This window comes from Salvelinus alpinus, chromosome 6, assembly GCF_045679555.1.
Source record: "Salvelinus alpinus chromosome 6, SLU_Salpinus.1, whole genome shotgun sequence".
Classification (NCBI taxonomy): domain Eukaryota; kingdom Metazoa; phylum Chordata; class Actinopteri; order Salmoniformes; family Salmonidae; genus Salvelinus; species Salvelinus alpinus.
Window position 1 is genome coordinate 50302400 of NC_092091.1, and position 122208 is coordinate 50424607.

Below are 122208 nucleotides of genomic sequence, written 5' to 3' on the forward strand. Positions count from 1 at the left end.
ATAATAGAAGTAAGACCATGCAACAACAACAAAAAAAAGTGTCCTCCCTCATCTTAAACTGCACCGACCGCCATTGCTCCAAATTGTCCCATTATCCCATCTGCACAGAATGGACCCCATTTTTACTGCAAAACCATTTACAGAAAATTGTGTATGTCCAAACTATTGGATTTAAGCTGATTGGCCCCTCTTTAATCCACTTTACAACCTGTGTAGAGCTTAATTGGCATACATAGGTGGCACGTGATAAGGGAATTTATATGTTTAAAGTAATGACTAAAGAATTCCACCCTGAAACGTAATTATTAGATTAGGTAACATGTATTAGAGTGATTAGTCTAAAATCCAATAAGGTTTGGTTGAGGCAAGTTAAGGGTGAGAAAACACAGGACAATTGAACTATACATGACCTGACCTGGTTGAAACTCTGAAAAACTTACGACAGGAAAGAGACCCTGTCAAGGGCCCTCTAATCTAAGGAGGGAGGGAACGGCATGGAACTGCCAGCTTGGTAGTGATAAATGAGGAATGTGGACTGTGGGGAAAGATACATCCCACCTACTGTTTGTGTGTCTGTGTGTGCGTGTAAGTAGGTGGGGGGGTGGGAGTTATAAAATGACATGTCTTTGCATTCTTGACTTTAGAACATTCTCTGAATAAACCTTACGGTCCTTTTGCAGAAGCGGAGTCTTTGCCTAATTATTATTAAACCCAGGGTCTTACAAACCTCGGGGATTGGTCAAAGCTTAAATAATTGTTTAGTTATCATCATTGGGATTGAAAATTCTTGTGACACACGTGAGTTTAAAGTTTGGGGAAGATAAAAATGCACCTTTATAATAAAGCATTACATGAATAATCGAATTTGCGGTCAGTGTTTTCCTGCTAATTGATTGCATTTTAGAACATTCGCTCCTAAAGCCTACTGCTGTGTGCGCATTGCTGCACTTATAATGTAAAGAAATAGCCTAATAGTTTATCAACATTTTAAGCTAAATGTTCTTAACTGTTGCATCAGCCTCATTGCTTTTAAAATGTTTTTTTTTATGTGAGTGGTATTGATTTGGGATCTATCGCATCCCGTAAAGTATGTTTGGAATATTTATTTCTTGCACAGAAAGACAAGCTGATAAATAGGATAGGTCAACTTTTGTACTATGGGGGATAGTAGATTGACATAGGATAGTGCTTTTGATGTTCGTTAGATATCTGAGAGAGCCATGTGAGTGAGAGGTGCTTCGGCGCAAGGCTGCTGGGAAAAGGGAATTATAATTATTATATTTAGCCCATGGGCACAACGGCCACTTTTGCTGCAAAAGGCATGGATTTTTAATGGGGCATTACGGCCACACAAGGGGGATGCCGCCGGGAAATTCGAGGCCTGGTGAGAATATTAGCAAGTGCTTGTCAAATTGTGAATGAGAGACTGATGAAGTGTGTGCAGCCTGCACAAGAAACAATGCAGAGCTCATGCCTTTCATGCATCTTTTTTTCAAAATCATCATTAGAGTTCCATCATGCAGCCTTAAAATGTATAAAAATCAAAGCATATAGCCAAACGTTTGTATTACAACTAAAGTTGCATAAATAACTCTAAATTAAGCATATAGAAGAACTTCTTAGGGCTAGGCGTCCCGTCAGTAGGACACCTGTCAACAACTTCCGGTGAAATTGGAGGGTGCGCAATTCAAATAAATAATCATAAAAATGATGGATATTAAACATCTAGGTACATACAAGTGTCTTATATCGGTTAAAAGCTTAAATTCTTGTTAATCTAACTGCATTGTCCGATTTACAATAGGCTTTACAGCGAAAGCATGTCATGCGGTTGTTTGAGGACGGCGCCCCACATCAAAATATTTTTCAACCCGCACAGGCTTCGTAAAATCCCAAATAGCAATTACATTTTTTGAAAATTTCCCTCTGATTTGCAATCCCAAGGGTCCCAGCTACAACATGCATGGTTGTTTTGTTAGATAAAATCCTTCTTTCTATCTGTTTAGTTGGCGCCATCGATCTGAGTAATCCACTCGTTCAACATGCAGAGAAATTAATCCAAAAAACTACCGCTAAACTTTGTTAAAACAAGTCAAAATACGTTTCCATTTAATCGTCAGGTACCCTTATATGGAATTAAACTATAATATTTCAAAACGGAAAGAAGTATGTTCAATAGAAAAGCTAAATTAGCAAGTGCGCGTCCTCTTCATCGCGCACACAGACTGATTTCCAACTCTGACTCCCGGTACCAAAACTCAAAATTCTTCCTTGTTTGGGAAGAAACAAGCCTGAAACCTTGAACAAAGACTCTTGACTTCTAGTGGAAACCATAGGACTTGCAATCTGGGAGCTGGAATTGCATAGGCTCTCAAAAACATTTTTTTTCCTGTTGGTTTTTCTTTGGTTTTCTCCTACCATATCAATTGTTTTATAGTCTCATACATTATTTTAACATTTCTACAAACTTCAAAGTGTTTTCTATCCAATGGTACCAATTATATGCATATCCTGAGTAACAGGCAGTAACTGGGCCTGAGTAACAGGCAGTTTACTTTGTGGAGAAAAATAGACCCTAGTCTGAAGATTAACCGCTCAACACAGAATAGCTGCGTGTGCGCACTCCTTCGGAAATTATTTGGAGAAAATATACTTTCTATTTTATTCCGCCATGTTCAATTGTATTCTTCATATTATAAAATAATGCCACGGAATTCTAAGCAAATCTTGTCTGCGCGGGATGTTCACCAATGCTGCAAGAGGGGCCACGAGTAAAAACATTTGGGAACCCCTGCTCTAAGGGTTAGAAATTAAATACTCACCAAGAGGAAGGCCTTGTCATCAAAGTTTTCATCATCATTCATCTCCATTACAAAAGAGATATCGAAGAGGATATTTGTAACGTATACGCAGGGAGTCAGGAAGCAGGTGCAGAAGGTGAGTTTAATAATAAGAAAAATTAAGATAATCAAACTGGAGTAGTGTACTGAATGTAAACAAAACTAATACTGCCTGAAGACTGAGGCTACTGAGGGCTAAATAAAGGGAGACTGGGGCCTCCCGAGTGGCGCAGCGGTCTAAGGCACTGCATTGCAGTGCTAGTGGTGTCACTACAGATCTGGGCGCATGCATGCTAACATGGTCGCCCGTTCTATGGTGTTTCCTCCTACACAAACCAGGGGCTCAGCTTCCTAAAGGGCGGGCAGAGTCGGAGGTTCCTGGTGGAGAGCCAGATGCGATCACCAGGATGGAAAACAGGAACCTGACTGGGGTGGCGGTCCGCCTGCGCCTTCAGACTGCGGACGGTGCACTGGAGCCTCACATGGGCATCGTTCCAAACCTCCTCTGTGCACCTGAACCACTCGTCTACCGCAGGAGCTTGAATCTGGCTCGGGGTCCACGGAGCCAGGGCTGGCTGATATCCTAGGACACACTGGAAGGGGGTCAGCCCAGTGGAGGAGTGACGCAGTGAATTCTGGTTGTACTACACCCAGGGAAGGAACCAGGCCCACTCCCCCTTCAGGTCCTGAAAGGGACTGCTAAGGAACCTCCCCGGCTCCTGGTTCATCCTCTCCACCTGCCCGTTGGACTGATGCCGGTACCCGGTAGTAAGGCTGACTGTGACCCCCAGCTTCTCTATGAAGGCTTTTCATACCCCTGACGTGAATTAAGGGCTACGGTCGGAGACAATGTTCTCCGAAAGGCCATAGTGCCTCAGCGACCTGGAGAGTGATAGGAAGACCAGAGAGAGAGATAAAACGCCATGATTTAGAGAATGTCCAAAACAACCATAATAGTAGTGAAACCATCAGAAGAGTGGAGATCAGTGACAAAGAATGGACAGATGAGACCAAGGCCACTGAGGCACGGAAAGGAGTTTCCCTGCTGAAGCATGCCAGGGAGATTTAGTTTGGGCTTTTTAGTTTGGGCACACGGAGCAGGAGTTGACATAGTGAGTGACGTCCTGCGCCAAGATGGGCCACCAGTACTTTCTGGAGATAGATTGAACAGTGCAGGTGATACCTGGGTGTCCAGTGACGAGAGATGTGTGCGCCCAGGTCAACAGCCAATCCCGTCAGACAGTCTCCACTCCTTTAATGCCAACTTCACCGCCAAGAGGTCCTGGTTGCCGATGTCGTAGTCCCTCTGCAGGGGACAGTTTTTTTGAGTAGTGTGATGGAAAATGTTATGTTGGTGCTTTTCTATTAATACATTTCTGTGACTGATTGCAGATACTGATAGTGAGGATCAATTTGGCAGTACGCCCAGAACCTTGTTTAGAGAAAGGGATATCTCAGTTTAGAGAGAAGAAGCCTAGTGAGGTATTGGTCTGTCAAATGCATGACCCAGTATTGATCATCACATGAATGAAGCAAACATTAATATTGAGTGATGAATAAGCTAAATCATGCAAATATAACTTGTCAGTATATAAGGGAACTAATGGGACTGCCCCGTTAGAGCTCCTGATCGACATGTGGTGCATTGAGTTGGTTGGAACCTCTCTAGCGCACTGACAATAAACAATGATTCATACAAGATTGACTTCGAGGGTCCCTGTGTTAGAATTTCCACGATAGTAGTATGCACATGGATACAATTTCTGTGGATTACAGGAATTTTTACCCACGTTCATTACACCTGTTCAGTCTGCATTTACAGGTGATTAGAACGCGTGTTATTGTCATTTTTACATGCGTTCATTACACCTGTTCAGTGAGCATTTACAGGTGATTTAGAACGCTTGTTATGGTCATTTTTACACGCGTTCATTACACCTGTCCAGTGTGCATTTACAGGTGATGTTAACGCTCTAACCCAGAGACTCTGTCTAGCGTCTCGCTCCAGAGACTGGGTGGGCTGACCCCTAGGCACGGGGGCCATTCCAGCCAGCTCCCTTACCCAGGGATAGGGGGGAGGGGCCGGAGAGGGCTGTGGCTGACCTAGGGAGGGGGGCCCGACCCCCGGAGAGGGGTGCCTACCTCCGCCCATGGGCACCAGTACATCCAGCCAGCTCTCTGAGGTCGACCAAGTGAGAGGGGGTGTCCCCCAGAGAAGGGAGCCGACCCCTGCCCACGGCAACCTGAGGGCGCCAATACATCCACCCAGCTCCCTTCCCCAGGGATATGGGGGTGCCACTAAATTCCCCCAGAGAGGGCTGGGGCCGACCCAGGGACCCGGAGCCGACCCCCGACTGTAGCCACATCCAGCCTGCTCCCTGCCCCAAGGAGAAGGGGGGAGAGGGCCCAGTGAGAGCCACCAGGGGGTGCCACTACATTCAGCCAGCTCCCTGCACAGGCTGGGGCAACCCAGGTGTTGCCACTTCATCCAGCCAGCTCCCTGTTCCAGCTATAGAGAGATAGTAATGGCGTATTTTTGTAGGCACTAACTTCGCCATGGGGTAATGAATGGCATTGGGGTAATTAATGGCGTTTTTGTAAAAAAAAATAAATAATTACTTATTTGGTAAATACAGGCTTAAGAAATGTTATATGTTTTGTTCTTGTGACATTGTGATTTTTGCAAGCATTTTTGCACATAAAGGCTTCATAATTGATAAAGGTCATGTTAAGACTGATATTATCTCATAGAAGAAAACATATAAAATCTCTTAAGCCCTTTATTAGTCTTATTACGCCAATTATTTATTGATGCCCTGAAAAATCTATTCAGTTCCTCCACATTGAAATGAATGGCAGCCAACTTAGAATAGGCTGTTGTGACATTACATCTAAGAAACTTTTCCAAAGGATCTCCTTGTTCTTAAATATTGACTTTTATTTTACGAGGTAAGTTGACTGAGAACACATTCTCATTTACAGCAACAATCTGGGGAATAGTTACAGGGGGATGAATGAGCCAATTGTAAACTGGGGATGATTAAGTGACCGTATGAGTGCCAGATTTAGAATTTAGCCAGGTTAACACCACTACTCTTTTGATAAGTGCCATGGGATCTTTAGTGACCACAGAGAGTCAGGACACCCGTTTAACATCCCATGAGAAAGATGGTACCCTACACAGGGCAATTTCCCCAATCACTGCCCTGGGGCATTGGGATATTTTTTTAGACCAGAGGAAAGGGTGCCTCCTACTGGCCCTCCAACACCACTTCCATCAGAATCTGATCTCCCAACTAGGGACTGTTGCCATGAAGGCTGGTCATGGTTCACATCAACACCATTATCTCAGAAACCCTAGACCCACTCCAATTTGCATACCGACCCAACAGATCTACAGATGATGCAATCTCTATTGCACTCCACACTGCCCTTTCACACCTAGACAAAAGGAACACCTATGTGAGAATGCTATTCATAGACTACAGCTCAGCATTCAACACCATAGTGCCCTCAAAGTTCATCACTAAGCTAAGGAACCTGGGACTAAACACCTCCCTCTGCAAATGGATGCTGGACTTCCTGATGGACCCCCTCAGGTGGTAAGGGTAGATAACAACACATCCACCACACTGATCCTCAACATGGGAGGAACACCTCAGAGGTGTGTGCTCAGTCCCCTCCTGTACTCCCTGTTCACTCATGACTACACGGCCAGGCATGACTCCAACATCATCAAGTTTGCCAATGACACAACAGTGGTAGGCCTGATCACCAACGACGATGAGACAGCGAATAGGGAGGAGGTCAGAGACCTGGCCGTGTGGTGCCAGGACAACAAACTCCCTCAACGTGCTCAAGACTAAGGAGATTGTGAACTACAGGAAAAGAAGGACCGAGCACTTCCCCATTCTCATCGACGGGGCTGTAGTGGAGCAGGTTGAGAGCTTCAAGTTCCTTGGTGTCCATATCACCAACATACTAACATGGTTCAAGCACACCAAGACAGTCGTGAAGATTGCACGACAAAACCTATTCCCCCCCAGGAGACTGAAATATTTGCCATGGGTCCTCAGATCCTCAAAAGGTTCTACAGCTGCACCATCGAGAGCATCCTGACTGGTTGCAACTGGTATGGCAACTGCTCGGCTTCTGACCGCAAGGCACTACAGAGGGTAGTGCATGCTGGCCAGTAAGGTGTCAGAGGAAGGCCCTAAAAATTGTCAAAGACTCCAGCCACCCTAGTCATAGACTGTTCTCTCTGCCACCGCACGGCAGCGATACCGGAGCGCCAAGTCTAGGTCCAAGAGGCTTCTACCCCCAAGCCATAAGACTACTGAACATCTAATCAGACTATTTGCATTGCCCCCACCCCCCTCTTTTGATGTGCTAAACTGTGTACACAACCAATACTTTTATTTGATTTCATCACTATTTGAAGTGTATTTTAATTTAGATCTGACATAAAACATATTTTTTAATACAGTCAGCCAGCTTGCATACATCATTCACAAATGTAAAACAAAATCAAATCAATTTATAATTTCCCAATCCAAATAGTGTTGAACATATTAATATTGTTTGGTTCTTATTTTTCAGAGTAAATAACCCACGGACACTAGAGAAGCTTTAACCAAGTTTATTCTTCCCAAGGGTTCTGTACAGCTGAAATCAGACAGCAAAACATTTCAGACATCACAGTTTATATACATCCCACTTAAGACACTCCTCTTTCTCTCCAATCCTTACATTTTATGGCTCTACAGGAAGCTAATAAAGAGGATAACAGGATTCCAAACATGTATTACTCTCTTAAGAAAATCTGTCTTCACCTCCTGACCTCAACCCCTCTCATCTAATACACAGATGTCCATCTGTCTTCCCTATATCAACCCATCGCTCTCCTCTCCTCCATCAAACACATTCCAAAGCCTTCTGCCTTTCTTCAGAGAACCATTAACTTCTAACATAACACCCAGTCTCTTTCATATCCTATCATGCATTTAAAATCTCAATGTTCAAAGTTTAGCCAATTCCAACAATATCAAGAACACTAATGGCTAAGCAAAGGAAAGGTAGAGGAGCTAGAATAGAAAAGGAGGAAAGGAAAGAGATTGCAAAGGAAAGAAAGGGAGCTAGGATATGAGGAAAGTAAATTATGGAAGGAAACTGGGAAAGGAGAAAAGGAAAGGCAACAAGGGAAGGAAGCTAGGAAAATGAGAAGTAGAGGTAAGGGAGTTAAGAACAAAACGGAACTGAACAGCATTTGTGTACTGAATACACCCCTGATTGGAGCCCTCTATTTCCTGGGGCACTTTCAGTAGGCAAACATTGTGGAAGGTTGCATATAGAAATGTCATGAATAAAGCTGTCATGATTTGTTATTCTATAGTCAACGAGGCATGCTTGTTCCATTCAATACATTTCTATCTAAAGGTTCCACAACATTGTGCCCTGCTGAATACAGCCCTGGCCCCATGCACCCCGGTCTCTGATGCTACAACTGAACACTTTGGGTGGAGAATCAGGATGTGCATCCAGACAGCAAAGGATGTGCTCCCAGATAGCAAATGTACAGAGAGACGGGGGCAGGACAAAGTAGCATAAAAGACAAAACATCTGAAAAGCAAACAAAAAGTGTCAGGATAAGATAAGGAAAATGGATTTCAAGACAAATCTATTCATAATGACAGAATATTGCTGATTCTTATACAGAACATGACCGTGACTGGATAACACATTATCACTCTAAAAGTGTTGGTTTGTGTGAGGCTGCTTCCGAACTTCAGACAAACCCCAGGTCAGGACATACTGCATGGTGAGTATTCGTGCATCTCTCTGTAAAAAAAGCAACACAGAAAACACAAGGTTTAGAATAATTCCTGTTTTTCAATAGTAGTAGTGTATGTTTATTATGTAATGTAAAATAGTAAGAGAAATCATTCTTCAAACTACATTCATACTTGAATGTCCCTGCAGATTATTCTAAACACTGTACCGTGGCCCGTATTCATCTTCATCTTATAATACTGAATGGCATGCTAGTGGGAAGACAAAAGCCATATTGAACAACAGTGTGTGTGGCAGCACTGGACAGGCCTGAGGCTGCAGGGGAAACTCACTGCTGGACTATGCTGACCACTGTCTCCTATCCCATTTACCAGAATTTTGCTATTGTCAAGGACATTCACACCTTTCTGGTAATGTGGGACCTCTAGTAAAAAAACAAACAATGTAGCACTATGGTGTACTGCAAACCATGACCCATTCTGTTTCTTACACACTGTCAAATGTAAGTGTGTTATGGAATGAGTAAAATGGTTGTTGTTCATACAAGGACATGTATATAGCTAGACATGACCGCCTTAATGACCATATAGGCATTGAGGTGAGAAATGTAGCCTCACCAACAGCAAACACACGTCCATAAACATTCTAGTGTAAGCGGAAGCTGGATTGATGATGATGATGGGTTTCCTCTGTACAAAATACAACATATATTGTTATTGGGGGGATACCATAACCTTGTATCACGCTCGGACAGCCTTGGATATAAGTGCAAGTTGATGGCACTGATATTTTACCGTCTCGGCCACATACATAGGCTTACGGTATGTTTTTATCCAAGACCTTTGAAATGATTTAATCATTGTTAATGTCATTTGTGGATTCAAATACAGTACCTGTATGTAATGTAATCTGAAATTAAATGTTTGCATACACGTGTGGCTTAAGTGAGGGATCAACATCGTGGCCACTTTTGTTGGGTTGTACTATAATTGCAGAAATCTCATAATGAAGCAGTGTGTGTGTGTGTGTTCCCTCCGATACAGTATGTCAGAGGTTTGCAACCCTGGTCCTGGAGTGCTGCAGGCACTTCATGTTTTTGATTAACCGACCTGGAAGACCAGGTGTGTTGAATTAAGGCAATAAATTAAATGATCAATTAGCTCAGTAGCTCAGGGTTTGGGGTAGAAAAATAGGAATAGGGGAAAGAGAAACAAGGGTTAGGGGAAAGACCCTGGGTCTCGACCCCGCCCTGTGCAACTGGGTCCTGGACTTTCTGACGGGCCGCACCCAGGTGGTGAAGGTAGGAAACAACATCTCCACCCCTCTGATCCTCAACACTGGGGCCCCACAAGGGTGTGTTCTCAGCCCTCTCCTGTACACCCATAACTGCGTGGCCATGCACGCTTCCAACTCAATCAAGTTTGCAGACGACACTACAGTGGTAGTCCTGATTAACAACAACGACGAGACAGCCTACAGGGAGGAGGTGAGGGCCCTCGGAGTGTGGTGTCAGGAAAATAACCTCTCACTCAACGTCAACAAAACAAAGGACATGATCGTGGACTAAAGGAAACAGCAGAGGGAGCACCCCCCCATCCACATCGACGGGACAGTAGTGTAGAAGGTGGAAAGTTCCTCGGCATACACATCACGGACAAACTGAAATGGTCCACCCACACAGACAGCATGGTGAAGAAGGCGCAGTAGCTCCTCTTCAACCTCAGGAGGCTGAAGAAATTTGGCTTGTCATCTAAAACACTCACAAACTTTTACAGATGCACAATCGAGAACATCCTGTCGGGCTGTATCACCGCCTGGTACGGCAATTGCACCACCCTCAACCGCAAGGCTCTCCAGAGGGTAGTGCAGTCTGCACAACCCATTACCAGGAGAAAATGACCTGCCCTCCAGGACACCTACAGCACCCGATGTCACAGGAAGGCCAAAAAGATCATCAAGGACAACAACCACCCGAGCCACTGCCTGTTCACCCTGCTATCATCCAGAAGGTGAGGTCAGTACATGTGCATCAAAGCTGGGACCGAGAGACTGAAAAACAGCTTCTATCTCAAGGCCATCAGACTGTTGAACAGCCATCACTAACATAGAGAGGCTGCTGCCAACATCGACTCAAATCTCTGGCCACTTAAATAAACAGACTTAATAAAAGTGTCACTTTAAATAATGTTTACATAGAGGTATCACTAGTCACTTTAAATAACGGCACTTTTAATGTTTACATATCCTACATTACTCATCTCATGTATATACTGTATTCTGCACAATCTACTGCATCTGCCTATGCCATCGCTAATCCATATATTTATATGTATATATTCTTATTCATTCCTTTTCATTTGTGTGTATAAGGTAGTTGTGAAATTGTGAGATTACTTGTTAGATTTTACTGCATAGTCGGAACTAGAAGCACAAGCATTTCGCTATACTCGCATTAACATCTGCTACATGTGACCAATCAAATTTGATTTGACTGGCGAGCAGAGGAAAGTAGGCCAAACCTGTGATTCAAAGAGATGTGGCAAAATAATGAATGGCAAGTTGTGATGCCTTGAGGAAGCTGCTGTCTTCCTTTTACACTTACCAAAGTCTATGTGTTTATGCATATACATGAAAGGCTTGTATTCATATAATTACCTGGTACATGTCTGTCCACCAAAATCCCACACCTGGAACTTCAGTTCCCATTGTAAGCTGCCTATTCCTCAGGTCCAGATGCTAGAATATGTATATAATTGACAGAGTAGGATTGAAAACACTCTAAAGTTTCCAAAACTGTCAAAATATTGTCTGTGAGTATAACAGAACTGATTTTGCAGGCGAAAACCTGAGGAAATCCAACCCGGAAGTGACTCTTATTTAGAATGTTCCATTGCCTGCCTTTCCTCCATTTAAAGGGATATCAACCAGATTTATTTTCCTGTGGCTTCCTCAGGGTGTGAACAGTCTTTAGACATAGTTTCAAGCTTTTATTTTGAAAAATGAGCGAGATTTATCAAAACGCGTCAGTGGATACACGGATGTCCCTCCATTAGTTGATGCGCTCGACACTGGTTGCTCGACATTTTCTTTCTCTCCAGTAATGAATAGTTTACAGTCCGGTTGAAATATTGTTTATTGATGTTAAAAATACCTGAGGATTGATTGTTTGACATGTTTCTACGAACTTTACGGATACTTTTTGGAATTTTTGTCAAGCCTTGATGACCTGCCTAAGGCTGTGGAATACTGAACATAATCTTTATCGAACAAAAGGAACATTTATTGTGTAACTGGGAGTCTCGTGAGTGCAAACATCCGAAGATCATCAAAGGTAAGCGATTCATTTTATTGCTTTTCTGGCTTTCGTGACCAATATACATTGCTGCTAGGTGTTCTTAATGTTTTGTCTAGTGATCGATAAACTCACACAAATGCTTGGATTGCTTTCGCTGTAAAGCATATTTTCAAAATCTGACACGACAGGTGGATTAACAACAAGCTAAGCTGTGTTTTGCACTTGTGATTTCATTAATATAATTTTTAAAATATTTTTTTAGGGAATTTGGCGCTCTGCAATTCAGCGGTTGTTTACAAAAATGATCCCGCTAAAGGGATCCGTGCGTCAAGAAGTTAATGACGTCAGACAAAGGCTCTGCGTCTGTCCTCGTGCTCCGCGTCTGTCCTCATGCTCCGAGACCTTAGTGCCGCTTGACACCATCAATCACCACATTCTTTTGGAGAGATTGCAAACCCTAAATTGGTCTATGCGGACAAGTTCTTGCTGGTTTAGATCTGTTGGAAGATATGTTAATCTCTGTGGATTCTATTTATTTTATTTAACCTTTTTTTAACAAGGAAAGTCAGTTAAAAACCAAAATTCATATTTACAATGACGGCCTACCAAAAGTACTCCTGCGGTGACGGGGGATTAAGAATAAAAATACATTTAATAAAAATATAGGACAAAACACACATCGCGACAAGAGAGACAAGACAACACTACATAAAAAGAGACCTAAGACAACAACATAGCATGGCAGCAACACACAACAACATGGTAGCAACATATATCAATATATAACAATATATCACGCAAAGGAGCCACAACTGTCAGTAAGAGTGTCCATGATTGAGTCTTTGAATGAAGAGATTGAGATAAACCTCTCCAGTTTGAGTGTTGGTTGCAGCTCGTTCCGGTCGCTAGCTGGATGGTTGATCCTCTGACAAATCAATTGTAAGTTTCGATGTTTCGTTCTAGGACCACTATTGTTTTCAATATACAGTATATGCTTCCTCTTGGTTATGTCATTCGGAAATACAATGTCAACTTTCACTGCTATCCAGAAAACATACATCTGTACATTTCTATGAAACCTGGTGAAGCCCCAAAATGTCCTATTCTGGAAGCCTATGTTTCAGACAAGGAAGGGGATGGCTGCAAAGGTTTTTCTTTCAAACTCGGACAAAACAGAGATGCTAGCTCTAGGTCCCAAGAAACAAAGAGATCTGCTGTTGGATCTGACAATTAATCTCGATGGTAATACAATTGTCTCAAATAAAACTGAAGGACCTCGGCGTTACTCTGGACCCTGATCTCTCTTTTGATGAACATATCAAAAATATTTAAAGAGCAGCTTTTTTCCATCTTCGTAACATTGAAAATATCAGAAACTGTTTGTACAAAAACTGCGCAGAAAAGCTTGTCACTTCAAGATTAGATTACTGCAATGCTCTACTCTTCGGTTACCCAGATAAGGCACAAAAAAAACTTCAACTAGTGCTAAATACAGCTGCTAGAATCTTGACTAAAACCTATGAATTTGATCATATTACTCCAGTGCTAGGCTTCCTGTTAAGGGTAGGGCTGATTTCAAGGTTTTACTGCTCACCTACAAAGCATTACATGGCCCCTACCTCCAGTATATCTCCGATTTGATCCTGTCATACATACCTACACCTACAGTCACAAGACGCAGGCCTCCTTATTGTTCCTAGAATGTCTAAGCAAACAGCTGGAGGCAAGACTTTCTCCTTTTGAGCTCAATTTTTATGGAATGGTCTGCCAATCCATGAGAGAGACGCAGACTCGGTCTCAACCTTTAAGTCATTACATCTCTTCAGTAGGTCCTATGGTTGAGTGTAGTCTGACCCAGGGGTGCGAAAGTGAACAGCAAGGCACTGGAGTGACGAACCACCCTTGCGGTCTCTGCCTGGCCGGTTCCCCTCTCTCCACTGGGATTCTCTGCCTCTGACCCTATTATGGAGGCTGAGTCACTGGCTTGCTCGTGCTTTCCCATGCCATCCTTAGAAGGGGTGCATCACATCAGTTATATCCTGCCTGGTTGGCCCTGTCCGGGGGAAACTTCAGACTGGGCCACAGTGTTCCCCGACCCCTTGTCTCAGTCTCCAGTATCTATGCTGCAATATTCTATGTGACGGGGGGCTAGAGTCAGTCTGTCTTATCTGGTGTCCTGTGTGGTCTTAGGTATAATATTCGTTCTCTCTCCTCCCCCCCGAAGATCTGAGCCCTAGGACCATGCTTCAGGACTACCTGGCCTGATGACTCCTGGCTGTCCCCATCCCCAGTCCACCTGGTTGTGCAGCTGATCCAGTTTCTGCTGTTCTGTCTATGGAACCCTGACCTGTTCACCAGACGTGATACCTTGTCCCGGACCTGCTGTTTCGACTCTCTCATTCTCCCACGTTAACATCCTACACTGTCACCCTCTCCCAAGGCCGCTACAGATGGAGGCACGCCCTGGCTTGTTCGCTCTACCTCTGAATGCTCGGTTATGAAAGGCCAACTGACATTTACTCATGAGGTGCTGGCCTGTTGCACCCTCTGTAACCACTGTGATTATTATTTGACCATGCTGGTCATCTATGAACATCTTGAAGAAAAATCTGGGCTTAATGGCCATGTACTCTTATAAACTCCAACCGGCGCAGCCAGAAGAGGCCTGGCCACCCCTCAGAGCGTGGTTCCTCTCTAGGTTTCTTCCTAGATTTCATCCTTTCTAGGGAGTTTTTCCTAGGCACCGTGCTTCTACTTCTGCCTTGCTTGCTCTTTGGGTTTTAGGCTGGTTTTCTGTATAAGCACTTGGTAACAACTACTGATGTGAAAAGGGCTTTATAAATACATTTGATTTAGACTGATAATATATATATATATATATTTTTTTTTACATACCCAAAATGCATACTATTTAGAAAGCAAGTACGGGTATTCGGACACAGCGGCAGCCGACTTCAACTGGGTAAACCCAGACACTCCATCCCCTATCTTGCACCTAATTTGCCAGGAGTGCATAATTTTCCATCTTGCGCTGGTATACCTCTTCGCACCTCTCCTCACAGCTTTTTCGCCTTCTCTGCCGATATAACGATGTCTGGACGGAGAGTAGTGACAACAATGTCAGAGGGAAGCTTAGCCGTCTGTCCAGGTCAGCACGCATCTCCCACGCCCTGGCTTGTTCTAGGATTCCATCTTTCTTAGCTTTGGCTGCTCCCGCTTCTCCAAGCCTGACGAAGATGATGTGGTGGCCTTTGTTGATGGGAGTCATCCTTTTCCTCCTCTCCTTCAAGAATATTGTCCAGTTCCCTCAAAACTTGGTCATGCCTCCATCTGTAGCGGCCTTGGGAGAGGGTGACAGTGTAGGATGTTAATGTGCTGTGGTGCCAGGTTTGTTACAGAGACCTCACTGAAAACCCTATGTATGTTAGTGGAGGATGGCAGCACGTCATAGACCTTAACAGGAACTGGATTCTGGCAGGCTCCATCCTTCACAGCTCACCCTAAGAAAGACTCCTCTCTGTTGTCTCCTACCTTGTCCAAGCTCCCTGTGCACCCAACCCTACTGCTTTAGCCCTTCTCTGTTCCTCCCCCATTTTTCTGACTTCCTGCTGCACCAGGCCTTCTGCTCAGGATTCACAAACCTGTCACCTATTTTTGTTCTTAAAACCTGGACCAAGCCTTCTTTGGGATAGGGGGCAGTATTTTGACGTCCGGATGAAAAGCGTGCCCAAAGTAAACTGCCTGCTACTCAGGCTCAGAGGCTAGAATATGCATATAATAGGTAGATTTGGATAGAAAACACTCTAAAGTTTTTAAAACTGTTAAAATAATGTCTGTGAGTATAACAGAACTTATTCGACAGGCGAAACCCCGAGGACAAACCATCCAGGATTTTTTTGTTGTTGAGTGTATTCAATTAGTTTTCTATGGGAATCTAGATTTCTGAGGCATCTGGTTGCAGTTCCCATGGCTTCCACTAGATGTCAACAGTCTTTTGAAATTGGTTGATGTTTTTCTTTTGAGTAATGAAGAAGTAGCCCTTTGAGTGTCGAGTCTAGTGTACTTTTTGTTTGGGGCGCGCGACCTGAAGCTCGCTCCACTTTCATTTTATCCGCTATTGAACGCAGTATATTCCGTCTTAAATTTGATCGATTATTTACGTTTTAAAATACCTAAAGTTGGATTAGGAAAGTTGTTTGAAATGTTTGGACCAAGCCTACAGGTAACTTATTAGATAATTTGTAGTCATGTTGGGCGAGTTGGAATCGGTGTTTTTCTGAATCAAACGTGCCAAATAAATTGACATTTTGGGGATATAACGACAGAATTTATCGAACAAAATGACCATTTGTGATGAATATGGGACATTTTGGAGTGCCAACAGAAGATCTTCGAAGGTAAGGCATGAAATATATCGTTATTTCTGAGTTTTGTGTCGCGCCTGGCGGGTTGAAATATGATTGTCATGTGTTTGTATGATGGGGTGCTGTCCTCAGATAATCGCATGTTTTGATTAACAAGAAGTTAAGCTGTATTTTGGTGTATTGCACTTGGGATTTTATGAAAGTAAAATATTTCTAATAATTTAATTTGAATTTGGTGCTCTGCCATTTCACCGGATGTTGTCAAATCGATGCCGCTAACGGGATTTGATCCATAAGAAGTAAGAACAAATTCTTATTTACAATGATGGCCTACCCCGGCCAAACCCTGACGAAGATGGGCCAATTGTGCGCTGCCCTATGGGACTCCCAATCACGGCCGGATGTGATGCAGCCTGGATTCGAACCAGGAACTGCAGTGACGCCTCTTGCACTGAGAAGTAGTGCCTTAGACCGCTGCACCACTGGGGAGTCCTGCCTGGGTGTCGTTTGCAGCTCTCTCTAGTGCTGTTGATAAGGTGAACTCGTTCAGGGTTAATTACATTGCTACCCATCCCGGATCCGGGAGCATCCTCATCAAAAAAGCTGACTAGCATAGCCTAGCCTAGCCTAGCCTTCTCTCCTGTCGAATTCGCTCCACAAGGCTAGCCAATGTTGATGACGTTCCCAATTTCTCTCGACGCAGAGAACGGAAAACTCCAAAAGTCCCATTAAACGTTGAATAAACTGATGAAACTCGGTTGAAAAAACCTACTTTATGATGTTTTTCTAATATGTATCAAATAAAAACAAAGCCGGAGATATTAGCCGTGTATACCGAACGCTTATCATAAGACAATACGGAGGTGCTTCCCGCGCCTAGGTAGAGAAAGGAAATTCTGGACACGTCATTCCAAGAGCACTTGTTCGACCTCAGATCAAGCTAGACACCCCATTCCACCTTCCACTGCCTGTTGACATCTAGTGGAAGGCGTATGCAGTGCATGCATATCCATAAATATAAGGCAATTCAATAGGCAGGCCCTGGAACAGAGCATCGTTTTCAGATTTTTCTCTTCCTATCTGGAAGTTTGCTGCAAAATGAGTTCTGTTTTACTCACAGATATAATTCAAACAGTTTTAGAAACTTGAGAGTGTTTTCTATCCAATAGTAATAATAATATGCATATTGTACGATCTAGAATAGAGTACGAGGCAGTTTAATTTGGGCACGATTTTTTCCAAAGTGGAAACAGCGCCCCCATATTGACAAGAAGTTAACGAACAGGTTATTCGGGGGAGAACAGAGTGCTGGTACATCGAGGCTTTGGATTTACCAGGGAGCGAGTCCTGTCTTGTGGAGGCTTTCTGTTAGTGGAATTAAATGATTCATACAATATACTCATTAATTAAATTCAATCTGTCTATTTATAAGAATTTGTAAGATACTTATTAACATAAAATAGACAGGATACAGTCATATTAAAATTAGATAATAGTGTTTATTCTCGGAGCAAGCTCCCATTTGATCATAAACACAGACTTATATACAATATATGACGTCATAGGTTACAGAATGAGTCTCATTGTCCTGACAAATAGAAAACAGGTTCAAAAGTTAATTCTAACCTCACAGGGCACTCACATGAAACACCATATAATCATTTATCCTGAAGGCTCACTATAATTGATTACCACTTTAGCAGACAACTCAAGATAATGAAAGACCTAAAAAGTGACCCACAGCCTTATCTAAACATCTCAGGCTAAGTTGGGTCAGTTCAACCAGAGTTTAATGACCCTTTCTGCTTACTTTATAACCCACAACACAAATCTCTTTTCACCAGGCATGCAGAGTTCAATTTGTTATATTTTTATCTAAAGCTAGAATTTGTTTTAACTATTTATTAACAAAATTCCTAACACTTTCTTTCAGCTGGCTCTGTAGGCACTTGATGTTATGGCTGTCCTTTGGGGTCTCGGCGTACCACTTTTCCAGGAACTTGATAGGGTTATTGATATATGATGGAATTACCTTTTTCTGAATTGTCATGGTGAACCTGTTGGTCACCATGCCTTTTCTTAGTCAAACCTCGCAAAACAAGAAGCCTGGTAATGTCATCCTGGCCCATCCCTGCAGTTTCCTCCAGAGCTGACAGGACCCATCGTGCCTGCACGTGGGTGGTGGTAGTGATGGTGTGGTCATCAATAAACCCTCTTCTGTGGTTGTCGGATTCTTCCCGGGCCTCGTGACTTTGTCAGCAGATTTGATGATCAGGTTAATTCGGATCACAAATAATATCACTGAGATGGTACATCCTGTGACTATTCCCCTTTCCAGGGCTTGCCATGATGTGGTGATGTTGTTGGCTGAGAACCTGAGCTTGATGTTGCTGTAGTAGCTGCTTTTGGGTGTTATCGGGAATGTGGTAAAGCTTCAGGTCTTCGAAGATCAGGGAGTGGGGTCACTGCCGTTGATCTTGGCCTCCCCTCTCAAATGGCTGATGGCGCTAGTGTGATCAATACACCCATGGAATCCTGGTATGTCTCCCTTCTGGACAGATGAGTCAGTGTAGTTGTTTCTCATTTAGGTGGTGAGTCTTCTTGCATGGATGGAGAAGATTATCCTTCCACGCTGAGTAGGGATATGGTGTGGAACTGGTTGATGTTGGGAGAGTTATTTCCTTCTGCCAGCATGTTGGTATCTCTCCCTTCCTCCAAACCGTTCTGATCAGCTTCCATAGCCTGCATAGGAGTTTAGAGCACATTTTGTAGAACTTGTATGGAAATCCATTTGGACCAGGTGCCGATCTTGCTCTGGCCTTTTTCACCACCTCCACGACTTCCCTCCATGTTGGCATTCAGGTTGGTCGATTGGTGAAATTCTCAGGCACTGCCCAAATGGCTCATTCCTTCCCTGGTCGGAGTACCTCTCCACCTTAGTTGCTTGAAGGTTGCCAGATCTCTCCGCTTCCAGTGTAAATGAAATTAAGTGGAAGGGGTTGGCTCTCTGCTTTGCTGTCTTTGTCTCCTTGTTCTTGCACTTTCCGCATTCTGGAGTGACTTCAGGTTACTCTGTGTCCTGCAGTTCCTGTAGCGCTTTGTGTTGTGTGGCATCTGCCTCCCTGAAGCGCTTGATGAGTGACTGCAGTTCTTTGCGAAGACTTAAAGCATCCATTTTCTGTCTGTTGGGTTGATTGTTGCCTGTTGCTCTCTTCATTGTCAAATCTTTCACTGTTCACCGCGGGAACAAGCTTGGACAGAGAAGCGAGTGTCTTTTCCCCACCAGTGTTGTTTCTAGGTTGTTGTCCAGGTCGTCATCCAGCTGTTGCCAGGCTGCGTTGTTGTTGTGGCTACTTGACAGTCCTTGCTCTGGGTTCCACATCCTCTGGAGTCTCTGACTTTCTCCTCCTTTGAAGGCGTGGCAGCCTCAAGTCGTTCAGCTGCTGAGAGGTCTTCAACACTATGGTGCTGGCTAGAAACCTCCTACGTCTCACCAGATAGCAAGTCTGTGCGCTGCTGCTTTGTTGGCTCAGGTAGGCACTTTGCCTTTGTTTGGTGGATTCGTAGTCTTAGTATGTACAGTTTTACGCAGTGGCAACTTGTTCCACTTTCTACTCCTCCAGTCAGAATCCTTTATACAACCTTGTCGTTAGTGTTATCCATCCATGGAAACGTTTCATTCTTCCGCCCTCTCGGAAGGCTCTGGGGGTATGGTTCCTTCTGGTTCTCTGTAGTTGCTTTGCGTCGTCCTCACCCCGCACTAGACTTTCCAAGTAGTCATTGGTCTCTCCAGTGTCATCATTCTCCTCTTGGTTGTCGCTCAGTCTTTCCTGGGAGTCACTGGTTGCCTAGTTTGTAACAGTAACTGACACAGTATTTGATTGCTGATCCGCTGGTGTCATCAGCCAAGGTGACCTCTCACTGGATGTTTCATAACTTGGAACGTCCTAAAGATGGCGAGTTGACTGTCTCCAATTGAGATCAATGCATGACTAAGTGGTAGTTGGGATTCGCCCCTTCATGTTCACACACACACGGCAGTATTTAAAAAAAACTATGTATGTTTATACAGATGAGAGTAAAAATGCACCTTACAAACTGAAAAATCTCAATACAGCAGGATGTGTTTTTTAGATACCACCATCTTATATTAAGTTAAAGGTGCTACAGTGCATTTGGAAAGTATTCAGACCCCTTGATTTTTTCCACATTTTGTTAGGTCACAGCCTAAAACTAAAATGGATTGAATTGTTTTTTCTCTCTCATCAATTTACACACAATACCTCATAAGGACAAGGCAAAAACAAATATCACATTTACATAAGTATTCAGACCCTTCACTCAGTACTTTGTTCATGCACCTTTGGCAGCCTCGAGTCTTCTTGGGTATGATGCTACAAGCTTGGCACACCTGTATTTGTTTTTTTTCTTCCCATTCTTCTCTGAAGATCCTCTCAAACTCTGTCAAGTTGGATGGGGAGCGTCGCTGCACAGCTATTTTAAGGTCTCTCCAGAGATGTTCGATCGGATTCAGGTCCGGGCTCTGGCTGGGTCACTCAAGGACATTGAGACTTGTCCTGTTGGAACGTGAACCTTCACACCAGTCTGAGCGCTCTGGAGCAGGTTTTCATCAAGCATCTTGCTCCGTTCATCTTTCCCTCAATCCTGACTAGTCTCCCAGTCCCTACTGCTGAAAAACATCCCCACAGCATAATGCTGCTGCTACCACCATGCTCCACTGTAGGGATGTTGCCAGGTTTCCTCCTGAATGTGACGCTTGGCATTCAGGCCAAAAAGTTCAATCTTAGTTTCATCAGACCAGAGCATTTTGATTCTCATGGTCCGAGAGTCCTTTAGGTGCCTTTTGGCAAACTCAAAGTGGGCTGTCGTGCCTTTTGTCTGGCCACTCTACCATAAAGGCCTGATTGGTTGAGTGCAGCAAAGATGGTTGTCTTTCTGGAAGGTTCTCCCATCTCCACAGAGGAACTCTGGAGCTGTGTCAGAGTGACCATCGGGTTCTTGGACACCTCTCTGTGCCTCGACACAATCCTGTCTCGGAGCTCTACCGACAATTCCTTCAACCTCATGGCTTGGATTTTGCTCTGACATGCACTGTCAGCTGTGGTACCTTATATAGACAGGTGTGTGCCTTTCCAAATCACGTCTAATCAATTTAATTTATCACAGCTGGACTCCAATCAAGCTGTAGAACCATCAAGGATGATCAATTGAAACAGGATGCAACTGAGCTCAATTTCGAGTCTCATAGCAAAGGGTGTGAATACTTACATAAAGAAGGTATGTTTTTTATTTGTAATACATAAGCAAAAATGTAAAAAAACATGATTTTGCTTTGTCATTATGGGGTATTGTGTGTAGATTGATGAGGATAAAAAACAATTGAATCAATTTTAGAATAAGACTAACGTAACAAAAAGTGGAAAAAAGGGTCAATACTTTCCTTATATACTGTACATGCAGAATGTCTCACCCATGTGGAAGCTAGGTGAATTGCAATACTTAGGCTGAATATAAACTACTTTTAGCAACTAGGTAATGGCAGGACGATTTCTGCCATTGATGATTCTGCTTGTGAAATAACCACACCTCTGAGTGACACTGATGGAAGAAAAAAGAGCCGGTCCAGCTTTTGTTGACCAATAGGAGGGCTGACCAATTTTGTGGGTTGTCACAATAAATTGAAGATGGGACTGACGGACTTTAAACAAAGTGTCCCGACTGTGGTCACCACAGATCCTATGGCACTTATTGCAAGAGTATGTCATGACATCAAACTGTATTCCTATCATGTAATACTGTGTATAAAAAATAAAAAAGTACCATTTACATGTTATTTAGCACACACTTATCTTGAGCGACTTACAGTAGTGAGTGTATACGTTTCATATTGTATGCAGTACTGTATGAACAAGTTATATGTCACCAAATATCTGTGAAACCTAAATGTATACAAATTAACTTTTGTCCTCTGAAGAGGTTGGATGGGCTAATAAAAATAAAAGAGTATGTAATGGCTCATTTCCATACAGCATTTACCCTAGTGTTTCACCCAAAAGGCTCAGATTTTTCTGTTTCCAACTACTCGGACAAGCATCTGTCTTACTTGGGGCCAAAGCCAAGCATCTGTCTTACTTGGGGCCAAAGCCAAGCCACTTGTACTTTTCAGATTTACATAACAATAGCTAACTGAACTAACACCTTCTCACAAAGCAACTGTTTATGCAGAGGTTGTTGATTCTGCTTTTCTCAAGTCCCTACTGTGGACCCTAGCTATGTAAACACAATTTCCCTAGTTTAACATAAGGTTGTACACACTAGTGAGGACTTGAGTTTCGCCTTACCCTGTAAAGAGCTTTGGGTGTCTACTATAAATTTGACTCACATGGCACTTTTCTAACTGTTTTGCCATATTCCATGCCTTTGTACAGACGGAAACTGGTACAAGACACAAAAATAAATGGACTGCAAGGCTACGTTAAGTTAAATAAATGACTATAGTAAGTGCCTAGGTTCAAAATAAAGTAACAGGATTGAAGTTGATCTTAAAATCAGCCAATTTTTATTTTTTTAAATGTCTGAACATTGGTGAAATTGTACATTTTACTTGTGGCTAAAATAAATCTAATATCAAGATGTGTCAATTCGTTTGTCTACATGCCATTTAAAAAAAAAAAATTACAGATATTGGAATAAACCTATTTTGGGGTAAGACAAGTAACTATGAGTAAGGGAAAACATGATAAGCTTGCAAGCTGACTTTGAATAAGACATCCGATTATCCCTTTGCATTTAGAATGGCCGGATTTATTATTGCTAATAAAACATTAAAAAAAATTGATGGAACACTAGATAAATTAAATGCATGTCTCACGTCTCTCCTGCAAGCCGGTCTGCCAGCGAATCGTAAGCCGGCATACGAGTCATATCACACTCACTTATCCAAATTGGTCGAGTAGGCAGGCCTTATGACTTTGTGGCTAAAGTAACTAGTGACGACCAATTTTGTGTGGGCTCAATTTTTTTATTAAACATTGTTAAAACACTCGCCACTATTACTGCTGATATAAGGTATTTTTCTGAAATTACAATGCAAAAATATTACATATAGCTCCTTTTAAAACACTTTCTCAACCTGCTAACAATAAATAGTCCAAATAAGAATAATTTACAGGATTATGTTACAAAAGCAGAGAATACTGGAATTGTTATAGATTAAAATTACACAAAGAGAACGGACTCCATGTCCCAATTTAAAGACAACCGCTATATAAAACTCTTTAGACATAATCCACATTTGTAGCTTGAACATTTCTTTTAGTGTGTTAAAAAATAAAAATCTGACATTTAGTATTTGAACATTGCGTCAATGTGATTTCTCATAACAAAATCCTTAGCTGACATCTAGGCATTGGGTGTGTCCGAATTGGCAACCTATTCCCTACATAGCGTACTCCTTTTGACCTGGGCCCTATAGGCCTCTGGTCAAAAGCAGTGCACTATATAGGAAATAGGGTGCCATTTTGGACACGGTTTGTCCTGGATACACGCTTCATTTGTGGCATTTGCTGCAATGTAGTCAGGCATTACTACTCAACCGTAGTAATCCGATGCCAGACTGGAGTCGATGATGTGGCACACAAACATTGGTTGATACAATGCAACATCTCCAACAAGGTCATCCTGGAACGTGACCATATTTCTGTGTCTAAAACCCCACATAATATGATTGGTTCTTTCGTCAGCTGAGGACCTCTAAAACGCGCAGCTTGACTGACAACCAACCAGGCATCATAGGAGGGAGCGCCTGGTGTGGTGTTACACAAAGGCACACAAGGGGCTCAACATTACTAAACGTTTTGCTACAGAAAACTGAAATTAGCTTTCAGGTCGATTCAAAGCATTGATTGAGAAGAAAAAAACAGACTAACACAGATGTAGCTGGGTTAGTTGGAGGAGTTGGAGTAGATGTTCAAGTGGAGTGTCAAACTTTTTCGCATTGATATGGAGGGAGGGACACAGACACACTCAGTCAGACATGTATGTTTGGCCTGGGACACAAATTCACATCAGTTCCACTCATTTGTCTTATTCAGTTTAAACAGATTAAATGATTAAGTGATGTGTTAGTTTAATTTGTACGAGTGAACTGACAAGATGGAGAAGGACACGCTACCAGCAGTTCATCAGTAGTTACTTTCAAGTTAGGCTGACATTTACATTTTGCACGCAAATGTCTTCGGGTTGATATTTCTCAGAGGGAAGAAGAGGGAGACAAAAGGACAGAAATGGGGACCCAGTCTTTTGTTCATATATGGCATTGTGTTATACTTTACATGAGGTTGTGTTTTGTAAATGGGATTAATGTTAAGTGTTTAAAAAATTTTTTTTTTGAAAGGCCTGCTCGCTAGGCAGAACAGACAGAATGGTCCAAACAAACAAGCCAGCTGGAACCCGTTAGAACAAGTTGACGCTGGTCAGAACCCATAAGAACCAGTTGAAACCAGTCAGAACTATCTTAAACCATTCCAAACACATCAGAACCAGTTGAAACTGGTCCACAGGCCATCAAACCAGTTGAAACTAGTCCACGTTCCTTCAGAAGCAGTTGAAACCAGACCACAGACCTTCAGAACCAGAGGTAACCATTTCAGAACCAGTTGAAACCATCAGAACGAGTTTAAACCTGTTCCAGTTGGACTGTGCCAAGGTAGATCTGAGTGCTTCTTCTGTTCAGGCCATGACCATTGCACTTTCTTTCACAAACTATATAGGGGAAGGAGTGTTTCTCCACCCCCCTTTGTCCTTGCAATTTTGAAGGTGTGGGAGGGGCAACTGACAGACATTTCTTAAACCCGCCTTCAGTCTATTCAAACTCAAGGTGGCAGGAGGTGCGGCTCTGTGACAGCCAGCTCCTGTGCCAAATCGTTGAAGCGGGCGATGTAATCCATGCTGCTCTCACTCATCATGCAGGCCAGCTGGGTGTCAACCTGCAAGGACGAAGAACCACATATTAGATTGTCACGGAATGACTGAAGAACACGCTTCCAGAGTATTGACAAGGGGGTGACCAACATTTGAATCTTGTTTTTGCCACATTTGCCCCAAAATAATGAATTTGATGTTGCTTTAAAAAAAAAAAACATGACATTATAATGGATTCAAACTATAAATTAGCTGCCCAGTAACACAAGCCTACCAGAGGAGCTAAATTACTTCTATGCGTTCTTCCAGGCAAGCAACATTGAAGCATGCATGAGAGCACCAGCTGTTCCAGACAACTGTGCGATCACGCTCGCCGTAGCCGATGTGAGCAAGACCTTTAAACAGGTCAAAATTCACAAGATCGCAGGCCAGAGGGCTTACCGGGCTGTGTACTCCGAGCATGCGCTGACCAACTGGCAAGTGTCAACGACATTTTCAACCTGTCCCTGGCTGAGTCTAATACCTGTGCCCTAGAACTAGAGGTCGACCGATTATGATTTTTCAACGCCGATACCGATTATTGGAGGACAAAAAAAGCCGATACCGATTAAATCGGCCGATAAAAATAATAATATATATATCATCCACACACACATTTTTGTAATAATGACAATTGCAACAATACTGAATGAACAATGAACACTTTTATTTTAACTTAATATAATACAAATAAAATCAATTTAGTCTCAAATAACATGAGAACATATGTTAAAACGAACCACCAGCTTTCATGGGTCTTCAATATTTCCCAGTTAAGTTTTAGGTTGTAGTGCAGAAAGCAGAGCTTGTCTGCATGATCCCCTGTCAGTCTGCTCCTCCGCGAAACACAGACCTTATTTGAAGTAGATCAAGACATTCTCTATGGAAGACATGAACCGTAAAATAACGAAGGAACCCCTTTCAAGTTCAGCCGCAAGTTATTACAGGAATTATAACGCGTCGACTATTTCTCTCTAAACCATATACCTTTGACTAATCCGGAAACTATCACCTCGAAAACAAAACGTTTATTCCGTTCCGTATTTTATCTAACGGGTGGCATCCATGAGTCTAAATATTCCTGTTACATTGCACAACCTTCAATGTTATGTCATAATTACGTAAAATTCTGGCAAATTAGTTCGCAAAGAGCCAGGCGGCCCAAACTGTTGCATATACCCTGACTCTGCAATGAACACAAGAGAAATGACAAAATTTCCCCTGGTTAATATTGCCTGCTAACCTGGATTTCTTTTAGCTAAATATGCAGGTTTAAAAATATATACTTGTGTATTGATTTTAAGAAAGGCATTGATGTTTATGGTTAAGTACACATTGGAGCAATGACAGTCATTGATTGATTGTTTTTTATAAGTTATAAGTTTATAAGTTTAATGCTAGCTAGCAACTTACCTTAGCTTACTGCATTCGTGTAACAGGCAGGCTCCTCGTGGAGTGCAATGTAATCAGGTGTTAGAGCATTGGACTAGTTAACTATAAGGTTGCAAGATTGGATCCCCCGAGCTGACAAGGTTAAAAATCTGTCGTTTTGCAGAACGTTCCTAGGCCGTCATTGAAAATAAGACTGTGTTCCTAACTGACTTGCCTAGTTAAATAAAGATTAAATAAAATAAGCGACCAAAAATACCGACTTCCGATCGTTATGAAAACTTGAAATCGGCCCTAATTAAAATCAGCCATTCCGATTAATCGGTCGACCTCTACCTAGAACACCAAGGTAACCTGCCTAAATGACTACCGACCCATAGCACTCACGTCGGTAGCCATGAAGCGCTTTGAAAGGCTGACGATGGCTCACAACACCATCAGCCCAGAAACCCTAGACCCACTCCAATTTGCATACCACCCCAAAAGATCCACAGATGACAATCTCTATTGCACTCCACACTGTACTTTCCCACCTAGACAAAAGGAACACCCATTTGAGAATTCTGTTCATTGACTACGGCTCAGCGTTCAACACCATAGTGCCCCCAAAGCTCATTAATAAGCTAAGGACCCTGGGACGAAACACCTCCCTCTGCATTTGGATCCTGCACTTCCTGACGGGCCACCCCTAGGTGGTAACGGTAGGCAACAACACATCTGCAACGCTGATCCTCAACACATGGGCCCCTCAGGGTTAGTCCCCTCCTGTACTCCCTGTTCACACATGACTGTGTGACCAAGTACGACTCCAACACCATCATTAAGTTTGCCAACGACACAACAGTGGTAGGCCTGATCACCGACAACGATGAAACAGCCTATAGGGAGGTCAGAGACCTGGAAGTGTGTTGACAGGACAAAATCTCTCCCTCAACATGACCAAGACAAAGGAGATGATGGCCTAAAGGAAAAGGAGGGCCAAGCACAACCCCATTCTCATCAATGGGGCTGCAGTGGAGCAGGTTGAGAGCTTCAAGTTCCTTGATGTCCACATTACCAAACTATCATGGTCCAAACACACCAAGACAACAACTATTCACCCACATGTGACTGAAAATATTTGGCATGAGTCCTCAGATCCTCAAAAAGTTATTCAGCTGCACCATTGAGAGCATAATGACTGGTAGTAACCCAAAATGTGTTATATCAAAATCTATTTTAAATTTGAGATTCTTCTAAGTAGCCACCCTTTGCCTTAATGACAGCTTAGCACTCTTGGCATTCTCTCAACTAGCTTCATGAGGTAGTCACCTGGAATGCATTTCAATTAACAAGTGTGCCCTGTTAAAAGTTTAATTTGGGGAATATCTTTCCTTCTTAATGCGTTTGAGCCAATCAGTTGTGCTGTGACATGGTACAGGTGGCATACAGAAGATAGCCCTATTTGGTAAAAGACCAAGTTCATATTATGGCAAGAACAGCTAAAACAAGCAAAGAGAAACGACAGTCCATCATTACATTAAGACATGAAGGTCAGGCAATCCGGAAAATGTCAAGAACTTTAGAAGTTTCTTCGTGTGCAGATGCAAAAACTATCAAGCGCTATGATGAAACTGGCTCTCATGAGGACCTCCACAAGAAAGGAAGAACCAGAGTTACCTCTGCTGCAGAGGATAAGTTAAGAGTTACCAGCCTCAGAAATTGCAGCCCAAATAAATGCATCAGAGTTCAACAGATATCTCAACATCAACTGTTCAGAGGAGACTGTGAATCAGGCCTTCATGGCCAAATTGCTGCAAAGAAACCACTACTGAAGGACAACAATAAGACGGTGTTAGGAATTTTGTTAATAAATAGTTAAAACAATTTCTAGTTTTAGACAAAACTATAATTAATTGATCTCTGCATGCCTGCGGAAAAGAGATTTGTGTTGTGGGTCATAAAATAAGCATAAAGGGTCGTTAAACTATGGTTGAACTGACCCAACTTAGCCCTGAGGTGTTTAGATAAACTTTTTAGGTCTTCCATTATCTTGAGTTGTCTGCTAAAGTGGTAATCAATTATAGTGAGCCTTCAGGATAAATGATTATATGGTGTTTCATGTGAGTGCCCTGTGAGGTTAGAATGAACTTTTGAACCTGTTTTCTATTTGTCAGGACAATGAGACTCATTCTGTAACCTATGACGTCATATCTTGTATATAAACCTGTGTTTATGATCAAATGGAAGCGTGCTTCGAGAATAAACACTATTATCTAATTTTAATAAGACTGTATCCTGTCTATTTTATGTTAATAAGTATCTTACAAATTCTTATAAATAGACAGATTGAATTGAATTTATGAGTATATTAGAGGAATCATTTAATTCCACTAACAGACGGGCACATCGCACACCGCTCCCGAGCATACTACTCGCCAATGTCCAGTCTCTTGACAACAAAGTTGATGAAATCAGAGCAAGGGTAGCATTCCAGAGAGACATAAGAGACTGTAACGTTCTTTGCTTCACGGAAACATGGCTCACTCGAGATACGCTATCGGAGTCGGTACAGCCACCTGGTTTCTTCACGCATCTCGCCGACAGAAACGGGCATCTTTCTGGTAAGAAGAGGGGCGATGGGGTATGCCTTATGATTAACGAGACGTGGTGTGATCATAACAACATACAGGAACTCAAGTCCTTCTGTTCACCCGACTAAGAATTCCTCACAATCAAATGTCGACCGTATTATCTACCAAGATAATTATCTTTGATTATAATCACAGCCGCATATATTCCCCCCCAAGCAGACACATCGATGGCCCTGAACGAACTTTATTTGACTCTATGTAAACTGGAAACCATATATCCTGAGGCTGCATTCATTTGAGCTGGGGATTTTAACAAGGCTAATCTGAAAACAAGACTCCCTAAATTCTATCAGCATATCGATTGTGCTACCAGGGCTGGTAAAACCCTAGATCATTGTTATTCTAACTTCCGCGACGCATATAAGGCCCTCCCCCGCCCTCCTTTCAGAAAAGCTGACCACGACTCCATTTTGTTTCTCCCTGCCTATAGACAGAGACTAAAACAGGAAGCTCTCGCGCTCAGGTCTGTTCAACGCTGGTCCGACCAATCTGATTCCACGCTTCAAGATTGCTTCAATCAAGTGAATTGGGATATGTTCCGCATTGCGTCAAACAACAACATTGACGAATACGCTGATTCGGTGAGCGAGTTTATTAGCAATTGCATCAGCGATGTCGTATCCACAGCAACTATTAAAACATTCCCAAACCAGAAACCATGGATTGATGGCAGCATTCGCGCGAAACTGAAAGCGCGAACCACTGCTTTTAACCAGGGCAAGGTGACCGAAACCATGACCGAATACAAACAGTGTAGCTATTCCCTCCGCAAGGCAATCAAACAAGCTAAGCGTCAGTATAGAGACAAAGTAGAGTTGCAATTCAACGGCTCAGACACAAGAGGTATGTGGCAGGGTCTATAGTCAATCACGGATTACAAAAAGAAAACCAGCCCCGTCGCGGACCAGGATGTCTTGCTCCCAGACAGACTAAACAACTTCTTTGCTCGCTTTGAGGACAATACAGTGCCACTGACACGGCCCGCTACCAAAACCTGCGGACTCTCCTTCACTGTAAATGACGCAAGTAAAACATTTAAACGCGTTAACCCTCGCAAGGCTGCAGGCCCAGACAGCATCCCCAGCCGCGTCCTCAGAGCATGCGCAGACCAGCTGGCTGGTGTGTTTATGGACATATTTAATCAAACCTTATCTCAGTCTGCTGTTCCCACATGCTTCAAGAGGGCCACCATTGTTCCTGTTCCCAAGAAAGCTAAGGTAACTGAGCTAAACGACTACCGTCCCGTAGCACTCACTTCCGTCATCATGCAGTGCTTTGAGAGACTAGTCAAGGACCATATCACCTCCACCCTACCTGACACCCTAGACCCATTCCAATTTGCTTACCGACCCAATAGGTCCAGACGACGCAATCGCAACCACACTGCACACTGCCCTAACCCATCTGGACAAGAGGAATACCTATGTGAGAATGCTGTTCATCGACTACAGCTCAGCATTTAACATCATAGTACCCTCCAAAATCGTCTTCTAGCTTGAGACCCTGGGTCTCGACCCCACCCTGTGCAACTGGGTATTGGACATCCTGACGGGCCGCCCCCCAGGTGGTGAGGGTAGGTAACATCTCCACCCCGCTGATCCTCAACACTGGGGCCCCACAAGGGTGCATTCTGAGCCCTCTCCTGTACTCCCTGTTCAACCACGACTGCGCGGCCATGCACTCCTCCAACTCAATCATCAAGTTTGCAGACGACACTACAGTGGTAGGCTTGATTACCAACAACGACGAGACGGCCTACAGGGAGGAGGGTGAGGGCCCTCGGAGTGTGGTGTCAGGAAAATAACCTCACACTCAACAAAAAAAAGGAGATGATCGTAGACTTCAGGAAACAGCAGAGGGAGCACCCCCCTATCCACATCGACAGGAGAGTAGTGGAGAGGGTAGTAAGTTTTAAGTTCCTCGGCGTACACATCACAGACCAACTGAATTGGTCCACCCACACAGACAGCGTGGTGAAGAAGGCGCAGTAGCGCCTCTTCAACCTCAGGAGGCTGACGAAATTCGGCTTGTCACCAAAAGCACTCACAAACTTTTAGATGCAATCGAGAGCATCCTGTCGGGCTTTATCACCGCCTGGTACGGCAACTGCTCCGCCCACAACCGTAAGGCTCTCCAGAGGGTAGTGAGGTCTGCACAACGTATCACCGGGGGCAAACTACCTGCCCTCCAGGACACCTACAACACAGGAAGGCCATAAAGATTATCAAGGACAACCACCACCGAGACACTGCCTGTTCACCCCGCTATCATCCAGAAGGCGAGGTCAGTACAAGTGCATCAAAGCAAGGACGGAGAGACTGAAAAACAGCTTCTATCTCAAGGCCATCAGACTGTTAAACAGCCACCACTAACATTAAGTGGCTGCTGCCAACATACTGACTCATCTCCAGCCACTTTAATAATGGAAAAATTGATGTAAAAAAATGTATCACTAGCCACTTTAAACAATTCCACTTAATATAATGTTTACATACCCTACATTACTCATCTCATATGTATATACTATACTCTATACCATCTACTGCATCTTGCCATCTTTATGTAATACATGTCACTAGCCACTTTAAACAATGTGTCAGGATTCACCTAGCGGTCATGATTTGGGGCTGTACAAATGTTTGATGTATTAGAATAATTGATTATGCTTATGTTATATTAATCGAAGGGGAGGGGTTATAAGACCTAGACTATAGATTAACAATGTATATATATATATATACACTGCTCAAAAAAAATAAAGGGAACACTTAAACAACACAATGTAACTCCAAGTCAATCACACTTCTGTGAAATCAAACTGTCCACTTAGGAAGCAACACTGATTGACAATAAATTTCACATGCTGTTGTGCAAATGGAATAGACAAAAGGTGGAAATTATAGGCAATTAGCAAGACACCCCCAATAAAGGAGTGATTCTGCAGGTGGTGACCACAGACCACTTCTCAGTTCCTATGCTTCCTGGCTGATGTTTTGGTCACTTTTGAATGCTGGCGGTGCTCTCACTCTAGTGGTAGCATGAGACGCAGTCTACAACCCACACAAGTGGCTCAGGTAGTGCAGCTCATCCAGGATGGCACATCAATGCGAGCTGTGGCAAGAAGGTTTGCTGTGTCTGTCAGTGTAGTGTCCAGAGCATGGAGGCGCTACCAGGAGACAGGCCAGTACATCAGGAGACGAGGAGGAGGCCGTAGGAGGGCAACAACCCAGCAGCAAGACCGCTACCCTCCTTTGAGCAGGAGGAGCACTGCCAGAGCCCTGCAAAATGACCTCCAGCAGGCCACAAATGTGCCTAACATTTGCCAGGAGTGAGTGTCACCCGGTTGGCGGAGATACCACACCACGTTGCCAGAGCTCAAAATTAAATAAGGTAAGCAGACACCCGTTTAATCTAAGTCTGTAATTAAATGGCATTTACTGGTGTGGTTTCCCTCTAACAAGTAAGTGGCACCTCACTCAATCTAAATTATAGACATACACTTTGAATATGACAGTCGGATTTAGTTTGGAGAAAGTACGTAACAGGCTATTGGTGAAATGCATGATGTCCATATAGGATGAATGAAATGAAAACTTGATGATTTTATTTGTTTACTAGTTTTTTATTATGCAGAGGTGGTTTGACGAGGCTATCTGAGGCATGCCCTATCTACGGAGGGGTGGCTGGTATTATTCGAGTGTTGTTTTGCAGAGGTGGTTTGACTAGGCTATCTGAGGCATGCCCTATCTACGGAGGGGTGGCCGGTTGAGTTAAATACTAGTTCGTTTTGCAGAGGTGATTCAGCGGTATTCACCTAATTTTATTTGTTAAAAGGTAGTTACCAAAATACTAGTTCTTTTTATTTTGTAGAGGTACCCAGCGAATGAGTTGTTGGTTATGAATGGTGCGTTGTATGTTTCATTGTTTGTTTGGTTGTGGATTATGGCAGGAGTTATTGTGTAATTGCCCAATAGTGGAATACAAAGTTAGGAATAGGACAGAAGTTATTCTAATAAAAGGTTGAACGTATTTGTTAGTGACAATTTTCTACCATAGAACAGTATTGGAAAAGTACAACCCTTTAGTATATCAGTAAGAGAATTATACAGGCGTTCTGTAGGATAAATAAATAAATTAATAATAATTAATTGTGATCGTATCACCACCAGGGGGCACTGGTGTATAATATAATTATTAAATCAAATCAAATTTAATTTGTCACATACACATGTTTAGCAGATGTTAATGCGAGTGTAGCGAAATGCTTGTGCTTCTAGTTCCGACAATGCAGTAATAACCAACGAGTAATCTAACATAACAATTCCACAACTACTGCCTTATACACACAAGTGTAAAGGGATAAAGAATATGTACATAAAGATATATGAATGAGTAATGGTACAGAATGGCATAGGCAAGATGCAGTAGATGGTATAAAGTACAGTATATACATATGAGATGAGTAATGTAGGGTATATAAACATAGTGTCATAGTTTAAAGTGGCTAACTTCTTGGCGCTAGGGGTCAGATTATTATTTTTTTTATTTGATTTTTTACTTTCCCAAGGTAAACGGACATTTTCTCTGGCCCAGATCGTAGAATATGCATATAATTTACAGATTAGGATAGAAAACACTCCAAAGTTTCCAAAACTGTCAAAATATTGTCTGTGAGTTTAACAAAACGTATTCTGCAGACGAAAACCTGAGAAAATATAACCCGGAAGTGATATAAAAAAAAAAAAGTGTTTCCTTGACCGTCTTTCTTCCATTTATTAAAAGGGGTATCAACCAGATTCCTTTTCCAATGGCTTCCTCAGGCTGTGACCAGGCTTTAGACATAGTTTCAGGCTTTTATTTTGAAAAATGAGCGAGATGTTTCATAAGTAGTCAGGTGTCCTCTGAATGTTTCCTGCGTTCGAGAGAGGGGCTCCCCATTTTCCTTTCGTCTGAATGAATAGGTTATGGTCCGGTTGTAATATTATCGATTATGTTTGTTAAAAACAACCTGAGGATTGATTATAAAAAACATTTGACATGTTTCTACGACCATTACAGATACTTTTTGGAATTTGTCGAACGGAACACGGCTTTGGTTCTCTCTCAACATAATGCTCAAACCAAATGGCGTTTTTTTTTTTTTTAATTTTTATTGCTTTTCTGACTTTCGTGACCATGCTAATTTGGGACTAGCTGTTGTAGCATTGAAAGCTACACTCACAAAAACTTGGATTTCTTTCGCTGTAAAATATATTTTCAAAATCTGACACGATAGGTGGATTAACAACAAGCTACGCTGTGTTTTGGTATATTTCACTTGTGATTGCATGATTATAAATATTTTTTGTAATATTTTTGCATTTGGCGCCCTGCAATTCTAGCGGTGGTTTAGGAAAGTGATCCCGTAAAAGGGATCCGTAGCGCAGAGAAGTTAAGAGAGGACTACCATGCTGTTACCTCTCAGGCCCGTGTGTTAAATATATTTGAGTATAAGTAGAACCATTGACTATAGCATGGATCAAGTGAGAGTAGAATTACGATTACAGTATCACCCACTGTTATTTACAACACACTGAATGAAGATAGACAAGTTATATAGGCATATTCCTACATATTACACCCACTTCTGGATAACCTTATAGAAAAACACATTACACACAGACAATCTAAATATAAAGCCGGAGCATCATGGCAGTCAAATCAGAATGAGGAGATGGGAGCAATGAAGCCTGTCACACCTGTCGAATTCATGCAGAAGAAGTTTCCTGCTGTGGAATTTACAGACACTTAAGAAATGGCATGTATGGACTGATGGCAGGAGAAAATAAATATCCAATAGCTGGTTCATTCAATAAGACTTGGTTGGAATTAGTCAAGGAGATAATTCAGACAAGAAAAATGGGCAAACAGAAGGAGATGACGAGTGCCCTTGTTTCAGAAACTGATGGGAATGATGTTGCTTGAAGGACATATCTTCATGAACAAGGCTACCGTAACCAAACTAAAGCTAGAGAGAACAATAGAATGCGGAAAGAACGAACTTAGTCAAGACAGAACGGGAGTACTCTCTACTGCCCCGCCGCCGTATAACAATCAACCCAAAGGTACTCCGGGGTGACTATACACAGATCTACCCTCTTATACCACTGACTGAAGAAAATGGAGAAGCAACCACAATTACCCTCAAAGGAACTCTGATGAAGGAGGTGGATGACACAACAGCAGCAGCGAGCGGTATGAGAATAGAATTCGATGAAAAAAGGAGGCACAGTTCCTGGAGGGAGATTCCCTCATCACCCCACCTCACTCCACAAAAAGGGACAGACCATAGACATATGGCCGCCTGTAGAAAACAAACTAACTACTAAAGAAGTAAAAGTAAAATACAAAGTGTTACCATCCATGGGTGTCCTATTCAGGGACCAGAGAGACAGGGAAGAAAGAAAGAAGGAAGACTGGCAAATAATACGTTTTATATACAATACGAAAAGAAAGTTGATAGAAGATCTACAAATGCTAATTGATAAGATTAAAGAGACAATGGACACAGATGATGTGGAGGAAAGTCAAAAGCTGAAATATGAGGTCAGACAAGCCAAAGATATGGTAAGACGCTACCAGAGGGAGGTAGAAGAGTGTGAAGAAAAACTGAGAGATTTAGGGAGAGATAGAAAGGGAGAGACATTTTCTATGCCCTTGGTGTATCGTATGAGTCCAGGGGGACAGGTGACTCAAGAATACAAGGCTTGTAGTTTTGGAGACCTGGAAATAGCAGTAAAAGGCATGCCCAGGATCTCGAAAGGAGCGGATATGTGGATACAGACTTTTGAGCATTTACACGGGCACAACAAAAACCTGTGCCTAGTGGACCTCAAGGCGCTACTGGCGAGGATGATGACACCAGGGCAATTAGAGGCGCTGTTGTTGAGAGCCCGCATCGATGATATTCCACCTGAAACAGTATTGAGTGAAGTCCGAGCACCCTTGTGGAGGACTCTAAGATATGAATACCCCACTGTAAGAGATATGACCAGACTAAGCCATGTGGCCCTCGACGAAAACACAGATTTCGCAGAATGGCTTGAAAAGTTTAAAGCAATATGGAATGAGGAACTCAGAGAAAGATATTACCAGAATGACACTGGAGAACACATGTTCTATGATTATACTGCCAGGAATTGCCCTGAACCCATCAGAAAAAAAGGTTGAAGATGAAATAGGATGGGACCGAAAGACTGGGGGAGAGAAAGAAGAGTATCTCAGACATTGGTTCAGGAACTGGGAGAAACAAAAGTATGATGAGAAATCGAGGAATGGAGGTTTAGACACTGCACTGAAGAAGGCCCAGCTTGCACAGATCGAGAAAGGAAGTGGTGGGTTTACTCAAAATGTGATGGCTGCTCAAGTTGTTCCTACAGGCTCACCACAACCACAACCTGCAGCCCCCCCACAGTCACATCTGGTACCCGTGAACCTGGTGCCTGCAGGATATGTACCTTTCCCTATGCAGCCTTATGGTAAACCACAACCATGGACTGGAAGAGGATATGGGCCCGCCAGAGCCCCTCGTGACTGGACAAACACTCAATGCTGGACCTGTGGGCAATTGGGACATATGAGTTTGCAGTGAGGAGGACTTGGAAGAGGAAATGATTACAACAGGGGTAGAGGAAACTTTGGGCCTGGCAGAGGGAGAGGAACTTTCCCTCTGCATATTACCTACCATGGCAACAATATACTCCTCAGCCACAGTACCACTCGCCCGGAGCTTAAAATGCTCCCAGGGAGCCACATATGCCCCATGGACAAGAAGGACAAGTTTATGATAGAGGACAGGCATGGCCAATGGGAAATCAGAACACCAACCGTTCTCATTTCCCCTCAGAATCAACAATGAAGGTGCCTGACTCCCCTGCTCCAGTATGAATTCAATGATGGAAGAGAAGAGCCAATGGTTACTCTTAATGTTATGGACATGACCTATCATTTATAATAGACACTGAAGCTCACTGTTCCTGTTTAGGCAAACCTGGACAAGTTGTTGGAGCATCCCTGAGCAAATCATTAGTAACAATAACAGGGGCATCTGGACAGCCCAGGAATGTGTACCGGACAAAAACTTGTTTGAAGAACCTCTGCTTGACTCTGACATGGTGTTGTTTGTTGATGGATCTGCCTATATAGATCAAAGCTCAGGGTAGTAAAATGTAGGGTTTGCTGTAGTAGATGTGGGAGGTGATATTGAGGTTATACGACCCCTACCAGACCATTTATCAGCACAACAGGCAGATTTATTAGCTCTGACCACAGCTTGTGAATTGGGGGAAGGGAAGCCTTTACTGGCTACTCTGACTCAGCATATGTTATTGTGGTTTGTTTGTCATGGTGTAGGATTTGGAGAGCAAGCGTGTTTACTAATTCCACAGACACACCTATTAAAAACAGACCTTATGTTGAACAGTTGTTTGAAGCTATGTGAAAACCTAACACATTGGCTATTGTTAAGGTTGAGGCATACACGGGTTGGTGTGATAATGCTAGAATTAGTAACAGCAAAGCTGATGAGGCCACCCAATTGCTGTTTCCTTTTGTCACACACATGCATTTAATTGTATTAGTTGGTTGTATCATTTGAAACTACTGATATTCTCAATCACCAGGTGTGGAGGGAGAGAGGGTGTTCTCTCTGTCCTAGGTCTGGCTTATGGCTACATCTTTTGTCTGGCATGCCCTGTTTACCATCAACCATGATTTTATTATTTGCCGATTGGCTCATGGAGTGAGCCATTCGTCAAAAGGGGGATATGAGAGCAGAATGGAGGGGGAAACCGTTTGAAAATTTGAATCAGTATGCAAAAGTTCATTTATCGTTGCGCCACATGTTTGTTATATAATATAGACAAGGGAACTTTACTGCAACCAGGGAAGTTCCCCACTCCAAAAAGAACTTGTCAACATAGCTATGGATTTTATAGACATGATAGAGTGAAAAGAAAGATACTGCCTGGTGATAATTGACAGGTTTACCAGGTGGGTGGAACCATCCAACTGCATTGCGCGAACAGTTGCAAAATTGCTAGTTAGGAAAATTATACTCAGGTTCGGAATACCTGAGGTTTGTCTGCAGACAATGGGACCCATCTCTTTGGAGATGTGGTTACCCAAATGGCCAAAATGATGGGTGTTGACCAGAAGTTTGTGTCCATCTATCAACCGTGGAGTAACGACAGTTACTGAGGGCTAATAAGAACATGAAATGCTCCCTTGCCAAACTATGCCATTCCATAGGAATGACATGAGTAGAGGGGTTACCTTTTGTCCTCATGAAAATGCACATCAGCCTTAATAAAAGGTATAGGGTGTACACCTTATGAAATGTTAACAAGACGACAAATGAACACCCCAAGGGTGAGATCTATGACTGACCGATAGATAGACACAACTGAGAGTGTGACCATCTTGAGTACATGAAGGAACTAACTTCTGTTGTAAGTTCTCTCCACTCTCACACTAGGAAAGCAGCAGAACCAATCCCAGGTGAAGACCCTGACGAGCTACCCATAAACGTTGGAGAATGGGTGAAACTCATGGTCCAAAAGCAAAAATGGAACCAACCACGATGGATGGGTCTGTTCCAGGTAACCATGATAACACCAACAGCCCTGCGTGTAGAGGAGAGGTCCGGCTGGCATCATATCTCCCAGAATGGAAGCCATGGATGAGCGACTGGAGGGAGGGAGAGCAGGGCCCCGAGGACATCTGAAGGAGGAAGCAGGCCAGAAGAACCAACAGAGGGTTCAGCCACAGAACCTGAAGAGTCATCAGATGTCGAGGAAACCATCATACACACACACTATGGTTGTGAAACAAGAAAATCGCAACCATGGAAAAACACATGCAGGGCATTTATTGCTCTCCAAATCCTACCCGTTTCCATGGTGGACGGGGGATGTGGAGAATAATAAATGGGTGAAAACAGTAACATACATAGGATTACAGGGGAGGGGGAACACATCTGGCACACGGGTAATGATTTTCAATAAACCCACCTCCACAGCATTTCTGTGGGGAACCCAGGCAGTACCAATTGGAAAGAATGATTTTGGATGTAGATTACTACATTTTATGAAAAGGAACAAAACTAGGGCTCGACAAAGAAAAAGCCATTATACTATTCTGATGTTGGTCAAAGGGGGAAGGAAGCAGCATGGGAAGTTGTAGTAATGGGGTAAATGGATTCATAATTTGACATACTCCATGCAGGTCCTTACTAATTTTATAAAACAGGGTTTTACTCAGTTGTCACTAAATATGCAGAATTTGAAGGCAGTAGTGACCAGAGACAAAATGGCACAAATTGGCTAAAGACAGAGGGGCCTACAGGTCCCTTGGAATAAATGATTAGGATTACTGTGTCATGTTGCTTCCTAACTCCTCTGACAACATGACAGTTATTATTAATGACCTGGCTAAATTAGGAGGTACTCTGGGAAAAGCTGTCAACACCATCTTTTACCAAATTGGACACTGGTTTAATGGTGTATTTGGAAACGTGATGGGTAAGGTAATGATGTCCAGGTCTGCCATGATTGTTCCACTCCTGGTAGGACTACTGTGTTTTGTTGTTGCTTTAGGTATAATAAAATGCTTGGCTAGAAAGACTGTTGAACATTTGGGGATTATGGGACACATGTATGTTGGGGTGGTCACAAGAAGGGAGCAAATTTACCTAATGTGGTAGAGGGAAGATATGGGAGATACTGGAGCTTGTCATGTATATATGGGTCAACTGAGAGAAGAGTATAGTGATAGGAGAAACTATGCTAAAGGGGATTAGATTTACTGTAACAAGAGACAGGTGTAAACATTTCCAGGATAGAAGAAGGCATGGGAGCACCTTTTGGATAGATGTGGGTATGTAGTGACAAGAAGTATCTCACTTTACCTCCTGGATGGGGGGGGGGTGTTTATATTTGGGGAGAACAGAAATGTATATTTTAAGAATTCCAGTCACCGATCTTTTCAATGAAACAGGTATAACCAACTCTGGGGAACTGAAGCGTGCCAAATGCCTCAACTCAGACAATCAGAAAGCCTATTGTCATGTCCCACACCCGGGTGAGATTTTTGGTATGTCAATCATACCCTCCTGGGGTGTGGCTGTCCTAGGAAAGTGGGTAAACAATTTAACTTACTTTTTACAGTCCCATATGAATTTAACGATCCGAGGATTCAGTCAACTCTCATTAGATGTCCAAAATCTGAAAGCAGTTATCAGCCGCCATGAGTTGGCTTTAGATTATCTTTTGGCGAAGGAAGGAGGACACTAACGTACTAGGTATTGTTGATCCTGAAAATTGTGTTTTGCTCCTCCCTGACTCCTGAGAATATGACAGAAATTATTGACAAGATTGCTGATCTTAGTAAATCTCTAAAAAACTTAAAAATCTGGTTTTGACAAAATTGGTGACTGGTTTAATGTTAAATTTGGAAATGTGGGAAAAGTTATGTTGACTTTGTTTTCTTTGTTTACTCCTATACTTGTAGGTTTGGTGATTTTGGTTACTGTTTATATTTGTAAGAAAATGACTAACTGCTCTTGAACATGCTGGAATGATGGTGTTGGTGGAATCTGATACAAATTGTGCTGAAGGTGATACTGGTGCATTTATAATTTCTCTTAATCCCATTGTTTATTTAACTCTGTGGTTCTTCCCAGGACTCAGGAGGAATGGGAGTATAGCCAGATTCACCCACCCCCAACAGCATTCCAGGAACCTTAGGAGTTGTTTCTCCCTTTAGAAGGTCATCCCCGGGATCAAATGGATCCGGGGTATATGCCTAATCTATTTGATTTCAGAGGAGAATATTATGATTGAAGCTGTGAGACTAATTAGTCTCAAAGGGGGAAATGTCAGGATTCACCTAGCGGTCATGATTTGGGGCTGTACAAATGTTTGATGTATTAGAATAATTGATTATGCTTATGTTATATTAATAGAAGGGGAGGGGTTATAAGACCTAGACTATAGATTAACTATATATATATATAGTTTTAGAATTGTTCCACGGTTGTTTTCTGTCTGTCTCTGTCTGAGACAGAACTCTGCAGGGGAGTGTGGGAGATAAGAGACGAATTAGACATTCCACAATAAATCAGCTTTGGGGAGTGGACGTTTACTGCTAAGTGTAAGATACCACTAAAAGCCATTGTTTATATAGGGTTTTGGTCTCAGGAGTAGAAAGGTAATGACTTAGTCAGTGACATCACTAAGGCGGGACTTCGGTTTAATAAAACAACTTGAGACCTTTTGTTTGATGCAGAACTTACTCAGAAACATGCGTGCTATGTTCCTGTTTGTCAACTTCTGTCTGCAATTGCATTAACCTCACTAGGGTAGGGGGCAGCATTTGGAATTTTGGATGAAAAGCATGCCCAAATTAAACTGCCTGCTTCTCGGGCCCAGAAGATATGATATTCATATAACTGGTAGATTTGGATAGAAAACACACTACAGTTTCCAAAACTGTTCAAATGGTGTCTGTGAGTATAACAGAACTGATTTGGCAGGCGAAAACCTGAGAAAATCCATTCAGGAAGTAGTTTTTGTTTGTTGGTTTTGTAGTTTTCTATTCAATGCCATTACAGTATCCATTGACTTAGGACTCAAATTGCAGTTCCTATGCCTTCCACTAGATGTCAACAGTCTTTAGAAATTGTTTCAGGCCTGTATTCTGAAAAATGAGGGAATAAGAGCATTCGGAATGACTGGACGCTAAGTTTTCATGCGCACGACAGAGAGATAGCAATTCTTGTTAACTTTTTAAATTGACGACGTTATTGTCCTGTTGAAATATTATAGATTATTTAGGCTAAAAAACAACCTGAGGACTGAATATAAACATCGTATGACATATTTCTATGAACTTTACGGATACAATTTGGATTTTTTTGTCTTCCTGTTTTGACTGCGTTTGAGCCTGAAGAAAACGCGCTAACAAAATGGAGGTTTTTGTATACAAAGAGACTTTATCGAACAAAAGAAACATTTATTGAGTAAATTAGCGTCTGCTGAGTGCAACCATATGAAGATCATCAAAGGGATTCATTTTATCTCGATTTCTGACTCTGTTCTACTTGGCTGGTTACTGTGTGGGCTATGTTCGTGAGGTATGCTTTCGCCGTAAAGCATTTTATTTTATTTTTTAAATCTGACACCGTGGTTGGATTCACAAGAAGTTCATCTTAAACCTATGTAAAATATGTTTTGTTTTCTGAATTTTTATAATGAGTATTTCTGTATTTCAATTTGGCGCCCAGCAGTTTCACTGGCTGTTGAAGAGGTGGGACGCTAACGTCCCGCATAACCAAGAGAGGTTAATAAAGGTTTTTGAATGATTTAATTAAAGATATTGTCATAATGCTAATTTTACCAATGAACCAATGATTGACAAAGGACGTAAGGAACGAACCCTAACAAATGACACTTTTATATGTTTACATATCCTACATTACTCATCTCATATGTATATACTGTACTCGGTACCATCTACTGCATCTTGCCTATGCCGTTCTGTACCATCACTCATTCATATATCTTTATGTACATATTCTTTATCCCTTTACACTTGTGTGTATAAGGTAGTTGTTGTGAAATTGTTAGGTTAGATTACTCGTTGGTTATTACTGCATTGTCGGAACTAGAAGCACAAGCATTTCGCTACACTCGCATTAACATCTGCTAACCATGTGTATGTGACAAATCAAATTTGATTTGAGAAGAAGCAACTTGCTTGGTCCAAGATGCATGATGGACATTAGACCGGTGGAAATCTGTCTTTTGGTCTGATCAGTCCAAATTTGAGATTTGTTTCCAACCGCCGTGTCCTTGAGACGCAGAGTAGGTGTGGTTCCCACTGAAGCATGGAGGAAGTGGTGTGATGGTGCCTTGTTGGTGACATTGATTTATTTACAATTCAATGCACTTACCCAGCATGGCTACCACAGCATTCTGCAGCGATACTCCATCCCATCTGGTTTGCGCTTAGTGGGACTATCATTTGTTTTTCAACAGGACAACGACCCAACACCTCCAGGTTGTGTACGGGCTATTTGACCAATAAGGAGAGTGCTGGAGTGTTGCATTAGATGACCTGGCCTCCACAATCGACTGACCTCAACCCAATTGAGATGGTTTGGGATGAGTTCGACCGCAGAGTGAAGGAAAAGCAGCCAACAAGTGCTCAGCATATATGGGAACTCCTTCAAGAGTGTTGGAAAAGCATTCCAGGGTGAAGCTGGTTGAGAGAATGCCAAGAGTGTGCAAAGCTGTCAAGGGTGGCTACTTTGAAGACAATATACACTTTTTTGGTTACGAAATGATTCCATTTGTTTTATTTCATAGTTTTGATGTCACTATTATTCTACAATGTAGAAAATAGTAAAAATAAAGAAAAACCCTGGAATGAGTAGGTGTCCAAACTTTTGACTGGTACTGAACATATTACCTCGACTAATCGGTACCCCCTGTATATAGCCTAGTGTTTTATTGTTGCCCTTTTATTTTTTTAACTTTAGTTTATTTAGTAAGTATTTTTCTTAACTGCATTGTTGGTTAAGGGTTAAGGGCTTGTAAGTAAGCATTTCACAGTAAAGTCTACACCTGTTGTATTCGGCACGTGACAAATAAAATTTGATTTAAACTAAGGAAACAAAAGGTGAAAATTGTGCAAGGGAGGGGTGTAGCAATATGCGTCCTACTGGGGTGGTCTTACCTCTGCTACGTCTGGCAGGCCGCGGGACTGAAAGGAATCATGGGAGTTGCAGTCCAGAAACCTGGGTCCGAGGAGGGCTGTTCCACTGGAGGGGGTAAGGGAGCTTCGTCTACCATTATCAGGAGACACCAGGCTCGCTATGTGTGTGTGTGTGTGTGTGGGGGGGGGGGGGGGTGGGGGGTTTAAAGTTGTTTGAAATTGAGATGACACAATAAAAACTAAATCTCAGTTGAGCTTATGCTTCTGGGCTCAGAGTAATCATGCTTCAACTGGCTTCATCAGGTTCAGTTCAATTGAAAATCATTGCCAGAGACTGATGATAGTGGCTGCGTGTGCGTTTATACTGTGTGTGTGTGTGTGTGTGTGTGTGTGTGTGTGTGTGTGTGTGTGTGTGTGTGTGTGTGTGTGTGTGTGTGTGTCTTACATAGCAGGCAGCCAAATGAAGAGTCAGTGGAGTCGTTGGCGTACCACTGGGGGTCATGGCTGGGGGAAGGGATCCAGCCTCTGGAGGGGCTGACTGAGGTACAGGGTAGGAGCTTAGAGCACTCACTACCATTCAGCTTGGCAGGAGAGAGGGATGCCTCATCACCTGAGAGCGAGCGAAAGAGACAGCACATGAGAGAGATGTAAACAGATACAGGCTACACTACAAAAACAGCACAAAATCCTATTTTTAGAAGCACACGCACCTAATAACGCCCCCTTCACTTACCGTAGTGTGCCGAGTTGATGGCCAGCTCAATGATTGAGTCACTGATGTGCGTTTGTGGCCCTCCAGGAGCCATGGCTTCCTCCAGGGGTCCCGGGAGAGAGATGTCCAGCAGAGAGGCCACGCTGGGCGGGGAGAGGAGAGAGTCACCTGCCACTCCTGGAGACAGAGGGGTGAGGCCGTTCTGCAGCGAAACCTGGTGGAGGGTTAGTGAAAAAATGATACAGGGTTAGAATTAATGTATAGAAAATATTAAAATCTGTGCTCTTATTGGATAAGTTCCTGTGGCACCTCCCTCTTTCAAAACAGCTTGAACACGACCCAGGTTGATCTCTCTCCATCATCGTTTCTCTTTCCCTTCTATCAGTGTTCAACTCACCTCAGAGGCCTGCTGAAGGAGCTGTGTCTGGGGAGGACCATGACTAGCATGCGCCACTCCAGGGTGAGAGGTCGAGAGGGGCCTTCCGTCTGGACTGGGGGCCTCCAACTCCCGACAGGGGCTGCCTGGGATGATGCCTGCTGACTTGGCTGCCAGGTCAATGGCACCTGGATGGAAAAATATAGACTCATCACACATTGAATTGTCAAGAGTCTGATTACAGATGAATTGCACCATCATGTTTTAGCTTGCGCCAATTTCCAGCATCAGTGGGCCTGGCCTAGGTGGGCTTTAAAATAAGAAAATTGTTTAAAAATGTTAAAGAGAAAAACATGACCAGGTCCTAAAACTAACACCCGCCATCTGCCAACAGAGTAGATTTTGGCATTGGTGGGTAAGAGGTCTACTTCACCAGCCACGTTGGTGGGTCGACAGGGCTCCACAGTGCGAGTATTTCACTTGCATTAGTGAATACAAATAACCAAGTATGATCACATTTATAGCAATATACACTACATGACCAAAGGTATGTGGACATCTGTTCGTCAAACATATCATTCCAAAATCATGGGCATCAATATGGAGTTGGTCCCCCCTTTGCTGCTATAATAGCCTCCACTCTTCTGGGAAGGCTTTTCACTAGATGTTGGAACATTGCTGGGGGGACTTGCTTCCATTCAGCCACAAGAGCAATAGCGAGGTTGGGAACTGATGTTGGAGGATTAGATTAGGCCTGGCTCGCAGTCTGCGTTTCAATTCATCCCAAAAGTGTTCGATGGAGGTCAGGGCTCTGTGCAGGCCAGTCAAGTTCTTCCACACCGATCTCAACAAACTATTTCTCTATGGACCTCGCTTTGTGCACGGGGCATTGTCATGCTGAAACAGGAAAGGGCCTTCCCCAAACTGTTGCTACAAAGTTGGAAGCACAGAATTGTCTAGAATGTCATTTTATTATGTAGCGTTTCTATTTCCCTTCACTGGAACTAAAGGAGCCTAGCCAGAACCATGAAAAACAGCCCCAGACCCTTATGCAGTCGGGCAGGTAGTGTTCTCCTGGCATCCGCCAAAACCAGAAGTGTGATTCATCACTCCAGAGAACACGTCTCCACTGCTCCAGAGTTCAATGGCGGCAAGCTTTAAGCCACTCCAGCCGACGCTTGGCATTGCACATGGGGATCTTAGGCTCATTTTATGAAGCTCCCGACAAACAGTTCTTGTGCGGATGTTGCTTCCAGAGGCAGTTTGGAATTCGGTGCTGAGTGTTGCAGCCGAGGACAACACTCGGCAGTCCCGAGCACTACGAGCTTCAGCACCCGGCAGTCCCGTTCTGTATGCTTGTGTGGCCTACCACTTTGCGGCTGAGCCGCTGTTGCCATTAGACATTCCCACTTCACAGTAACAGCACTTACAGTTGACCGGGGCAGCTCTAGCAGGGCAGAAATTTGACGAACTGTCTAGTTGGAAAAGGTGGCATCCTATGATGGTGCCACGTTGAAAGTCACTGAGCTCTTCAGTAAGGCCATTCTACTGCCAATGTTTGTCTATGGAGATTGCATGGCTGTGTGCTCAATTCTATACACCTGTCAGCAACGTGTGTGGCTGAAACAGCCAAATACACCAATTTTAAGTGTTATCCACATACTTTTGTATATATAGTGTAAATGCTGCAGTAGCTGTTTTCAAAAGTATTTCTGACATTTTGTTTCTTAGCTGGTAAATTAATCGCACAAAGTCAAAGAACCACAAATCCTGAAATGCGCAGCATCACTGTGCTGCGCACAGGCATAAAGGTTTTTCTTAAGTCTACTCAAGTGAGACTTTGTCTTTGTGTTTCTTGGCTATTTACATTGTTTCGTTCACAAGCTAAGTTGTTTTTCAATGTTTGAGTTAACTGGTATGGAAGAGAAGACGGTGTGGTAGAGAGCTGCGGGTACCGACAGATCATTGCGCCGCAGTTTGCATTTTTCAAGGTCCCTTTTTTAAAAATGATTAATGAAAATTCACCACAAAGCTGTTTTCAGGGAGCAGGCAGTCAGAAGACTTTGGGATCTGGAAACAGTCGTCTTTCTGCTTTGTATGCGTTAGCCTACCATTTGTATTAAAAGCTCATCTGTCGCATTATTCACACGCTGCTTCAACTTCAGTAGCCTACCTCTCCGAGTTGGGTGTGCGAGATCAAGTGTGCCTAGTATGTGTGGTCTCATTGAAATAGAGTAGTTAATTTTCCAAGGAAATTAACTTAAATATGATTAGTTTACTACAGTATCAAAATAAATATTGATAATGGAAAGTGGAGGGTGCTCAACCCACAAATTGAGATGCAATAAAAAAAAAAGTAATCATTGAAAACAGAAAGGCGCAACACGTGCACAAGCTACCATAGTGAGCAAGCATTCATTTTCAATAAATATTGATAACTCATTTGTCTCTGCTTGCAAATCGTAAAAAAAGGTACGCTATAGCCTATATGCAAAACATAGCTCAAGAGAAAGTGTCTGCTGTCATCATTCTTGCTGCTTCAAGTTCAGTAGCCATGTGTGTGAGATCAGTTGCGAGTGTGGTCTCAATTAAATCGCATACTCTATAGCCTATGCATGGGCAGAGAAGCACGGGGCAGTTATCGTTCCAAGGAAATGTACTTCCTAAATATGATTAGGATATAGTTTACTGCATTGCCTAGAATTATGTATTGATCACCAATATTTGTATCAGTCTGAAAATAGTCCCACTCCTAAAACGTAGCTCAAGAGAAAATGGAAGTCTCGCCAACTCCGCGCTCTTCAAACGATGCTTAGCATATTGGCTGATATATTAGGGTATCTGTATTACTGGGCCACAAGAGAATCTCAGGTCATTTAACCTATTTCTTAGGTTGTTTTTGCACATTTTGATATTGCCTATAGGGCACAAAATTACTGGGACCATTGCTGGCAAATGAGCGTGTCACATATGCCTAAAATAACATTGCAGGACTGCGGTTGGGTTTGGGACCAGTTCTTCTGGTAGCATGTGGGAGTCAGACAGAAAGCCAGGGGGTGCAGTATGAACTACAAGACTACTAGTCACAACTCTCTTAATCTCACAGGCACAAACATGAGTCACATTCCCACGGTAACCTCCACCTCTTAAAGGGGCAGGTGACATTTTTGGTCTCATCTGATATTTTGGTTAAGACTCCGGTAACAAACAATGAAACAAAATAAAGCAATATACCACATTACTTCTTACTAGTAATACATATGTTTTAGAAACATCAAAACACGCTCATCTGGTTTATTATTTTTGGTGTCCGATTTTTGTAGGACTGGCAAAAAAAATCTGAGTGGCTGGTGGACCAAAAAGTTAGTTTCAGGCCCTGAACAGGTAGAGAGAAGAGGTACGTACTGGAGAGCTGACTGGACATCCTAGGGCCAGAGGTGATGGGCGGAGTTCTGGGGAGGAGGGGGCGGGTGGAGGGAGAGAGACGGGGCTGGATTGGCCGGAAAGAGCCTGTTCCTGAGGGGGAGACGGTAAGAAGAAAAAGCCAGTCAAGTCCAAACTATGGAGGTGAGTGTGGTTGAGTATTTCTAGCCCTGTTCAGATAGTTGGATAAAACATTTTTTGGGCACGAACATAGAATATTACTGCTCTCCAGTGCTTTTTATTCCTGCAGCACAATTACAAAAAAAGATGTTGTTACGATACTTCAAACATACCTACTTCCTTCATGTGATTAGATAAGTAAAAGCACGTTTTCAAATTAATTTATCATTTAAAATAGGTGTATGGGTTAGTTGACAGTTGACATACCAGTGGCAGATGAGTTGGAGAGGATGGAGAAGGAGCAGACGTGTTGAGGAGTGTCTCCAGTGGTGCGGGGGAGCAGGGTTCTCTGAGGAGGAACAAACAACAATTTCACATTAAAACAATCTGTTCAGATTTCAAGATGTACTAAGAACAACTCAATAGGTACACCAAACGACGGAAGAAGATGAGACTTACCTGGACCACGAGGGGCTTTCGAAGTGGCCGGCTCCTGTTTTTCCTTTGTTTCGGCAGGAAAATGTCTGACTGCATCTGTAAGAGGCAGAGATACAAACTGGTGAGGACCCAAAAAGGTGAAGAAAAAGATTTATCTGTGAACTGCGAGAAAATGTGCCTTTTTTTAGAATGAGGTTGTTACAACACCAACTTTTACTCAAGACATAATACCGGGCCAAGTATCACGATACCGAGTAGAATCGTGATCCCACAAGGTTTTGCCAGGTACCCTGTTCACATTTTCTATACGTTCTGCACGGTGCTGCACAAAAACCTGTCCCTTAAATTCACACCTCTACTCAAAACAACACAATGGATTAAACTTCATACTTTTTACTGTACAATAGAAAAGGCTACTGCAGAAAACATCTGATTTGCTCATATCCAAAGGCCTACCTGTGATTGGGCAAGACTCGAGGAATGTTGTAAGGAATACAAATGTATAATGAAATACATTTTCATTGTGGCAGTAAGGGTTAGGGTTACACTCAGATTAGGCCTATATGAAATCATCTTTATCCTACTGTTCAGACAACTTACCACACATAGCCTACACTCTCCCTCACACACAGCTCCCAAAAGTTTGGTACCTAACAGAATTTAAGGAACACCATTAAAATATATTTTTGATTCAGAATTACATTGATTAGGCATATGTATCCTACCTTTGAAGCATCTCTTTCAGTAGGCTATCTATCCCTTTTCTGTTTTTCCTGCACCATTCAAATGTGTGCAGAGCCAGGTAACATTACTAAACAAGGTAATTTGTTATCAAACCACAAGTAAACTCAGCAAAGAAAGATACATCCCTTTTTCAGGACCCTGTCTTTCAAAGATAACTAGTAAAAATCCAAATATCTACACAGATCTTCATTGTAAAGGGTTTAAACACTGTTTCCCATGCTTGTTCAATGAACCAAAAACAATTCATGAACAGGCACCTGTGGAACGGTCATTAAGACACTAACAGCTTACAGACGGTAGGCAATTAAGGTCATAGTTATGAAAACTTACGACACTAGAGGCCTTTTTACTGACTCTGAAAAACACCAAAAGAAAGATGCCCAGGGTCCCTGCTCATCTGCGTGAACGTGCAAGGAGGCATGAGGACTGCAGATGTGGCCAGGGCAATAAATTGCAATCTCCGTACTGTGTGATGCCTAAGACAGCGCTACAGGACGGACGGCTGATCGTCCTCGCAGTGGCAGACCACGTGTAACACCTGCACAGGATCAGTACATCCGAACATCACACCTGCGGGACAGGTACAGGATGGCAACAACAACTGCCCGAGTTACACCAGGAACGCACCACCCCTCCATCAGTGCTCAGACCGTCCGCAATAGGCTGAGAGGCTGGACTGAGGGCTTTGTAGGCCTGTTGTAAGGCAGGTCCTCACCAGACATCACCGGCAACAACGTCGCCTATGGGCACAAACCCACCGACGCTGGACCAGACAGGACTGGCAAAAAGTGCTCTTCACTGACGAGTCGCGGTTTGGTCTCACCAGGGGTGATGGTTGGATTCGCGTTTATCGTCAAAGGAATGAGCGCTACACCGAGGCCTGTACTCTGGAGCGGGATCGATTTGGAGGTGGAGGGTCCGTCATGGTCTGTGGCAGTGTGCATAGCATCATCGGACTGGGTTTGTTGTCATTGCAGGCAATCTCAACGCTGTGTGTTACAGGGAAGACATCCTCCTCCCTCATGTGGTACCCTTCCTGCAGGCTCATCCTGACATGACCCTCCAGCATGACAATGCCACCAGCCATATTGCTCGTTCTGTGCGTGATTTCCTGCAAGACAGGAATGTCAGTGTTCTGCCATGGCCAGCGAAGAGCCCGGAACTCAATCCAATTGAGCACGTCTGAGACCTGTTGGATCAGAGGGTGAGGGTTAGGGCCATTCCCCCCAGAAATGTCCAGGAACTGGCAGGTGCCTTGGTGGAAGTGGGGTAACATCTCACAGCAAGAACTGGCAAATCTGGTGCAGTCCATGAGGAGGAGATGCATTGCAGTACTTAATGCAGCTGGTGGCCACACCAGATACTGACTTACTTTTGACCCCCCCTTTGTTCAGGGACACATTATACCATTTCTGTTAGTCACATGTCTGTGGAACTTGTTCAGTTTATGTCTCAGTTGTTTAATCTTGTTATGTTCATACAACTATTTACATGTTAAGTTTGTTGAAAATAAACGCAGTTGACAGTGAGAGGACGTTTCTTTTTTTGCTGAGTTTAGTCTAAAACGTCCCGCGACATAATTTTATTAACTATGTAACGTGCACCAATTCATGATAGAAAGGGGTTTGGGCTAGAAACTTGATGTTTTAACTGTTGTAAAGACAAGTGTGACTGTCACTGTACTCAGTTTTTCCTCTACGGCAGTGGCACTCAGAGGCTGCGTGACAGCAAAGTCAGACTGGCCTGCTTTTTCTTACAGGCAAAATAAAAAAGATGGTCAATGTCCAAATATTTATGGACCTGACTAAGTTATTATTATTGTAGCTGTCTACCACAGCATATTGGAGTTGAAATGAAATAATGAATATGAGCTGAAAGTGCACACTTTGTTTTAATTTGAGGGTATTTACACCCAAATCGGGTGAACCGTATGAATTACAGCACTTTAAAAAAATATATATATATACATTTTTTTTTTATGTGGTCACCCCCTTTTTAAGGGACCAAAAGTAATTGGACAATTGGACGCTCAGCTGTTCCATGGCTAGGTGTGTATTACTCCCTCACTAGTTAATTTACAAGTAAAGCAGATAAAAGGCATTTGCATTTAAAATCAGTTGCCGTTAACCCTCAATATGAAGTCCAAAGAGTCCACTGCCAGTGAAGCAAGCCGTCATTAGGCTGAAAAATCTGAAACCCATCAGAGAGATAGAAAAAAACATTAGGTGTGGCCAAATCAACTATTTGGTACATTCTTATAAAGAAAGAACGCACTGGTGAGCTCAGGAACACCAAAAGGCACAGAAGACCAAGAAAAACAACTGTGGTGGATTACAGAAAAATTATTTCCCTGGTGAAGAAAAACCCCTTCACAACAGTTGGCAAGATCAAGAACACCCTCCAGGAGGTAGGCGTATCGGTGTCAAAGTCAACAATCAAGACTTCAGAGTACACAGAGGATTTACCACATATGTAAGCCTCAAAAACAGGAAGACCAGAATAGTTAGCCAAAAAACATCTAAAAGAGCCTGTACAGTTCTGGAACAACATCCTATGGACAGATGAGACAAAGATCAACTTGTACCAGAATGATGGGAAGAGAAGGGACGGAACGGCTCATGATCCGAAGCATTCCACCTCATCTATGAAGCATGGTGGAGGTAGTGTTATGGCATGTCTGGCTGCCAATGGAACTAGTTCCCTTGTATTTATTGATATGACTGCTGACAAAAGCAGCAGGATGAATTCTGAAGTGTTAAGGGCTACATTATCAGCTCAGATTCAGCCAAATGCTTCAAAACTCATTGGACGGCGGTTCACAGTGCAGATGGACAATGACCCGAAGCACACTGCGAAAGCAAACTGATACTTTAAGGAAAAGAAATGTAATGTTCTGCAATGGCTAAGTCAACCACCTGACATGAATCCAATTGAGCATGCATTAAACATGCTGAAGGCAAAATTCCCCAAGAACAAGCAGGAACTGAAGACCGCTGCAGTAAAAGGCCTGGCAGAGCATCACCAGGGAAGAAACCCACCAGCTGGTGATGTCTATAGGTTCCAGAATTTGCAACCAAGTATTAAAACTCACAATTTAATTTATGATTGTTAGTTTGTCCAATTACTTTTGAATCCCTAAAATTGGGGGGCTATGTATGAAAATGGTTGTAATTCCTACACGGTCCATACAATAATTGACAAAACCCTTAAATTAAAGATGAAAGTCCACACTTAAAGCACATCTTGATTATTTCCTTTCAAATCCATTGTGCTGGTGTACAGAGCCAAAATGATGAAAAACCCCATCACTGTTTGCAAACCATAGCTCACCATCACAGTAAATAACATTTGAAAACTGAAAGAACTGGATAGAGACAAACAGCTGAGTAGGCTAATGGCTGGTTAGGGGATGCGGCTGGCTGCTCACAGGTGTCACACGTGATATTGGATGAACAAGTGGGAGAATCTCAGTTGCACACTCCACCATACCTCACCATCACAGTAAATAACATTTGAAAACTGAAAGAACCGGATAGAGACAAACAGCTGAGTAGGCTAATGGCTGGTTAGGGGATGCAGCTGGCTGCTCACAGGTGTCACACATGATATTGGATGAACAAGTGGGAGAATCTCAGTTGCACACTCCATGCGTCCTCTCTCTCCTTCTCAAAACCCATTCAATGAGAAAGCCAGATGTCTCTCCTTGGACTGGGCGGTATTTTACTATATTCCGGTATTGACGCACGAACCAGTTTGGGTTTTTACTTTACCTTCTATAACTGTATTTGAATGTTTGGTTTGTTAAATGTGATATGCCGTGTGTAACATCCATTTTTATAGTTTACACCTCTACTTGAGTCATCCCTCGCCACTCTCCATGCTGCTTTCCAAACAGACCTAGCCCTGTCCCGTCACTTAACTTCTCTAGGGTAGGGGCCAGCATTTTCACATTTGGATGAAAAGCATACCCAAATTCAACTGCCAGTTACTCATCCCCAGGAGATAAGATATGCATATTATTAGCAGATTTGGATAGAAAACACTCTGAAGTTTCTAAAACTGTTTGAATCATGTCTGAGTATAACAGAACTTATTTAGCAGGCAAAACCCAGAGGACAAAACATTCAGATTTTTTTATTTTTTAGGTCACTGTCTTTTTAATGAGTTTTCATTGGGAAACCAGATTTCTAAGCGAATTGCTTGCAGTTCCTACGGCTTCCACTAGATGTCAACAGTCCTGGGAAATAGGTTGAGGTTATTCCTTTGTGTAATGAAGAAATACAGCCATCTTGAAGTCGAGGCACTCCAGGTGTCCTGGACATGTGCTTCAATCAAACAGAAGGCATGCAACATTTCATTTTAATCCTGTATTGAAAACATATCATCCCGTCTTCAATTTTATCGATTATTAACGTTAAAAAAATACCTAAAGTTGTATTACAAAAGTAGTTTGACATTTTTTGTTAACCTTTGAGATATTTTGTCGTCACGTTTGAGCAAGTTAGAACCGGTGTTTTTCTGGATCAAACGCGCCAAATAAATGGACATTTTGGATATATATCGACGGAATTAATCGAACAAAAGGACCATTTGTGATGTTTATGGGACATATTGGAGTGCCAACAACAGAAGCTCGTCAAAGGTAAGGCTTGAATTATATATTTTTTTCTGCGTTTTGTGTCGTCCTGCAGGGTTGAAATGTTCTCTCTCTTTTGTTTACTATGGTGCTATGCTCAGATAATAGCATCGTATGCTTTCGCTGAAAAGCCTATTTGAATTCTGACATGTTAGCTGGATTCACAACCAGTGTAGCTTTAATTTGGTATATTTCATGTGTGATTTAATGAAAGTTTGATTTTATAGTAATTTGGCGCTCTGCATTTTCTCAGGCTTTTTGCCAAGTGATACAGTAGCGTCTTGCCTAAACTCAGATTTTTGGATATAAATATGAACTTTACCGAACAAAAAATACATGTATTGTGTAACATGAAGTCCTATGAGTGTCATCTGATGAAGATTATCAAAGGTTAGTGATTAATTTTATCTCCATTTCTGCTTTTTGTTACTGGTCTCTTTAGCTGGAAAAATGGCTGTCTTTCTGTGACTTGGCTCATACCTAACATAATCGTTTGGTGTGCTTTCGTCGTAAAACCTTTTTGAAATCGGACACTTTGACACTTTACAAGTGTAGCTTTAAAATGGTGTAAAATACTTGTATGCTTGAGGAATTTGAATTATGGGATTTCTGTTGTTTTGAATTTGGCGCCCTGCAGTTTCACTGGCTGTTGACGAGGTGGGACGCTACCGTCCCACATACCCTAGAGAGGTTAAGGAGCGCATTTGTTGTTGCTTGACCACGAGACACTTGCGTTTAGTCTGCATGATTAATGCAGCACATGCAACAGATGTTGATAAATGTTGTTTCCACTTTGCTTTATAATATAAATCCACAATCATTCTATAATTACAGTGCATTCGGAAAGTATTCAGACCCCTTGACTTTCTCCACATTTTGTTACGTTACAGCCTTATTCTAAAACTGGATGAAATAGTTTAGCAATCTACACACAATATCCTATAATGACAACGCAAAAAAAAGATTAAAAATAATCTGAAATATCACATTAACATAAGTATTCAGAACGTTTATTCAGTACTTTGTTGAAGCACTTTTGGCAGCGATTAGTCTCGAGTCTTCTTGGGTATGACACTACAAGCTTGGCACACCTGTATTGGGGGGTTTCTCCCATTCTTCTCTGCAGATGCTTTCAAGCTCTATCAGGTTGGATGGGGAGCGTCGCTGCACAGGTATTTTCAGGTCTCTCCAGAGAAGCTCGATCGTGTTCAAGTCCGGGCTCTGGCAGGGCCACTCAAGGACATTCAGAGACTTGTCCCGAAGCCACTCCTACATTGTCTTGGCTGTGAGCTTAGTGTCATTGTCCTGTTGGAAAGTAAACCTTCGCGCCAGTCTGTCCTGAGCGCTCTGGAGCAGGTTTTCATCAAGGACCTCTGTACTATGCTCCGTTCATCTGTGCCTCGATCCTGACTAGTTCCCCAGTCCCTGCTGCTGAAAAACATCCCACAGCATGATGCTGCCACCACCATGCTTCACCGTAGGGATGGTGCAATGTTTCCTCCAGACGTGACAAATGGAATTTAGGCCAAAGAGTTCAATCTTGGTTTCATCTGACCAGAGAATCTTGTTTCTCATGGTCTGAGTGTCCTTTAGGTCCCTTTTTGGCAAACTCCAAGCTGGCTGTCATGTGCCTTTTACTGAGGAGTGTCTTTTGTCTGGCCACAACTATAAAAAAGGCCTGATTTGTGGAGTGTGCAGAGATGAGAAGCTTCCAGAAGGACAACCAGCTCCACAAAGGAACTCTGGAGCTCTGTTAGTGAGACCATCGGGTTCTTGGGGACCACCCTGACCAAGGCCCTTTAACGATTGCTCAGTTTGGCTGGGCGGCCAGCTCTAGGAAGAGTCTTGGTGGTTCGAAACTTCTTCCATTTAATAATTATGAAGGCCACTGTGTTCTTGGGGACCTTCAATGCTGCAGAGATGTTTTGGTACCCTTCCCCAGATCTGTGCCTCTACACAATCCTGTCTCAGAGCTCTATGGATAATTCCTTCCACCTCATGGCTTGGTTTTTGCTCTGACATGCACTGTCCAATGTGGGACCGTATATACAGGCGTGTGCCTTTCCAAATCATGTCCAATCAATTTAATTTACCACAGACTACTCCAATCAAGTTGTAGAAACATCAAGGACGATCAATGGAAAAAGGATGCACCTGAGCTCAAATTCCAGTCTCATAGCAAAGGGTCTGAATAAGGAGTTTTTTATACATTCGCAAAATTTTCCAAAAGCTTGTTTTTGCTTTGTCATTATGGGGTATTGTGTGTCAATTGAGGGAGAAAAAAATAAATAATCATTTAATCAATTTTAGAATAAGGCTGTAACGTAACAAAATGTGGAAAAAATATAGGGGTCTGAATACTTTCCGAATGCACTGTATATTGGAAATCACTGATAAGAGATGAGTTTGCATCCCTGAAGAGGGAAAATAAAATTATAAGAAGGGATGAAGAGTCCAGCTAGCTTATTTTTCTGAGAAAGACAATATGGAGAAAGTACGCAAAATGTCCTTACGCTGATGGAGTCGAGCTGTTGTCGGAAGGCGAGCTCGGCCTCCTTGTTGGGGGAGAACATGCGGGAGTGTCGGGAGCTGTTGGGGGGCAGGGTGGTGGGAACGGCAAACACCCCACCATCTGAGTCTCCCCCGGACACCAGCAGAGACCGCGGGAGGTTACGACCTGAGGAGGGATTCAAAGCCAAGGTTACAGTTATTTAGTATTGGTGTACATGAGATGTCTTACAAAGATACAAGTAAAAGACAAACACTACTTCGAGAATTGGTCCTCTGACCTAAAACTTTGGAGTTACTGGAGAAGTTTCGATAAGTGTAGGTTGTGTGTTTATGTGCATTTTCTCGTGAGAGAAGTTTGGTTAGCTACCGGACAATCCAGTGTTTGTTAACATCAGCTTTGCCGCTCGGACCCCCAGGGGCGGCAGTCGTCCACAGTTGGGGCTCCGTAACCCCACAGCCGGGGCCTTGCCTGGGGGGGTGAGGGACTGTTCCTCCTGGGATGGCTTTACCGGAGACGCGGCTGTGGAGCACAGCTCTGGAGCCTGGAGGAGAGGAAAGAAGATGGGAGAGAACATTCAAAGAAAAAAGGACTTAATGCTATATATCGCATAATCTGTTTACAAAGTCTCCAACAGTGTCTTCATCCCAATTCTCTACCCTTCTCCAGAAGTGTGCACTCGTTCCCTCCCCTTCATGCATTTAAAATGTTTGGTGTAAGCATGGCTAGAGGGAGTTACCACCATACTCTTCACATCAGTCAATTACTTTTAAATCCATGAGGGAGAGTGCAGGAGTGACCACGTCGGGTGAAGTGTAGAGAACTTGAAAGTGGCTATGAAGAATTTGCCCCACTAGGCGGTGTTGACTCACAGGTTTGGGGTTGACCTCTGATGACACCAGCCGGAGCAGACAGCGCAGGACACGGTGGGTGGAGGGTAGGGGCAGAGGGTGTGGTGACTGTAGCTGTGGGCATGTCTGCCCTGGTCCCTGTAGCCCCTCCTCCCCCAGCTCCGGGGCTGCAATAGCAGCCGGCTGCCACTCGTACAGAAGCTGCAGTTTCCCAGGTTTCCCCAGCATCAGGTACAGCTCTGCCAGAGTCACGTTGCTGTCTGACCCCCGCGAGCTCCAGCCCTCATCACAGATCCGCTGGGCCGACCGACCACCAGACACCGGGGTTGTGGTGCTGCCTCCATCAACCTCCTCTTTTCCTGGGGCTGCTGTCCACCCCTGCCCCTGGTCTGGAGGGACATCCTCCACCTGTTGCGGCACCGTTGCCAGTGGAGGTGTGGTGGGAACCAGGCGGTCCAACAGGGGGAGGGAGTTCCTCTCTGGAGAGGCACTGTCACTGCCGTTAAGCCCTGGGGTCCGCTCATCATGCCTGCACGGCTCAGTAGCAGAGCAAGAACCTTCCCCCTGGCCCTGAGAATTGGAGTCCCCATCTCCTTCCTTGGCCCCCAAGGCCTTCCCTACCCCTGGTCCTCCCCCCAGCCGCTTCTCCCCTTCCACCTGCCCCGCGGCTGCACCACCCTCCTGTTTCTGAGCCATAGACAACAGCAGCAAAGACGAAGGAGAAGGAAGAGGACGTACAGGAGAAGGAGATGTTATCTGGTTCAGATTCTTGTGCTCTGGCCCTACTCCTCCTCCCGACGTTCCTCCTTCAGGCATGGATACAGGGGTCTCGCCCCCTACCCGTCGAGCATCCCCACCACCACCGCCCCACCCAGGTTTGGCCACACCCCCCCGAGGGAGGAGGAGGAGCGGGGCCCCCTGGATGCCCAGAATCTGGGCGGTGGGGATCAGCTCCTTGGGGCCGGGCCGGGGCTTGCCGCTCTCCTGCCAGTGGACGGTGCAGGAGGCCTTGGAGTGGACCACACGGGCTACGCTGGGCAGGGCGGTCAGGGTGCTGGTCTCAGCTGGGTACAGGAACAGGTCCTCGTCTGCTCTGCAGGGAAGAGCAGGGCTGCCGCTACCGCCACCACTGTGCTGTTGGGTTCCCTCTAACGCCTCGCGCTCCTGCAGGCTCTTCAGCTGAACACAGTATGGTCAAGGGAGGGTCAGCAGAGAAGCGGTAGATTCAAAGTAAAATAAACAAAAACAAGAATTGAGCATCAACTAGGCTAAATACACTGCTCAAAAAAATAAAGGGAACACTTAAACAACACAATGTAACTCCAAGTCAATCACACTTCTGTGAAATCAAACTGTCCACTTAGGAAGCAACACTGATTGACAATAAATTTCACATGCTGTTGTGCAAATGGAATAGACAAAAGGTGGAAATTATAGGCAATTAGCAAGACACCCCCAAAAAAGGAGTGATTCTGCAGGTGGTGACCACAGACCACTTCTCAATTCCTATGCTTCCTGGCTGATGTTTTGGTCACTTTTGAATGCTGGCGGTGCTCTCACTCTAGTGGTAGCATGAGACGGAGTCTACAACCCACACAAGTGGCTCAGGTAGTGCAGTTCATCCAGGATGGCACATCAATGCGAGCTGTGGCAAAAAGGTTTGCTGTGTCTGTCAGCGTAGTCTCCAGAGCATGGAGGCGCTACCAGGAGACAGGCCAGTACATCAGGAGACGTGGAAGAGGCCGTAGGAGGGCAACAACCCAGCAGCAGGACCGCTACCTCCGCCTTTGTGCAAGGAGGTGCACTGCCAGAGCCCTGCAAAATGACCTCCAGCAGGCCACAAATGTGCATGTGTCTGCTCAAACGGTCAGAAACAGACTCCATGAGGGTGGTATGAGGGCCCGACGTCCACAGGTGGGGGTTGTGCTTACAGCCCAGCACCGTGCAGGACGTTTGGCATTTGCCAGAGAACACCAAGATTGGCAAATTCGCCACTGGCGCCCTGTGCTCTTCACAGATGAAAGCAGGTTCACACTGAGCACATGAGCACATGTGACAGACGTGACAGAGTCTGGAGACGCCGTGGAGAATGTTCTGCTGCCTGCAACATCCTCCAGCATGACCGGTTTGGCGGTGGGTCAGTCATGGTGTGGGGTGGCATTTCTTTATGGGGCCGCACAGCCCTCCATGTGCTCGCCAGAGGTAGCCTGACTGCCATTAGGTACCGAGATGAGATCCTCAGACCCCTTGTGAGACCATATGCTGACATATGCACATTTGTGGCCTGCTGGAGGTCATTTTGCAGGGCTCTGGCAGTGCACCTCCTTGCACAAAGGCGGAGGTAGCGGTCCTGCTGCTGGGTTGTTGCCCTCCTACGGCCTCCTCCACGTCTCCTGATGTACTGGCCTGTCTCCTGGTAGCGCCTCCATGCTCTTGAGACTACGCTGACAGACACAGCAAACCTTTTTGCCACAGCTCGCATTGATGTGCCATCCTGGATGAACTGCACTACCTGAGCCACTTGTGTGGGTTGTAGACTCCGTCTCATGCTACCACTAGAGTGAGAGCACCGCCAGCATTCAAAAGTGACCAAAACATCAGCCAGGAAGCATAGGAATTGAGAAGTAGTCTGTGGTCACCACCTGCAGAATCACTCCTTTTTTGGGGGTGTCTTGCTAATTGCCTATAATTTCCACCTTTTGTCTATTCCATTTGCACAACAGCATGTGAAATTTATTGTCAATCAGTGTTGCTTCCTAAGTGGACAGTTTGATTTCATAGAAGTGTGATTGACTTGGAGTTACATTGTGTTGTTTAAGTGTTCCCTTTATTTTTTTGAGCAGTGTATATCTGTCGATCTCTTGAAGTACTATGGATCACCTCAATTGAGACTTTTTAACCAGCTGGTTGTCTGGTGCTAATTTCATGCGATTCTATACTTGACCAGATAAAAAATAAAATAAAATGTACCAGTTAGACCACAACCTAAGTGCTATAAGATGGGCATGACATGACTGCTATGATGTGAAAGGATACGATGAGCTGATCCTGGACATCCCACTTCTGTTTCAGGAACTCGATCAGGCTGGACACCTTCCTATGCAGCTCCACCACCATCCTACATCACCGCACAGAAGAATGGACAATGTTAGAAAATATTTACATTTCTCAGCAAAGCTCCTGTAGACAACAAAGCTCAAACACTGACAGGGGCATGTTCAGCAGGATACAACCTAGCAAAACCCATCTTTAAACCAAAATATGATAATGACAATACACTTCATGTAATGGCCACCATGTATGGGGATACAAACAGGTTGGGTGTCCCAGAAGCATAAAGATTGCAAAGCCCATCTTATTTTCAAACACGCCTAACGTTCTATTATTTAAAAAATAAAATAAAAATCTATTATTTATTCAAGGAAAACTCATTGAGACCAGGCTCATTCTCAGGGTGCCCTGATCACAGTAATACAGCAATCAATACAATGTTATATTTTTATTTAACACAAAATTTGGGAAAAATAGTTACAATTAGCGCTGTTACGGTGACCGTATTACCTCCACACCGGCAGTCACAAGTCACGACCGCAGTCAAATTCCACGTGACCGTTTAGTCACGGTAATTAGTCTTCTCCAAGCTCTGATGGGGCATTAGTAGCCTACCAAACTTGCTAACTGCCTGGTATTCAGCACACTATTGTCCCTCTATATTTTGCAATGTCAGAGTGATTAATCAAACATTTGAATCAAAACACTTCATGAGAGATCACGCTCTTGTTATGCAATATTTCTATAGGCTATGCAATTGCATGAGATAGTAGCCTCTATTAAAAAGAGGATATCAAAACTATCAGCTTTCAATAGGCTTTCAAGCTTTCAATTCTTAATATTAAGCATATTGCTTCTCTTCACAACAGGAGTATAGCAGTATAGCATACCTGGCTGGCATGAAAATGAACCACAGGAAAAGCATCCTCCATTCACTATTTAAGTGCATAGAGTACATGTATTTTTTCAACCTGCCCCTGTTGAGACAGGTGCATAGTCCATTTTAAATAAAAATTGACACATGATTTAGTATATATGTAAAGACAATATTAAATTAAGAATAGTCTGATGGGTGACAATATTAGCCTATCACTTGTGAATGATGCCCAGCTTGTGTGCAGTAAGGCAAGAAACAGCACATCTAAAAAATAAAAATAAACTACACTTTTTCAAAATCATAGTCGCACATAGACCTATATGTTTTGATAAGGTTTGTATCACAATTTAAGTGACCACATACCTTCTTAAAATGAAGCATACTAATCTGCTTTACAATGGTTGTCTAGCCTAACTGGCATACATACGCAGCGCGTGAGTTTCACGTTTGGGGAAGATCATTGTCACCATAAAAATGCACATTTATAATAAAAGCATTACATGCAAAATCGCATTTGTCATCACTTTTGATAATGGTATTTTGCAAATTGATTGCATTTTGGAACAGTCACTGCCGTGTGCACATTGCTGCGCTTATAATGTGAAGAAATAGCCTAATAGTTTATCAACATTTTAAGCTAAATGGTTTGATCTGTTGCGTCAGCCTCATTGCTTTTAAAAGTTTTGAAGTTAGTGGTTGTATTAGTTTGGGATCTATCGCATCCCACAACTGTCCCAGACAATGTTTGAAATATTTATTTAAAACGTACAGAATAGGTCAACTTTTGTACTATGGGGGATAGTAGATTGACATAGGCTAGTGCTTTTGCTGTTTGTTAGGCCTACTCATCTTGTTTGCTGACGAAAAGTAAATGTGGACCCGATCACGTTATGGGTATTGGCTACTAAGAATTTAGATATCTGAGAGGTGCTTCGGAGCACGCAGCCAGGAGAATTAAAACTCTTATTTTCAGGGTGAAAAAGGCATGAATTTTTTTTTTGGGGGGGGGGCGGCATTACGGCGGCACAAAGGGGATGCAGCCGGGAAAGTCGAGGCCTGGTGAGAATATTATCAAGCCCATGTCAAATTGTGAATGAGAGACTGTGTAGTGTGCAGCCTGCGCAAAAAAAACAAAGCAGAGCTCATGCCTTCCATGGTATTTTTTTCCAAATCATTAGAGTTGCATCATGCAGCCTTAGAATGTATTAAAATTCTAAACATATAGCTCAACGTTTGTATCACAACTAAAGTTCCAGAATTAACTCTAAATTAAGCATATAAGAGGACCTGTCTTTGTTAACTTCTTATGGATAGGTGGCAGCATTTTCAAATTTGGATGAAAAGCGTGCAAAGAGTAAACTGCCTCCTGCATATTATTATTAGTATTGGATAGAAAACACTCTGAAGTTTCTAAAACGGTTTGAATGATGTCTGTGAGTATAACATAACTCATATGGCAGGCAAAAACCTGAGAAAAAATCCAAACAGGAAGTGGGAAATCTGAGGTTTGTCGTTTTTAAACTCAGCCCCATTGAATATAGAGTGGGATATTGGTTATGTTGTACTTCCTAAGGCTTCCACTAGATGTCAACCGTTTTTAGAACGTTGTTTGATGCTTCTACTATGAAGGGGGGCTAAATGAGAGGGGAATGAGTCAGAGGTCTGCCAGCAGCCTCGAGCTCAGTCATGCGCATTCACATGAGGTAGCTCTCGTTCCATTGCTTTTCGACAGACAATGGAATTCTCCGGTTGGGACATTATTAAACATTTATGATAAAAAAACATCCTAAAGATTGATTCTATATATCGTTTGATTTGTTTCTACGACCACTAATATAACTTTTTGGAATTTCCGTCCGACATTTCCGCTGGACTTGCCCGCGCCTCGTGAGTTTTGATTTGTTTACTAAACTCCCTAACAAAAGGAGGAATTTGGACATAAATGGACTTCATGGAACAAATCAAACATTTATTGTGGAACTGTCATTCCTGGGAGTGCATTCTGACGAAGATCATCAAAGGTAAATTCATATTTTGTAATGATATTTCTGATTTATGTTGACTCCAACATGGCGGATATTTCTTTTGGCTGGTTTGGGCTCTGAGCGCTGTACTCAGATTATCGCATGGTATGCTTTTTCCGTAAAGTAAAAAAAAAATCTGACACAGCGGTTGCATTAAGGAGAAGTGGATCTAAAATTCCATGCATAACACTTGGATCATTTAGCAATGTTTATTATGAGTATTTCTGTAAATTGATGTGGCTCTGCAAAATCACCGGATGTTTTGGAACTACTGAACATAACTCAGATTCTGGGATATAAATATTAACTTTATCAAACAAAACATACATGTATTGTGTAACATGAAGTCCTATGAGTGTCATCTGATGAAGATCATCAAAGGTTAGTGATTAATTTGATCTCTATTTGTGCTTTTTGTGACTCCTCTCTTTGGCTGGAAAAATGGCTGTGTTTTTCTGTGACTAGGTACTGACCTAACAATCGTTTGGTGTGCTTTTGTCGTAAAGCCTTTTTGAAATCGGACACTGTGGCTGGATTTACAACAACTTTATTTTTAAAATGGTATAAATTACTTGTATGTTTGAGGAATTTTAATTACAGGATTTCTGTTTTGAATTTGGCGCCCTGCAAATTCACTGGCTGTTGAGGTGGGTCGCTTGCGTCCCGAATATCCCAGAGAGGTTAACTAGCTCATCAGTATGTTTTTTAAACATTTGTCAAGACTGGAAAAACAGCTTCTATCTCAAGGCCATCAGACTGCTAAACAACGATCACTAACTGCAATCACTAAAGTGACCCAATCACTGGCCACTAATAAATGGATCACTAGTCACTTTAAACAATGCCACTTTAAATAATGTTTACATATCTTACATTACTCATGGCCATCGCTCATCCATATATTTATATGTACATATTCTCATTCACCCCTTTAGATATGTGTGTATTAGGTAGTTGTTGGGAAATTGTTAGATTACTTGTTAGATATTACTGCATTGCCGGAACTAAAAGCACAAGCATTTCACTACACTCGCATTAACATCTGCTAACCATGTGTATGTGACCAAGAAACTTTTATTTGAATCCAAATGCCCAGACATTTATAGGCGGGAACCCGATCTATGGGACAAACACTCAATAAATATGTAGTCCATCTGAAAGATTTTTGCGCGAATTCAAGAACATGCATTTAGTCTTGCCCACATTACATAGAGGTTTTAAACCAACCAGTGCTTGTTGTAAGGCAACAAAGTCAGAATGCAGCGCAACACAACACCTCGTCTACAGTTGGGGCAATGTAATGCATAACAGTATTGTCTGCATACAGATTAATATTACAAGATTTAACACAGATTTATTTATTTAAATAGTATAGAGAACAGGTCCCTAATACTGACCCTGCGGTACACCTTTCGTAATATCCAGGAAGCTAGACTAAACACCATCAGAAACAGTGTTTTGTCTGACATAATGCTAAAACCCCTTGCAAGAAGCCTGATCCAGGCCTACCTTTGAATGAGAATGTGATTGTCAACAGTGTCGAAGGCATTGGAAAGGACATTGTCTTTAGTCAGTTGACACTGACCTGAGGCGAGGATTATGGGCCAGACTCTGGACACGGGCCCAGGAGTGGTTGCTACGCGGCTGCAGCTCCACAGCAACTTTCAGAGGTAGACGCACAGGCTTCTGGTCCTCTTCATCACTCACTCCTAGAGAGGAAGTGAGCAAGCGAGATAGAAAGGGAGGTGTAAAAGGAAAGGAGGATAAGATTTGTTCTCTCCGGTCCTGAGATGATCAGCATCATAATCACCACTTACTCTCCCTTACTCATACCGCCCCTTTCCTGAGTACTACCATGGAAATCCATCCCCTCCTGCCCACTTGCATGACTCCGCAACATCCCCATTCATACCCTTCTTCCCGCTGTGTGAGTGTGTGTCTGTTTGTGTGTACACTCACCATCTGGGTCACACAGCCTCTTGAGCGCACGGCACATGGGAGCTTTGATGCGCAGATTCCTGCCTTTAGAACGCACTGTGGTCGCCCTGGGAGAATACAGCAGAACCATGAGAGAACCGCAAAACACACAAACTACATCCAAATAACAATTGCACAACTATCTACACTGGACAAAAATATAAAAAGTATACATGTAAAGTGTTGATTCCATGTTTCATGAGCTGAGAAAACAAAATCCATAGTTCCATATGCACAAAGAGCTTACTTTTCAATTTTTTGGGACTATGGAATATCAAGAAGCTGATTAAACAAGTGCACCTTGTGCTGGGGACAATAAAAGTCTCAAGTTGAGAGGGAGCGTGCAATTGTCATGCTGACTGCAGGTATGTCCACCAGCGCGGTTGCCAGAAACGTTAATGTTAATTTCTTTACCATAAGCTGCCCACCCACTGGGGAGCCAGGCCCAGCCATCAGAATGAGTTTCTTTCCACAAAATGGCTTTATTACAGACAGAAATACTACTCAGTTTCATCAGCTGCCCGGTTGGCTGGTCTCAGACAATCACGCAAATGAAGGAGGATGTGGAGGCTCTGGTCTGTCCTGATTACAAGTAGTCTGCGGTTGTGAGGCCGGTTGGATGTACTGCCAAATTCTCTAAAACAAAGTTGGAGGCAGCTTGTGGTAGAGAAATTAAAATTAAATTCTCTGCTAACTGCTCTGTTGGACATTCCTGCTGTCAGCATGCCAATTGTAAGCTCCCTCAACTTGAGACATCTGTGGCATTGTGTTGTGTGACAAATCTGCACATTTTAGAGTGGCCTTTTATTGACCCCAGAACAAGGTGCACCTGTGCAATGATCATGCCATTTAATGAGCTTCTTGATATGCCACACCTGTCAGGTGGATGGATTATCATGGCAAAAGAAAAACGCGCACCAACAGGGATGTAAACAACTTTGTGCACACATTTGAGAAAAACTGGGGTTTTATTGTATGGGATCTTATTTCAGCTCATGAAAGATGGGACCAACACGTTACGCTTATATTTTTGTTCAGTATATAACCACACACTCCAGCCAGTTTATTAGGTACACCCCCCTATTCACGAAAATGGCTCACTCCTACAGACAGTGAGTCACGTGGCCGTAGCTTGCAATATAAAGCAGGCAGAAAGGGATTGAGGCATTCAGTTACTGTTTGATTGAACATTAGAAGAATGGGCAAAGCGAGTCACATAAGCGACTTGGAGCATGGTATTATCGTCTGTGCCAGGCTTGCCGGATCCAGTAACTCAGAAATTGCAGCCTTCATGGGATTTTCATGCACAACAGTTTAGGGTTTCCCCGAGAATGGTACAACAACAAAAAACATTGGCAGTGGCAGTCCTGTGGGCGAAAACAGCTTGTTGATGAGAGAGGTCAAAAGGAGAATGGCAAGAATTGTGCAAGCTAACAGGTGGGCCACAGACAAATAATCGTGCAAGCTAACAGGCGGGCCACAGACAAATAATGGCGCAATACAACAGTGGTGTGCAGAACGGCATCTCGGAACACACAACTCATCGATCCTTGTCCCGGATGGGCTATTGCAGCAGTTGACCACACCTGGGTTCCACTCAAATCAGCTAAAAACAAGGAGAAGCGGCTCCAGTGGGCACGTGATCACCAACACTGGACAATTGAAGAGTGGAAAAACATTGCCTGGTCCGACGAATCCCGATTCTTGTCGCGTCATGCTGATGGCACAGTAAGGAATGGGCGTAAGCAGGATGAGTCTATGGACACATCCTGCCTGGTGTCAACGATACAGGTTGGTGGCGGCAATGTACTGCCGTCCAATTGGCAGCAACTGTGTGATGCCATCGCGTCACACAGTTGGACCAACATCCCTGTGGAACATTTCTGACTGTTCTAGAGGCAAAAGGGGGTACCGACCAGGTACTAAATTGGTGTACATAATAAACTGGTGAATATAACGTTTATTTCAAATGTATAAACTATTTTTATACAAATCAACCACTTATAACCCTAAAGTCTTGGAAAAAGAGGTATATTTCAAAAAGCTATGGTTACATTGGTATGATTTTTTTGTCTCAGTCTTACCCCTGTTGGATGAGCTCGTTAAGCTTGGCCACGTTCTTATCGTCCATCACTATGAACAACAACAGAGTTAGAAAAGCTGTGTGTGTACCTCCTTGCTCTTGCTTTGTGAAGACAGACATTAACATTACATCTGTAATGACCTCCAGAGGTAGAAAAGCTAGCCATCTTTGGACACAAGACTAACACAGACATAGGACATTAATAACATCCTTTAAAATCAGCTCCAATGCGGCCAACCAGCCCCAGCAGCAGAACCAGAGCCAGACTGAGGCATGTCAAACACACCGCACCCCCCACACAGACCCTGCTTGACTTACATCCTCCAACCTTCTTCCTTAGCTCAGCGTAGCAGATGAGACCGTACAGCTCCTGAGAGGACTTCTTCAGCACACGGGAGTACACTGTGGGACAGGAGGAACTGGGCATGTTATGGGATAAAAACTAAAGGAAAACTACAGCACACCAGTGATCTTGGGTGCCCCACAAACATAAAAATGGGTCACACACTGATGGGAAGATCGAAAGACAGTTTAACTCTTGCACATTTAATGAGTCGCTTACGAAAGTGTTTGTGTGTTAAACATAATAGGATTCAAAAGAAGAAATGAATGCAGATTGCAGGCAAAGTTTCACTTGCGAATGCCAACTGGTCTTCATAAAAAGCTGGTTGCTTGCAAAGTTTCACACTGATTTTGAAGGTCGATGTTTTTGTCAACAAACTGAATCACGACATAAAAAGAGAGACTAAACAAGCAAGAGGTTAGTGGAGATTTCTATTTGAGAAATAACGAGAGCGAAGAGAGCGAGACAGAGAGAGATAAGCTAGCTTACCGTTGGCGAAGTCGATGTGCTTGGAGATCTTGTGCCAGGTGCGGTAGTAGAAGTGTCGGACTTGCTCTTTGTTCTTCACCATGCTGGCTGGCTTCCCCTTCTTATGCTTCAACGCTATGTTTGTCTGGATCGCCTCAAAGTCCTTCCCATGCTACAGAGAGCGAGACACACCACTAGAGATATGGAAGTTGTTGGAGTAGTTGCTAATAAGCGTTATTGCCACGACTGGAAGTCTATGGGTATCCGAATTTGCTTGTGAAACTACCTCTAACTTCCTTAATACTGGACACAGACAAAAAGTATCCACGAGTTCATATGACTCTGGGGAAGTAGATAAAGGGCCGTATTGCCAAAATCCCTTAGTATCACTTGAAGTAACCGCATCATACTCTAACTTTTTGTAAACTAATGTTGACCACTTACCCAGCACTTTAGACAAAAACTTAAAAAGGGTATGACATCTTGGTCTACTACTCTGATATTTAAATCTGGAATCAGAACAGAATTATCTACTACCAATCAAGAGGTACAGGTGTTTTAGTAACCGTATCACCTAAATTAGCTAACTTCCCACTGTTGAGTTAACCTGTTGGGGACAAGGGGTGATATTTTCACTTTTGCTGAAAATCGTATGATTTTTAAACGGCCTCGTACTCAATTCTTGCTAGTACAATATGCATATTTTTAGTACCATTGGATAGAAAACAACCTCTAGTTTCTAAAAACGTTTGAATTTTTTCTCTGAGTTGAACACAAGTCATTTGGCAGCACTTTCCCTGAGCAGGAAGTAGAATGCAAGATGTCTATGCTCGCTTCAACGCTCTGCCTATACATGGTCATGCCACCTATGACCCGAAACACACCTCACACGCCTTCCTCTGGGTGTCAAGAGGACGTCAGAGGAGAAATTTTGTGTTTATCTTGTTCTGACGTGAAATAAGACCTATTTCTTTGACGTGACCGTCCATTTCCGGAAGTCTGAAGTGCGCGACTTTGAAGAGAGATTGTGTTTTGTTTTGCTGCCGTTTCGGATGTCAACTATCTCCGGCTCGGATTTGATTTGATAAATGAGACCATATCATCGTAATGTATGTTTTTTCAATATAGTTTAATCAGATTATTTGAATTTTTTCGGGAGTTTTGTCGTGTGACTTTGTTTACTTGGAGAGATCCGTGCCACGCGACTAGTACCCATGCTAAATGAAGTGGGAAAGGTACCATTCTGAATGTAATGAACGACTCATCTGGACTAAGGACATCTTGATCAACATTCTGATGAAATTTCAGCAAAAGTAAGATCCAATTTATAATGCTATTTCATATATCGGTGTGCATGTGAACTGGTCGTGGGCGCCCAGCTGGTTCTGGCTGGCGTGGCTATGCTAATTTAGCGCTACATTTTGTTTTCGCTATAAAACATTTAATAAATCTGAAATATTGTCTGGAATCACAAGAATCCTGTCTTTCAATTGCTGCACAGTATGTATTTCTCAGATATGTTTCATGATGAGTAATTAGTTATTTGACGTTGGTGTCTGTAAATGTTATGGCTGCTTTCGGTGCAATTTCTGATTGTAGCTGAAATGTAATTTATGATTTATACCATAAATATGCACATTTTTCAAAAAAAACATATGCTATACAATAAATATGTTATCAGACTGTCATCTTATGAAGTTGTTTCTTGGTTAGTGGCTATATATATATATATCTTTATTTGGTCAAATTAGTGATAGCTGGTGATGGAGTAAAACACTGATGGAGGTAGAAAAGTGGTGTAATAGATTTACATATTTTGTCTTCCCTGTAAAACATTTTAAAAATCGGACATGTTGGCTTGATTCACAAGATGTGTAACTTTCATATGCTGTATTGGACTTGTTAATGTGTGAAAGTTAAATATTTAAAAAAAATGTTTTTTTTGAATTTGCCGCTCTGCCTTTTCAGTGGAATGTGGGAGGAGTGCCGCTAGCGGCACCCGTGGCCCCTAAAGGTTAATAACTCTTCAGACCTCAATAGAATTCTAGAATGCTTATGTAGATTACTGAGAATTTTCTAGATAAGCTAATTCTCACATTTCAAAGAGTTTTAAAGAGCACAACCTCCTCTTTAATATGACACCACATTAAAGTCAATGGGAATAAGACTCACCTTACCTTCCATTGTATAAACACTCAACACATCAAAAAAGCCTAGAGTATTTAAATTGTAGTAAATTTGACTAAATTACACACAAAATGAACAAAGTATAATATATATTATACTAAAACATTTACATATAAATTATCCAAAAATGTGACTAGACGATAATATTCCGAAAGCATTTCAAAACCCACACGAAGTAGGCAATTTGATTGACAATGGTTCTTACTTCTGTAACAATGTAAAAATGCAAACAACTATTCGGAGACCATTTCAAAATGTAGGTAACCCCTCTCAATAAGACTTAGTACATACCAGGCCAGACACAAAATGTAGAAATAGCTTGCTTTGACAACAATTCAGTGAATGCTACGAATACAAGAGACAGATGAAGAGAGAAGATGTCTGTTGTATGAGAAATTCTTATTTCACACCGTCACTTTAGTGTTCGCCTTTAGCCTACATGTCATGGAACTCCTGGAAGTGCAGCCTCATCCTGCAAAGTGGCACGAGCACGTAGAACGCCGAAAGGTGGTTTCTACACATCTCCCACTCTTTTCCCTGCATCCACTCCGGATGCACACCCTCTCCTGTGGCCTTAACTTCACCCGCTTTCAAATGAGTTACAACTCAGTCCACACGCCCTGGTTCAACACTCTTAGCTCCCCTCTTCCTGCCACTGAAGCCACAAAGTGATAGCAGAAGCTGCATTTCAAATGCCTTCAAGGACCAGCGCCTGCAGATTAGCATAGCAAAAATTCCCTACAAAATTCTGTCAGTTTAAGGTAGAGACATCAGTTTTTTTTTGCATTGATGTCTCAATCCTCCGCATCTGTCGATGTCACACTTCCGCATCTGTGGTGAAAGGTGAGAGCGATGTTTTTCAGACCATGAGGCATCCCAAAAACCAGTCTTCTCACAAAATCGTCTGTAGCGTCCAAAAGGTTATGACCCCTATATGGAAAGACAAGACTCTTACAAACACTTACATTCTGCTCTAGGAAGCCCACAGGCCTCACAAGACGCGTCTGAAGGTCCCCCGGTATGAGTTGGAAAAAATTATTGGAAGTACAGTACCAGTCAAAAGTTCAGACACACCTACTCATTCAAAGGTTTAGCAATTTTTAAAATATATATATATTTTTTTTTAAAACAATTTTCTACATTGTAGAATAGTGACAACATCAAAACTATGAAATAATACATATGGAATCATGTCGTAACCAAACACTAAAATCTAAATCTATTTTATATTTGACATTCTTCAAAGTAGCCACCCTTTGCCTCGATGACAGCCTTGCAAACCTGACATTCTCTCAACCAGTCACCTGGAAAGCATTTCAATTAACAGGTATGCCTTGTTAACCTCTCTTGGGTACGTGAGACGTTAGCGTCCCACCTCTTCAACAGCCAGGCAAACTGCTGGGCGCCAAATTGAAATACAGAAATACTCATAAAAATTCAGAAAACAAAACATTTTACATAGGTTTAAAGATGAACTTCTTGTGAATCCAACCACGGTATCAGATTTAAAAAATGCTTTACGGCGAAAGCATACCTTACGATTATTTGAGAACATAGCCCACTAGACAAATCCTTACAAACAGTAACCAGCCAAGTAGAAGAGTTACACAAGTCAGAAATAGAGATAAAATTAATCCCTTACCTTTGATGATCTTCATATGGTTGCACTCAGCAGACATTAATTTACTCGATAAATGTTTTTTGTTCGATAAAGTATCTTTATATACAAAAACCTCCGTTTTGTTCGCGCGTTTTCTTCAGTAATCCACAGGCTCAAACGCAGTCAAAACAGGCAGACAAAAAAATCCAAATTGTATCCGTAAAGTTCATGGAAACATGTCAAACAATGTTTATATTCAATCCTCAGGTTGTTTTTAGCCTAAATAAGCTATAATATTTCAACCGGACAATAACGTCGTCAATATAAAAAGGTAAACAAGAAAGGCACTCCCACGGTCGCGCGAATGAAAAAGCTCTGACACTTTATGGTCCACTAATTCAGACTGCTCTTACTTCCCTCATTTTTCAGAATACAAGCCTGAAACAAATTCTAAAGACTGTTGACATTAGTGGAAGGCTTAGGAACTGCAATTTGAGACCTGGATTTTTCTCAGGTTTGCGCCTGCCAAATCAGTTCTGTTATACTCACAGACACTATTTTAACAGTTTTGGAAACTTTAGACTGTTTTCTATCCAAATCTACCAGTTATATGCATATCATATCTTCTGGGCCGAGAAGCAGGCAGTTTAATTTGGGCATGCTTTTCATCCAAAATTCCAAATGCTGCCCCCTACCCTAGAGAAGTTAATAAGTTAATTTGTGGCATTTCTTTCCTTCTTAATGTGCTTGAGGCAATTAGTTGTGTTGTATATTTAATATGGATCCCCATTAACTCTTCCTGTGGTCCGGCAAAATTAAGGCAATTATACAATAAAAAACAAAAAAACAAAAAAAAAACATTACAATACATGCATTACAGAATTCACAACACATTAACTTCTTTGATATAGGGGGCAGCATTTTCACTTTTGGATGAATTGCGTGCCCATAGTGAACTGCCTCCTACTCTGTCCCAGATGCTAATATATGCATAGTATTATTACTATTGGATAGAAAACACTCTGCAGTTTCTAAAACTGTTTGAATGATGTCTGTGAGTATAACAGAAATCATATGGCAGGCAAAAACCTGAGAAAATCCAAACAGGAAGTGGGAATTCTGAGAAGGGTTGATGTTCAAGTCATCGCCTATTCAATTTCCTGTAATATGTGGATCTGTTTGCACTTCCTACACCTTCCACTAGATGTCAACAGTCTGTAGAACTCTGAATGAAGCCTCTAGTGTGATGGAGGCGTTTCAGTCACTGGTCTGGCAGATTGCCAGTTCTTGCTCACGCGCTTTCCTCATGATATCGCCTTGTGTTCCATTACTTATACAGACATGAAGAAATGCTCCGGTTGGAACGTTGTTGGATATTTATGATAACAACATCCTGAAGATTGATTCTCTACTTAGTTTGACAAGTTTATTCGACCTGTAATAACTAAGTTTTCGTCCGACGTTCGCCTGGATCTGCGCGAGTGTTTGGACATGTGTACTAAACATGCTAGCAAAAGTAGTTACTTGGACACAAGTAATGGACATTATCAAACAAAATAATGATTTATTGTGGAACTAGGATTCCTGGGAGTGCATTCTGATGAAGATCAAAAGGTAAGGGAATATTTATGATGTAATATCGTATTTCTGTTGACTCCAACATGGCGGAGAAATGTTGTTATATCTGAGCACCGTCTCAGATTATTGCATGGTGTGCTTTTTCCGTAAAGTTTTTTTGAATTCTGACACAGCGGTTGCATTAAGAACAAGCGTATCTTTAATTCTATGTAAAACATGTATCTTTCATCAAAGTGTATGATGAGTATTTCTGTTATTAGATGTGGCTCTCTGCAATTTCTCCTGATATTTTGGAGGCATTTCTGAACATGGCGCCAATGTAAACTAAGAATTTTGGATATAAATATGCACATTATCAAACAAAACATACATGTATGTGTAACATGATGTCCTATGAGTGTCATCTGATGAAGATCATCAAAGGTTAGTGATTAATTTTATCTCTATTTCTGCTTTTTGTGACTCCTATCTTTGGCTGGGAAAATGGCTGTGTTTTTCTGTGACTAGGTGCTGACCTAACATAATCGCATGGTGTGCTTTCGCAGTAAAGCCTTTTTGAAATCGGACACTGTGGAAAATCAGACACAAGGTACTTGTATGTTTCACGAGTTTTAATTATGGGATTTCTGTTGTTTTGAATTTGGCGCCCTGCAATTTCACTGGCTGTTGTCGAGGAGAGGCTAACTAGGCAAGACAGTTAAGAACAAATTCTTATTTACAATGATGGCCTACCCTGGCCAATTGTGCGCCGCCCTATTGGACTCCCAATCACGGTCGGATGTGATTCATCCTGGATTCGAACCAGGGACTGTAGTTCTTGCAATGAGATGCAGTGCCTTAGACCGCTGCGCCACTCAGGAGCCAGTTAGTAACCTAACCAATTCGCTATAGTATTAACGTAAGCTAGCTAATGTTACAACATCCAATGAGCTAACGTTAGCTGTCTGACTATTGGCCAGCAAAGTTTCACACACCAAAAATCAATTATTTGATCAGTTAAGTTCGATAATGTTGTTCAACATTTCTCTGGCTAGCTAACAGAGAATTCAATCCAGCTTCCAAGATACTTAATGCTAACATCACTTGTTCCACTACACTTCCCCCCCCCCCCATCTCAAACTCTCCAAATGACCGTTGTTTTTCAGTTACAGCTCATGAAGTACGCTTCATCACCCGTCTCCATGGTCAGGCTTCTCATCTACCTCTTCGTTATCGTTCAGGGGACGCACTGCTGTAACTGCCTTTCCACCCCCCGCTCTTTCCAGAGCACGCGCTGATGCTGTAACAAGCAAATTAGTTGTCTCTTCTCTTATCAGTCACGTGCTGCATTCTGTTATGTGAACAATTGCCTGAGCCTTGGATACAGACACTATTGGTCCAAAACACGTATCACTTGTTTGCATACAGTCCATAGTCATCCCCAAAAAAGTTTAAAAAATAAAAAATAGGAATATTATTTTATAACAAATGCGCTTTATCCCGAGTTGTGGTCGCTGTCCGCAGTTATGAAAAAAATCTTCAGTGAGCCGTAGAATTGGTGCCTTTCCCTATGTTGCTATGTGCATAATAGCAAAATTAAACAGCATATTGGGATTTAGAACAATGGTGTCGGAGGCAGCAGCAACAAGGAAACAGCCCTTGCCTTAAGCCCAACAGTGGTTCTTCCTGTAAAAGAATTCTATGGCACGTTATTTAAATTGTCAGCCAGTTGCCATTAACGCTAGTTAGTGCTAGTTTGACCACCAGAGGGCATCTTTGACAAACATTTGACTGTCTTCAATATTGACTGTACTAGAGAATAAAACCTTTTTGTAAGAACATAGTATATGGGATTGATTTTAGGAAAATGTAGCTAAATTAATATTATAGTGTTTCTATTCCAAGAAAAAACTCAGGGTTTTCATTAGGAAAATTTGGCGCTGTACAACGTAACCGGTCGGGAGTAGGCTACAGTACTATGAGCATAACATTTCCACACCCTAATTGTAGTCTAACCAATACCCAAAAGGAGATTCTGCGAAAATAAAAAATCGAATTAATTTATCAAAACCAGTCCACATGCTTGTCTCAGAGCAGCGAGAAACATTGCTGAAAACACACACACCTTAAAACTCATGTTTTATTATTTAAATCATTTCCGTCCTCCGAATTCGTATTCATTATATGAATAAGCCCATGTGCACCTTGATATTGGGGGTGTGCCATGCGGCCGTGCCTAAAGGCCTATAGTATATCTACAAATATTTTTTTCAATGACTTGACTCTCCACCAATAATTAAATTTGGAGGATTCTAAGGGGCATTTTTCATTTGGGCAAATCTGATCTGTGAGAATATCTAAGGGGCTTTTATATAATTATAACGAATGGTTAATAATAAATCGCTTTGTGTAAAAAATATATATATATATTTTGGAGATGATTTCGTTTTCAAATAACCGAAAGTGTGCGATTGTAATCTGAAAAGGCCAAAATAATTATTTTTGTTTTTAGAGGGAGAGAAACCAAAAGCCCACCGTACCCATTTCTTGGACAAGGACATCCCGGCCGGCCAAACCCTCACGCCGCTGGGCCAATTGTGTGTCGCCTCATGGGTCTACCGCTCACAGCCAGCACGGGTTTGCACTGCGATGTACCGTCTTAGACCGCTGCGCCACTCGGGAGACCCCATCCAAAGTTTTTAATGCTGCTCAATTGTCTTGCACAAGGTATCAAAATACAGAGGTGTTTTTGGGACCACATCGTGTCTATTGGCTGCTAACAGCCAATGTGAAAAACAAGTGTTTGAAAACATTAACAATATTTAAGATCATTTTGTTTTCAAATAACTTAACATTATTGGCTGTACTAGAGAATTAGAAAGAAAAAAAGTTATAAACATAGCATTTGGGATTGATAAGAAATGTAGCTTAATTAATATTATGGTGTTTCTATTCCAAGAAAAACAAAAGCCTCATGTCACACCTGTTATTGAAATGCACTCCAGGTGACAAGCTCATGAAGCTGGTTGAGAGAATGCCAAGAGTGCGCAAAGCTATCATCAAGGCAAAGGATGGCTACTTTGAAGAATCTCAAATAAAATACATTGATTTGTTTAACACTTTTTTGGTTACTACATGATTCCATGTGTTATTTCATAGTTGATGTCTTCACTAATTGTTCTACAATGTAGAAAATAGTAAAAAGAAAAACCATTCTCCCCCCATTACAACAGACTCTCTGGTACACATACAGTGGGGAGAACAAGTATTTGATACACTGCTGATTTTGCAGTTTTTCCTACTTACAAAGAATGTAGAGGTCTGTAATTTTTATCATAGGTACACTTCAACTGTGAGAGACGGAATCTAAAAACAAAAATCCAGAAAATTACATTGTATGATTTTTAAGTAATACATTTGTATTTTATTGCATGACATAAGTATTTGATACATCAGAAAAGCAGAACTTAATATTTGGTACAGAAACCTTTGTTTGCAATTACAGAGATCATACGTTTCCTGTAGTTCTTGCCCAGGTTTGCACACACTGCAGCAGGGATTTATACTTATTTTCCCCCATAATTTGCAAATAAATTAATTACAAATCCTACAATGTGATTTCCTGGATTTTTTTTCTTCTCATTTTGTCTGTCATAGTTGAAGTGTACCTATGATGAAATTTACAGGCCTCTCTCATCTTTTTAAGTGGGAGAACTTGCACAATTGGTGGCTGACTAAATACTTTTTTGCCCCACTGTACATCACCCGATGTCACAGGAAGGCCATAAAGATCATCAAGGACAACAACCACCCGAGCCACTGCCTGTTCACCCCGCTATCATCCAGAAGGCGAGGTCAGTACAGGTGCATCAAAGCGGGGAACGAGAGACTGAAAAACAGCTTCTATCTCAAGGCCATCAGACTGTTAAACAGCCCCCACTAACATTTAGTGCTGCTGCCAACATACTGACTCAACTCCAGCCACTTTAATAATGGGAATTGATGGAAATTTATGTAAAAATGTATCACTAGCCACTTTAAACATGCCACTTAATATAATGTTTACATACCCTACATTACTCATCTCATATGTATATACTGTACTCTATACCATCTACTGCATCTTGCCTATGCCGTTCTGTACCATCACTCATTCATATATCTTTATGTACATATTCTTTATCCCTTTACACTTGTGTGTGTGTATAAGGTAGTAGTTGTGGAATTGTTAGGTTAGATTACTCGTTGGTTATTACTGCATTGTCGGAACTAGAAGCACAAGCATTTCGCTACACTCGCATTAACATCTGCTAACCATGTGTATGTGACAAATAAAATTTGATTTGAAATAAACAATAATATAACAAGGCTATATACAAGGGGTACCGGTACAGAGTCAATGTGTGGGGGTACAGGCTAGTCGAGGTAGGGGTGAAGTGAAAGGTGATGCTAACATGTATTGACTCAGGGACAAATACTTAAAGATACATTTGTATTTTTCATAAATTTTCATTAAAATGGCACTCCAAATTCACTCCACCCATTAAAAATCACAATTGAACCAAAACCCATCTATTTGTGACTACCTGGTTTTGAAGTATTGAAACTAAACCAGACAATTTAAATGACAAGTATTAAATATAAAAATAACATTAAAAAGGTGACTAAGAAGCTCTCATCATATCAAAATAGGCTACATGTTGTATTAAAACAGCATATACACACTAAACAGGTCAGGAGCCAGACAAGTAGCCCAAGAAAATTATTTAGTCTTATTTCAAGGCTATAACCAACAAATATTTAAATTGTGTAGAATTTGGGAGTGCGACACCAGTCTAGCAGGAACATTAAGCACTCAACTTTTAAACAACATTTTGTTGTATTAAATCAGTCTATAAATTGTGCATATACAGTCGTTGCCAAAAGTTGAGAATGACACAAATATTAATTTTCACAAAGTTTGCTGCTTCAGTGTCTTTAGATATTTTTGTCAGATGTTACTATGGAATAGTGAAGTATAATTACAAGCATTTCATAAGTGTCAAAGGCTTTTATTGACAATGACATGAAGTTGATGCAAAGAGTCAATATTTGCAGTGTTGACCCTTCTTTTTCAAGACCTCTGCAATCCGCCCTGGCATGCTGCCAATTAACTTCTGGGCCACATCCTGACTGATGGCAGCCCATTCTTGCATAATCAATGCTTGGAGTTTGTCAGAATTTGTGGGTTTTTGTTTGTCCACCCGCCTCTTGAGGATTGACCACAAGTTCTCAATGGGATTAAGGTCTGTGGAGTTTCCTGGTCATGGACCCAAAATATCAATGTTTTGTTCCCCGAGCCACTTAGTTATCACTTTTGCCTTATGGCAAGGTGCTCCATCATGCAGGAAACGGCATTGTTCATCACCAAACTATTCCTGGATGGTTGGGAGAAGTTGCTCTCGGGGGATGTGTTGGTACCATTCTTTATTCATGGCTGTGTTCTTAGGCAAAATTGTGAGTGAGCCCACTCCCTTGGCTGAGAAGCAACCCCACACATGAATGGTCTCAGGATGCTTTACTGTTGGCATGACACAGGACTGATTGTAGCGCTCAACTTGTCTTCTCCGGAAAAGCTTTTTTTCTGGATTCCTCAAACAATCGGAAAGGGGATTCAGAGAAAATGACTTTACCCCAGTCCTCAGCAGTCCAATCCCTGTACCTTTTGCAGAATATCAGTCTGTCCCTGATGTTTTTCCTGGAGAGAAGTGGCTTCTTTGCTGCCCTTCTTGACACCAGGCCATCCTCCAAAAGTCTTCGCCTCACTGTGTGTGCAGATGCACTCACACCTGCCTGCTGCCATTCCTGAGCAAGCTCTGTACTGGTGGTGCCCCGATCACGCAGCTGAATCAACTTTAGGAGACGGTCCTGGCGCTTGCTGGACTTTCTTGGGCACCCTGAAGCCTTTTTCACAACAATTGAACCGCTCTCCTTGAAGTTCTTGATGATCTGATAAATGGTTAATTTAGGTGCAATCTTACTGGCAGCAATATCCTTGCCTGTGAAGCCCTTTTTGTGCAAAGCAATGATGATGGCACATGTTTCCTTGCAGGTAACCATGTTTGACAGAGGAAGAACAATGATTCCAAGCACTACCCTCCTTTTGAAGCTTCCAGTCTGTTATTCGAACTCAATCAGCATGACAGAGTGATCTCCAGCCTTGTCCTCGTCAACACTCACACCTGTGTTAACGAAAGAATCACTGACATGTCAGCTGGTCCTTTTGTGGCAGGGCTGAAATGCAGTGGAAATGTTTTTGGGGGATTCAGTTTATTTGCATGGCAAAGAGGGACTTTACAATTATTTGCAATTCATCTGGTCACTCTTCATAACATTCTGGAGTATATGCAAATTGCCATCATACAAACTGAGGCAGGAGACTTTGTGAAAATTAATATTTGTGTCATTCTCAAAACTTTTGGCCACGACTGTAGGCGGTGACGTTAAATTTAATGTAAAATGCCTTATTATGCTCAGTGCCTTTGAATTCACTTTTAGAAACACGAGTTTGGCCAGAGTCTGTAGCCTCTTAACTTGCAGAGCCACTGGGGCCGCTCACATATCCACTCACATTGTCGGATGTCAGCAAACAGCTCTCATGTCTAATCCTTGAGCAGCCCAAACAGGGCAATTTCTATTTATACTCACACAGGCCGAGTAATGAAGATGAAGAATTGTAAACACCAAGAAAGCAGCCAAGGCAACAGCACAACGTCCTCAGGAACGCAACTGGCTAGTTTGCCTGTCTGTGAAGATCCTGCTGCTCTGATTTGATAGAGTGAAGTGTTCTCTGTTCCCTCGCTTTATATCTTCCCCAATCACATCTCATGTTTCGGTCTAATAATTTAGATTGCTGCTGCCTCCTGTGGCCTGCTGCTAATATAATAAATCAATAGGTCGAGGACGTTTGCTAGCAAGCGATCAATGTGCATAATATAAGAAGCAAAGCAAGAGGAGGTTAAAAAAGACACACATTCTGACAGTGACAGCAAGCTTGTCTGCCCGCTGCAAGTTGAGGAAAGGACACAGACACTAATACACCTCAAGGGACTACTCCTAATTGGCAAAAAAAAAAATGTTTACTATAACCCTGCAAGGATAGAGGCATATTGCAAACATCTACTTAGGTATAATAAAACACTTCAGTTTTTCCCGATCACGAGTATCAACAGTCAATTTACGTATAGGATTTACGAGTATAGGCAGGTTGCCACACCCCTAATAACACAGAACATTAATCTGATACATAGGCTAAAAGGGAAAAACATTCTTGTTCCGTGTGAAAACTTTTCAGTTCTCACACGCAACAACTTTAGTTTAGACATTTTAATTCAAATGAGAGTTGTGTAGCCTATTCAGTACAGTCAGTCAGCATCAGTGATACGTATTTTCCTGCAACTTCCTAAAACAGCACAGGAATACACGTCAGTGTGTGCACGTATGTCTACACTTTGTGTAGCTGTTAGCAATGATGATAATGATAACCTTCTGGAAGAGCTGGAAAGACTTTCCCCAAAATGTTTCACAATGAAGAAATCGCTCTTCCATTTCCTGGTTGCTAAAATCAAAATAGTTTGCCTAATTTCAGTTTGTGACAAAACAAGCACGCATAGTGTAGATCATCATTGGGCTCCCGAGTGGCGCAGCAGTCTAAGGCACTGCATCTCAGTGCAAGAGGCGTCACTAGTCCCTTGGTACGAATCCAGGCTGTATCACATCCGGCCGTGATTGGGAGTCCCATAGGGCAGCACACAATTGGCCCAGCATCGTGCGGGTTTGGCCAGGGTAGGTCGTCATTGTAAATAAGAATATGTTCTTAAATGACTTGCCTAGTTAAATAAAAATTTTACAATCAAAAACTGCTATGAAATATATTTTCCATTTCCAGAAATATTGCATTTTCAGCTGGTGTACACAACCGAAAGTAAAATACGCACAAACTAAACTTAAGAACGGGAAGCATAGAAATAGCGCACAGAACAGATATCCTACTTAGACTTTCTTTCAAATGAGAATTACAGCTCACATTTCTGTGAATTTTGTGAAGTCGCTCAAAAAGTTACATATATTGCAGCATTAACTACAAAGTAGCCCATGCCTACCCAGAGGACGTCATGAACATCCCACTGTCGTCCAAATACGTTGTGAAAAAAATAAGTTGTAATTTATTTAAAACCTCAATGCCTGTCTTCTGTACTCTATTACTAGTGTTTGTATTCAAGTGGGAGAGTGCATAAAAGTGAAGAAGTCCAAGTGTAGTTATTTCTGATGAAATGTGTTCTAACATTTCAAAGCCCCACATTCCAAAGTAAGGTTGATAAACGCAGCAACAAAAAAAACATCCTCACTGTCTACTGCGTTTATTTTCAGCAAACTTAACATGTGTAAATATTTGTATGAACATAACAAGATTCATCAACTGAGACAAACTGAACAAGTTCCACAGACATGTGACTAACAGAAATTGAATAATGCGTCCCTGAACAGGGAGGGGGGGGGGGTCAAAATCAGAGATCCAGGCTCTTCGCTGGCCATGGCAGAACACAGACATTCCTGTCTTGCAGGAAATCAGCCATACTGCTCGTTCTGTGCATGGTGGCATTGTCATGCTGGAGGGTAATGTCAGGATGAGCCTGCAGGAAGGGCACCACATGAGGGAGGAGGATGTCTTCCCTGTAACGCACAGCGTTGAGATTGCCTGCAATGCCAACAAACTCAGTTCGATGATGCTGTGACACACCGCCCCAGACCATGACGAACCCTCCACCTCGATCCCGCTCCAGAGTACAGGCCTCAGTGTAACGCTCATTCCTTCGATGATAAACGCGAATCCGAGCATCACCCCTGGTTAGACAAAACTTTGAATCGTCAGTGAAGCGCACGTTTTGCCAGTCCTGTCTGGTCCAGCGACGGTGGGTTTGTGCCCATAGGTGACGTTGGTGCCGGTGATGTCTGGTGAGGACCTGCCTTACAACAGGCCTACGAGCCCTCAGTCCCGCCTCTCTCAGCCTATTGAGGACAGTCTGAGCACTGATAGAGGGACTGTCCATTCCTGGTGTAACTCAGGCAGTTGTTGCCATCCTGTACCTGTCCCGCAGGTGTGATGTTCAGATGTACCGATCCTGTGCAGGTGTTGTTACACGTGGTCTGCCACTGCGATGACGATAGGCTGTCCGGCCTGTCTCCCTGTAGCGCTGACTTAGGCGTCTCAGTACGGACATTGCAATTTATTGCCCTGGCCACATCTGCAGTAGGCATGCTGCAAGGAGGCATGAGTAAGGCACGTTCACGCAGATGAGCAGGGACCCTAGGCATCTTTCTTTTGGTGTTTTTCCAGAGTCTGTAGAGAGGCCTATTTAGTGTCCTAAGTACTCATAACTGTGACCTTAATTGCCTACCGCCTGTAAGCTGTTCGTGTGTTAACGACCGTTCCACAGGTGAATGTTCATTAATTGTTTATGGTTCATTGAACAAGCATGGGAAACAGTGTTTAAACCCTTTACAATGAAGATCTGTGAAGTTATTTGGATTTTTATGAATTATCTGTGAAAGACAGGGTCCTGAAAAAGATACTTATTTTTTTTTGCTGAGTTCACTTGTGGTTTGGTTTGATAACAATTACCTCGTTTAGTAATGTTACCTGGCTAGTTAGATAACATGGTACCTTGGCTATGCACACATTTGGATGGCGCAGGAAAAACAGAAAAGGGATAGATAGCCTACTCAAAGAGATGCTTCAAAAGGTAGGATGCATATGCCTAATCAATGTAATTCTGAATCAGTTCAGTAGTATATCAAAGTAATCAGACCAAGTATTTTACTCAATGTAACGGCTGCAGTCCCGGTAACGGGACCGATATGACAACAGCCAGTCCAAGTGCAGGGCGCCAAATTCAAAACAACAGAAATCTCATAATTAAAATTCCTCAGACATTCATGTGTCTTATATAATTTTAAAGGTAATCTTGTTGTTAATCCCACCAAAGTGCCCAATTTCAAATTATCTTTTCAGCGAAAGCACTACAAACGATTATGTTAGGTCACCACAAAACCACAATAATCACAGCCATTTTTTCCAGCTGAAGATAACTTCACAAAAACCAGAATAGAGATAAAATGAATCACTAACTTTCGATTATTTTCATCAGATGACACTCATAGGACTTCATGTTACACAAAACATGCATTTTTTTGTTTGATTAAATTCATATTTATATAAAAAAAATCTGAGTTTACATTGAGGCGACAAGATTAAATGCAAAAACATCAAGTGACTTTGCATAGCCCATCGTTTCAACAGAAATACTCATCATAAATATAGATGATAATACAAGTTATACACATTGGATTATAGATATACCTCTCCTTAATGCAACCGCTATGTCAGATTTCAAAAAAACTTTACGGGAAAAAAAATGCACGCTATAATCTGAGACGGCGCTCAAAAATAGCATACCACAGCTGCAAAGATGGCGTCGCCATAAACACAAAAATACATGATAAATATTCCATTACCTTTGATGATCTACATCAGAAAGCACACCAGGAATCCCAGGTCCACAATAAATGTTTGTTTTGTTAGAAAAAAATCAGTTATTTATGTCCAAATACCTTCTTTTGTTAGCGCGTCTGGTTTACATATCCAAGCGCTAATTCTGGTCAGCGTTATATCGGACAAAAACTTCAAAATGTGATATTACCGGTCGAAGAAACATTTCAAACTAAGTACTGAATCAATCATTAGGATGTTTTTAACATATAGCTTCAATAAAGTTCCAACTGGAGTATTCGTTCTTGTCTGCGTGAGCAATGGAACGTCAGTGTCTTGCATGAAGAAAAGGCATGATCAGGAAATGGCTTCTTGATGGACACCTGACTGATTCTGCTCTCATTCTCTCCCACAACATCATAGAAGTCTCATTGGAATTTCTATTGATGGTTGACATCTAGTGGAACCCCTAGGCAGTGCAACATCATTCATAACTCAAGTGGATTTCTTAAGGGACTCTGGTGAATACAGACAAGCTCAGATTTCTGACTTCCTGTTTTGATTTCAACTCAGGATTTTGCCTGCCAATATGAGTTCTGTTAATCTCACAGACATAATTCAAACAGTTTTAGAAACTTGAGTGTTTTCTATCCAATACTAATATGCAAATATTAGGAACTATGACTGAGGAGCAGGCCGTTTGATATGGGCACCTTTCATCCAAGCTACTCAATACTGCCCCTTCAGCCATAACAAGTTAAGACCATGTAGATGCTTTGCTTCAAATAGTTTTACTTTACTGTTTTAACTTTACACAAAAATATTAAAGCAAGCCCCACATTACTTAACTTCTCTAGGGTAGGGGGACGTTTGGATGAAAAGCATACCCAAATTCAACTGCCAGCTACTCATCCCCAGAAGATAAGATATGAATATTATTAGTAGATTTGGATAGAAAACCCTGAAGTTTCTAAAACTGTTTGAATCATGTCTGTGAGTTATAACATAACTTATTTAGCAGGCCGAACCCAGAGGACAAACCATTCAGATTTTTTGTTGTTGAGGTCACTCTTTTCAATGAGTTTTCATTGGGAAACCAGATTTCTAAGCGAATTGCTTGCAGTTCCTACGGCTTCCACTGGATGTCAACAGTCTAGATAAATTGGTTGAGGTTATTCCTTTGTGTAATGAAGAAATACGGCCATCTTGAAGTCGAGTCACTCTTGGTGTCCTGTGAGATAGAAGCGCATGACCAGAAGGCATGCTACGGTTGGTTTTAATCCTGTATTGAACACAGATCATCCCGTCTTCAATTTTATCAATTATTAACGTTAAAAAATACCTAAAGTTGTATTACAAAAGTAGTTTGACCTTTTTTGTTAACCTTTGAGATATTTTGTCGTCACGTTTGAGCAAGTTGGAACCTGTGTTTTTCTGGATCAAACGCGCCAAATAAATGGACATTTTGGATATACAGTGGGGAGAACAAGTATTTGATACACTGCCGATTTTGCAGGTTTTCCTACTTACAAAGCATGTAGAGGTCTGTAATTTTTATCATAGGTACACTTCAACTGTGAGAGACGGAATCTAAAACAAAAATCCAGAAAATCACATTGTATGATTTTTAAGTAATTAATTTGCATTTTATTGCATTTTTAGATTCCTTCTCTCACAGTTGAAGTGTACCTATGATAAAAATTACAGACCTCTACATGCTTTGTAAGTAGGAAAACCTGCAAAATCGGCAGTGTATCAAATACTTGTTCTCCCCACTGTATATCGACGGAATTAATCGAACAAAAGGACCATTTGTGATGTTTATGGGACATATTGGAGTGCCAACAACAGAAGCTCGTCGAAGGTAAGGCTTGAATTATATTTTTATTTCTGCGTTTTGTGTCGTACCTGCAGGGTTGGAATATGCTTATCTCTCTTGGTTTACAATGGTGCTATCCTCAGAAAATAGCATTGTATGCTTTCGCCGAACAGCCTATTTGAATTCTGACATGTTGGCTGGATTCACAACCAGTGTAGCTTTAATTTGGTATCATTCGTGTGATTTAATGAAAGTTTTATTTTTAAAGTAATTTTCATAGTAATTAATTTGAATATGGCGCTCTGCATTTTCTCAGGCTTTTTACCAAGTGAGACAGTAGCGTCCCGCCTACAAAAGGTTAGTGATTAATTTTATCTCCATTTCTGCTTTTTGTTACTGCTCTCTTTGGCTGGAAAAATGGCTGTCTTTTTCTGTGACTTGGCTCATACCTAACATAATTGTTTGGTGTGCTTTCGTCGTAAAACCTTTTTGAAATCGGACACTTTGACACTTTACAACAAGCATAGCTTTAAAATGGTGTAAAATACTTGTATGTTTGAGGAATTTGAATTATGGGATTTCTGTTGTTTTGAATTTGGCGCCCTGCAGTTTCACTGGCTGTTGACGAGGTGGCACGCTACCGTCCCACATACCCTAGAGAAGTTAACGTAAAGTTACTATCTAGCTATTATTATACACTATCTTCGAATGAGTCCATGAAAAGCGCTATATATAAAATAAGTGTATTCTTTTTATTATGAAGTAGCTCATAAAATGCTAATTGGAAAGAAAACATTAGCTGTATTTTTCAGACATTGTCTTCAGATGCACAGGCGCTTCCACTGCACCTATATTTATATTGCGTACTACTCAACAAGTTGACTTACCTCGTAGAGCCCTTCGAAGAAGCTGTTCTTGTCCTCTGCACTCCAGGACTCCCACTGTCTCCTGGGTCTCTTCTGGCTGCCCACTGGCTCCTCCTTGTCCCCGGGTCCTTGGCCTCTAGGGGCAGCCTTGCCTGAGGGTCCCGTAGAGCCTGACGTGGAGCCGGACTGACCAGCCGACACCTGGTGAGAGGGACCATTCTCTGAACCTGTGTGAGAGAGAGAGAGAGGGTGAGGAAAAGTACACTGAACAAAAATATAAACCGCAACAAATCAAATTTGATTTGTCACAAGCACCAAATAAACTCAGCAAAAAAGATACGTCCCTTTTTCAGGACCCTGTCTTTCAAAGATAATTCATAAAAATCCAAATAACTTCACAGATCTTCATTGTAAAGGGTTTAAACACTGTTTCCCATGCTTGTTCAATGAACCATAAAACAATTAATGAACATGCACCTGTGAAGCTGTTGTTAAGACACTAACAGCTTACAGACGGTAGGCAATTAAGGTCACAGTTATGAGAACTTAGGACACTAAATAGGCCTTTCTACTGACTCTGAAAAACACCAAAAGAAAGATGCCTAGGGTCCCTGCTCATCTGCGTGAACGTGCTTTAGGCATGCTGCAAGGAGGCATGAGGACTGCAGATGAGGCCAGGGCAATAAATTGCAATGTACGTACTGTGAGACGCCTAAGACAGCGCTACAGGGAGACAGGACGGACAGCTGGTCGTCCTCGCAATGGCAGACCACGTGTAACAACACCTCCGTTCACATCAGCAAACCGCTCGCCCACATGGCGCCTTCTGCCCAGTACAGTTGAAACTGGGATTAATCCGTGAAGGGCACTTCTCCAGCATGCCAGTGGCCATCGAAGGGAGCATTTGCCCACTTTAGTCGGTTACGACGCCGAACTGCAGTCAGGTCAAGACCCTGGTGAGGACGACGTGCACGCAAGATAAGCTTCCCGGAGATGGTTTGTGACAGTTTGTGCAGAAAATATTCAGTTGTGCAAACCCATAGTTTCATCAGCTGTCCTGGTGGCCTTTGATTATCCCCAGCACAAGATGCACCAGTATAATCAGCTACTTGATATGCCACACCTGTAAGGTGGATGGATTATCTTGGCAAAGGAGAAATGCTCAGTAACAGGGATGTAAACAACTTTATGCACAACATTTTTGAGAAATAAGATTTTTGTGCAAATGGAACATTTGTGGGATTTTATTTCAGCTCATGTAACCAACATGTTGCTTTTATATTTTTGTTCAGTGTATGAGTGTTTTAGAGACAGTGAGTAAGTGATTGAATGTACATGCGAGTGTGAGTTGTGAGAGAGAAAATAGGAGAATGAATGAGAAAAGCAAGTGTCACAACCTAAATATCATACCAAATGCTCACGTTGAGTAGAGGGGCAGAAGAAGCAGATGGCGGGGGGGGGGGTTGTTTACTTTGCTTAAGTAACTTGTCCCTACTAGAGTTCGACCGATTATGATTTTTCAACGCCGATGCCGATTTATTTACATATATATTTGTAATAATGACAATTACAACAATACTGAATTAACACTTTTATTTTAACTTAATATAATACATAAATAAAAATCAATTTAGTCTCAAATAAATAATGAAACGTGTTCAATTTAGTTTAAATGATGCAAAAACAGTGTTGGAGAAGACAGTAAAAGTGCAATATGTGCCATGTAAAAAAGCTAACGTTTAAGTTCCTTGCTTGAGAACATATGAAAGTTGTTGGTTCCTTTTAGCATGAGTCTTCAATATTCCCAGTTAAGAAGTTTTAGGTTGTAGTTTTTATAGGACTATTTCTCTCTATACCATTTGTGTTTCATATACCTTCGACTATTAGATGTTCTTATCGGCACTATAGTATTGCCAGCCTAATCTCGGGAGTTGATAGGCTTGAATTCATAAACAGCGCTGTGCTTCAAGCATTGCGAAGAGCTGCTGGCAAACGCAAGAAAGCGCCGTTTGAATGAATGCTTACGAGCCTGCTGCTGCCTACCACCGCTCAGTCAGACTGCTCTATCAAATAATAGACGATTAAAATATAAACACACAGAAATAGGGTCATTAATATGGTCAAATCCAGAAACTGTCATTTCAAAAACAAAACGTTCATTCTTTCAGTGAAATACGGAACCGTTCTGTATTTTATCGAATGGGTGGCAACCCTTTGTCTAAATATTGCTGTTATATTGCACAACCTTCAACGTTGTCATGATTATGTAAAATTCTGGCAAATTAATTACAGTCTTTGTTTGGAAGAAATGGTCTTCACACAGTTCGCAACAAGCCATGCGGCCCAAACTGCTGCATATACCGACTCTGCTTGCACTGAACGCAAGAGAAGTGACGATTTCCCTCATTAATATTGCCCACTAACATGATTTTATTTTTTTATCCCCTTTTTCGTGGTATCCAATCGCTAGTAATTACTATCTTGTCTCATCGCTACAACTCCCGTACGGGCTCGGGAGAGACGAAGGTCGAAAGCCATGCGTCCTCCGAAGCACAACCCAACCAAGCCGCACTGCTTCTTAACACAGCGCGCCTCCAACCCGGAAGCCAGTCGCACCAATGTGTCGGAGGAAACACCGTGCACCCGCCCCCCTCGGTTAGCGCGCACTGCGCCCGGCCCGCCACAGGAGTCGCTGGAGCGCGATGAGACAAGGATATCCCTACCGGCCAAACCCTCCCTAACCCGGACGACGCTAGGCCAATTGTGCGTCGCCCCACGGACCTCCCGGTCGCGGCCGGCTGCGACAGAGCCTGGGCGCGAACCCAGAGACTCTGGTGGTGCAGCTAGCACTGCGATGCAGTGCTCTAGACCACTGCGCCACCCGGGAGGCCCCCGACATGAATTTCTTTTAACTAAATATGCAGGTTTAAAAAAATATATACTTCTGTGTATTGATTTTAATAAAGACATTGATCCTTATCGTTAGGTACATTTGTGCAACGACCGTGCTTTTTTCGCCAATGCGCTTTTGTTAAATCACCCGTTTTGGCGAAGTTGAAGTAGGCTATGATTCGATGATAAATTAACAGGCACCCCATTGATTATTTGCAACGCAGAACAAGCTAGTTAAACTAGTAATATCATCAACCATGTGTAGTTAACTACTGATTATGTTAAGATTGATCGTTTTTTTTATAAGTTAAATGCTAGCTAGCAACTTGCTGCACTCACGTAACAGGTGGTCAGCCTGCCACGCAGTGTCCTCGTGGAGTGCAATGTAATCGTCATAATCGGCATCCAAAAATGCCGATTACCGATTGTTATGAAAACTGCCATGCCGATTAAAATCGGCCGACCTCTAGTCCCTACGCCTATAGCGACAGAGGAGATAGAGACCAATAGCTTTTAAAAAATAACTGGTTAGAATGCCCGTTTTAGCACAAACAGTCAGACTGAGGCCAGCGTGTCACTTACAACATCATTGTCCTCCAAAACACAACACAGACTACAGAGACCCTCCCACCCTGTGGCTGACGTGCTGGCAAAGTGAGGCAGCAGGAAAGGAAGTCTATTCCATTTGCCAGGCTTGCAATGAGGAGTGGAGCTTAGTTCCAAAAACAACATGTGAGACTGGCTTGGAGCAACACTGGCCGCCACCTCACAATGTGCAAGTCAGGAGAGACAGACACACAACCCAATCCTCAACAACAGAGTGAGCACTGCTTCAAAAAATATTATGTTGAGTACTATTCCAATACCCAAAATGAGCATTCAATAAAATATGAATTAAAATGCTGACAACTCATAAAGAGTTGTCCCACATCGGTCTCCCTCCCATAAGCAATAATATGGGACGGCCTTGCAACTTGAATGCAATTAATAGTGGTTTCCAGGCTCCTGCCTCTAAACAATTAAAGTGTCCGTTTTGTATAGATAGGGGCAGCATAAACGCAATATCCTGCATTCAAAACACTGACCATATTCAACCATCATCAATAGATTGGCAAAAGTAGGTAGGTCCACTACCAACGGGGAGTAGAGGGATGGGGTACTCCTTTAACACATAAAACAGGTGGTCACCTGGCAGCACCATGCACAAACACTTTCACAGCATACCTTTCGATTTCGCCCCGTTGTGACCATTGATAGTTGGGACGATGGAATCCTTCCGGATTCGTTTGCTCGGGGGTCGAACGCTGGATCTCAGAAAATGATGCTGGTCGTGACTCGGTGCTGTCGAGGACCGGGGCTGTTGGCTCGAGCAAGGTCCAGACGAGTTCGATACGGAGGTGGTAATAACCGATGCTGAACTGTTGCAGCCCGTAGTTGATCGAGTATGAATTTCCAATCCGTCTCTCTTTGTACTACGCTCCTCGCTCCCCTGATCTCCGCTCTCCTCCTCGTCACAACCGTCAAGCTTTCTGCCCGAATTATTCGGGTCATCGAAACCGATGCCGTCTCTCAGCCCAACTGTCATCCTGGCAAAACACAATCAATACAAATGTTTAACATTTAAAAGACATCACAACGCAAAACAACTTAAAAAAGACGACGTTCTCTTTCTCTCAACATGGCCGCCGCTGCTTGTTTCAAATCCCCTCTCACAGTCCCATCGAAACACGAAGATTCTGTCTATGTTTTCATTTAGATTTTGAAAGCCAAAATATTACTATACCTTGTTCGTGTGTTTTTGTTAGTCATCTTAAACTTCTAACAGTTTACATGGTTTTATTTTTTATCCGAAATTCAAATACGAGCGCCCCTGAGTTTAGCGCCCGCTGAAACGACAACGTAAAACCTTTCGATACATTCGACCTCTATTTAAAGTGCTTCTTTATCAGACAAGGTTACCCATTTTCATGCTCTTCGACAGCAGATGCTATCTTCTTTCTTTTCACCATCGACCCGACGGTTTTGGTATGTAACAGTATATAAAATTGGGCATATTCAAAGCATGAACAGGGTCTAGCCGCGAATATCTTCACCTCGCTCAAGCTTTGACTGAATTGAACTCTGCGCAGCTCAACTGTTCACTATCCGAGTACCACACTCTTACTCTCAATTTATTGCCTTAGACAAGCTGAAATATTTGACCAAACATTTAACATGCTTCAAACGCTCAAAATAAATAATCTAAATAAACTAGCTGGTTTTAGTTTTTACTACAGCCACAAAAGAGCACAGAACGTTCGCAGTCTCAATTTTGCTTATCACCACGTCATCTCCAGAATTGTTGTTTTAAACATTAAGATGTTTGACGACTATGTTAACTGCATAAAAAAAGTTGCTTCTGATATTAACTCTCAGCTTCAGAAAGCAACAGCGGATACCACAAGCACTGAAACCAATAGAATATTATGAGTGTTCAACTACAACAATATCTAATCCATATATACATAGAGCAGACACTGCATTTAACTTAAGTTGCAAGATACATATTACTTCTAACATGCACTGATACAGGTGTTTCATCTCTTTAGACGTCTCCAAATATTTTGAGGAAAGAAACATTACTACTGTAACTACAACTTTAAACAACTGTCACGTCTCAAACATACACCCTTAATTCTTTGAAATTCATTCCCATGCAGGGAAACAAGATACGACATTGTTTGTATTACTGTGTCAGATGTATGTGTTCTCTAAATCATGATTTCCAACCTAATGAGAGCAAACTCTTTTCAAACTCAAACAAATTTACAAAATTAATATTTTTTCTTGCAGAAATATAAGAGTAGCTAATTGAATGATCTATCTTTTGTTTGACTGATTGCTTTATTCTGTGGTTGCTATCCTCACCTCCTCAGCTGATAGATCAGTAGACAGAATCAGCTGTTATCCTTCATCTCGTAACCCCTGTCATTTCTATAGGTACATTTTATGAGGAGCGGGATACACACACTCCAAAAAGCAACTAACGTTACACGGGTGCTAGCTACTAGCTAACGTTACTAGCTAAATTCTCTTTGGTAATGTTTGCTAGCGATGTGCGGCCAAAACCCAGTCAACTAATGATACTTGATAGCAAACGAATAGTCTCAAGCACAAATTCACACGAAATTATGCACAGTATTGCATTCAGTTGCAGTGAGACAAAGATTAAGCAATTCATAAAATTACCTTGTCTTGACTTTTGTGTTCACGACTTCATGAGAAAACGTGCAAACTAAACTAACTCCGATTGACAACTCTCTCGTGCACAAGTACGCCCACTCCAACTCAAAAACAAATCTCCTGATTAGTCAGTTGAGGAGAAAAACATATGATTGACATTCAAGAGCTCCAATTGTTGATGACTTAGAGGATGCAAATGAACCAATTGGATACCTCAATCAACATACGTTATTGAGTGGGCGGGGAGTCATTTTACATTGGCCGGGCCCAAAACCTGTCACGTCATCGGGCGAAAACCGGGAGGAGTGCCCTCACAAATCGAACATTTTGACAACAATGCAGCATGGTGCATCGTCGAAATACAAAAATTCCTAAAATAAACGTTTGAATTTTCTAGCTCGTTTTCATTGGGATGGCAGATTAAATGTTTTTATAAAAATCAATCACTTTCGCATTGGAAAACCTAGAATCCGTGGTTGCCTTGGAGGTCGCCCAGGCAGAAAGCTCCAAGTATTATACATATTTGAATAGTTTTAGGTGTTTTTTTAACAGACTCTTTTTAAATCAACTTTTATTTTGTTAGCTAATTAAATTTTGATTTTATATATATTGATCCACAGCAGTGCAACACTGTCAAGTCAGTTATTTTACTAACTGAACTGAGAAGCTAGCTGTTTAGCTAGTTAGCTAACTGTACTGTAGCTGTTTGTGTTTTTATTTGAAACAACGAGATGGCAGAGGCCTGTAGACTGTTGAATAGGGCAGAGGATCACTACATTTCCCCCCCACAATGGTTTATTTCAAGGCCTATTCCAGCTGACTAGTGAGCTTCAAGCGCCCTAAACTAGTGGCTGTATGGCTTCATCCAGGTGGGTTTTTCAGAGGATTTATCAAGGAGTCTACGACTGGGGATGGCAAGAGATGTCCTGGCTTGTGACTTGTTTCCCCCCTGATCAACCCTTTATCTGGGCCTCAGTCAGAAGAGAGGTGGACCTAGTGGGTGAGGATGGTGCGCATGGAGAGTGGATTGGACACAGGATGTGACCTGTGGACTTCCACCTGCCTCTGCTCTGTGGATGACCATGGAAGGTCTTCCAGACAGAAATGTCAATGGGCTCACTGAAATGTTTTGTTTTGTTGTTTTAAAGAGCTACTTTGAGACGTGTGTTTAATTGTCATTTTTGTTTTGAGCCGACTCGCCGTCCAGAGCCCGGAACTTGCTGGCTCAAGCCCTGGAGGCAGCCCGGTTCCAAATCGAATGCAATTAACTTTTAGCCAGTACCTATAACACGCTGACACGGGCGCCCGGATGAGATTAAACGAACCCCTTCATCTGCAAAGTTGGGTATAGCAATGGGACATATAATTATAGTTTAGATAGATTTCTACGGTATGTTCCCCGCCTAGAACCAACATCACACGCGCCACCAATGTATTATCAATTCAAAACAAGGGGCGTTATTGGCATGGGAAACGCATGTTTACATTGCCTTAGCAAATGGAAGAGATAAAACAAAAGTGAAATAAACAAAAAATGAACAGTAAACATTACATTCACAAAAGTTCCCACTATTTTATCTTTACTACCATGAAATACTGCTACATTACCTGGAACCGTTTCAAGTTAAAATGTTCATTTTCCAGTTATGGAAATGCCGCTCAAAACTAGGCGAGTAAACCGCGTGCACCCAATATGACAGACAGGCGGAAAGCCAAATCACAACGGAAAGAGGGCGTTATCTTTAGTAATTTAACCAATGAAATTAGTCACACCTTTCGACTGATAACCCTTTTGACCAGTGAGGCTCTTCCCATTGCTGGCTCGTCCTATCGAGTGGGCGGGGCTTTGCCCGGTTTCGGAAGGGCAACACGCAACCAACAAAACTTTAAAAAAAAATTGAGCTAGCTACGACATTAATTTCCCCCCACACGAAGACAGTCATCATAATGACTTCGACGAACATGTTTTCAGGACTCGATAATGGCGCAAAGCCAAGTTCAAGGTAACACGAAATTTCATCCACGGGTTTTATTTGCAGCAGGCAAAATTCAAGCAACTAGCTAGCTATGTTCCTGAAAGCTACCCCTTATGCTCATTGGCCGCGAGCCTGTAAGCAGTATAACGTTAGCTAGCTAGATGGCACTTTGGTGATACTAACGTTAACTAGTTATAAGACAATTTAGTGATAAAATGTTTATTCCGTTTTGTCAGTAGTAAACTTTTCGTTTGGTAACAACTAGGTAACTTCTATGGGCTTTGGGCCCGAAGTAGCAGTGTGGGTTTTTTGGGGGGAGGGGGGCTGCGGAAATGGAAGCTCGTGGAATTCTTTTTTTTAATGGTGTAGCCAGCGATATGACGCTCATTGTTCTCTTGTTGTTTGCATTTTCAAAACAGGCACAGTTACCCACACCCCGTTTACACAACCTATTTCTAAAAATTAAGGGTAATTGGGCATTGTATTTTTTTGCGCGGTCAACTATGGTTGTCTAACCCCCCTGCGAACATTCTAAGAACAGCCAGCTAACGTTAACTGTTTAAATATGTGTTCTGTGTTGATTTGTGATCAGCTAACGTTACACAACTAAATGTGACTTTTAAACAGTTTATTTAGGTCAGCAGGCCTATGTAGCCAGCAGTCATACTGTAGTACAATTAGCAGATAACTAGATTTTTTTTGGTCTTTAGCCACAGCTAATGTGGCCACAGCCACCATTTGTGGCCTGTCTTCTATTAGAAGTTGTGCATGCCGAATATTCTATTCCTAGATTTGGCTATATGCACGTTTTCATTATGGAACATTGTCTAATCATATTGTCCCAGGCACTGCCTGCCTTTTGTGTATGATGAATGCTGACAGTAGAGTTTGGCCTACAGGCTATATACTTTACATCAGTGGTTCCCAACCAGGGGTACAAGGAAGCCACAGTGTGGTTTGCCTATCCACGGGGGGTACTTGAGAAGACTCATGAGACCATAGGCCTGCTGGTTAAGCACATGAGGGGGTACTCCAGGAAAACTCCAGGCGGAACAAAATTCATTTGGTGGTACAGTAACCAAAAAAGGTTGTGAACCAACATGATTCTGATGTTTCTTTTTCAGAGTTCTGCGTCCCCCCGGAGGTGTCTCCAGCGACCTGTTCGGTGGCTACGAGGGAGAAGCAGCTGCGTCGAGACGGCCCCACAAGATGGCCTCCAACCTTTTCGCCCCACCAGAGCCCCAGGGTGTCATCAGGCGAACCAACCCCCCAGGTGAGCGAGAGAAGGCCCCTTACTGGGCATACATTCCCTTTTCACACTACTGGGCTGAATTGATCAAAGCGGTTTTGCTCTGGCCTGATTATGCATCCAAACATTGGGTGGCAGTCTGTTCTTTTAGTCCTTAATACAGGATAAAGGTTACGCATCCACCATAGATGCTGGAACCATGAAAGGATGTTGGTACTATGATAGAAAGGACTATGTGAAAGGAAAATATCAGAGCCAGGAAAGTTCAGGTCAGTGTGGAAAGGGAAGAAGCTTTCTATGTCTTCCTACAAGGTGAGATGGCCCCTGACTGGGCAATCAGACAGGCAGCGACTGCCCTCCCTGGTTCTGGAGCTGTCAGAGCCTTTTCAGGTCTATGTGGTGTGAAAACTGCCACTAAGGTGCTACGTTAGCTTTTTTAAGGTTAGAAAAGGAGCCATTGATGAGTGTGAACTTACTCACCATCTCTTCCCCAAATCATGTTTGGATTTTGTTGACATGCTGCAGTGTGTGTGTGTGTATTAAAATGATGACACACACATTTGATAAGGGCAACATGTCACTTATTTTATCTGGTGACTTCAGTGTCACAAGACTCAACCAGCCAAATCAAATGTATTTTGTCACATACACATGTTTAGCAGATGTTATTGCTGGTGTAGCGAAATGCTTGTGTTTCTAGCTCCAACAGTGCAGTAATATCTAACAAAAGACTGGCCTCGCCTTCTGGATGATAGCGGGGTGAACAGACAGTGGCTCGGCTGGTTGTTGTCCTTGATGATCTTTTTGGCCTTCCTGTGACATCTGGTCCTGTAGGTGTCCTGAAGGGCGGGTAGTTTGCCGCCGTCGGGCAGACCGCACCACCCTCTGGAGAGCCTTGCGGTTGTGGGCGTTGCAGTTGCTGTACCAGGTGGTGATACAGCCCGACAGGATGCTCTCAATTGTGCATCTGTTAAAGTTTGTCAGGGTTTTGGGTGACAAGCCAAATTTCTTCGGCCTCCTGAGGTTGAAGAGGCGCTATTGTGCCTTTTTCACCACACTCTGTCTGGATTGACCATTTCAGATCATCAGTGATGTGTATGTAGAGGAACTTGAAGCTTCTATTCTAGCCTAGTAACAATCAGTAGTAGGCCATTGTCGTTCCATGCAGTGAAATAACTGAGTGCTCAAGAGCCACAGCCCAGCCTCTTCATTGTTGAGTCCAGTGTAGGATTACACCCTGGCCAGGGTTTCCGTTAGCCCGGTAAATGCCGTCTTTTGGCAAAAAAAAATAAGTGAAAAGCCGATAAATAAAATGGTTGCCGGCCAAATTGCATGACATTTTTTAAAATCCTTTGGAAACCATGTTGATAATCCCTGTTTCCAGTGTTACCACCGAGAGGGGATTCTTTCTCCAAAACAGAGTATAGACGAATTCAAGATCATACCTTCTTGAGGACAAAGTAACGAGGCTGATGCACATCGCAAGCTCCTCCAAGGAGTTCAACAATTTTGACTTCCCACAGCAACGGCTAACTTTGAGCAGGCCAAGGTCTGCCGAAACGCTAGTAAATTAGAGGCAAATTGTGTTTTTCAGGCCCAGCCTATCAGTTCTGCTGCCGCACTATACGACACACTGCCCCTGTGTCGTATAGTGTAAAGATTTGAAATTGATTGACTAGAGTAATGATGTGTATCATGCGCAATTGGTGCAATTCAATTTAGCAGCACTTGGAAATCAAACATCGTTCCCAACTAGTCACATCAGTTGCAATCACTAGGCAGTCAATTGCCTATAGTGGAAACAGACTTAGCCACGTACAGTGCTTTCAGAAAGTATTCAGACCCCTTGACTTTTTCCACATTTTGTTACGTTACATCTTTATTCTAAATTTTATTTTTGCCCCTCAATCTACACACAATACCCCATAATGACAAAGCCCAAAAAACAGTTTTAGAAATGTTTGTTAAAAATAAAAAAGGAAATACCACATTTGTATAAGTATTCAGAACCTTTACTCAGTACTTTGTTAAAGCGCCTCTGGCAGTGATTACAGCAACGAGTCTTCTTCGGGTATGACGCACGCACACCTGTATTTGGGGGGGTTTCTCCCATTCTCTGCCGATCCTCTCAAGCTCTGTTAGGTTGGATGGGGAGCGTTGCTGGACAGCTATTTTCAGCTCTCTCCAGAGATGTTCGATCAGGTTCAAGTCCAGGCTCTGGCTGGGCCACTCAAGGATATTCAGAAACTTGTCACTAAGCCACTCCTGCATTGCCTTGGCTATGTGCTTAGGGTTGTTGTCCTGTTGGAACGTGAATCTTGACACCAGTCTGAGGTCCTGAGCGATCTGGAGCAGGTTTTCATCAAGGATCTCTGTACTTTGCTCTGTTCATCTTTCCCTTGATCCTGACTAGTCTCCCAGTCACTGCTGCTGAAAAACATCCCCACAGCATGATGCTGCTACCGCCATGCTTCACAGTAGGGATGGTTCCAGGTTTCCTCCAGACGTGACGCTTGGCATTCAGGCCAAATAGTTCAATCTTGGTTTCAACAGACCAGAGAATATTGTCATTCTCATGGTCTGAGAGATCTTTAGGTGCCTTTTGTCAAACTCCAAGTGGGTTGTTGTGCTTTTTTTCTTCTTCTGAGGAGTGGCTTCTGTTTGGCCACTACCATAAAGGCCTGATCACGTTCTTGGTCACCTCCCTAACCAAGGCCCTTCTCCCCTGATTGCTCAGTTTGGCTGGGCTGCCAGCTCTAGGAAGAGTCAGCTCTCTACACACTGGCTTCCTGTTAAGGCTAGGGCTAATTTCAAGGTTTTACTGCATTTACATTTAAGTCATTTAGCAGACGCTCTTATCCAGAGCGACTTACAAATTGGAAAGTTCATACATATTCATCCTGGTCCCCCCGTGGGGAATGAACCCACAACCCTGGCGTTGCTAGCGCCATGCTCTACCAACTGAGCCTCACGGGACTGGTAACCTACAAAGCATTACATGGGCTTGCTCCTATCTTTCCGATTTGGTTCTGCCGTACATACCCACACGTACGCTACGGTCACAAGATGCAGGCCTCATTACTGTCCCTAGAATTTCTAAGCAAACAGCTGGAGGCAGGGCTTTCTCCTACATTTTTATGGAATGGTCTGCCTATCTGCGTGAGACATGCACATTCGGTCTCTACCTATAAGTCCTTATTGAAGACTCATCTCTTCAGTTGGTCCCGTGATTGAGTGTTGTCTGGCCCAGGGGTGTGAAGGTGAACAGAAAGTCACTGGAGTGACGAACCACCCTTGCTTGTCTCTGCCAGGCCGGTTCCCCTCTCTCCACAGACATTCTCTGCCTCTAACCCTATTATGGGGGCTGAGTCACTGGCTTACTGGTGCTCTTCCATTCTGTCCCTAGGAGGGGTGCGTCACTTGAGTGGGTTGAGTCTCTCCGTGGGGGAGATCTTTGTGGGCTATACTCGGCCTTGTCTCAAGGTAGTACGTTGGTGGTTGAAGATATCCCTCTAGTGGTGTGGGGGCTGTGCTTTGGCAAAGTGGGTGGGGTTATATCCTGCCTGGTTGGCCCTGTCCAGGGGTATAGTCGTACAGAGCCACAGTGTCTCCTGACCCTTCCTGTCTCAGCCTCCAGTAATTATGCTGCAATAGTTTGTGTTGGGGGTCTAGGGTCAGTCTGTTATATCTGTAATATTTATCCTGTCTTATCCGGTGTCCTGTGTGAATTTAAGTATGCTCCCTCTTCTCTCTCGTTCTCTTCTTTTGGAGGATCTGAGCCCTAGGACAATGCCTCAGTACTACCTGGCCTGATAACTCCTTGCTGTCCCCAGTCCACCTGGTCGTGCTGCTGCTCCAGTTTCAACTGTTCTGCCTGCGGCTATGAAACCCTGACCTGTTCACCGGACGTGCTAACCTGCTGTTTTCGACTCTCTCTTTCTACCTACTGCATCTGCTGTCTCTAACTCTGAATGATCTGCTTTGAAAGCCAACTGACATTTACTCCTGAGGTGCTGACCTGTTGCACCCTCTACAACCACTGTGGTTATTATTATTTGACCCTGCTGGTCATCTGTGAACGTTTGAGCATCTTGGCCATGTACTGTTATAATCTCCACCCGGCACAGCCAGAAGAGGACTGGCCACCCCTCAGAGCCTGATTCCTCTAGGTTTCTTCCTAGGTTCCTGCCTTGGGAGGTTTTCCTAGCCATCGTGCTGCTACATCTGCATTGCTTGCTGTTTTGGGTTGAGTTTCTGTATAGCACTTTGTGACATCAGCTGATGTAAAAAAGGTATTTTATAAATAACTGTGATTGATTTTGTTATCCTTTCCCCTATTTCTTTTGACTGAATTTGTGATCAACCGATATCTGTATTCCCAGTCATGTGAAATCCATAGATTGGGCCTCCACCTCCAAATCGATCCCGCTCCAGAGTACAGGCCTCGGTGTAACGCTCATTCCTTCGACGATTAAAGCGAATCCGACCATCACCCCTGGTGAGACTTAAACGCAACTCGTCAGTGAAGAGCACTTTTTGCCAGTCCTGTCTGGTCCAGCGACGGTGGGTTTGTGCCCATAGGCGACGATGTTGCCGGTGATGTCTGGTGAGGACCTGGCTTTACAACAGGCCTACAAGCCCTCAGTCCAGCCTCTCTCAGCCTATTGCGGACAGTCTGAGCACTGATGGAGGGATTGTGCGTTCCTGGTCTAACTGGGGCAGTTGTTGTTGCCATCCTGTACCTGTCCCGCAGGTGTGATGTTCAGATGTACCGATCCTGAGCAGGTGTTGTTACTGCAAGGACGATCAGCTGTCCGTCCTGTCTCCCTTTAGCGCTGTCTTAGGCGTCTCACAGTACGGACATGGCAATTTATTGCCCTCGCCTCATCTGCAGTCCTCATGCCTCCTTGCAGCATGCCTAAAGCACGTGCACGCAGATGAGCAGGGACCCTAGGCATCTTTCTTTTTTTTGTGTGTGTTTTTCAGAGTCAGTAGAAAGGCCTATTTAGTGTCCTAAGTTCTCATAACTGTGACCTTAATTGCCTACCGTCTGTAAGCTGTTAGTGTGTTAATGACCGTTCCACAGGTGCATGTTCATTCATTGTTTATGGTTCATTGAACAAGCAAGGAAACAGTGTTTAAACCCTTTACAATGAATATCTGTGAAGTTTTTTGGGATTTTTACGAGTTCTCTTTGAAAGACAGGGTCCTGATAAAGGGCCTTTCTTTTTTTGCTGAGTTAATGAACTTTAACTCAGTCAAAGCTTTAAACTTGTTGCGTTTTATATTTTTGTTCCGTGTATATTATATTTTGAAGTTTTGTGACTTGTTCTTCTAGACTAAATGTTTTATTTTATCAACTGTTTCATTTATGGTTATAGCAGGGATGAAGACGCAACGGGCAATGTTTTGCTTTTCAGTAAAACCTGTCATGTTGGTATAAGCATGTCATAATTTTTTTATTACCAATGTACAGGCTAATTTCTATTCTGTTAAGATTAATTAAAATAATCTAAATGTGATTTTGAGTAACGTAGGTGGACACCCTAATGCGGTACACACACGATGCATATGGATGTCCGGTAAATTAAAATCTCTGCCGCCAAATTTTCCTAATGGTGACCGAGATTTTCATTAGTTAAATGAAGTTTGGGCCACATGTAATCTAGTGACATCACATGACTGGATCAATATGTCTATATTGAGGCCAAGGGTCAGAGATGGTTAAAATATGTTATGAGTTTCTATTGTCTCTCTGCACATTGAGCTGGTTTGTCTTCCAGTTTTCAGCCCTTCTGCTGGTAGAATGTTCTAGAAAGAATTATGACTGCACATGCCCAGATATTGAAATGTTATCTTACTGTGAAATGTAATGCCTCATGTCAGTCCAGGCTGTGCAACAAGCTCTTCACCATAACTATAGCATAATGAGGGTAGGACTGGGCTTTGTGTGTGTGTGGAGGTGTGGGGCCTGGTTCAATTTGGTTGGAGTGGGTCGTCATGTTGCCAGTAATTGGTCAGATAAGAAGTTTGAGTAGTGAACATTCTATAGAAATGTTAATCACAAAAAAAGTGGTTGGTGTGGAGATTTGACTTGTCTGTCTTTTCCTCAATGCCTTCAATAATGTTCACCTTTTAATGCCTTGTGTAAATTTATTTTGTTCTTTCTGTATTCTATTCTAAGGCCATTTTACCAGGTCAAATTCCTGGTGCATGTAAAAACTATTTGACTCGCTGTCCTTCTTCGATGCAGGGGGTAAAAGCAGTGGGATATTTGGTTCTCCAGATGCCCCAGCCGAGCAACGGAGACCCGTACCCCCAGGCGGCAACACCAGCAACATCATCTGGGGGCTAGAGAGCGCCCCTCCCTCCGACAAAGCCCATTCCAACAAGCCAAAGGTAATCCAGACCATCCTTGTCCCCCAGTCTCTCCCATTCCAAATCACTAATGGTTATGGATTTTTAATTTGCATGATGTATAGGCTATATTGACATGTTCTTCCTATTATTCCTAGGACAACATTTCTGTGGGTGAAAGTCCCATGCCCATACCCGAGCCCCCAGGTGAGTTTGACACGGATAATGGATTCTGGCTACCACTTTACAGCCCGCTGTCTGCCAGGCAGTTACTAGAAAGGACTTGTTGACCAAGCTAATAATAATGACTTAATAATTGCATAATTATTAATTACTAATCGGTTTCTTTAAGATGTTGACACCAAGTCTTATGTACCATTTGGTACCAGGTAAATCTAACTCGGTTTCTCATCTTTTTCTCTCTTATCCCTCTCTCCCTTTCGCTCTCAGCTCCTCTGCTGAAGGGGAGCCCGGCCAAGGAGGTGAAGGAAGAGAACGTCGCCTCCACTCCCACCAAAGCAGCGGTGGAGACTGTGCCTGCTCCCTCTATCAAGAAGCCAGAGACCTCCCTTAGTGAACTCTCACTGAAGGACCACGAGCCCCACCTCGGCCCCCGCCCCCGCTCCCACAACAAGGTCCTTAACCCCCCAGGAGGGAAGTCTAGTGTGGTGTTCTACTGATCCAGCTCCTCCATCCCATCTATTCATGTATGCATCCCAAATGGCACCTTATTCCCTATATAAGTAAGTAACCCTTGTCCGAGCCAGAACGGCACGTAGGGCAGGAGCCCATCTCTTGTTTCTGTAGCGTGAGACTGCTTGATGTACAAGTACACCCCCTGGACAGGACAAGTTTATGGTCCCTGGTCAAAATTAGTGGACTGTATAGGAAACAGGGAGCCATTTGGGATACAACCCATGCACACCACTATTCTCTGTTCTGTTCATTTTCCCTTTTCACTCTGTCCTTCCATGTCTTGCACTTTCTAATCTAACCCATTCTTGACCTAACCTCCCCCTGTTCATTTTAGTTTCTTTAGATTATTTTCTTCCTGCTTGATAGTAAAATGATCTCAATCATTTTTACAGGCTAAATTCCTGTCCAATCATTCAAAATGGTTCAAATTCCCGATTCATTGCAAGGGTTCTATTTCTTGCTGTAAATGTTATTTTTTGTATTACAAGGTTTTAAATGTTGTGTTTATTACAAAGGTTAATTTAGTCAGAATCACTGGCATCTATTTGTAATTCCGATTATGACTCAGCAGTGTATCTGTGTCGGCATTGAGATCTGTTTGTTGCCCATGCAAACGGTTGTCATAGTAAGCCCTTAAGTGATCAAAATCCCTCTTTACTGTCAGTTTGTTAAGAGTAACAGGTATCCCGATATCATGCTCATTCAGTTTTCCATTTCATCACACTCCTTTTCTCTCTCCACTAATAATCAAACCTATCTTGTTTCTGTCTGCAGCCAAACTCCTGTTCAGGGAAAAAAAGCAAAAAATTGACTAATGAATGCAAAGCAAAGAGCTATGGGCAGTACCCATGATGCATTGCCCACCCCCAAAGTTCTTGTTCTGTGGAAGAATTTCCACTATGGTTTTATATCTCCCGTGCAAATGGCTGAATGTGTTGTGGTTGTTCCCTGCTCTGTTACCATTGCTTGCTGTTATCAGAGAATTGTATCCACTCGGGGAGGCCTCTGTTTTAAATTAAAACGTCTGCTGTACACAAGTGAACTCTGGAATAGTAAATGACTGGTCAAAATACGGATGGGGACTTGGGAGACCCTAAGGAACCCCTAGCCACCCATACACCGCACCACGTTCCAGGCTGCCTACGTAGCAGTCGTGCACCATTTCTTACAACGCCTGGATAAGCGTTTTAACATGTCAGTAGTTTCAAGTCAACGTATAAACCTTTTAAGACTTTGGTGGAAGTCTGAGTTCAGCATATATTAAAGGCTGTGCGTGATGACTTAGTGCAAATCAACATTTATTTTGCCATTAAATTCCCATGTACTAAATAAAAAATACAAGTTAAATGGGACCTTCTTTACTCTCAAAAAAATGTTGGATGGAAGCCTGGTTAATAACTGCATCAACTGACTGTAGATGGCGTGGTATTAAATCATTCAGTGATTTGTGCACTGTGGTCGGTTTGTAGGCAGTCTGGAACGTGCCCCTGTTCAAGGTCTCCTGGTGCCATCTTAACCCCTGCGTGTTGGAGTGCTTGGCAGGCAAAGTTCACAGCAGAGGAAAAGCAAAAATAACCTGTGTATTGCAATAAAACTTATTTTCAGACTATCATATTTCTCTATTTTGCTGTTTTCAGGACTTAGGTATTGGTGGTGTCAATATATTGATTAAATAATGGAATCATCACAATTTGCAATTTCAGCCTAAGGGTTGTATTTATTAGTGCATACTGTAGCAAAGGTTTTGTGGCGAAAAACAAGTTATTTTTAGTTCAGGTAGTCCCTCCATTTTGGCCCATTTTTTTTTTTTTGTGAATACAAACCAGATGAATACATTGGGAGGGTTCATCCTCTGTTAGTGTTTTGAAATGGGATATCTGGCACACCCCTTATATTGTAGGTGTTGTCAATACCCAATGCAAGAAATGTCATGATGGAGATTCCATTCATTGATTCTTTAGTTTATGTTCAATCAACCTTGAACAACTATAAAATGGAAGTACTTTGAGTTTACATGTGATTGTTTTTATTGCTGCTGTATGCTAATTTCCCCCTTTGGCGGTTGCTGAAGTCAAATTTACCCTTGTGTAATGTCAAGGCATGCTTGAATATTCTAAACCCAAACTAGGCTTTTATCACTATAATATAATCACATGTATTTTTTCCCTACCCTTAGTGATGCCTTTGTGTGGCTCTGCTCATGGACTTTAACTTCTGTTGGAGTAAGATGGTTCCTCTCACATGACACATGTCTCATGGAGTTACGCCGGCTACCCTCAAGTTACGCCTGCTTGGCCTTGGGAATTTGGGCTGCTTTTGAGATCAATTGAGAGAGTTTACAACTTATTTCCATTCACTGTCAGTACCATTGTACATGTTTGGCATTATGACATGACAAGGAGTTGCATGATGGCACAAACATACTGGTATCTAGACTAGCCACAAGGAGGATATAGTTCCAATTTGGACCACCAGAGGGTGCTGCTTTACAATACCAGGACTTGACAAATAATGCTGAACCAGTGGAGGACCATCCTCAGTGAATTTAATAGAAAATTGTGTCGTGATTTTGATTAATGTGATGACGTATTTATCGAATCTTCTATGTTTAATGGTTATCAAGTAACTCATTAGGAATTTGGGGCACCATGGAAGAAGTTGTTTAATTTTTTACCGTTATTTTACCAGGTAAGTTGACTGAGAACACGTTCTCATTTGCAGCAACGACCTGGGGAATAGTTACAGGGGAGAGGAGGGGGATGAATGAGCCAATTGTAAACTGGGGATTATTAGGTGACCGTGATGGATGAAGGCCAGATTGGGAATTTAGCCAGGACACCGGGGTTAACACCCCTACTCTTACGATAAGTGCCATGGGATCTTTAATGACCTCAGAGAGTCAGGACACCCGTTTAACGTCCCATCCGAAAGACGGCACCCTACACAGAGCAGTGTCCCCAATCACTGCCCTGGGGCATCGGGATCTTTGTTTTTAGACCAGAGGAAAGAGTGCCTCCTACTGGCCCTCCAACACCACTTCCAGCAGCACCTGGTCTCCCATCCAGGGACTGACCAGGACCAATCCTGCTTAGCTTCAGAAGCAAGCCAGCAGTGGTATGCAGGGTGGTATGCTGCTGGCATGAGTTACCATCACCCAAATTAAACTCAAGATTACATATAAGTCAGTGGTGGGCCGTCAGGGCCTGCAAGGCCTTCTCTGCTGGCCTAAACATCATCAGAATATATATATTTTTTTAATATATTTTCCCACAAATATGTATTAAATTATTCCCCAGAGTAAGAGTTATACTCTTCATTTCATAGCTTTCCTCTTGGTTGCACTGCTTCCAGCCCCAGGTTGAGATTTGGAGGGCTGGTCTTTATGTTAGATCTTTTATCCAATCATATTCAGCCATCATGTGTTGCCAGGGGTCTAAAATCTGCCCTCAGGCCTTCAGAATCAACAGTGCGGGCGCTTGTAGCTTAAAGTGAATGGAAATAAAAAATTTGTGTCAACCAATCAGCGTTAGAGTTGGCTATTGTACGCCTGCTGGCTGGCTCCAGTGTTACACAGGAGCCAGCTAGCAGGCGTAGTGCGTCCACGTCTTTTGATTGGATTACCAATATTGAGAGGCAGGTCCTATGGGCAGGTCTATGCAGATCTAGGAAACTGAATTTGATAAACGAATTAATTCGCGTTCTACTAAGCTGTTTTTTCAACCCACAATGGCGGAAGGAGTAGAAGATATCGATTTGGTCGAGGATATAATTATAACGCCATTCTCAAGACGAACTTTTCAAGAAAAGTTAGACATTGTAAGGAGAGGTCGCCCGACGCCACAAAGCCTGTCACAGGCGGGAAAGGGGTTCGTTCGCTCGCCACTTTCAAAGTTTCAACTACGAGCGCTGTCAATTGCTCACAGGCTCCGAGAAGCACTGCAAACTGTACTGCTGGGAATGCCTATTATTTGCAAGTGATCGATTTGGTGTTTGGAGCCACACTGGCTTTGCAAACTTGAGTTGTCTGTTAAACACTGTTTACCCAAAAATGTCAATTTGTCAATTTCAAGGTGACGCAACGCCTGGTTATACTGCGTTTCTGTCTAAATGTATAGTGTCTAGAGCCATGGCATAATGATGGTAATAAGAGGTGGATTAATTCGGGTGGGACTGTGTAGTACCTCACTGAAGGCCTAGGCCCCAGGCCCACGGCACGCCACTGATATAAGTTATATATTAATAAGTCACATCAACCATTACCTCATATCAGTCTCATTCTGAACATCGCATTCTTCTTGCAGGAATGCAAACTAGTACCTTTCGGCGAAATTCGCCTTTTTGAAACCAAAATAGGTGACCTACATGAGGGGGGTTTTGGTTGACTACGGGCTGTATGTGAACGAGTGATGCATGTTTTGGACCAATACTGGCTGTATCCAAGGCTCAGCCAATCGTTCACATAACAGAATGCAGCACGCCACTGACGAGACAAATTTGCTAGTTACAGCATCAGCGTGCACTCTGGAAGAGCGGAGAGTGGAAAGGCAGTTTGCCAGTTAACAGCAGCGTGTCCCTTGAATGATAACGAAGAGGTAGGTGAGAAGCCTGACCACGGAGACTGGGGTAATGAAGCGTACTTCATGAGCTGTAACTGGAAAAACAGCTGGCATTTGGAAAGTTTGAGGTGAGGGAGAAACTGGTGGAACAAGTGTTAGCATTGTCAAGTATCTTGCTAACTGGATCGAATTCTCGGTTAGGTAGCCAGAGAAATGTTGAGGAACATTAGCCAACATAACTGATCAAATAATTGAGTTTGGTGTGTGAAGATTAGCAGGCTAATGAAGTCAGACCGCTAAAGTTATAACATCAGATGAGCTAACATTAGTAACCTAACCAATTCGCTATAGTATTAACTGGTATACGACTCCTTGCCATTCTTCAAGTTATAACGCGTTAGTTGCTTACTGGACCCTGGCAATCTGAAATGTTAACTAGCTAACGAACTAACTGTTTCCCTCTACAGTGTGTGGTTAATTTTCAGAATGAGAGAATTAGGTGAAAATGAGGCGTTGCTTGTTAAGCAAGTGGATTCGGGGATCTAGTGGAGCTGGAGCTGGACCTGGCTTTGTCCTTGTCCTAAACTGGAAGCCACTATAGAGTTGAAAGGAACACTACACACTACCTTTTTCATACTTTTTCAATACAGTGGATAAAAGGGGGTATGCCAGGTATCATGCTGTGCTGGCACATTGTAGAACAGATGTCCACAGGCAGAAAGTGTACAATGTAATAATGTGCAGTGTAGCCCAAATATATAGTTTTTGTTGTGTTGAACTTGACAGTAACACGTGTGTGTGTATGAGAGAGGGAGGATTATTTAAAAAAAATACTCAGTGAATGTTATTTATGCACACATGTAGCACTTGATCGATGTCGTCTACTATAGTGGCCACTATAATAGAGCAAAAATAGAATGCTTGCTTGTTTCATTCTATTTCTACTTTAAGCTGTTTTTCCCCAAGTGCAATATTTAGATTGTGTGTGGTCACAAGTGTTCTATTATAAAGGTTGTCATGGCTAACTGCAATATTAGTGTATTGTTTTTTGTCTCAAGACTTGTGTCATTTACAGTAAAGTCTAGGCAACAAATAACATGTGGATTGCTTTCTTTACATTTTTTTAGCTGTGAGTTAGGTTCACATTAACCACTTTTTATTTTACACACACAGACTGATCATGTAGATCATATTATGTGTTTAATTAGTTAAAACCTGCATTTCCCCCTAGCAGGGATTTTTTTTGCATGTTTCAGTGCAAAAAAAAAAAACTTTTTGAGCCCTCACCAGTTTGCATCCCTTTTCTTGAATCTACAAGAACCCCAGCCTTTTCTGATCATTCAGTTCTACACACATGTATTTAATTATTTATTTACTAACTAAATAACACAGAATACACATACTTACATGAGACAAAAGTCTCTAGTGGATTGACAAGATATGATGGCTTGTTACACAATGAAGAGGGGGTGGGGAAAGAGCGATAGAAAGGGACGTTTATCGTGGATACATTCTATAACTATTCTCACATTAATCATATACCTTGCACATGAACCACCGCCCGTCTAGGTAAGAAATGTAATTACTACATTTACGTGTAGATGTCTTTTGTTTGGTTTCAACAGAGAGATTTACATTTACATTTAAGTCATTTAGCAGACGCTCTTATCCAGAGCGACGGAGATGACCATCGATCCTTCTATGGGGAATGGCTCTGACTGTCCACCAGAGGTCACATGGTCCTTAGTTGTCCTGGCTTGGAGTGGTTTCTTCAGAACAGATCTTCAGATGTACCCATGATTGTCTGAGATGGGATCTTCCCCTTCCTTTCTCGGGTAGATAGTCAACGTTCTAATCCCTTTACATGCACAGCTGCAGACTGTCAATGTTTTGGTCTAGTGAGTTCATCTTCAACTCATTGAGTTTGAGTTTCCAACCATTTGTAACATTTAGCTCATGCTTCACGTTAGCGAGTTATTTTCAGCACTCTGGTTGAAAAGGGCGGTTCCATCACACTGACACACTCTTCTGACCTCATTCGGGGCGTGGCTTAGTTAATGTGCAAGGGACACAAACTATGATCTCATTAGGAATGTGCTTTTAGTTTTCTATCTTAACAAAAATAATTTCATCGTTTTTCATATTGTATTAACATCATATTGGATGGAAACTTAACAGCTGAAGGGGGTTTCCTTCCTAACTTACAGCAGTTGGTTCATACAGCAGTTGTTATTAAAAACTGTATGAACCATCACAAAATGAAAAGCAATACGACATTATTATTCATTAGATCCCCACTGACCATTCCAAACATTCGGATGTTAGAAATAATGTTCCAATGTTCACTTTTTGGACAAAAGGTTTTGGCAGCAGAAGTCTTCTGGAGACAAAGCACTTTTCTTTCCCAATACTGAGGAGTAAAGGGAAAGATTCCCCTCCTGCCTAATTTACGACCGAGTGTTAAGGTATCAAAACCAGGTCTGGTTGATGTCAGCTATTTACCAAGGTGATTGATTTACCAAGGCCTTTGATCCTCACCCAGGAGAGGCATGACAAGTGAAACATTAAAAGTTATCCTTTTCAAATAAAACTATTCTAAATATATTCACGTCACCAAATAATTGATTAAAACACACTGTTTTGCAATAGTCTACAATAGCAATCTGTAGGGGGTAGCACCATGGTGTAGCTGGAGGACAGCTAGCTTCTGTCTTCCTCTGGGTACATTGACTTCAATATTTCACCCCATTCCACAGACTTACACAGTAAGTATGACAACTTCCGGAGGACGTCCTCTAACCTATCAGAGCTCTTGCAGTATGAACTGACATGTTGTGGACCCAATCAAAACATCAGAGAATGAATCTAGTACTGAAAGCATAATCTACAGCTAGCCATCTCTGCAGTGCTTAACATGTGGTGAATAGTTGACTCAGAGAGAAAGACAATAGTTGAACGGTGTAATTTCTTCCAAACTGATATCTTTTTTTTATTTAACCAGGTAGGCCAGTTGAGAACAAGTTCTCATTTACAACTGCGACCTGGCCAAGATAAAGCAAAGCAGTGCAACACAAACAACAACACAGAGTTACACACGGAATAAACAAGCGTACAGTCAATAACACAATAGAAAAAAAGAAAGTCTGTATACAGTGTGTGCAAATGGCATGAGGAGGTAAGGCAATAAATAGGCCATAGTAGCGAAGTAATTACAATTTAGCAAATTAACAAGAGTGATAGATGTGCAGATGATGATGTGCAAGTAGAAATACTGGTATGCAAAAGAGCAGAAAAGTCAATAAAAACAATATGGTGATGAGGTAGGTAGATTGGATGGGCTATATACAGATGGGCTATGTACAGATGCAGCGATCGGTTAGCTGCTCAGATAGCTGATGTTTAAAGTTAGTGAGGGAAATATAAGTCTCCAGCTTCAGCGATTTTTGCAATTCGTTCCAGTCATTGGCAGCAGAGAACTGGAAGGAAAGGCGGCCAAAGGGGGTGTTGGCTTTAAGAAGTGCGAGCGAGAGAAATAGCTATATATACAGTGGGGAGAACAAGTATTTGATACACTGCCGATTTTGCAGGTTTTCCTACTTACAAAGCATGTAGAGGTCTGTAATTTTTATCATAGGTACACTTCAACTGTGAGAGACGGAATCTAAAACAAAAATCCAGAAAATCACATTGTATGATTTTTAAGTAATTCATTTGCATTTTATTGCATGACATAAGTATTTGATCACCTACCAACCAGTAAGAATTCCGGCTCTCACAGACCTGTTAGTTTTTCTTTAAGAAGCCCTCCTGTTCTCCACTCATTACCTGTATTAACTGCACCTGTTTGAACTCGTTACCTGTATAAAAGACACCTGTCCACACACTCAATCAAACAGACTCCAACCTCTCCACAATGGCCAAGACCAGAGAGCTGTGTAAGGACATCAGGGATAAAATTGTAGACCTGCACAAGGCTGGGATGGGCTACAGGACAATAGGCAAGCAGCTTGGTGAGAAGGCAACAACTGTTGGCGCAATTATTAGAAAATACAGTGGGGAGAACAAGTATTTGATACACTGCCGATTTTGCAGGTTTTCCTACTTACAAAGCATGTAGAGGTCTGTAATTTTTATCATAGGTACACTTCAACTGTGAGAGACGGAATCTAAAACAAAAATCCAGAAAATCACATTGTATGATTTTTAAGTAATTAATTTGCATTTTATTGCATGACATAAGTATTTGATCACCTACCAACCAGTAAGAATTCCGGCTCTCACAGACCTGTTAGTTTTTCTTTAAGAAGCCCTCCTGTTCTCCACTCATTACCTGTATTAACTGCACCTGTTTGAACTCGTTACCTGTATAAAAGACACCTGTCCACACACTCAATCAAACAGACTCCAACCTCTCCACAATGGCCAAGACCAGGGAGCTGTGTAAGGACATCAGAGATAAAATTGTAGACCTGCACAAGGCTGGGATGGGCTACAGGACAATAGGCAAGCAGCTTGGTGAGAAGGCAACAACTGTTGGCGCAATTATTAGAAAATGGAAGAAGTTCAAGATGACGGTCAATCACCCTCGGTCTGGGGCTCCATGCAAGATCTCACCTCGTGGGGTATCAATGATCATGAGGAAGGTGAGTTATCAGCCCAGAACTACACGGCAGGACCTGGTCAATGACCTGGAGAGAGCTGGGACCACAGTCTCAAAGAAAACCATTAGTAACACACTACACCGTCATGGATTAAAATCCTGCAGCGCACGCAAGGTCCACCTGCTCAAGCCAGCGCATGTCCAGGCCCGTCTGAAGTTTGCCAATGACCATCTGGATGATCCAGAGGAGGAATGGGAGAAGGTCATGTGGTCTGATGAGACAAAAATAGAGCTTTTTGGTCTAAACTCCACTCGCCGTGTTTGGAGGAAGAAGAAGGATGAGTACAACCCCAAGAACACATCCCAACCGTGAAGCATGGAGGTGGAAACATCATTCTTTGGGGATGCTTTTCTGCAAAGGGGACAGGACGACTGCACCGTATTGAGGGGAGGATGGATGGGGCCATGTATCGCGAGATCTTGGCCAACAACCTCCTTCCCTCAGTAAGAGCATTGAAGATGGGTCGTGGCTGGGTCTTCCAGGATGACAACGACCCGAAACACACAGCCAGGGCAACTAAGGAGTGGCTCCGTAAGAAGCATCTCAAGGTCCTGGAGTGGTCTAGCCAGTTTCCAGACCTTAATCCAATAGAAAATCTTTGGAGGGAGCTGAAATTCCGTATTGCCCAGCGACAGCCCCGAAACCTGAAGGATCTGGAGAAGGTCTGTATGGAGGAGTGGGCCAAAATCCCTGCTGCAGTGTGTGCAAACCTAGTCAAGAACTACAGGAAACGTATGATCTCTGTAATTGCAAACAAAGGTTTCTGTACCAAATATTAAGTTCTGCTTTTCTGATGTATCAAATACTTATGTCATGCAATAAAATGCAAATTAATTACTTAAAAATCATACAATGTGATTTTCTGGATTTTTGTTTTAGATTCCGTCTCTCATAGTTGAAGTGTACCTATGATAATAATTACAGACCTCTACATGCTTTGTAAGTAGGAAAACCTGCAAAATCGGCAGTGTATCAAATACTTGTTCTCCCCACTGTATATATATACAGTGGGGAGAACAAGTATTTGATACACTGCCGATTTTGCAGGTTTTCCTACTTACAAAGCATGTAGAGGTCTGTAATTTTTATCATAGGTACACTTCAACTGTGAGAGACGGAATCTAAAACAAAAATCCTGAAAATCACATTGTATGATTTTCAAGTAATTAATTTGCATTTTATTGCATGACATAAGTATTTGATACATCAGAAAAGCAGAACTTAATATTTGGTACAGAAACCTTTGTTTGCAATTACAGAGATCATACGTTTCCTGTAGTTCTTGACCAGGTTTGCACACACTGCAGCAGGGATTTTGGCCCACTCCTCCATACAGACCTTCTCCAGATCCTTCAGGTTTCGGGGCTGTCGCTGGGCAATACGGACTTTCAGCTCCCTCCAAAGATTTTCTATTGGGTTCAGGTCTGGAGACTGGCTAGGCCACTCCAGGACCTTGAGATGCTTCTTACGGAGCCACTCCTTAGTTGCCATGGCTGTGTGTTTCGGGTCGTTGTCATGCTGGAAGACCCAGCCACGACCCATCTTCAATGCTCTTACTGAGGGAAGGAGGTTGTTGGCCAAGATCTCACGATACATGGCCCCATCCATCCTCCCCTCAATATGGTGCAGTCGTCCTGTCCCCTTTGCAGAAAAGCATCCCCAAAGAATGATGTTTCCACCTCCATGCTTCACGGTTGGGATGGTGTTCTTGGGGTTGTACTCATCCTTCTTCTTCCTCCAAACACGGCGAGTGGAGTTTAGACCAAAAAGCTCTATTTTTGTCTCATCAGACCACATGACCTTCTCCCATTCCTCCTCTGGATCATCCAGATGGTCATTGGCAAACTTCAGACGGGCATGGACATGCGCTGGCTTGAGCAGGGGGACCTTGTGTGCGCTGCAGGATTTTAATCCATGACGGCGTAGTGTGTTACTAATGGTTTTCTTTGAGACTGTGGTCCCAGCTCTCTTCAGGTCATTGACCAGGTCCTGCCGTGTAGTTCTGGGCTGATCCCTCACCTTCCTCATGATCATTGATGCCCCACGAGGTGAGATCTTGCATGGAGCCCCAGACCGAGGGTGATTGACCGTCATCTTGAACTTCTTCCATTTTCTAATAATTGCGCCAACAGTTGTTGCCTTCTCACCAAGCTGCTTGCCTATTGTCCTGTAGCCCATCCCAGCCTTGTGCAGGTCTACAATTTTATCCCTGATGTCCTTACACAGCTCTCTGGTCTTGGCCATTGTGGAGAGGTTGGAGTCTGTTTGATTGAGTGTGTGGACAGGTGTCTTTTATACAGGTAACGAGTTCAAACAGGTGCAGTTAATACAGGTAATGAGTGGAGAACAGGAGGGCTTCTTAAAGAAAAACTAACAGGTCTGTGAGAGCCGGAATTCTTACTGGTTGGTAGGTGATCAAATACTTATGTCATGCAATAAAATGCAAATTAATTACTTAAAAATCATACAATGTGATTTTCAGGATTTTTGTTTTAGATTCCGTCTCTCACAGTTGAAGTGTACCTATGATAGAAATGACAGACCTCTACATGCTTTGTAAGTAGGAAAACCTGCAAAATCGGCAGTGTATCAAATACTTGTTCTCCCCACTGTATATCTCACACACACACACACAAAAGGAGCAAAGTAATCATGATCATGCTGTTTTTATATGGCTGCTATGAAAGTGAACTGCTTGCGTGTGATCAGGGGTGTATTCACTCTGCCAATTCTGTTGGAAAAACATGTTGGATTGTAATTTGAAATACTTGCTACACCAGAAGTTCATGTTTATATATTGGAGGAATGTATATGGTGGGGTCAATTAAGGGTGGATATGAGCCTTGGGCTTGGAGAGTTACTAAGTTAGGGAAAAGGTAATCGCATGGTTGAGGTCACTGATAAGGGTGGATAGCTGTGGATTAGTGAGCAGTGAGGGCCGAGGTTAGGTCACATGAAGGGAGAAGGAACAGTTTATTACCCACATCCCTTAACTTCCTGCCTAGCAACAAAGATGTAATGTTTAGAGAAAAGGAGGAGACTCCACCTAAACGGGGGTATAAATACTTGTGCTGGTGGGAACTATTCTTTGTCTTATGCAGCTCTGTGACCCAGTGGGTGGATAAACTTGGTTTGCAGGCTCATCTTGTCCAGGCAACTGACAAGTATGATGCAACTACTAGATGGGCGGGCTCATGAGTTACATGCTGACCAGACCGGACACGTCGCGTGTGCGCGCGTTGCAAAATATATTTAGAAATCCATGTTATTCAATTATTGCACCCACACTGCGTGCGCCAAGGGCTAAAATAGAAGTTGTTCCTATTTCTGACGCAGATCGCGCTGAAAGTCATCCCCTCATTGGTTTATAGAAGCAGGTACCCATGTGCCATCTCCTCATTGGTTATACCCACGTGGGTGATTGAAAGACGAACTTTGTTGCCGGTTGTCGTGGTAATACAATGAAAGTTTAGATGCGATCACCATATAAATTCAAAGATGAAAAAGCCTGGAAGGAGGAGAGATGACTAGAAACGATTCGGTTGGCTGTTTTATGTGTGGATTAATTGTCGGAGTAGAGGTCCTTGTGCATTTCAGGTAAAATAACTCAATGTTTATATCCCAGGACAAATTAGCTAACAACAGCACGCTAGCTAAATAGGACAAATTAACGTTAGCTAGCAAGTGCAAGCTAGCTAGCTAAATTGCCATACATGTTTAATGCTTTTCGACTTGTCCCCAAATTAATGTCATTGGTTCAGAGTTTGTTTTGATATTTTAACCTGCGTGTCGTGATCGCGTTTGGTGTGGGGGGGGGGCAAAATAAATGTATGCACGATAGCGCACGCGCGCAGCCGGTTTGAGTTCCGTAGATGAAAAGCACCAAGACCTCACGAGGGCTGTGGAATAATAATCTAAATAAAGTCCAACAATTTACGGCTGTCCGTATCAGAACACCATTGGGGGGTATGTAGTCTCGCCACTTCCCCACCGGATATCTTGTATCCCAGGCTAAACAGGTCATGTCTCCGCTATATCCCTCTCATATAGAGGAAAAAGAGTGTTATGGGTTGAGAGAAGCAGCAGAGGGACGTATCACCAATCCAGACATAGTAGTCCCGGACTGGATCATAGATCCGAGTGATTCTGGAAACCATGTGTGCCCGGTTCGTACTCATGCAGTTGCGATGACTTATGATCCTGGGCAGAGACTCCCAGAGGGAGGGAACCCCATTCTGCCAGATGGCCAATCCATAACATGACTCCAAATTCAACACCACCACAAGCTGCTGAGTATTGGTGAAATGCGTAGCATAATAAAAGAAGCACCTGACCTGGATAAAGGGGGTCAGGAGTTTATTCGTGTCCTGAGGAAATGGGGCCGAATTTTGGGATTCTACGCTGGTGATTATGATAATTGTAGTAACTTGACAAGGAATGCCCACACGCAATTCAATATTACTTTCCTTTACTGTCAACCTAATAAAAGGTGTATGGCCATGTACAAACGGTATAAATACAGCAACCGATAAAGCCCACTCAACCTGTGGTAGAGTCGCATTGAACAGGTACAACTCTGGGTGATGACATCATCAAAGGGGAAAAGTCACGGTCAAGGCCAATGCCAATAATAACCATGAACACATGAATAGTAATCATACTATACTGCAGGTAAGTACAATAACATTTTCAATGTAATTCTTTATATAGTGTCCACACTAACACTTCTCCCCCCTTAATTTCAATCTGTGAGGAAAGAACATAAGATCAACAAGTAAACCACATCAGTGTTTTCTTTTCAACACTTTAGAACTTCTGCTAGTGTTACTGTAAATGTAAACAAACAACAAATGGCAGTCCTTATTTCTTTTCAACTAAGTCTGCTGTTCCAAACAAACACTAACACCACAAGTCTCTCGGTCTCAACTACAGAGTTAGTCTTTCAGGAGGCTTGACACTACACTGTGATCTGCGCAGTACTCGTGGTGTGCCACAAGACACAGATAAGGTGTCTCCCAGTGGAACTGGGTGTGAGGGCACCGGAGTGGGTGTTTGTGAGAGAAAATCCATCACCCTCTGCAGGAACCACTGAATGCCCCTGTTCCTCAGACATTGTTTCCTGTGGGGTTTCAACTTGTTTACTACCACCCGCCGCGGTTCCGTCTGCAAACATGGTATTTTCTTTGTCATAGCGCAGGCGGATGTGGTCCTGGTGTCTGCGCATGACTCGACCATCAGTCAGTTTGACTACTCTGACTCAGAATGATACCAGGCAACCAACGTTGGCTTCTTGTGGAGTTGCGAATGTAGACATTGTCATTGGGTTTTAACTGTCTCTCCCTCGCGTGGGGGTCATGTGTCTCCTGCTTCCGTTCCACTCGTGGTTTGATACCCGGACACAGTAGATCCAGGTGAGGTTTTGGCTTTCTGCCTATCAACATCTCAGCTGGAGCCTGTCCTGTTGTTGTTTGTGGCGTGATGCGGTAATGGAACAAGAACCGAGAGAGCTTAGTTGTGATTTTTGTTGTGACTTTTTGAGCCTCTCTTTTAGTGTCTGCACAGCCCGATCCGCCAAATCACAGGTAAAGGTTGTTGCGTTGTCGGACATGAGAGTCAGGCAGACCATGTGTTGCAAACACCCGCCAAAGCATTTTGATGGTTGTTGCTTATGATGTAAGACTCCAGCCACTTGGAGTGAGCGTCCACCATGACAAGGGACATGTGGCCCACGAAAGGGCCTGCGAAGTCTATGTGCAGCCTGGACCATGGGTGGTTCCACAGATGTAGCGGCGTGAGCGGCGCCATCTTCTGGTTGATCTGGCACTCAGAACATGATTTCACTTTGTTTTCTACATCCTGATCCATGTTAGGCCACCAGATGTAAGATCTGGCTAAACTTTTCATCCGGGAGGCACCCAGGTGAGCCTCATGGACCTCATCCATGACTTGTGCACGGCCAGGGGGCGGAACAACCACTCTGGACCACCAGAGTATGCAGCCATCATGCACACTCAGCTCAGTTTTGCGCTTTGCATAAGGTCTCAGTCCCTTATCCTCTATGACAGGAGGCCAACCCTGCATAAGGAATCTTTTCACTTGGGCCAGGATAGGATCCCGGTCTGTCCACTGTTTGATCTGTTTGGCATTCAAAGGTGAGTTTGACACTCTCAGGTGAGTTTGACAATTGTCTCGGGAGGCACCACAGTTGTGGCGGGCATCTCTGGTAGCGGGAGACGGCTGAGCGCGTTTGCATTGTCCTTCCTCGCTCTGTACACTATAGTGTACTGTTAAGCTGACAGTGTGAGGGCCCAGAAAATCATATTTAAATGTATATCAAACCATTTTGAAATGTTGACCCTGATGTCACACATTGGCCCCCTTTTTTTATAGAAACACCCATATGTTTACTTTTACTCAAGTATGACAATTGAGTACTTTTTCCACCACTCACCCAGCCTGAATTTAAAATGGATTCAATTTAGATATTCTGTCACTGGCCTAAACACTACCCCATAACACTACCCCATAATGTTTTTAGTAATTCAACCCCTTCGTTAAGGCAAGCCTAAATAAGTTCAGGAGTAAAATGTGCTTAACAAGTCACATAAGTTGCATGGACTCACACTGTGCAATAATAGTGTTTAACATTATTATTTTTTATGACTACGTCATCTCTGTACCCCACACACAAATATCTGTAAGGTCCCTCAGTTGAGCAGTGAATTTCAAACACAGAAATTCACAAAAAGCAGACATTAAATATCCTTTTGAGCATGGCGAAGTTATTAATTACACTTTGGATGGTATATCAATACAACCAGTCACTACAAAGTATTTCCTAACTCAGTTGCCAGAAAGGAAGGAAACCGCTCAGGGATTTCACCATGAGGCCAATGGTAACTTTAAATCAGTTGGTTTATTTGCTCTGATAGGAGAAAACTGAGGATGGATCAACAAAATTGTAGTTACTCCATAATACTAAGCTAAATGACAGAGTGAAAAGTAAGCCCTTACAGAATAAAAATATGCATCCTGTTTGCAATAGAGTACCACAGTATGAGTCATAATACTCATAAAACCTAGCGGTCAAACAGGGAAATGGTTCCAATCGTTATTCCACCATTTTTCCCATAGGGTATTTTAGAAACACAAATAAGGGCTGTGTTTCGTGTAGGCTTGCCCTGGCGGGACGTTTTGATAACCCTGTAAATCTCTAAGACAAGGTGACTTATATTTGCCTGTATTTACCCCCCCCCCCCCCCCCCAAAAAAAAAAGAATCTCTGGATTAATTATCTAATGTTATGTAGTAAATAACATTAAATGTAGTAATGAATAAATTGGCTACATTTCTTTAAATGTCACCTGGGGCAAACTACCTGCCCTCCAAGATACCTACAACAGCCGATGTCACAGGAAGGCAAAAAATATAGAAGCTGTTTTTCAATCTCAAGGCCATCAGATTGTTAAACAGCCACCACTAGCACAAAGAGGCGGCTGCCTACCTACAGACTTGATGTCATTGGCCACTTTAATAAATGGAACACTAGCCACTTTAAGAGTGTGTACATATCTCGCATAACTCATCTCATATGTATACTGTATCCTTCACTATCTATTCTTTACTATCTATTGCATCTTAGCCGCTCTGTCACTGCTCATCCATATATTTTATACTTATATATTCTTATCCCATTCCTTTACTAGATTATGTGTATTAAGTTTTGTTGTGGAATTTGTTAGATATTAGGTTTTGTTGTGGAATTGTTAGATATTACCTGTTAGATACTGCTGCACTGTCTGATCTAGAAGCTGATCTAGAAGCGCAAGCACTTCGCTACACTCGCAATAACATCTGCTAACCATGTGTATGTGACCACAACATTTGATTTGATAAATGGGCAATTCTGTGAACTGTCTTGTGCAAGTTTAAAATTGTCACAATACATGTAAATAAAGGTGTCAGCTAGAGATGACATGCAGGACCTTTCAGGGATTTGTAGTTTTGCATGATGTCTACTTTGATATACTATTTAGCATTTTCAAAACTAAGAGTAAATAGAGCCGAGTATATTGATAAAAGTCTCCTTGTCCGAGCGATTTACATGGTTATCCAAACGTCACGCCAAGGTAAGCCGACACGAAACACAGCCCTTATTTGAAGTGTTTCTAAAATCCCGTATGGGAAAACGATTGGAACCATTTCCGCTAGATTTGACCGCTAGATTTTATGGGTATCATGACACCTCCACTGTGGGGCTCTATAAAAGGCACTAAAATAAAACTGCAAAGAAATTAACTTTGCCCTGAATACAAAGCTTTATCACTGAGTACCACTCTTCATATTTTCAAGCATGGTGGTGGCTGCAACCTGTTATGGGTATGCTTGTCATCGGCAAGGACTAGGGAGTTTTTTAGGATAAAAAGAAACGGAATTAAGCTAAGCACAGGCAAAATCCTAGAGAAAAACCTGGTTCAATCTGCTTTCCAACAGACACTGGTAGACAAATTAACCTTTAACCTTGGGATCACGGTGTGTGACTTTTTATAACCTATAGCACAAGGCCAAATATACAGTGGAGTTGCTTACCAGGATGACATTGAATGCTTGTGAGTGGCCTAAATGGGCTTGAAAATCTATGGCAAGCCTTGAAAATGTCTGTCTATCAATGATCAACAACCACCTTGACAGAGCTTGAAGAATTTTACAAATAATAATGTGTAAATATTGTATAATCCAGGTGTGCAGAGCTCTTAGACTTACCCAGAAAGACCCACAGCTGTAATCGCTGCCAAAGGTGCTTCTAACATGTATTGACTCATCGGTGTGAATACTTACAGTACCAGTCAAAAGTTTGGACACACCTACTCATTCAAGGGTTTTTCTTTATTTGTACTATTATCTACATTGTAGAATAATGGTGAAGACATAAAAACTATGAAATAACACATATGGTATCATGTAGTAATCAAAAAAGTATTTTATATTTTACATTCTTCAAAGTAGCCACCCTTGATGACAGTTTTGCATTATCTCAACCAGCTTCATGAGGTAGTCACCTGGAATGCATTTCAATTAACAGTGCCTTGTTAAAAGTTAATTTGTGGAATTTCTTTCCTTCTTAATGCATTTGAGCCAATCAGTTGTGTTGTATATTTTTTATACCCTTTGCTATGAAACTCGAAATTGAGCTCCGGTGCATTCCGTTTCCGTTGATCATCCTTGAGATGTTTCTACAATTTGATTGGAGTACATCTGTGGTACATTAAGTTGATTGGACATGATTTGGAAAGGCAGGTAAGCTAGTTCTTTACATGCATGATGGACAGACAAGTGTAACCTATGGTACAACATTTTACGGGTG

The 122208-nt window shown here is 42.6% G+C and overlaps 2 protein-coding genes across 8 annotated transcripts; one reads left to right on the forward strand and one right to left on the reverse strand.

The window, feature by feature from the left end:
• Window positions 1-23310: 23310 nt before the first annotated feature.
• On the reverse strand, window positions 23311-95046 carry LOC139577605 (protein cramped-like). Of its 7 annotated transcripts, none has more exons than XM_071404737.1 (21): window positions 94959-95046; window positions 91353-91714; window positions 87258-87463; window positions 68701-68851; window positions 68187-68270; window positions 67870-67918; window positions 65768-65853; window positions 65394-65517; window positions 60893-60974; window positions 57878-59035; window positions 57375-57549; window positions 57010-57173; window positions 49138-49212; window positions 48946-49027; window positions 48541-48651; window positions 45157-45323; window positions 44781-44973; window positions 44493-44657; window positions 44069-44205; window positions 38909-39103; window positions 23311-25297 (listed from the first exon to the last, which is right to left on the reverse strand). In XM_071404737.1, the coding sequence occupies exons 2-21, from the start codon at window positions 91711-91713 to the stop codon at window positions 25184-25186; spliced, it is 3879 nt and encodes a 1292-aa protein (XP_071260838.1). In that variant the 5' UTR covers window position 91714; window positions 94959-95046; the 3' UTR covers window positions 23311-25183. The 7 variants fall into 7 exon arrangements, 6 of the variants coding, with proteins under 6 accessions (XP_071260838.1, XP_071260837.1, XP_071260834.1 ...); XM_071404736.1 differs by lacking the exon at window positions 94959-95046 and adding an exon at window positions 93357-93463; XM_071404733.1 differs by lacking the exon at window positions 94959-95046 and adding an exon at window positions 92088-92270.
• A 139-nt stretch (window positions 95047-95185) lies between these two features.
• On the forward strand, window positions 95186-105237 carry LOC139577606 (jupiter microtubule associated homolog 2-like). The gene is made up of 5 exons (XM_071404740.1): window positions 95186-95353; window positions 96451-96599; window positions 102829-102974; window positions 103091-103139; window positions 103383-105237. Exons 1-5 carry the CDS (start codon window positions 95298-95300, stop codon window positions 103610-103612), a joined length of 630 nt encoding a protein of 209 aa, XP_071260841.1. The 5' UTR covers window positions 95186-95297; the 3' UTR covers window positions 103613-105237.
• Window positions 105238-122208: the final 16971 nt, after the last annotated feature.

Excerpts from the sequence above, each read along its gene's own strand:
- LOC139577605 (XM_071404733.1), bottom strand. The coding sequence starts at position 92,137 with ATGGTGAAAAGAAAGAAGATAGCATCTGCTGTCGAAGAGCATGAAAAT. Across the intron at positions 65,854-67,869 it reads AACGAGCTCATCCAACAGGG|GGCGACCACAGTGCGTTCTA; the intron begins GTAAGACTGAGA and ends GTATTCTCCCAG. Across the intron at positions 45,324-48,540 it reads GATGTCCAGTCAGCTCTCCA|GTGCCATTGACCTGGCAGCC; the intron begins GTACGTACCTCT and ends TTTTCCATCCAG.
- LOC139577606 (XM_071404740.1), top strand. The coding sequence starts at position 95,298 with ATGACTTCGACGAACATGTTTTCAGGACTCGATAATGGCGCAAAGCCA. Across the intron at positions 95,354-96,450 it reads GGCGCAAAGCCAAGTTCAAG|AGTTCTGCGTCCCCCCGGAG; the intron begins GTAACACGAAAT and ends TTTCTTTTTCAG. Across the intron at positions 96,600-102,828 it reads CAGGCGAACCAACCCCCCAG|GGGGTAAAAGCAGTGGGATA; the intron begins GTGAGCGAGAGA and ends TCTTCGATGCAG.